This window comes from Rhipicephalus microplus, chromosome 1 (assembly GCF_043290135.1).
Source record: "Rhipicephalus microplus isolate Deutch F79 chromosome 1, USDA_Rmic, whole genome shotgun sequence".
In the NCBI taxonomy this organism is placed as follows: domain Eukaryota; kingdom Metazoa; phylum Arthropoda; class Arachnida; order Ixodida; family Ixodidae; genus Rhipicephalus; species Rhipicephalus microplus.
This window is the reverse complement of record NC_134700.1, coordinates 94,562,986-94,707,164: the sequence shown is the minus strand read 5'-3', so window position 1 is coordinate 94,707,164 and position 144,179 is coordinate 94,562,986. Positions and strand designations below refer to the sequence as shown.

General features: G+C 46.8%; 1 protein-coding gene across 1 annotated transcript; it reads left to right on the top strand.

Moving 5' to 3' along the window:
- Positions 1-26,433: 26,433 nt before the first annotated feature.
- On the top strand, positions 26,434-127,457 carry LOC119177936 (uncharacterized). Its single transcript, XM_037429117.2, has 16 exons — positions 26,434-26,715; positions 37,699-37,989; positions 47,117-47,398; positions 48,324-48,516; positions 49,821-49,990; positions 61,687-61,795; positions 68,642-68,974; positions 75,519-75,799; positions 84,809-85,102; positions 89,898-90,188; positions 91,137-91,418; positions 92,815-93,007; positions 94,105-94,274; positions 97,907-98,015; positions 116,136-116,468; positions 126,723-127,457. The coding sequence occupies exons 1-16, from the start codon at positions 26,543-26,545 to the stop codon at positions 126,996-126,998; spliced, it is 3,780 nt and encodes a 1,259-aa protein (XP_037285014.2). The 5' UTR covers positions 26,434-26,542; the 3' UTR covers positions 126,999-127,457.
- The last annotated feature ends 16,722 nt before the right edge of the window (positions 127,458-144,179 follow it).

Here is a 144,179-nt window from a genome sequence, read left to right as displayed (position 1 = left end):
ATTTCAAACAATGCAAATTCGTGCACCACATCATTCGAACTGAAGAGCTAATGGTTAAAATACTCATGTCTTGCAAACAAAAGTGGCTCAAGTCGTTGTTTTGAGCTTCCATGCATTGCTTTGAATGGTTTATGAGTGTGTTTGGTGGCACAAGCTTTCTTCTTCCTGATACTTGGCTGGGCTATCATAGAGAAGGCGCACAATAGCATATGATTCTCCACGCTATGTTTTGTGCACTTCTATCTGAACCATTGAAAATGGCTTGTTGCACGCTTACGTGTACAGCATCATCCCCATTGGACAGCTATTTGTAACGATACTCATGTCACAGCACATGAGCATCTTGTGCACAAAGCAAAGCGTGGAGCATTATTTGCTATTGTGCACCTTCTCTGTGATAGCACGGCCATGCGTCAGGAACAAGAAAGTTTGTGCCACTAAACACTCTTGTCAACTATTTTAAGCAATGAGTGGAAGCTCAAAACAACAACTTGAGCCACTCTTCTTTGCAAGACATAAGTACCGTGACCATTAGCTGTTCAGTTGGGATGATGCGGTACATGAATCCGTACAACAAGCTGTTTTCAAGGGTTCAGATAGAAGCACACAAAATAAAGTGTGGAAAATTATTTCCTCTTGTCCACCTCCTCAGTGATAGACACAGCCAAGTATCACAGACAAGAATTTTTGTGCCACAATAACATTCTCATGAACCATTTAAAGCAATACGTGGAAACTCAAAATGAAAAATTGAGCCCCTTTTGTTTGCAAGACATGAGTACCATTGCGAATAGCTGTCCAATGGGCATGATGCTGTACGTGCAAGCATATAAGAAGACGTTTGGAAAGGTTCAGATGGAAGCGCACAAAACAAAGCGTGCAGAATTATTTCCTCTTGTCCACATTCTGAGTGATAAACACAGCCAAGTATCACAGACGAGCATTCTTGTGCCACAAAAACACTCTCATGAACCATTTCAAGCAATACGTGGAAACTCAAAATGAAAAATTGAGCCCCTTTTGTTTGCAAGACAGGAGTACCGTTGCAAATAGCTGTCCAATCGGCATGATGCTGTCTATGCAAGCATACAATAAGCCGTTTTGAAAGGTTAAGATAGAAGCGCACAAAACAAAGCGTGGAGAATTATTTCCTCTTGTCCACCTTCTGAGTGATAAACACTGCCAAGTATCACAGACAAGAATTCTTGTGCCACAATAACCTTCTCGTCAACCATTTAAAGCAATACGTGGAAACTCAAAATGAAAAATTGAGCCTCTTTTGTTTGCAAGACATGAGTACCATTGCGAATAGCTGTCCAATGGGCATGATGCTGTACATGCAAGAACATAACAAGACGTTTCGAAAGGTTCAGATGTAAGTGCACAAAACAAAGCGTGGAGAATTATTTCCTCTTGTCCACCTTTTGAGTGATAAACACAGCCAAGTATCACAGACAAGCATTCTTGTGCCACAAAAACACTCTCATGAACCATTTCAAGCAATACCTGGAAACTCAAAATGAAAAATTGAGCCTCTTTTGTTTGCAAGACATGAGTACCATTGCGAATAGCTGTCCAATGGGCATGATGCTGTACATGCAAGCATATAACAAGACGTTTTGAAAGGTTCAGATGGAAGCGCACAAAACAAAGCGTGGAGAATTATTTCTTCTTGTCCACCTTCTGAGTGATAAACACAGCCAAGTATCACAGACGAGCATTCTTGTGCCACAAAAACACTCTCATGAACCATTTCAAGCAATACGTGGAAACTCAAAATGAAAAATTGAGCCCCTTTTGTTTGCAAGACAGGAGTACCGTTGCAAATAGCTGTCCAATCGGCATGATGCTGTATATGCAAGCATACAATAAGCCGTTTTGAAAAGTTCAGATAGAAGCGCACAAAACAAAGCGTGGAGAATTATTTCCTCTTGTCCACCTTCTGAGTGATAAACACTGCCAAGTATCACAGACAAGAATTCTTGTGCCCCAATAACCTTCTTGTCAACCATTTAAAGCAATACGTGGAAACTCAAAATGAAAAATTGAGCCCCTTTTGTTTGCAAGACATGAGTACCCTTGCAAATAGCTGTCCAATCGGCATGATGCTGTACATGCAAGCATATAACAAGACATTTTGAAAGGTTCAGATGGAAGCGCACAAAAGAAAGCGTGGAGAATTATTTTCTCTTGTCCACCTTCTGAGTGATAAACACAGCCAAGTATCACAGACGAGCATTCTTGTGCCACAAAAACACTCTCATGAACCATTTCAAGCAATACATGGAAACTCAAAATGAAAAATTGAGCCCCTTTTGTTTGCAAGACAGGAGTACCATTGCGAATAGCTGTCCGATGAGCATGATGCTGTACATGCAAGCATATAACAAGACGTTTCGAAAGGTTCAGATGGAAGCGCACAAAACAAAGCGTGGAGAATTATTTCCTCTTGTCCACATTCTGAGTGATAAACACAGCCGAGTATCACAGACGAGCATTCTTGTGCCACAAAAACACTCTCATGAACCATTTCAAGCAATACGTGGAAACTCAAAATGAAAAATTGAGCCGCTTTTGTTTGCAAGACAGGAGTATTATTGCGAATAGCTGTCCGATGGGGATGATGCTATACATGCAAGCATACAACAAGCCGTTTTGAAAGGTTCAGTCAAAAGCGCACAAAACAAATCGTGCAGAAATATTTGCTAATGTACACCTTCTCTGTGATAGCCCAGCCAAGTATCACGAAGAGGAAAACTTGTGCCTCTAAATTCAGGTAATGCATGGAAGCTCAAAACAACAACTTGAGCAACTCTTGTTTGCAAGACATGAGTATCCTGACCATTAGCTGTTGAGTTGGAATGATGTGATATATGAATGCGTACAACAAGAAGTTTTCAAAGGTTCAGATGAAAGCACACGAAACAAAATCTTGAGAACTATTTGCTCCTATTTAGCTTTTGAGCAATAAACACAGCCAAGTACATTTTACGAGCAAGCAAGCTTGTGCCACCCAAACACTTATTCAACTATTTAAAGTAATGTGTTGAAAGTTAAACTGTATATTTGAATCAATTTTATTGTAAGACAGGAGTAGCATTAGAAATACTTAGTTGGCCAGTAGTGAAGATACTTTGATGCAGACGTACAATAAGCCGTTTTCAAAGGCTCAGATGGAAGCACACCAAACGAAATTTTATAGTTATTTGCTCTTATTCTGATTTTGAGAAATAAACACAGTCAAGTACCGTTCACAAGTGAGCAAGCTTGTGCGAAGCCAACCAAACTCTCAGATCGACCGTTTTGATCAGTGCATGGAAAATTGATCTGAATATTGGATGTAGTTTTCTTTCAACAATACCAGTATTGCAAAACCTTTTTAATGTGTTTGTATGTAATTATTTTGTACTTGTACAGATTAAAGACTTCATCGATATCTTTCATTGTGTGTGTTTATACCAGAGAGCGCAATTGCTATGTCATAACAGAGACGCCTTGCCTCTCGACTGTGTCGTGTGCACTTTTTCCTCGAGGTCCAAGCTTCGTAGAGCTCATTCGCACTCTTCCTTGGCAGTCCTGTATGGCCCCTTGTGCTTTGTGCCTTGGTTCAATGACAGAGCACGTGAGCGAGGCTTGGTATATCTCTCCTGAATATAAGGAATAATTGTCTTTTATCTTCTTGTGTATGTTCATATAATAGAAAATTACTCACTGACTATTTTCTGTTAGAGATTTCTCATAGAAAGATTATTCATTGCACAAATACAACATTTAAAATATTCTTTTTTTTCATAAATTGAACAGCAATATTTGTGCAAATATAACACGTGTACAACTAAGGTGATCAAATGAAATAAAGTTCTTTGGTAATTATCTGATATACTTATCTGTTATACTTTTGCACATATTTGCATCTCATGATATGAACTAGTTAAAATTGGTTATTTCTTGAGGTTGTGTACAGCCTACTAATGGAGCTGAAAAACTTAGTATTTTAGCCCTTTAAACACACAAAAAAACAAAAATGTTATGCATGCCTAGGTATTTGGTCTAATAAGTTTACTGATGTACTACATTGACTATCAAGGTTGACATTGAACCCTATCAAGTCCTATGTATGGCCCTCATTCAGCCCCATTAGCTCCTAGATTGTGCTAGATGAGAGTCCTACATACCAAACCCATAATGCCTGTATAGCTCCTACATACACCTATATGTCCTGCCCAGGTCCCATTCAGCTCCTACATACCACCATATAGCTCCTGTATAAGACCCATCTACCCCCATTTGGTTCCTGTACAGCTCCTGTATTAGCTCCTGTAACCCCTGTATTGAAGCATACGGATCCTGTATGGAATTATATAGGTTTTTTCAGTAGGGGTGTCTCGGCGTCGGAGATTGTAGCGTCCGGCATCCACCAGTCGCTGGTTCGTTATACGAGCTCGAGCGAGCTTGCGGGCCTCCTCCGCACGTTGGAGGTATCTTTGGACGTCGGCGTTGGGGTCGTCGTCTTCTACGTGCCGAAGCATGGCGTCGAGCATCGTAGTCGGCCGTCTTTCGTAGACGACCTCGAACGGTGTCATCTGCGTGGTTTCTTGAATAGCCGTGTTGTACGCAAACGTGACGTACGGGACGACTTCGTCCCACGTCTTATGTTCAACGTCGACGTACATAGACAGCATATCCGCGATTGTCTTATTGAGCCGTTCCGTTAGTCGATTCGTTTGGGGGTGGTACGCCGTCGTTCTTCGGTGATCTGTGTTGCTGTAGCGTAAGATTCCTTGCATGAGCTCCGCAGTGAAGGTCGTTCCGCGGTCCGTGATTAGGACCTCAGGAGCTCCATGTCGCAGCACAATTTGGTTAATAAAGAACTTTGCAACTTCTTGTGCAGTTCCCCAAGGAAGAGCGGTGGTCTCTGTGTAGCGCGTCATGTAGTCTGTCGCTACGACAATCCATTTGTTCGCGGATCGGGATGTAGGAAACGGGCCCAGAAGGTCCATTCTGATCTGTTGGAAGGGCCTCGTCGGGACGGCGATCGGCTGCAGAAGTCCGGCTGGTCTAGTCGGTGGTGTTTTTCGTCGCTGACAGTCACGGCAGCTCCGGACGTAGTGGGTGACATCGGATGTAAGGCAGGGCCAGAAGTATTTCGCCTTGATTTTTGTAATCGTGCGAGCTGTTCCGAGATGTCCGGAAGACGGGTCGTCGTGGCACGCTTCCAAAATTTCGTCACGAAGGTCTGCGGGGATGACAAGTATATAATTCGTTCTCGTTCCGGGGTTGAAATTCTTCTTCACTAGGATGAACTTTTGAGGCTGAATGCTGGTAAGTTGCGCTTGAACGCCCTAGGCACGGCGACGTTGCGTCCTTCGAGGTAGTCGATCATGGCGTGGAGGTCAGGGTCGGCACGCTGCTGGGCGGCTAGGTCGCTCTCTGTCGCGACTCCGAAGAACGCGCTATTTTCATCGGAGTCCTGTGGTGGTGGGTCGACGGGGGCGCGGGACAGGCAGTCGGCGTCGGAGTGTTTCTTGCCGGATTTGTAGAATATTGTAACGTCAAACTCTTGCAGGCGCAAGCTCCACCACCCAAGACGGCCAGAGGGGCCTTCAAATTGGCGAGCCAACACAGCGCATGATGGTCTGTCACCACCTTAAACGGTCTACCATAGACGTATGGGTGAAACTTTGAAATGACCCATATGATAGCCAGGCACTCTTTCTCGGAGGCAGAGTAGTTTCTCTCCTCCTTCGACAGACCACGGCTTGCATAGGCGATTACTTTTTCGTAGCCGCTTTGCTTTTGGACGAGGACGGCACCCAAACCGATATCACTGGCGTCCGTGTGCATTTCCGTTCCGGCGTTTTCGTCGAAATGAGCGATCACGGGCGGGTTTTGCAGGCGTTGTTGCAGCTCGCAGAATGCCTTTTCTTGGTCGTTTTCCCAGCTGAAAGGGGTGCTTTCTTTCGTCAGGCGCGTGAGTGGCTCTCCAATGCGTGCGAAGTTTGCGACGAAGCGCCGGTAGTATGCGCACAGTCCGAGAAATCTTCGCTCACCCTTCTTATCTTTCGGCCTTGGGAAGTTCGCAATGGCTGATGTTTTTGCCGGGTCAGGTAGGACTCCCGCGGCGTTCACGACGTGACCCAAGAACTTGAGTTCCTCGTACGCGAAACGGCACTTCTCAGGCTTCAGCGTTAACCCCGACGTACGAATGGCCTCGAGTACAGATTCCAACCTTGTGAGGTGTTCGTCGAAAGTCCGGGCGAATACGACAACGTCGTCGAGGTATACGAGGCAAGTGTGCCACTTCAGGCCTGCTAGCACAGTGTCCATGACTTTCTGAAACGTTGCGGGCGCCGTGCACAGTCCAAACGGCATCACCTGGAACTCGTATAGACCGTCCGGGGTTATAAATGCAGTCTTCTCTCGGTCTCTCCCGTCCACTTCGATTTGCCAGTAGCCGGTCTTCAGATTCATGGATGAGAAATACTTGGCGTGGCAGAGGTGGTCGAGGGCGTCGTCGATTCGTGGCAGGGGGTACAAGTCCTTTTTGGTGATTTTGTTTAGTCTCCGGTAGTCAACGCAGAATCTTAAAGTGCCATCTTTTTTCTTCACGAGTACAACCGGCGCAGCCCACGGACTTTTTGATGGCTGTATTATGTCGTCGCTGAGCATGTCATCAACTTGAGTCCGGATGGCTTCGCGCTCGTGTGAAGAAACGCGGTACGGTGACTGTCTGGTAGGTCGGGCTCCATCTTCGGTTATTATCCGGTGCTTCGCCAAAGGTGTCTGACGTAACTTCGAGTTCGAGAAAAAACAGTCGCTGCAGCGACGGAGCAACTCCAGTAGTCTGTCCCGATTTTCTTGTGACAGCGCCGGGTTCACGTTGAAAGGATGTGGCAGCCTGGAAGCATCTGCGCGTGCGCGTTCAAAGGTGGCGATCGCGATCACTTGACTCGCTTCTTGCGTTTCTTCTAGGAACGCAATTGCAGCGCCCTTGTTTAGATGCGTCGACGGAAAACCCACGCAAACCCAGCCTCTTGTACGGGCAGCGGCGGTAGACGTGGTCGGCCTCTCCGCAGTGGTAGCACAGCGGACGATTATCTGGCGTTCGCCCCACCTCGGTCTTCCTGGGCGCCTGGTTTCAGGTTACAGGGGGTCGGGCGGGCGACATTGGGCGGCGGTGCGGCGGGGCCTCTTGATAACGGGTCGGGACGGGTAGGGGTCGAAGAGCAGCAGCGGAGTAGGTCATCGCTTGTGGTTCGCAAGATGCTTCCGACAGCGTGGAATTCCCCAGTGCTTGCTGAACCTCCTCGCTGACGACGTCAGTGAGGGAGGCGACTTGGGGCTGCGGCGTTGCTGGGAACAATTTCCTCAGTTCCTCGCGAACGACGGCGCGGATGATCTCCCGCAAGTCTTCCGTCACCAATCCAGGGGCGTTTACCGGGTTCACCGAAAGGGTGTTGAGTGGTCTATCGTATTGCCGCGAACGCATATCCAAGGTCCTCTCGATCATCGAAGCCTCGGTGACGAACTCAGCGATGGTCTTAGGGGGGTTGCGGATGAGTCCAGCGAAGAGCTCTTGTTTAACTCCCCGCATCAGAAAGCGCACCTTCTTCTCTTCTGCCATTTCGGGGTCAGCTTTCCGGAACAGCATCTTCATCTTCTCAGCGAACAGTACAACACCTTCGTTAGGGTGTTGCATTCGCGTCTCCAACAAAAGGGCGGCTCGTTCTTTCCGCACAACCGTAGCGAATGTTTTGAGGAATTCGCTCTTAAATACAGTCCAGTCGGTTAGGGAGCCTTCATGGTTCTCAAAGCACATTCGAGCTGCATCCTCCGCATAGAAGAAGACATGACGAAACGTTTCTTCGTCGTCTCACCTGTTAAAGATGCGGATGCGCTCCAGCTTCTCCAGCCACTCTTCCGGGTCTTCACCAGGAGATCCTTGGAATGATGGGGGCTCATGAGGTTGTTGCAGAACGACGGGAGGGTTGGTAGCACTGGTCATGGTGCCTGCGTTGATCATCGTGGTTTTTACGTCTTCTTTCCTTTTTTCATCCGGGAGCAGTCCAAACTCTGGCTGAAGGCCTTGCTGTCGGCGGCTGGCACGAGTTGGGCGTGCTTGTCGGCTTGGCAATGGCTTATAGTTCATCTACCCCACACCTCCACCAGATGTCACGCAGCAAAGGACGACGTAGTTGTCTATGAGGAAAACAAGTTTATTGGAGCGAACCTGTGCTCCCCTAACAACTGAAAAAATACACAGGCGGCGAAGCAGCGGCCAGCAAAACGACGGGCATGCTAGTGAGCGTCGGCGATCGAATGACGCGGCATCAGCTGTGCGGGAATTTATATCCCCCGGCGCGAGGGTTTCTCGAATAGTCGAATTGTATCGGGAACGCCGTGATAGCGTTTGTTAGAAACGCTGTTCGTTTGAACAGCGTTTCTAACAAACAACGCTTGAAGCGTTGTTTCTATCGAACAACGCCTGAAGCGTTGTTCGATAGCGTTTGTTCGAAACGCGGTGGTAGCGTTTGTTCAAAACGCTTTGAAAACGGCGATAGCACAGGCCGGCGCAGCCAGGCCAAAAAAACAAAACACAAATAAACAAACCCAATGCATGGTTCGTGGCAATATTTACCGATTGTAGACGGAGTACACAGTGTCCTTGAACCAAGATGGCGGAGTAGCAACCCCCCCCCACGAGCTTTTGTTTAATCGTCATCTTCATCGCCTTTATGGTGCCTTTGATGATGCTGCTGATGACTTGTATCATATAGCCACCGCCGGTGAGAGCGCCGTCTCGGCGCTTAAGAAATCGTGTGATCCTGCCCAGAGAAGTACGGCTTAAGGCGGGAGACGTGTGCAATATCAGTGGACGGCAGAGACGATCAGGATGGAGTGTCCAAGGGGCGATCTAATAGGTGACCTCGATCAGTTGGCGCAAGGCTTTGTAAGGCCCGTTGTAGCGAGCGAGGAACTTCGAGGACAGGCCAACGTGACGGGAGGGAGTCCAGAGCAAGACCAACGATCCTGGAAAGTAAGATACAGCTCCTTTTCAGAGATCCTTTTCAGAGACCTGCGATCCTTTTGAGAGATCCTTTTGATTTTTAGCAATCCTTTTGAGAGACCTGCGAGGCAGAAAGGCGATCCCGGGCACTTCGGCGGGCTGCTGGAGCCCGAGTAGCTGCATCGTGAGCATACTCGGTAGGAGTGTCAGTATGCGACGGCAGAGAAGAGTGTCAAAAGGCAAGGTGGGGTGACGGCCGTACAAGAGATAGAAGGGCGAAAAGCCAGCAGTGTCATGTCGTGACGAGTTGTAGGCAAACGTCACGTAAGAAAAAGTGGCATCCCAATCACGATGATCTGCGGAGACATACATCGATAGCATTGTCGTCAGTGTGCGGTTAAGGCGCTATGTGAGTCCATTTGTTTGCAGGTGGTAGGCAATGGTGAGTTTATGACGTGTGGAACACGAGCGAAGAATGTCGTCTACGATTTTGGAGAGAAATGAACGACCACGGTCAGTCAGCAGCTTACGCGGTGCTCCATGGTGGAGAATAACGTCATGAAGGAGAAAGTCCGCGACATCAGTAGCACAGCTTGTTGGTAGCGCTCACGTGATGGAAAAGCGTGTAGCGTAGTCTCTAGCCACCACTACCCACTTATTTTCACTCAGAGACGTTGGAAATGGTCCAATGAGATCGAGGCCGACACCGTATAACGGGTCTGTTGGAATTTCAATAGGCTGAAGTGGGCCTGGTAGTGCCCATGAAGGATGCTTGCGGCGCTGGCAAGACTCACCAGATGCAACGTACCGACGCACAGAGCGGTAAAGGCCGGGCCAGAAAAATCAACGCCGTACGCGGGGATACGTGCGGGCTTCTCCGAGATGCCCAGCAGTTGGGGCATCATGAAGTTGTTGAACACAGTCAAATGGAGCGTTTCAGGAACTACCAGAAGAAGTTCTGGATCTTCGGTGCTTGTGTTGCGCCGGTATAGAATTCAGTCATGAAGCGTGAACAGGCAGGGAAGGATCCAAGGTGTCAGAGGCTAGACGGCGTATGATAGACCGCAAATTGGCGTCACTGAGTTGTTCCCTACGTATGTCCGTGAAATCAGATATGGCGAAGACACAAGCATCAGAATCGTACGCTGACAGGTCAGGAGGATCGACGGGATGGCGAGATAGACAGTCGGCATCGTGGTGCATTCGGCCAGACCTGTAACTCACGTCAAAGCTATATTTCTGTAGCTTTAATTCCTGTAGCTTTGAACACCCCGGCGTGGCGACATTGTGGATCGTCCTGAAGAGAGGTGCATACTTGCTCTGACCAGTAGCCACCGGCGGCCATCGGGAGTGTAGTTGCGTCGATGAAGAAGTTGATCGCGGATGGCAAAATGTAAACCTTGACGTCAGAGGAATCGTGATACGGGAAGCTTGGGCGTGCCAGATAGATACTCGAGAAGAGGTTCGATCCACGTGTCACGACGTTGTTCTGTGGCAATCGAGTCAAGATTTAGCGATAACAGGGTCAAGAGGCAAGTGTTGCCGCACGTCAGATCTGGTGGCAAACGTGAGTGGGATGGGGCGTCAGCGTCAGAAGGTTTGCGTCTGCAGCCGTATACGACGCGAATGTCGTACTCTTGGATACGGAGTGCCCATCGCATCCAGGAGAAGAGTCTTTCAGCGTGGAAAGTCTGCAAAGTGCGTGGTTATCAGTTACTAGATCGAACGGGCGGCCGTGTAACTACAGCCGGAACTTTTTCAAGCGCTCACACCAGAACCAAACACGATTTTTCTGTCACGCTGTAATTAGTTTCGGCTTTCGTCACAGTGCGGCTATAGCGTAGGCTACAACTTATTCTGAATAGTCGGCCTTTCGTTGTGTGAGGACAGCGCCTAGCCCGACGCCGCTAGCGTCGGTGTGCACTTCGGTAGGAGCCGTCGGGCCGAAGTAGCGAAGAATTGGTGGGGAGGTGAGCAGATGGCGGAGAGTAGTGAAGGCAACGTCACATGCAGGGGACCAGGAGGAGAGGTTCATGTCACCACAAAGAAGCTGGGTTAATGGTGACATGATGGATTCAAAATTGCGAACAAAGTGCCGAAAATAAGAGCAGAGGCCTACAAAACTGCGAAGTTCCTTTATGGTCGTCGGCTTGGGAAATTCTGTGACTGCTCGAAGTTTTGCCGGGTCAGGTTAAACGCCGTGCTTGGACACAATGTGCCCTAGAATAATGAGCTCAAGTGCAGCGAAGCGGCACTTTTTAGGTTAAGCTGCAGTCCAGCGTTGGTCAGACAAGTCAAAACGTGCCTCACGCGAAGGAGGTGCGTAGGAAAGTCATGCAAGAAAACCACGACATTGTCGAAGTAGCAGAGGCACTTGTTCCACTTGAGGCCACGTAGCGTAGTATCCATTAGTCCTTCAAACGTGACAGGCACGTTACAAAGCCCAAAGGGCATGTTGTTAAACTTGTTTAGTCCGTCAGGTGTAATAAGGGCAGTTTTTTGGTGAGCGGCTTGAGCCATTGGAAATTGACAGTAGCCAGACCGCAAATCTAGCGACGAGAAGAATTGCGCTCCGTGAAGGATGTCAATGGCGTCATCAATGTGCGGCAAAGGATATACGTCCTTGTGGCTTATCTTATTAAAACGACAATAATCTACGCAAAATTGAAGAGGTCCGTCTTTCTTACGCACCAGGATGACAGGAGACGCCCAGGGACTGTGAGATGGTCGAATGACGTCTCTACGAAGCATATTTTCGACTTGATCGTTTATGAGGCGGCGCTCTTAAGCGGAGACACGGTATGGTCTTTGACGCAGTGGCTGGTGTAGACTGGTGTCAACATGATGTTTGACTTGTGATTTGAGGCCTAGTTGAGATTGCGACACATCGAAAGAATTCCGGAACTCATGCAGAAGATCAAGCAGGTCGGCATGTTCGGTGGGAGTGAGGGTGTCGGCGATGGCGTTGAAAAACGTATCCTTAAACGACTCCTCGAGTGCCGACAGTGGTTTTGGGTGGTCGCAGTAGTCATGTGGGACATCAACCACAGACGGAGGACCAAAATCTTGCACGCGGCCGAGACATTCCCCCGCTAGCAAAGTGACAGGTGTGGAAAGCGGATTGAGTATGAAGATATTGCTTTTTCAAGCAGCAAGGTCAATCGTTGCGAAAGACAGTGGCAGAGCTCGACGACTCGTGAAGATATCGGAAGGCATAAAAAAGACTGTAGCGTCAGTGTAGGCGTTGCATGAAACGGGAAGAATTGCGAAATTTTCAGGTGGAATATTGGTATCCGCATGCACAAACAACTTCGGTGGCTAATGAAGAGCGTCAAGTAATAGGACATCACAAAAGGGTGAAAACTCAACTTCAGCGCGTGCGCAATGGATGACGGCATTATGGCAGAATAGGAAGTCCCACTCGAGGATGACGCCATGCGAACAGACCGCGAGGACAATAAAGTCCACGATGTAAAGAATGCCTTCGATGAACACTCTGCAGTGCAGGCTGCGAGAGGCGTTACTTGCTGTGCACTTGCGGTATGAAGGGACAGTCCCGAAAGCGGCGTCGTGACTTTGCGTAATAAACGGTAGAGATTAGCGGCAATACCAGAAAGAGCGGCGCCGGTGTCCACAAGGGTGAAAGTACAATAACCTTCAACAGTTACTGCGACCACGTCAGCAGGAAAAGGGCGCGGGCTTAGACAGTTCGAAAATGGCGCAGTTCTTGCCCCTTGAACTGCGGTGCTTAGTATTCCTGGTCAGAGGGTCTGGGCTAGCGACGCATGGGGTAGGGCGATCGCCGACAAGGAGAGGGTGCGCGCGGCGTCATGAAGTCGGGGTCGTTAAGAGGGGCATAGCGAGGTGACGAGACCGGCCCGTATTGGGCGAAGAGTTCGCTGCCGGGTTGCGACGATCGGGCATATTCGTCGAACGTCTGAAGTCAGCGGCAGCAGTACCGGGCAACATGCCCGGGAGTGAAGCAGGCGTAGCATATCGGTTGGTTATCGGGCGTCCTACAAGGATTGGCGACTGGGGTGCCGCCCAAGGTGCAGTATAAGCAGACGGGTGTGCGGGCTGTGAGCGCGTGGTGTAGGGCGATTGCGGAAGTCTACGCACAGCGTCTGAATATGAGAGCGGTGCTGCTACAGGCTGCAACTCTTGCGAACAGGTGACAGGAGTAGCAACAGGCTGCGCTGCATACGTTAGGGGCGTGGCCAGAGGCTGCACGGCTGGCGGATAGGCGACAGGAGCGCCTACCGGCTGCGCGACACGCTGGCAGTGAAGACGGCTAGATAGAGGCGGATCGTGGTGCGCAAGGGGAAGAGCTTGTGCAACCTCTTCCGAAATAGCAGTGCAAAGTGGGGCAGGTAGACGGGTGGTAGTCTTGTGTGTAAAGGGCATGTAGCACCTCCATGCGCCGCTCGTCAAGGAAGAAGTTGGCATTTGGGCCGCACGGCGGGTGCAGCGCGATAATAGAAAAAAATCAGTTCGAAAACTGAACGCTGTAAGGGCTGGATCTTTCTCGTGTTAGCTCCGACAGTTAATGGTGACCCAATATAGAACACACAGTTTCGATCATCTCACATGTATTCCACCGGCTCTGCCACCAATCCTACCGGTCCTGACGCCCAAGAAGACGCCAGCTGACTTCCTCAGTTTTTTCAACCCTGCTGTGGACATGCATGCTCATCGCCTCATTGATCTCAACATTCGCCTCTCCATCAACGGTGTACTCTGTACTTCCTCGCCAACGGGACTGTGAGCTCTCACACCTGCTTCGCAAAAATACTAGACGACTGTCCCAGCATCACGAAGCCGCACACCAGAGAGTCACCGGTGAAGCATTCCATCACTCACCACATTGCGACGACTGAGCCTCCCGTTTTTACACGACCCCGTCGACTATCTGGAGAACGCCTCCCCATCGCCCGCCGTGAGTTTGAGCACATGCTTGAACTCGGCATCGTGCGGCCTTCCTCCAGCAACTGGGCGTCGCCACTCCACATGGTGCCGAAAAAAGATCCTGGCGACTGGAGACCATGTAGGGATTACCATGCTCTCAATGCCCACACCTTACCAGACCGCTATCCACTTCCTCGCATACAAGATTTCACATCAAATTTGGCTGGGTGCACAATCTTCTCTAAGATTGACTTAGTGAAGGCTTACCATCAGAATCCTGTAGGACCCGCCGACATTCCGAAGACGGCCATCACCACCCCATTCGCTCTGTTTGAATATGTGAGGATGCCTTTTGGATTGCGCAACTCTGCACAGACCTTTCAGTGCACTATCAACGAGGTCGCGCGAGGTCTCAATTTCATATTTGCCTACCTTGATGACCTCCTTGTAGCAAGCTCATCCGGCCCTGAGCAAGAAGCCCACCTGCGCACCCTGTTCCACCGCCTGGATGATGACGGCCTCGTAATTAATCCCAATAAGGGCCTCTTCGGCGTCGCTACAATAGAGTTCCTAGGCCACCTTGTCACTCCAAATGGTATCCAACCACTCGCCAGCAAAGTGACGGCTATTCAATACTTTCCACCCCCGACTTTACTAAAGAGACTCCGAGAATTTCTGGGCCTACTAAACTTCCATCGCCGCTTTCTTCCAAAGTGCGCCACATTCCTAAAGCCATTGACCGACCTATTGGCTAAAAAGAAAGACCCGGCTGCGCCACTGAAGTGGCTCAAGGACGCTGCATGTGCCTTCGGCACTGCCAAGAAGGCTCTGGCAGGCGCTACCATGCTCATACATCCCGTCCCTGATGCCCCAATTCGTCTCACCACCGATTCATCAAGCGTGGCAGTTGGCGCCGTTCTCGAGCAGCACGTATCCGGTTGGCAGCCCCTTGGGTTTTTCTCGCAACAACTGAAGCCACCAGAGACAAAATACAGTTCATTTGCCTGAGAACTCCTCGCGGTATACCTCGCCATCAAACATTTTTGTCATTTATTGGAGGGCCGGGACTTTTACGTCGTTACAGACCACAAGCCCTTGACGTTGTTTGCCTTCCATCGCAATCACAGCAATTATACTGCACGGGAGATCCGTCAACTATGCTTTATTTCCGAGTTCACTGCGGATCTCAGACACGGACATGGTCCGGAAAATGCTGCTGCTGATGCACTATCCCGCATCGATGCCTTGTCGACCCAGCCACCACTAGACATGGCAGAGCTAGCAGCTGCCCAAAGCAACGATCCTGAGCTGCATCGTCTGATGCTGATGGTCCTGAGCTGCATCGTCAATGCTGATGTCCGACGCTGGGCGCGAACCTGCCTTGAGTGCCTGCGCGTTAAAGTTCACCGTCACACTGTCACGGCAACATCTCCGTTTCGGCCTCCAGACGCAAGGTTTTCTCACGTCCATCTCGACATCGTCGGTCCTTTTCCGTCATCGCAAGGAGCCTGGTACCTACTGACATGTGTGAATCGCTTCACCAGATGGCCAGAAGCGTTTCCCATTTTCGACATTAGAGCACCAACAGCTGCCAAGGCTTTCACAAACGGTTGGGTGTCGTGCTTTGGATGCCCTTCTGTCGTCAATCGCTCATCACGGTCGTCAGTTTCAATCGGCCCTTTTCACCGCACTTGCTAATATCCTGGGCATTCGACACATCCACACAACTGCCTACACTCCTTCCGCCAATGGCATGGTCGAACGGCTTCACCGACAACTGAAAGCTGCCCTCACTGCTCACCAGCCAAGGGAACGTTGGCTCTACCACCTCCCCTTCGTACTTCTGGGCATCCGATCAGCATTGAAAGTGGATCTCGGCTGCTCATCAGCAAAACTAGTCTATGGCGTTTCCCTGCGTCTTCCAGGAGAATTCTGCGAGCCATCATCACCACCTTCCACTCACAATGCCTCCACGTACATCCGAGAGCTGCGCACCACGTTTCGGGACCTTGCTCCTGTGATTCCTGCCGACCGACACCCCCAGTCTGTCTTCGTCAGTCAGGATCTGCATGACTGCAGTCACGTCTTTGTTTGGCGTGACCAAATACGGCCACCACTAACACCAGCCTATGATGGGCCATTTCGCGCACGCCATCGTACACCTAAGACGTTCACGCTGGACATCAATGGCCGTGAAGACGTCGTGGCTGCTGATCGACTGAAACCTGCGTATATCGCCACTCTCGCGGCCATGAGGTCTGGATGCCAACATCGAAACATGTCCACTGGGCGACTCCTCTGGTTATTCCTACGGCTCTCGCACTACGGGGGGAGCCCTGTAGCGCCTCCATGCGCCGCTCGTCAAGGAAGAAGAAGTTGGCATTTGGGCCGCGCGGCGGGTGCAGCGCGATAATAAAAAAAATCAGTTCGAAAACTGAACGCTGCCAGGGCTGGATCTCTCCTGTGTTAGCTCCGACAGGCACTAGAAAGGTTGGTGGGCACTTCTCACATACGAAGGCTCGGACTTGCTCTCAAGCAACGGTGAATTGTCAGGCAGGAAGTCGAAACTGGACAGTGACTCACCACCATGCTGAGGCTGCTGAGTCAGAGCTCGTTGCTTCTTCAACTTCTTCAACTCGTTGTAGCTCTGAAACAAGATGACGACTTCCGAAGCTGTGCTCGAATTCCAAACAAGTGTAGTAGGGAAGAGAGAGAGAGAGACAGTGTCTAGTTGGAGCACCTGGGAGACGACTACGACGAAGAGCCAAGCTCGTGACACAGATTGACGGCCCTTGAACCAGGCAGTTGGTTTTAGTTAATTAACCCTCTTATAATTTGGTGGAAGTGCTGGGTAGTCTTTGAAGCAGAAACTACGAAGTCGCACTTTACCTCCAGTGCCAGCGATGCTGGAAGAACCCTCCACCCAAGAAACCTCCCAAGTTCCCGCCTCTACATGTCCCGGCGTGTGGCCACTGCGTCACGCACCGATCTTCAGCGGCACTGACGGTCAAGACGTTGAGGAGTGGCTGGCTACTTACCACAAGGTGAGCACAGCGAACTAGTGGGATTATGCGGCTAAGCTCGCCTATGTAAGCTTTTACTTGTCCGGCATCGCTAGTCTCTGGTTGCGCAATCACGAAGCCGACATTGCCAGCTGGGATTCATTCAAGACCTCCTTTTCGCAAGTCTTCGACCGTCCTGCTGTGCCAAAACTCCGCGCAGAACAACGACTTCGTGAGCGCACTCAACATCCAGGAGAGACATTTACCAGCTACATTGAAGACGTTGTTGGCTTGTGCAAGCGGGTAAACCCAGCGATGCTCGAAGCCGATAAATTCAAACCAATCCCCAAGGGCATATGCGATGACGCATTTCAAATGTTGTTAGCCAAGCACCCACAAACCATAGCCGATCTCGTCAGCTTGTGCCAAAGTTTCGACGAATTGTGCAAGCAACCCGCCCAAACACGGTGCTCTCTGGAACAACGCGACTCGATCGCGGCCTTGACTCTCAGAGACCAGAACGACATGTTGGCTCGCATAAAGCAGTTCGTGCGAGAGGAGGTCGCTAGGCAGCTCTCTATTTTATCGAGCACGCCCGAGCCAGTCCAAACGCATCCTCTGGCCCCAGATCATCTGGCTCCGGCCATAAGGCACGTCATACAAGATTAGGTAGCTGACGCTTTGCCTTTCGCTCGTTCACCACCTCTGGAGGCTGCACCCTTGACGTATGCACAAGTCGTTGCAGCCAGAGACCCTCGACAGCCCACGTATGCTACCTCACCGGTCATCGTTCAGTCATCACCAGGTCCGTTCAGCCGGCCGATTGCGGCGTTTACGAATCCGCGGCGCACCGCAGACAACCACCCGATTCGCTATTCTTGTGGTTACGCAGGACATGTGGCTCGCTTGTGGCGCTGCCGTCCTCTCGTTCACAGCGACACCATGCAAAGATCGTCGCACTACTCTCAGCACTTGTTGTTGACGTGCCAACTACATGGCACGTCAACAAGAATCCTCTTCGCCCGACCGCCCTCACTCAGTCAGTCACCGATCTCCATCTCCCCGACGTCGCTCCCTGTCACCTATGCGCCGTCGACCCTGCCCTTCAGACGCGGAAAACTAGATGCCGCAGTTCCGGAGGCATGAACTGTGTCATCGTCGAAAGAATCAAGTACTCGCATTTCTCCGACAAACCTCATCGACGTTTTTGTGGATGGTTACCACACCCTTGCGCTTGTGGACACTGGTGCTGCCGTTTCAGTAATTGATTTAAAACCTTGCCGCCTGTTTCGCAAGGCCACCACGACGCCAAAGGAATTGTCCCTCCGTACTGCCAGTGCTCACCATATTCGACCATCAGCTGCCTGTACCGTCCGCGTTCTCATCCAAGATGTCTTGTATACCGTTGAATTCCTTGTGCTACAGGCGTGTTCTCATGATGTGATCCTCGGCTGGGATTTTCTGTCTCGTATTCATGTGGCTATCGACTGGGCTCATGCTGAAGTGGCCTTCTCTGTGTTGTGTGCCTTGTCTCCGGAATTTTCGTTGAACAAGCTGTTTGTCACTGATGACATCGACATACCACGGACAAGCGAAGCCTTTGTTCCCGTGTCTTGTGCCGATGTGTCTAAGCCTGCAGTGTTGTTTACGCCTTCCCAATCGTTCCAAAGTCGCAAGAGCCTCGCATTGCCGTTTGCAGTTCTAGATATTTCGGCGGGCGCTACCAATTTGTTTGTCGCCAATCTCTTGCCGTCCGCCACAACATTGCATCGCGGAGAATGTATTAGAAGATTCTAAGACTTAGACATTTCCTCCATCTTCGGCCTTGACGGAGAAAGTGATTTGCAGCTTAATGCACTGACGCCATCTGCTCGTTTACCTGTTCACAAAAACATTAATTTGTTTGGCCCCTCAATTGATGGCTAACTTGAAGAACCACGCCGCGAAAAGCTTCTAGAACTTCTTAACCAGTTTCGCGTCTCGTTCGATTCCCAGCAGACGTCCTTAGGCCGAACGCACTCCGTTGTCCATCACATTAACACCGGCTACCAAGCGCCTCTGCGACAGCGTCCCTACCGTGTATCTCCTGTAGAGCGTCGTGTAATCACCGAGCAAGTGGCCGACATGCTTCAACGTGGCGTCATTTGGCCGTCCAGCAGTCCCTGGTCTTCACCGGTGGTACTTGTGAGGAAAAAAGACGGCTTGATTTCATTTTTCGTCGATTACCGCCGTTTTAAAAAGTCGCGCTTGAAGACGTATACCATTTGCCGCGCATCAATGATGCTCTGGACTTCTTGCAAGGCGCTGAATTCTTCTCATCACTAGACCTACGGTCCGGTTATTGGCAGGTCCCCATGGCACCATCAGATTGTCCAAAAAGTGCTTTTGTGACGCCCGTTGGGCTATACGAATTTAATGTAATGCCCTTCGGCCTTTGTAATGCGCCAGCCACATTCGAAAGGATGATGGATAGCGTCTTGCATGGGCTAAAATGGAAGACATACCTATGCTACTTGGGTGAAGTCGTTGTTTCTTCCCCTGATTTTGACAGCCACCTCCATCGTCTCAGCGAAGTCTTGAGCTGCCTCACGAGCGCAGGCCTTGAACTAAACATTAGGAAGTACCACTTTGAAGCTCGGAAGCTCACAATACTTGGCCACGTTGTTTCAAAACATGGCGACCTCCCAGACTCAGAGAAGCTTCGTGTCGTCGCTGAGTTCTCGAAGCCTACGACCATGAAAGCGCCTCGCAGCTTCGTCGGACTATGCTCGTACTTTCGCTGCTTTGTGAAGAATTTCGCTCCGATAATTGCACCACTGACACAGCTGATCACAGGCAATGGACAGCTCTCTGATTGGTCGCCAGCATGCGATGACGCTTTTGCAACATTACGTCATCTCGTTACTTCACCACCTATTTTACGACACTTCGACCCTACGGCGCCAACCGACGTGCACACGGATGCCAGTGGCATAAAACTTGTCGCTGTCCTTGCTCAACGCAAGCCTGGCTTCTCGGAGTATGTGGTTGCGTATGCCGGTCACGCCCTATTCAAGGCGGAGCGCAAATGCTCGATTTCTGAAAAGGAATGTTTGGCCACTGTTTGGGCAAAAATTTGAAATACAGCGTTTGAAATACACCGTTGAAATGCACCGCATTTCAAATGCACCATTGTCTAAGCCCTTCAGGATGTGTTTGACTTTGTCGAATTCGAACATGGTGTCATTCGCACGTCGTAAAAGGTCGACGACGTCCTCAAAGTAGCTGGTAAAACTTTCGCCAGTCTGCTGAGAGTGGACGTGCAAGCGCTGTTCTGCCCGCTGCTTGCGGACAGCCGGCCGACCGAACACTTCTGCACATGACGTCTTCAAGACGCTCTATGTAAGGATGTTGGGTATGTGGTTGTTGAACCACAGTTTGGAGACGCCAGTGAGATAAAATATGACATGGCCCAGCTTGTCGGTTTCATCACCTTTATTATTGGCGCTCACCAGTTCGTAATGCTCGAGCCAGTCTTCGACGTCGGGCCTTTTCGCACCGCTGAATACTTTCGGGTCCCGTAGCTTAAGATGGCCAGGGCAGTTAAACTGGGTTTAACTGCCCTGGCCATGACGGGGATAAACAGCACACTCCACCAAATCTGAAGAGATTTATCAGCCGTTAGGGACAACGACGAGACAGCGCGAAGAACCATCCAACGATCGGTACAGCAACGAACCGAAGCATGAGCCGAGAGAGCCGGGCGTTGGCGATGCTGATTGCTGATGATGATGGTGATGATGATGATGATTCCACAGCCATGGCTCGTACCCACTCAAGGGGATCGGCCAAGAATTGATGACCTAATTCAGTAAGATTTTTTATTATTCACTATCAAAACCACCCACCAGAGAAAAAAAGAAAGAAAAAAAAGACACCCTAGGCAGAATTAAAGGAGTGCAATAGTTGTTTGTCACTCGTTCAGATCAGACAATCATTTATTACTTTGAATAGGAATTAGCGAGGTTAAACAAAGCTCCTGTTTACGTTGGAATATTTTTGCAGGAATAATATTCACGCAATTAAAAGTTTACTTCTTTTACTTTCATTATGGTACTTGCAAACTACATAGAAAACGTTCTCGTGGCTGAAGCCCAGATCGGAAGCACTGAAGTATATTTTTTATTGTGAAGTTCAGCCTATGGTTAGCGAATGGGAGGACTAGGAGTGTTTTTCTGAGCACTTTGTATCGGCGACTTGATAAAAGATTGTGCTCTATTGTTTCTGATTCTGAACAAAAGTTGCATAGCGGTGATATTGCCGGACCAGCCCTATGCGAATAGAAATTTAACGGGGGGACATGACATCGCTGTCTCGTCGCTGTCCTTCTTCATAAATCTCTTCACATTTGGTGGAGGGTGCTGTTTATTCCCGTCGCTACACCCTGGAGCTTACTGCAGGCACATCTTCTTCTTCCCAATTACAATACTACCGGTCTGATCTTCAGAGTGGGATACAAAAAAGAAAAGTTACAATAAACACATATGAAGCATTGCGGTGATAATGACAGCAAAAGAAGAAGAGTACAACGAATTCATACAAGCAAAGCAGCAAGATATTTAAACAACCAGTAAAAACATGGGTACGTAAACATATGGAAGAAAAAGAGTGTCAGGGTAAAACCATGTCAGCCCTATGGTGTTCCGTTTTTTCAGCAACTACAGACTTACTTCAATATTGCGATAATTATTCCCCTGATATTGTTGCTTTACAAAAAGCTTGGCTTGAAGAAAATCAGTATTTTGGGATTAAAAATTACCGCACATTTCGTCTAGACCGCTCAACTCAGTGTGGATGTTTGGCAATATTTATCTCATCTAAAATAGCTCATAGAGCGAAAACTATTTGTCAGTCAATGACTTCAGAGAGCGAGAATTTAGCATTAAGCATTACTATTCCTGGGTCCCTCCCGTTCTCGATTATTAATGCCTATTTTCCTGCGGGTGCTCTAAATTCTTCAGTTCTAGATACTACAGTTCACTATTGCCGAAAAGATATTGTATTAGCAGGTGACTTCATTTCTCATCATATTTCGTGGGGTTTTCAAACTGATTTTAATGGCAAACGTTTATGGGATTGGGTGAACTAGAATAACTTTATATGCATAAACACAAAAACTCCTACCTTTATGTGTAATCAGTCCTCCTCGGTGCTCGATCTAATTTTTTCTAACGCTAACCTCTGCATCCTATCATGGTCGGCGATTAACTCGGTAGCAAGTAGTGACCATATGCCAATATTGTTCGAGGTGGTATGTACAATAACCTCCAAGAATAGATCTTCGGCCACATGTACACTTTATTACATTCGAGAAATCGTTACGAGGCGCTTTATCTAACCAAACAAGGGATGCGGAACTAGACGCCATCAGAATAAACGACATTCGGAAAGAGTCGTTAAATAAATCAAAATTCACCATTGAAAGCTCTAAACTATCTACCAACCCTTGGTGGAATGCAGACTGTTCGCGGGCTTATAGACTAAGAAAAGCTGCATGGAAAAAATTAATTTTCAATCAGTGTCCCAGGAACTGGAGTGATTATAAGTATGCGGCCGCTATTTTTAAGAGAACCATCGCTAATGCGAAGGACAAATTTAACAACAACCGATGTGAGTTCCTGTCGAAGCCGGTCAATAGAAAAGCACTTTTTCGCTTTCTGAGAAATAAGAAAGTTCTTCCGGTAATAAGAAATATAGAATCTGTAGTATCATCACCAGTTGAACTGAAGGCCTTTCTAGAAGATGTAGCTCAGGGCCTAAAAAGTCGCTCTACGACACTTCACTCATACCAAGCCCAGTCCCCCCTTAGGGCTGAGGATTTTGAAGAGGTCACACCTGCAGAATTAGCAAACGTAGTCAGAACACCACCCTACTCTGCTTCTGGTTCTGATGGAATGAAGACGTCGGTGATAAAATCAGTACATAAAAATATACCCAATTGGCCTACTCAAAATTAATAATCACTCACTTAGAAGCTCTCGGATTCCACCCGATTGGAGAATGACAAAAAGGATTCCATTATTAAAAAAGCAAGGCGCTGGGTTTACCTTCGATAATAACAGGCCCATTGCATTTAAATTGAACCTAGTAAAACTCTTTGAAAGAATTTTGTATAGACGTATATATCGATGGATGTCGGAAAAATTGACACTGAGCCCATGTCATATTGGATTCAGCCGCGGTTACTCCATTTGGTATGCGCACGTGGATCTCGAAAGCAGAATTCAACTTGCTCGATATCAGAAACAATGCTCCAATTTGCTAACCTTAGATATCCCAAAAGCCTATGATAGCGTGGAGCATGTGAAACTGCTAGATTCGCTTCAGAACATAGGACTGCCTCAATACTTTGTGGCCTCAATCCATGCTTTCTTAGGTGATAGAGAATTTTACTGCTCGCAATCTGGTGTCAACTCTTCAGTATATAGGCAAACGAGAGGTATACCGCAAGGGTCAGTACTTTCGCCCTTAGTATTTAATGCACTGTACCATTCCCATACAGCAAAATGTACAGGTTTATGTGTATGCCGATGATATCGCATTTTTTTGCTGCGTTGGCGGACACTCACACACTGTACCTGACTCTGCAGACATACATGAATAGCCTGGAAACGTGGCTGGAGGATATCAACCTATGCATCAATACAAACAAAAATACAATCATAGTTTTCGCACAAAATGCCCCAGTGCGAATTTCACTAATGTACCGACAACACGCCATATCTCAGGTTGAGTCAGTTAGGTACTTGGGGGTAACCTACACCGAAACACTTAACTGGAGTCCCCACATAGAAAACATGACTGCTAAAGGATCACGTGCCGTAGGGATGATGCGCAGGCTCAGTATTTATCGTGCCGGTTTGCGTAGAGACTTGCTTGTTATGATATATTGCTTGTACATTCGACCTATATTAGGATTTGGCTGTGTTTTGTTTTCTGGCCCTCCGGCCTCCAAAGTTCGACCACTGGTTCTGCTTCAACGCGAATCTTTGCGCTTATGCCAGGGGCTACCTAAATATGTTGCCAACAATATCCTATACGAAGAATTCAGCCTGCCTTCTCTTATCAAAAGATTTCACTTTGAAACAGTACGTACATTCCTTAAAATCTACGCATCACCTCAGTGAAGGTTCATTACCCAGCAGACCTCATTTTTCAACCACCAATGGTCTAAATTACGGTGCCCTCAAGTGATATTTACACAAAAACGTTTGGAGCCATTAAGAATTAACCTTTGGGAAATACTTGTGCTCGACACTGTAGATGCAATTAGAATTGAATTTAATTATATATATCCCAAAAATGCGAAAACTTTATCGTATCAGTATAAAAATGGCATTTGGAAGATCATTTCGCCAATCTAAAAATATTCATTGTGGTAGCGACTGTTGCTTCTGTCTATGTAGAGAAGGCTGGCGTAGGAATCGTATCATCCTCTCTATATTTGGCTTTCTCAATTCGATTACTTGACTTTACACCTATTTACCAAGCTGAGCTACTGGCAATAGTCCTAGCATAGCGTAAAGTACCGAAGGATCTATCAGCGGTGATCGTTCTAACAGGCTGCCTCTCGGTCTGCACTGCCTTAAGCTCACCAACTTTTTCGCATACCTTAGAAACTTTCTACTCGCTCATTCCTAGACGTGTGTGACTCGTTCGACTAGTTTGGGTACCAGGCCATAGAGGTTTAGCTCTGAATGAGCATGCAGATGCACTAGCTGTATCTTCCCTTGATAGTCCTTTTTTACCTATTTTGCCTACTTCGGAATATATCACAGCAGCACGCTTTGAAAAACGCACAACGGCCAATAACTTCAAAAAATCTCCTTTGTTTGTATCATACTACCTACAGCTAAAGTTTCGTTGGAAGAACAAATGGGGTTCATCAAGAAAAAAAAAGAAATAGTAAATACCAGGCTGCGTTGTCGAGTCCCTTCACTGAACTTTTACCTTCACATGTCAGGTCTGGCACAGTCGCCTTTGGGCCTTTATTGTAATGAGAGGGAATCTTTGAAGCACTTCTTTTTGTCATGCCGAAAATTCAAAATTCAAAGAAAAAAATCTACTAAAGTAACCCCTACGAAAGTTGGACTTAAACTTGACAGTTCTGGTGATTCTTTCATTTGGCGCAGTCGCATTTGGATTCAGCCACAGGAACGTTTTTACCGCTGTTACAAATTTCTTACGAGAATCTAAAAGAGTGCAATGCTAAAAAAAATAAATAACTTCATTTGTTCTATGTATATTTTTTGCTTTTTGTATGCTTATTATGTTTTCTGTTCAAGGTTTTTTGTTTTGAAATTTAACACCTATATATTATCACCTTTATTATCTAAATAATCCTACCCTTCCTTTTAAGAAGTGAATTAATTTAATAAGCAAGGCACCCTCTCATTCATGGCCTATCCCCCTTGGTGGGTTGCGCCAAGGTGTTGAGGAACCAACCAACCTATGACTGATGCCTCCCAGCTGTATTCAATAAAGATGAACCCAACTCATTTCCTCGGTATTTTTTCTAATATTGAAATGTTTGCTTGTGTGTATGGATCCCAAATAGCAGCACAATATTCCAGGAGTGGTCAAATAAATGTTTTATAGGGTAATATTTTAACTTCTGGAGAGAACTTACTTAAGCGTTTTGTTAAATATCCGAGTTTCTTGAAATCCTAATTTTATTCTGAAATCATATTCCACTATGCTTACAGTAAAAATTCTGAAGTGCTTGTATGCAGTATTCGGGATCGCACATTGTTACCCCATTCTAAATCAAAACCTCGTATAGACATGGAAGTCATCATGAAGATGGTAGATTGGTGCCTCAGTCGCTTGGCTGGCACTGGAGTTTTAGGCAAGATTGCCTTCAGCCTGCAATCCTTATGGCATTGATAGTCCAGCAAGAAGTTCGAGTATGCACGCATTGATGATTCGGTGATTGAAACACAGAAACGTGAAACCTTAAACAAACTAGATAATAGATTTTTTTCCCGAAGAAGACATCCTCCGTTCACGGCTTTACGCGTCACAGGCCAGCGCAGTGACGGGGTCACTGATAAATATCTCAAAGTCGACCAAACTACGTATCCGCTTATAAGAGTGGAGTTGGCAGGGGCACATATTTGCTTGCTTGCTTGCTTGCTTGCTTGCTTGCTTGCTTGCTTGCTTGCTTGCTTGCTTGCTTGTTTCTATATGTATTGGCTCGTACCCACCACGAGAGATTGGCCATGTATGACATGTACCCACACGGTGCTCTCAACCTAACCTCTCTTTCTTCTTTTTTTTAATTCCTTCACCCCTGCCGCCATCGCAGGGTAGAAAACAAGAAGCACGTTAACCTCGCTGCTTTTTCTTTCTTTCTTTCCTCCTCCTCCTCTTCCACCTCACCAAGCCGCTAGTTGGCTTTGCAGCTTAGTTCACACCAATTGAAATCATGTTAAATGCCACATTCGAATATAAATATCATCATCGTCGTCGTCCAGGGTAGCTGCCGCGAGCAGCCTGCTGCCTGTGCGACCACATGGTGTCGTCCCTCCCGCGGGAGAACACCCGGGGTTGCGCATGACGCGCGCTTAGGGGGCCGGTCAAGGGCAGCATGGCCAACGTTGCTCTTAGCCTGGACGAAGACTCTCTGCTGCCCGAGGTGCGAGAGGCCTTGTGGAACACGCGCTGCACAGACATGCTCTGTGATGGTCTGCTGAAGACAGACGACGGGGGAGAGTTTGCAGTCCACAAGGTCATCATGGCCACCTGCAGCGAGTACTTCAGGTAAGCAACACCAATGCGTCTGTCATAGTCATATCGTGGTTTCGGGACGGTAAACCTCTCATATTAATCAATCAAGCAACACCGATGGGCCACCTAGTAGTGCAGAAAACACGTATCAGGGAAAAGAAGGAGAGAGCAGAAAGGTCGGGTGCTCCCTCCTACTTCCTTTCGCTGGTCTGTGTTTTCCAAGTTTGCGCTACTACGTATTCTATGGGCGTTAAACAACTCGCCCAACAGCAAGTCTTACTCAAGCAATACCGGCAGCTCCGAGCGCCATGCTACACGTCACGCCTAAAGCAATACCTCGTTTTGTTGGCAGTCCATTAGGCTTACGCATGTGCACATATCCAGTAAACAGACTTCTACTTAGTTTTTAGCCTCCTCTCCCCTTAATTGAGCTTACTACTTACACATTAGGCCGTAGTGATCGCATTCGCCGAATATTTCAGAGTTACGCACCCCGCAATTCTAAAAATCAAGGCGTCGCAACGAAGGTAAATATGGCGAGTAGACAAAGCGCTGGGGATCATTCTTACCGTAAATAGCCCGTGACGCTGCCCGGTTGCGCACGTAAACAACTGACAACGTGTGTACAGTATGCACAATGTATAGGATGACTGCCAGTTGGGCATGTTGGTATAAGTTCTTAATGAAACAAATACCAAAAAGGACAAACTCTCAAAAAAGACACTGGAGGAGCACTTACTAGCAACTCAAAAAAATTTATTTTGAAGTGAACATTTATGTATGCAAACACGCATGTACGTCATCTCAAACCTCCACTGGTATCGCCAACAACGTGACATACCGAAAGAAACCACTCCCACTATTGATAACATACAATCATAAAAAACACGTGTTAGGCCCCTCCCTCCCCCCAAAAAAACTGAGAGAAGAAAACCTGAAACGAAAATGCACTGGGGTATGTTATGTCCAAAAAAAAAAAAACAAGTTCGGCATTCGTTACCAGAACAGACGCTTGACTCACGTTCTTGTCACCTGTTTTCTTGATCCTATACGCTTCCATTATTCCTCTTGTCGTTCGCTTCTTGTGTCTGTCAATTATTTGTGTGTCTGCGAATTTCGATTGGCGAGTGCAGCCCTTTCAGTGCATCGCTAAATGCGAGTACGAGACTTCCTTCAATGAACTCTCATTTTCACTAAGGCACACAATCAGGCAACGACCTGTCTGACCAGCGTATTTCTTTCCATATATGAATAGAGTTCCGTACACAGCATCTTTTTTTTTCCTTGTGTAGGAGTTTTGTACACATCTTTCTTTTTGTCACATCTGTACGGAGGGCAGCCCGCAGAAGCTCCCGCCTTCTGTTGAGGCACAACGCGAGTGCTGATCGTTGCATAGCATTGCATAAAGCCCCTATATTTCGTAAAAGTACGGCTGTGGCGGCTGCATTTCCGATGGAGGCGGAAATGTCGTAGGCCCGTGTGCTCAGATTTGGGTGCACGTTAAAGAACCCCAGGTGGTCTAAATTTCCGGAGCCCTCCACAACGGCGTCTCTCAAAATCATATAGTGGTTTTGGGACGTTAAACCCCACATATCAATCAATCAATTTTGTAAAAGTACCGCCGTATGCCCTTCGTCTCGCCTCCTTCTCTCCGGTGCGTTGCTCTTTTCCTTTCGCTTGTGACAGTGGCGCACCCTCTAATGTGTCACGAGCTTGCAGTTTGCTTTTGAGCCGTTGAGAGGAGGAAGCGGAGCATATGAAAAGAATGCTGTACTTTTCCGAAGGTATATGGGCTTTAGCACGGCAACGATAAGCGCGCCTTCCCTCCCTCCTTGTTCGCTCAAGAGATAAGCACGTGCGCAGATGACCTCGTCTAGAAAGGCGATGTTCGCTCCGAAGAAAGAGGAGGCTAGCACGCATCCTTCCCCGTGTATGTATACGGGGAAGGATGCGTGCTAGCCTCCTCTATATGTATATATGTATATGTATATACACAGATATACAAACACGTGAATCACGGCAGCAGCGGGGGCACCGGCAAAAACCATCCGAGACCGTCTTATAATTGCTATCGCAACAAAAGACGCTGCTACAACTCAGTCGTTGCAGTGAAAGCTCAAGGCTTACGATTCTCCTCAATGAAAGGTAAGCGCACAAGCGAGCGTCTACACCCCCCGCTTTCCCTCGCGAGGCAAAATACGCGTGAGAGACGAGCGCGCGTCACCGCGTCGTAACGAGTGGTCCGAGCTACGCCGAGCTAAACACCGAGTGTGGCGCGGTCTCCGCGTCATTTCACTGGTAATGCTGAAAACGCGCTCATATTTTCCCGAGATGGGCTCTTCCAGCGGTGAGTGGTCTAGATATATAACTTGCCGTTTGAACATTGACGGACGAGCGCATTCATGCCTCAGTGGCTAACGAAGCGCGGTCCAAGTACCACGGTCGTTTCGTGAGCCGGCAAGTATTTTTCCGAATTCTTATTCTTTGTTGCTTTTCTATATATATAGATACCTATACAATTTCCGGGTATGATGACAGCGACCGACACCGGCTGCAAATAAATTCACATGAAATCTACGGATTGAAAGATGAGAGGTGGGGCGAAGCATCCGTCTGTCGTTCTGTGCATCCGTCGCTCTGTCTGTCTGTCTGTCTGTCTGTCTGTCCTTCCATGAACTATGCTCAAACGACCACTATATGAAAACAACTCACGTCATCTATTGATATTATTTCCAAAGACGAGTACTCACAACGCAATCTACTACCTAATTCAAGATCTAGAGGTGGCTGTATACTACTACTACTACTACTACCACCACTACTACTACTACTACTACTACTACTACTACTACTACTACTACTACTACTACTACTACTACTACTACTACTACTACTACTACTACTACTAAAGAGTAGGGAACGACCCACAGCCTAGTGAGCTTCGCACCTAAAACCAGCCTACGGTATATATATGATTGCTTTCGCAACAAAAAATCTCCGCCATATCCTCAACGTGAGTGGTGTTAGAGGAGCCTGCTCGGAGCTACATGGGGCGTTTCTTGGCGAGATCATTTCTGTAAGAAGGGTTGTTAAGAAGCCGTCGCATAATGAGCTTGTCAAAGACAGCGTTCTCAGGCGCATTCTGTGGCTGGCACTGCACACAGTGTTGTCCACGTTGATCGGCACATTAACCACCTGCCCTTTTATGTCATACTGACCACTGCGGTGAGTGGAATGCCTAACGCTCACAAATGTGCCACCGTGGAGCTCTCACGCATTCATCTATGAGGTTGAGACCAGGCAGGTGAGGGGGCTAGGGAGGATATCGGTACCCGTGTGCAACACTCATTGTAGCAACTTGTCACGTATTGTAGTAACTTGTCACGAGCTGCCATGCCTGAAAAGCGACGAGAACGAAGTGGACGAAGTCGCGAGCAGGTGAGCGCGCGGGCCATCGAAAACAAACACCTTGGGTGGTAGCTACCATCTCGTGAGCCTTGTTAGAATCACCGTAGAGGTGTCTGGAATGTCGACCTTGAGCGGCGACCAGAGAAGTGAACACTAACAACACTGGTGTATACGCCTGCACCACAAGACAGGGCACAAGCATAAGAAGCTTGCCCGAGCAAGCTCCTAAAAATTGTGAAGGTGTGTGCATTTAGGCGGAGGAAAAACTCAAATGAAAAATCACAGCATAACCACGGAGTGAATCATGACGACAGGGGCGAAGCCTCCGTTAGTCCGTTCATGCGTGCGTCCGTTCATGCTTTCATTCGTGCGGCCGTCTGTGCATCCGTTCATCCGTGCGTCTGTCTGTCTGTCTGTCTGTCTGCCTGTCCGTCCATCCGTCAGTCCGTCCGTCCGTTTACTTAGTGAAGACTTGAAGTAACGCCATCTGGCATCTTTTCATCATATATTTGTGAGAAACGAAGTAGAAGACCCAGACTCGATCGTCTAGCAACGTCCAAGGTCTACAAAACAACCTATTGAGTTAGCGCCCGTGGTTCTTGCTCGTGCCCACAACCCCTTCTTCCTCCTTTATTTAAACACACTCCCGCAGCCGGCAAAGTTGCCTCCTTTAAAAGTTTTGAGTGGGTCTGCCAGGAGCTTTTACACTGTGACGAATGGATTTTGCCAGTGATACAGCTTGGGGAGGCAGTGGCTTGTCTTCTGGAGGCGGTTGTTCCAACTTACTTTGATGTATAGAGGACTTCGTGGTCACGTTGTTTGCCATCTTGAGGTCATACTAGGAGGTTTTTCACTTCATGAGCCACTTGTAGCTGGGAAGGCTTGGCTTTCGGCCGGCCTTCGTAGACTCCCGAAGATTCTTGATAATTCGCGTACGTCTTAAGTGTCATGTTCACCAGCCGTTGCTGGTGGCCGTGGCTCGTGCCCACCACCCCTTCTTCCTTTTTGTAACAATATTTCTTATACAAGTACCAGCATCCAGTGGACATTCTAAATACTAAACGAGAGGTGGCTACCTACTACTACTACTACTACTACTACTACTACTACGACCACCACCACCACCACCACCACCACCACTACTACTACTACTACTACTACTACTATTACTACTACATACATCAGCGACGCACGACCCACGGCTTAAAGAGCTTCGCCGCTAAAAAATCACCACCATATCCACAAGTTTAATGATGTAGAGGTCCTCGTGCAGAAATAATCGGGTGCCCTACAAATATTCTGTACATATTCCTCTACCATAATAGTGTTACGCCTGAAGTAGGGGTACGGGGGTTTATTGAACGGAAGCTGGGATGGCGAGGCCGCACCGGATAAAACTGCCGAGAGATCTTCTTCTTCCCAAGTCCACACTTCTATTCCCTCTTATCAATCCGGCACATACACGTCGTAATATTTCCCCCTTCGCAGACGAAGCGCACCGCGCGTTTCATGCATCGTCCCGCAGTCTAAAAGCTTTGAGGCGAGCCACATGGGTAACCTCGGTCTTGGTTGATCGTCTCCCACTAGCTGTCAGTCGTGCTATTTTATAATCTACTGCACTGAGGCGCTCAAGGACAACGAATGGGCCAGTGTAGTGGGCGAGAAGTTTTGTGGACAAGCCACGCTTGCGGATAGGCTTCCACACCATTACAAGGTCTCCCGGTTCATATGTGACGTGGCGGTGCTTGCTGTCGTAGCGGAGCTTTGAGCGGTCTTGCGATGCTATAGTACGCAGGCGGGCAAGACGCCGAGTTTCTTCTGCAAGGCATAGTGTTTCAGCTAATGAAGGATCGTCATTGTCATAAAACGAAAAGATAGTGTCCAGGGTATAACGAGGGGGTCGAACGTAAAGAAGGAAGAAAGGGCTGTGGCCGGTGGTTTCGTGTTGGGCAGTGTTGAAGGCATACGTGATGAACGGTAAGACGTCGTCCCAGTTCTTGTGATTGGACGCCACGTACATTGAAAGCATATTCACCAGTGTCCGGTTCGTTCGTTCAGTAAGGCCATTCGTCTGTGGATGGTAAGGTGTCGAATGACGAAGTTCCGAGCCACACATACGGAGCAGTTCCTCAACAACGTCTGCCGTAAACTGACGGCCGCGGTCGCTTATTATGACGCGAGGAGGTCCGTGGCGCAGTATGATAGAGTGCAGGAGAAAGGAGGATACTTCGCCAGCAGTCGCAGATGGCAGGGCGGCCGTTTCGCAGTAGCGGGTCAGGTAATCGGCGCACACTACAATCCAACGGTTGCCTTTTGCCGAGCGTGGAAAAGGGCCCACGAGGTCAATGCCAACTTGCTCAAAGGGAGTGCTGGGAGGCGTCACAGGCTGTAGAAGTCCAGCCGGAGCAGTCGTGACTGATTTGTGCGTCTGGCATTGAGTGCAACTGGCCACGTACTGCTCAACTGACTGGCGCATGCGTGGCCAGTAAAATCGCTCCTGTGTACGAAGGAGTGTTCGCGTCATTCCCAGGTGACCCGAAGTTGCGTCGTCGTGCATGGCGCGCAGAATGGAGGAACGGAGTGTGTGCGGCACCACCAGCAAGAAGCGGGAACCCGTGGCCGAGAAGGTCCTCTTGTAAAGTAATCCTTCACGAACGCAAAAGCGTCCGGCCAAAGTGGACGCTCGTGCTTCAGCAAATAATGGCTCCAAGCTGACATCCTTCCGCTGTTCATTTTGAAAGGTGGTCTTGTCCGGGAATACTGGAGTCACTGACGCAATTAGGTGATCGAAATTGTCGGCATCGCAAAGTGTTGTAGTAAGCGGCATCCGCGAAAGGCAGTCAGCGTCAGCGTGCTTCCTGCCACTCTTGTATGACACCGTGAAGTCATACTCTTGCAAGCGGAGGGCCCAGCGTGCCAGGCGGCCAGATGGGTCTCGGAGGCTTACAAGCCAGCACAAGGAATGATGGTCTGTGACCACTTGGAAGGGACGACCGTACAGGTATGAACGGAATCGCTGTACAGCGAAGACGAGTGCCAAACATTCTTGCTCAGTCACTGTGTAATTCCGTTCTGGTTTACTTAAAGTTCTGCTGGCATACGCAATGACATGTTCCTTTCCACTGTGTCGTTGTACTAGAACTGCACCTATGCCAATGCCACTGGCGTCAGTATGAACTTCGGTCGGCGCCGAAGGGTCGAAGTGTCGGAGAATGGGCTGCGATGTGAGTAAGAACTTGAGTTGGTTGAAAGACGTCTCACAGTCATGTGTCCATTCAAAGCTAGTACCTTGACGTAGCAGACTGGTCAAGGGGAAGGCAACGTCGGCGAATGCGGGAATAAATCGGCGAAAGTACGAGCACAGGCCTAGGAAGCTGCGAAGCTCTTTCGTTGAGCGAGGTGGTTTGCACGCTTTCACAGCTGCTGTCTTGCTCGGGTCAGGCCTGATCCCATCTTTGTTCACAAGGTGCCCAAGTACTAAGGTTTGTCGCTCGCCGAAATGACACTTCTTCGAATTAAGAACAAGGCCAGCGTTTCTAATGCATTCCAGAACAATGTCCACGCGTTCGTTGTGCTCACGAAATGTGCGCCCAAAGATCACGATGTCATCTAGGTAGCACATACAGACGTTCCATTTTAGGCCACGCAGAATGGTATCCATGAACCTTTCGAATGTGGCAGGAGCATTACATAATCCAAACGGCATCACGTTAAATTCATAAAGTCCGTCTGGAGTTATGAAAGCAGTCTTTTCCTTGTCCGCTGGATGCATGGGAATCTGCCAGTAGCCTGAACGTAAATCGATAGACGAGAAGTATGACGCCGAATGGAGACAGTCCAAGGCGTCATCAATTCGTGGAAGAGGATAAACATCTTTCTTCGTGATGGAGTTCAAACGGCGATAGTCGACACAAAATCTCCAGGTACCGTCTTTCTTTTTCACAAGGATCACAGGAGCTGCCCAAGGGCTCGATGATTCTTGAATGATGCCCTTTTGGAGCATTTCACGCACTTGATTGTCTATTATCTTGCGCTCGGACGGCGATACTCGGTACGGTTTTTGTCGGATTGGCTGTGCTGTTTGTGTATTTATCCTATGGCGTATACGAAATGGAGGAATGGAAGGCGTATGGTCACTCTGGGAGAAATCAAAAACTTGCAAGTACTTTAACAAAACGTCCACAAGCATTCTGCGCTTGTCGGCAGTCAGCGCCTTATCAACCATAGGTAAAACTTTCGAACTGTCTGAGCAGGCGGTCACTTGTTCATCCCGTCGAACGTCACTGAGGACAGCTACTGTTGTTGGCGAGTATTCTTTAAACGACGCTAGCTTAAGTCCTCCTGGTAGCAGCACCGGTTCGTTTGAATAATTCGTTGTCCAAAGGTCTGAACGACCTTCACTCACTGAAACTATGCTGTGGGGTACCAACGTGTTCTTCTTTATACAACTTAGATGGAAAGGCTCCACTAGCGCATCGAAACTGGTCTTATTGTCGTTAATATGCGAAGAAGCTACTGGAACGCGCACAGCACAGAAGGCCGGGATAACGGTATCTTCATAGACTCGGAGCGCACCGCTTTCCGTACCCGAATTCTCGATAAGTCCATGAGGAACAGCGTCACTTATGATAACTTCGCCATTTCGACAGTCTACAGTGGCTCCGCACATTCGCAAGAAATCTATGCCTAGAATGATGTCATGAGTGCTCCGCGGAAGAACCGTGAATTCTGTCACAAACACTTGATCACTCAGTAACACTGCCGCGGTACAAACACCAATCGGACACAACGAGTTGCCGCCCACGCCACAGAACGTTATCGCTTTCTCCAACAAAAAGGTCACCTTTCTTCCCAAACGAGCTTTGAACGCAGCACTCATGATCGACACGGCGGCTCCAGTGTCCACCAAAGCCATCGTATGTACACCATCAACAAAAACTTGCACTTTGTTTTTAAACATAAGCACCGGTGGAGGTATCTCTTCTTGCAGCGAATCACCAGCGACCTCACCCCCAGCGGCCGCGCTGCCTAGTTTTCCGGAGGCGGCGAAGGGTAGCGGCGCCTAGGAGACGGCGACCGATTGGAGCGAGGGGCTGGCGGGGGTGTCAGACTGCGGTCAGAGGCTGGAGAACGGTTTCGCAGCGGCCTTGGTGTCTCGTAAGATGCGCTTCCAGGGAACGTTGGTGCTTGTGCAAAGTCGGACAGGTGGGATCTCGGTGGCCAGTCGTACCTCGGCGGCTGCCGGTAGTTACAGTACCTGGCAATGTGGCCTTCGACGCCACAGTTGTAGCAGATGGGTAGGGGTCGCTCGCCGAACCACTGCTGAGAGCGCTGGGCTGTGTAGGGTCGCCTAACCGAACGGGGTGGAGCAGATTGCTGAACGGGAGCTGCGCGCCTCTGTGGGGCGGGGCCGGGACGAAGACGTTGGTCATACCGCTGGTCAGACGCGAATGAGTCTCGGCGTGGCCACGAAGCCCTAGCTTCGCGAACGTCTGTCACACATACTGATGGTGGCAGGGGAGCGAACGGGGCCGGGTAGTAGGATGAACAGGTAGGCGTATGGCGGATGGTGTCGTGGAACAGTGTGTCTTGTCGCTGTAGTTCTTCCCGCACTATTGTCCGGATAGTAGCGGCAAGGTCGGCGGGCGGGCTCACGTCGACGCTGGCGACCGTTGTTACATTTGCCAGCCTACCAAATTTCGGGGCAATACGACGGGTCTTTAGCTTCTCAAAAGTACGGCAGTGACGTTGGACGGCGGAGACGGAAGTGAGGTCTTCCCTGCCTATCAAAAAGTTGTAGACGTCCTCTGCTATACCCTTCAGAAGGTGGCCGACCATGTCCTCTTCAGTCATGTACGGGTCTATGATCTTGCAGAGCATCAGGACCTCCTCTATGTAGGTGGTACACGTTTCTCCAGGAGTCTGAGCTCTTTGAGCCAACGTGCGCTCCGCGCTCTTCTTTTTTGAATCAGAGTCGCCGAAGCATTTCTTGAGCTCTTCAGTGAAACGATCCCACGTTGTTAAGGAATCTTCGTGGTTTTCGTACCACATCAGAGCTGTTTCCGTGAGAAACAGCGCGACATTTCCCAGTTGGTCGGTGGCATCCCAGCAGTTGTACCGGCTCACCCTTTTGTACTGTGTCAGCCACGCATCCACATCTTCTCCTGCTCTTCCCGCGAACGGGCGGGGTTCCATATAGTGATATCGAGGTGCAGCTGGCACTGACCTTTGTGTGGTTGAGAAGGCGTGACCTTCGCTCTCGGCCATGGCAGTTGGTGTCGGTGGCAGACCGGCAATACGACGGCTCCGGCGAAGTTCGAACAGCTGTGGCTCCGTGGTTCGTCGACGTATACTGTACCCAGCACCTTCCACCACTCTGTTACGCCTGAAGTAGGGGTACGGGGGTTTATTGAACGGAAGCTGGGATGGCGAGGCCGCACCGGATAAAACTGCCGAGAGATCTTCTTCTTCCCAAGTCCACACTTCTATTCCCTCTTATCAATCCGGCACATACACGTCGTAATAATAGAAAGACCTGATGAATTTGCTTGACAGCACACCCGCTTAGTTTCTGCTTCGTTAGCCCGCAGCTCTGAGTTCGCTTGACGGTGAATCTTTTGCTGATAGGTTTCCCGGGCTCTCACTGCAATGGTATTTATTGACTGTGAGCATGAGATGGTGCTACGTTGCGAGCTCACCTCGCTGCTGCCTTGGTTTCCGAAGATCTAGTGCTGTAGAGCGGTAAAAATGAATGTTGACTGACTGAGCTCCCAGCGAAAAGAAAAAAAAAAGACCCCGAATGCGAGCCCTGTATACGGCTGGGCCCTCTAGTGGTCGCCTGTGTAACTGAATGGCCACGCGCCGCCGCTTGCGTGGCTCACCGGGGAAAGTGAAGCTGCGAGAGAACACATTGGCGCCTCCAGAAGGAGCAACTAGAACTAGTGTATGCGCTACCGGCCACAAACGAGGCGCTAGCCAAAGAAGCTTGATGAACAAGCACCTAAAACCGTGGGGGAGGCCCAATGGGAATCGAAAAAGTTTAGTGCAGTATCTTAATTGAAAAGAAGTACTGCTCTGATATGGCGATAGATAGATGGCTGGCACATCTTTTTTCTCCGCAGATATAAAGATGTGAAAAGCTGGAAAGCTTTGATTTATTATCGGATGGTTTAATCTCAGTGCTTAGATATAACGGTCGCGTCAAAAGGGTAACGTTCCAGTTCTCGTCAACGCTTTCTCGTGTTTTTTTTGTTTTTTTAAGGGCGAAGCTTCTTAGGGTGTGCGTCGTTCCCTTCTCCGTTTGTAGGTAGTATGTAAGTATGTCACATACTTCGGGTGATGCCCTGCCGATCTAACATCGACGTGTGGCAGACTCGCCGGCTTCCACTTCACGATAGTTATAGCGCGAGAACAAACCGACGACACAGACACAAGAAGGACATGAAGGTCTGTGTCGACGTTTTGTTCTCGCGCTATAACTATTGTCATGCTATACATATTTGCTATACCAATTTGCTATACCAATGCTATACCAATTTTTGTTCGTAACTGCTCGTATAACACCTACGCATCACCAGTCGTCGTGAGTGGCGCATTCGTTTTCCGCAGAGCACTGTTCGGTTGTCGTAAGATCAAGGAGACGCGTAGCGAAGCACTGATTCCCGGAGTTATAAAGCAGACCATGGCCATCATCGTGGAGTTTGCGTACAAGCGTATGACGCGGGTGGACTGCGATAACGTCGAAAGCCTGCTGGAGGCGGCTGACTACCTCTGCGTCATGGGCATAATCAAGGACTGCTGCGACTTCCTTGTCTCAATCATGACTCCCGAAAACTGCATTTCCATACGCAATGTGGCCAAGCTGTACAACTGTTCCGGTCTCACCACGAAGGCTTACAAGTGAGTGAAAGGTCAAATTCCCAAAACTTCTTCGTTATTGCTCTCTTCTGCTAGAGTGGTGGCTATCTGTGATGGTTTGAGAAAATAATTGTATGAATTATGCTTGTACGGATACTTCATACAATCCCAACTCTGAATGATAAGACTAGAAGCTAGAGCGAGTTCGTGTGCATTTATATTTAATCTTTCGTTGATACAGCGCCCAGGAGATGAGGATGAAACATAAGAGGCCTTTGACAGGCTTTTGATAAATGGCGCGATTACCCTCGTTAATGTCTCTGAATTAATTCTTTTGTTGGTATTAATTCGGAAAGCATATAACAATAACTCTATATATACATTGCGTATGATGGGTGGATGCAGAAACTTCATTGAATATCCCAAGAAATGTTATTAGAGCGCGTGGGGTCACTGCCTCGTGGTGACCAGCAGGCCGACTATGGCTGCTGCATTGTGGTCTCTCTGGATAACCCACAGATGGTCCCCGTAGTCGGAACTTTGAACTGAGACATTCCATCTTGACTAATCTTCGGAATTGTTCATCGTTACAAGCTGCGTCGAGGTAGCATGTCATCTAAGTTAGCTGAATTGCCGCCCTCCGTGAAGGTACTGCCAGTGCACATGTCTACACAGATGCGATTAAAGAACCATGTACCCTCAATTTTCACTTTCACTAAATCACTTTTTGATTTGTCCCCTGTGAAGATTGATTCCCTACGCATCACTAAAACACTCTTAATCCAACTGCACGGTTAATAATTGCGAATGCTTTGCTTTTAATTGCAACCCTTATATATTGCGGAATTCAATCACATATCACCTGCTTGAAGCGTATGGGCTAAGTCGTAGACGATTCTATCCAAGATAATCAGCGCCGTGCGGGCACCAGCTCGTCTCAGAGGCAATGCTTATGAACTACAGGTTTTCCCGCTCACTTTAATCGAAATTCCTGCTTAAATATTCCACACACCATTGAACTAATCTGAGCATCAAGTTATTTATTGTATGTGCCAATCATTTAATCCCAGTTTCAACATATTTATTTCAAGCGTCAGCTCAGTTGGGCAACGTACAAGTGCCACCATGTTTATTCCAATTGCCAACGGCTTTAATTCAGGTGCCACTCAGTTTATTCCATGCACCAGAATCTCATGGTTTGCCACTTTATACAGTTTAAATGTCGGAATAATGTAAACATGAAGCGACGTACAGGAAGAACTTTTTGCACACCTATACATGCTAGCGCTTATGAAATGTGGTGCAGTGCTATGTCCTCCTTACGTATTGGTGTCATAGCTTCAAATTAAAAAAAGTGTCTATTATTTGCATTTATTGGTACTAAATGTATTTGCTCATAGAGTCTATGTTAGTCTGTGCTGCATCGCTAGTGCATTTTTCCGGCTAATCATCTACATCAACGCAATGCAGAGGCTCATGTCGTCTGCTCAGCAGACAACTTTTGGATGCTTATTCGCTGAGGCTTTCGCAGTCCTCTGCTCAGCCCGTGAGAACAATGGTGACCGACAGATGATATTCTTCCGTTCTTGAAACGACAAGTAATCACTTAAAAACTAAACTTTAAGTTATTTTTGTTCATGAGGAATTAAATTTTTGTATAAAAGCATCAAAACAGATACTCCTGTGTTCATGTAACAGACAACGCTAGTGTTGCTGAAGCGTGTTTGCTTTAAACACGCGTGTTTTATCGGATACACATAATTTTGCTCAATAAAAAGATGACAGCTAACTTGAATGTAAAACATGACTTCCGTTGTCCGCATCAAGATTATGAGTCTATGTCTTATGTGCACTGCAGGTCGCAAACCCCTTTGATTTATCTCTAATTCACTCTGCCCTGTGAGGGCGTCCTAATTTTCCTGATTATGTACCTGCTTTTGACCCATCGCTGCATCGGGCCAGGTTTTCTATATCTTGGTATACATTCCGGCAATCCAATAACTATAGCCTTTCCTTCGCTATACATGACCTGTCCCGATCATTCAGTGCTATTCAAATCAAATTATGAGCTTTAGTGATGAAAAGAAAATAGCCATTAGCATGTTCTCACTTTTTCTATCGTTGCCATTAAAATGATTTCACCCGGGTCAAGCACATTTCTACAAGCATGTACACAGTGAAGTACAAACACGCCTCAAGCGAACAACGGCAGCAATTTTTTTTTCACAAATACTAGTGGTGATTACAAACAATAATGATTTGTTATGCTTTGTGGCTATTATCCTAAATATTGTAGGAACTGGGTTTCAATTGTGCTATTGCCTTTACGCCCGATATTTTGCTTTTTGCGCATGGATTAAGCTGGCTGGTACCTGAAATGAAACCGTGGGCAATCGGATTTAACATGCTGGCACTTGGATTAAACGCACTGGCACGCAGCCTAATTGAGTTGGCACTTGAATTAAATATCTTGGTGCTTGGGTTAAATGTTTGGCACAAGGAATAAATAGTTTGGCCCTCAGAATACTTCAACGACGTGCGAAATATTTAGGCTGCCAGTTGGATTAAAGTAAGCGGGGAAACCTGTAGTTCATAAAATCCCAAGCCGTGCACATGCGTTAATCTTGACATACGGCAAAACGGATTTTTTTTTGTTTTGACGTCGGCAACTTTTTTTTTGCACACGTTTTTATTCACAAAAGAACATTTCCACTCATTAGTCTGAATATGTGAAATTTGACAGGGCTGCTTTTGTCTTTGCTATTTGCGCTGTATTTGTACCCAGTAAGGGGGCAGGCATACGCACAAATGAAGTTATTGTTAAAACTTGTCTTTTAGTTGACCAATATATTCTTGCAATTCGTTATGTCATCTCAAAGCATTTACTAATGCAAATACTGTAACGGCGTGGATGCATCACCTTGTCTGTCATCGTAAATTTTCACAGAATTGTTTTTTTATTAAAGTACCTCGACTCCTTTCGTGTAGGAGAAAATGTTACAATAAATGCAAGAGTGAAAGGGAGAGAAAGAGCTCATAACACAGTGAGAATAAGCATACCTTGTTGCGACGCGCACCTCCGACGACGTGACGAAGGGCGCTACGAATCTCACCGCTGCAACCTCTGTTTCGAAAGACGGCGACGCCAACACGGTCCCGAAGACGCCACTGCTTCGAACTCCGCCGGGAAGGTCACCAGCCGCTTGGTAGCGTAGGTTTCTAAGCTCGCGACTGCTTCTGCGCAGAGCTGATAGACGATCGGACAAGACGACGGTGAGTTAAACAAGGTTTATGTACAGCGTATATACAGAGGCATTACAAATTCGGCACTGGGGCCGACAGAGACTCGAAGAGCCGAGCTCTCCTCTCAAACACATAGGTCTGCTCTCAAATGGGCCTGCTGTCAAAGAGGTCTCTCTCGACGCGCCGCAGGGCTTCTTTTATATGCCCCGGGTCCAACCCAAATGTCCAACCAGAAGCGCCGCTGGTCGCGAGGTCAGAATCCTCCAATGAGGTCACCGCTGGGCCGCGTCATTCTTTCCCATGGAATCTGGAGAGGCTGCACTGCAGGTGGCTGCACCCAAGGACGAGTGACGTCGCCAGGCATTTCGTCACCCCCCCCCCCCCCCCCCCAGACAGGAAGACGCCGGTTGTTTACTCGACGGGCTCGCTGGCTGCGCTGACTCACTGCACGTGCGCGCCAGAAAGGCGCCGCGCGTGTTTACGCCGTTGAGTTGTTCGCGTCAGGTGGCTCGCGGGCTGGCCTTGACACAGATTGCCTTTTTCAGGGGCATGAACGTTCGCTGTGGACTCGCAGGCATAACAGCACCCCCGCCGCCAGACAATGCGCCGGAAAGACGAGCTGCTTCTACGTGGCTCGGATGTAAGGCGCGCTCGTTCGCCAGGTCCCTCCAGGTTTGCCTCCAGGGCCATGGGGAGAATGCAGCTCCAGACTCTGTTCCGGGAACACATCAGGGCCATGGGGAGAATGCAGCTTCAGACTCTGTTCCGGGAACACATCTCATTCTTGAGGGCGGATCCCAGCTCCACTGGCTTGTCGCCACAACTTGTCGACCAGCTTCGTTCGTCTCTCCTGACGATCCTTGGTTTCAGCACTTGTCGATGGTTCTGCAACTTGCCAATAACGGTTCGACAACAGACAACACACGACACAAGCAAGTGCCCTCGGTCACCCGACAGAACACCAGACAAAGTATAGTAATACTTAGCTACGTGTCTATCGAAATTTCGTTCCTTCTACATCAAGAGGCACGTGTGAGACACAAGACTCTTAAATGAGAACTCATTTTTTTACACGTACAACATCGTAACGAATTAGAATACAACATAAAGTTGGCTCCTTGAGCTCACTCTGGACAAGAGCGCTCAGCTCAGGTCGTGATGAGGTCAAAATGTTGCCCCGAATCGCCAGCGAGAAACCGAAAGGTTGAGAAGGTACTAGCTAGAACGCACTGCTGAATGCACCTGCATTAGCGTATAGCTTTCCTTTTTTTTGTAGCGAACGTCAAAGTTGTGCTGTTGGAGCATCATGCTCCATCTCAGTAACCGGCCACTTATGCGGTAACAACAGCTTAACCGGACGATACCTATGCGGTACCAACAGCTGCTCATACTTGCGACGTTGCACGGGGGAACAACGATGCGGCTTGCTACGGATTGACTCCTCACAGGTTAGCTCGGTATTGTGTTCGATCACCGTCATGTTTCCGTGACAGTCCGAAAACACGTCTTCAAACACCAAAACAATCTTTCTCAGGTCCTCCTTCTGGACTTCACCTAACCTAGGCTCTAGGTTCAACTGCTCCAAGATTACCTCCGATCCCCTTTCGAGTACATCACTGGAACTCCAAAATTCTGCTCCCTCTTCCTCTGAAGCATTTAAAAGTAAATTTACGACTGCTTGACGTTGAACGTATGGTTTCATCAATTTACTGTGATAAATTTTGTTCGGCCGCCTTCCTAATTTCACTTCATAATTCGTATCAGAAAGCTTCGATATTACTTTGGCGGGCCCTTCCCAATGAACCTCAAGCTTGTTCTTTTTGGACGGCCGCAGCAGCATTACTTGACTACCAACTTCAAATATGCGCTTCTTCGCCGATTTGTCGTAGTACTCCTTCGACAACACTTGTGCAGCCTTCTTGTGGCTTTCCACAAAATCTTTCGTTTTTCCAAGCCTCTGAAGGAGGTCTAAAACATACGCAACTACATTAGGGTCCTCATCGAATCCCTCCCAGGACTCGCGTAGCATTCGCAACGGTGTTCTCAAACTCCTGCCATACACAAGCTCTGCAGGGCTAAAACCAGTGCTCTCATGAGGAGCTGATCTCAAAGCGAACATAGCGGGCGGAATACACGCTTCTCAGTCGCATTCGTGCTCGTAGCAGAGAGCTCTCAGTATCCGTTTCAGAACGGAATGCATACGGTCTACCGGATTAGATTGCGGGTGATGTATCGAACTGTGCACTACTTTTATTCCACATTTATTCATAAAGGTAGAGGTAAGGCAGCTGGTAAAGACACTACCGTTGTCGCATTGGATTTCATAAGTAAATCCGACGCGTGCAAATATAGATAGCAGTGCATCCACGACATGAGGAGAATTGAGCTCCTTAAGTGGTATCGCTTCCGGAAATTTTGTGGCTACACAGAGAGCCGTCAGGATGTACCGACAACCTTGCCTTGACTATGGCAATGGCCCTACTATATCAATTACTAGGCGCCGAAAAGGTTCTGTGATAATTGGCACAAGCTTCATGGGTGCCTTCCACTTGTCCGTGGATTTCCCCGCTCTCTGACAAGTGTCGCGTGAGCGTACAATGTCTTTGATATCCTTCCAGCATTTTGGCTAATAAAACTCAAGGGAAACTCTAGCCTTGGTTTTTTTTTATGCCGAGATGCCCTGCCCATGCGTTTTCATGCGCCAGTTCCAATACTTGGCGACGATATTTTTGTGGCACCAAGAGCTGCTCATACTTGCGACCTTGCGCATTTGTGTAGCTCCGATACAAAAGCCCTGCTTTCTCAAAGAAACATTCTTTTTCTTTTTTCCTAAGTTCACGCTTTCTATTAGCGCTTTAATCGAGAGGTCCTCACGCTGCTCTCGAATGAGCGTTTCTCGATCAACCCTCGACAGCTCACTCCAACTTTCCGCTACAGGCGAGAGCGTTGCAGCCCTCTCGCTCTGATTCAATGGCGCCATGTCGTCTCCCCTTTCTACGGAAACCGCGCCGGTCACTTCGGCGACGGGCCGCTTGCGTGACTGCTCACATGACTCACGCGGACAATTTCCTCTCTGAGGTTCCGTTGACCCGCCGACAAGGTCACTTGAGAGTTCATCGCATTGAACAAGATCAAGCTCCTGCGAAAGCTTCCGCGGTTGCGATCGCGTGAGGGCCATGTACGCTAAGAACGATTTACCCTGCTCTTTGAGAAGCTCCTCTGAGTTGTTGGAGAAAAGATAAGGAAAACGATCGGGAAGGGCGGCAGACACAGCCGCTTCGGTGCGAAGCAGCCGCTTCGGTGCGAAGCTTACCGAACGGGCCTTCAATGACAACCGTAGCTATTGGTAAGCAAGCACTCTGCTCCTCGGCGACTTGCCTGATCCACGCGCATTCTCCTGTAAAGTCATCCGGAGACACCAATGAAAGATGGACAACATCCATGGTTGCTGCTGAGTCACGAAGTGCTCGACACGTTTGCCCATTCACACTAATTTCTTGGATATACCGCTCCAACAACCGCATGTTCTTTTCCGATTCTCGGATTGTTGCAAAACCAAACTTTTGCTTACAGTTTATCGCGATGTGCCCTTCCTTTTTGCAGTTGTAGCAGATTAGTGGCTTCCGTGATTCAAACGCCCGTGTGGTATCAGTGCGTTGTTTAGGAACCTCACTCGATTGCTCTGCATCCGTTTGCCCTTCCCCTACAGTGTCCTTCGTAAGAGACGGGTCCTTCTTGAAATCACGGTGCGAAGCGGGTTTCCGTTGATCAGGTTTTTTTGAAAAGCCCTCTTTCCTTTCATCCTTTTCTACGCGCACTGCCCTGCTATGCAACTTTCGGCGAGTATAATACTCCTCAGCTCACTCTGCTGCCTTGTTTAGCTGTACTTCACCAAGTTTGTCCTGCAGCCAAAGTTTGACATCCTCCTCGATGCAGCGGTAGAATTGCTCCAACGCAACGCATTCCACCACTTTATCGCGGTCGCCATAAACACCTTCGCCCTTGAACCATTCAACTAAATCAGCTTTAAGACGAAACGCGAAGTCAACGTGTGACTCATTCCCCTTTTTAGCATACTGGAACCTTCGCCTGAAAGCCTCGGGCGACAACTTATAACGTCTCAAGAGCACTTTCTTAACCTCGTCATAGCTCTCAAACGCTTCCCTCGACAAGCAAGTTATCGCGTCGGACACTTCGCTGGGAAGTAGAGCTAACAGGTTCTGCGCCCAAAGAGACCGCTCCAAAGCATTTCGCTCACAGACGTGTTCAAACTTGACGAGATAATTCGCCATGTCCTCGCCTACTACGAACGGTGGCAGTTGGTCCCGAATTCTATAACCGCTGACCTGAATCGTCGGAGAAGCTACGCTAGGCGCCTGCGAACACTGCAGTATTGCCAATTCTATTCGTTTCAACTCGAGGCGCTCCCGTCTCTCGGCCTCCTCGCGCTCGCGACGTTCGCTCCTTTCAGCTTCTTCACGTTCGCGAGCTTCTCGCCTTTCAGCTTCCTCGCGGCGTGCTTTGATATCCACCCAGGCCTCATCGACTTCTTCAGCCGACACTCCCTCATCCTTCATGATCTCAAGGATCGCTTGCGTTCGTTTCGCACGGCCCAAAGTAATGCCGAGTTCCTCACAAATTTTGATGAGTTCCTTCACTTTAGGGTTCTCCATCGTTCACACTAGCCTCTTGCTGTTTGCCCCTGTTAAGAATCTATTTGCCGTACCCACTACAAGCCTACTAGCAAGACGCGCAAGCAATTTTAAACACTCCTGTGTTTACAACCTCCGCATTAACTTTGGTTTCAAAGCGCTTCGACTTGGCTTGAAACGATCAAAGCTCACTCCAATGCTTCACACAGCCCTTCTCTAATCTACTATAACCTGAGCTAGAGTAGTCTGGTGAACTGAGGGGAAAACATCAGGCACTCACCGCATCGATGTCGCTGACGCCGGCCGATCCCGCAGCTGCCAACCACTGTTGCGACGCGCGCCTCCGACGACGTTACGAAAGGCGCTACGAATCCCACCGCTGCAACCACTGTTTCGAAAGACGGCGACGCCAACACGGTCCCGAAGGCGCCACTGCTTTGAACTCTGCCGGGAAGGTCACCAGCCGTTTGGTAGCGTAGGTTTCTCAGCTCGCGACTGCTTCTGCGCAGAGCTGATAGACGAGCGGACGAGACGACGGTGAGTTAAACAAGGTTTATGTACAGCGTATATACAGAGGCATTACAAATTCGGCACTGGGGCCGACAGAGACTCGAAGAGCCGAGCTCTCCTCTCTAACACATAGGTCTGCTCTCAAATGGGCCTGCTGTCAAAGGGGTCTCTCTCGACGCGCCGCAGGGCTTCTTTTATATGCCCCGGGTCCAACCCAAATGTCCAACCAGAAGCACCGCTGGTCGCGAGGTCAGAATCCTCCAATGAGGTCACTGCTGGGCCGCGTCATTCTTTCTCATCGAAGCTGGAGAGGCTGCGCTGCAGGTGGCTGCACCCAAGGACGAGTGACGTCGCCAGGCATTTCGTCACCCCCCCCCCCAGACAGGAAGACGCCGGTTGTTTACTCGACAGGCTCGCTGGCTGCGCTGACTCACTGCACGTGGCGCCGCGCGTGTTTACGCCGTTGAGTTGTTCACGTCAGGCGGCTCGCGGGCTGGCCTTGACACAGATTGCTTTTTTCAGAGGCATGAACGTTCGCTGCGGACTCGCAGGCATAACAACCTTTAGTTGGCTAACGAAGTTTGAGAAGGACGTTCACACTCGAGGATATCTTGTCCTCTGAGCAACTTACGGGCCCTCTAGACTATCTACACTAATTTCTCATTTTGTGTCTTAATTTATGTGTGTGGGCTGTGTCAAAGAAGTTAGCAGCGCCAATGTACGTTCTAGTTTGATACGAAAGCCTTCTGTGCTTCTCTGCGCAGCTATTTGATGCAGAACTTCATCGAGGTGTCTGAGAGAGGCGAGGAGCTGCTCCACCTGGAGATTGACGAAGTGGAGGCCATTATGTCGGACGAGAACCTTAACGTCATCAAGGAGGAGACCGTCTGGAAAGCGGTGATTCGCTGGATTGACTTCGACAGCGACAACAGGAAGCAGTATATCTCCCGACTCTTCAAATGCGTTCGCATGGGGCTTGTGGACACAGACTTCTTCGTCGAAAAGATCAAGGCGTGCAAGTACGTGGCCGATGACGAGGCTTGCAGGTACGTTGTCCACGCATCTTATAATCTTGCGGGTTGCGGCTGATGGATTTTCAGCCTAGTACCACACATGCACGCTTGGTGTCGGGCGATTTTAGTTTTGAAACGACCTGACAGACTGCAACTATGGAAAAGGTGAAGCCCTCAGGAAGGAAGTGGTACGCAGAATGACTGGTATAAAACGAATAAGAAGCATATTACAGAGCAGTCATGATTTTGGCCTCAAGTCGGAAACATTCGTACCATTGAGCCACAGGATAACTTTTATGCCTTGCGTGTGAGTCTTCTCTTCCCCTGCGGTGGTCTTCTGTGAGAGCCAATCAAATGTATCTTTCATTTCAGCACCTCTTTATTCAATGAGTCTCTACCGCCAGCACTACAGTGTGGCCATTTCACGAGTTCTTAAGCTCCATACATTCATTTTAGTGACCTCTTACACTTAGCTCTTAGTTGACCAGTGTGAACTTTCAACTTTATTGACCTTCGCCGAATGATTTTCAACGCACTAATTCGCCTAGGCTGCTGACTCTGCTGGCTCTGATATACAAACTGAAAAATCTCCCTATGTGGGCAACGTCACCTGTGTGAAGGAGAGGAACCTATTGAATTAGATAAGAAAATTGATATATTTGTAGATATAACCATCCCAAACCCGTCCCAATTAGATAAGGAAAGATTCGAAGCATTGCCCACGCAATATAGGTCTTTTGGTTATGCTGTTCTAACGAAGATATGCTAGGTTTGAAAGCTACAAAGATAATGTTTCAACGATTTCACAACTAATGTATTCGAAGCGGCGAGGAATGTTTGAAAAATTTATGTTCAAGTCTTGTTTGCCATGAATAATGAAGCCTTAGGTATTGCACTGTAACGCGAAGAGTTTGGTATGAAACTATGCAACTACGAAAAGTTGTTCGTGCATGCGCAGGCCCCTGGTCGTGGAGACGCTTCGCTTCCTCTATGATCTCGACGTCATGGTGCACAATCAGCAGGTGCCAACGCCTCTGTTCGTCCGGCCACGCATACCGCGTGAGGTGGTGTTCATCGTGGGAGGCTGGAATGCCGGAGGGCCAACGGCCGTCGTCGAGACCTACGACACGAAGGCTGACCGATGGATTGACGTGCGTTCGCCTATAAACTCTGTACCGATGTTTTATAGCGTGTACATCCCAAACGAATAAAGCGTTTGCTGAAGTAAGTGTATCACAGCTTCGCTCTCATACCCAGCTGCTTCCAAAAATATACTACTGTACAGCGGCTACTTGGACATCACATTCTTCCACTATCAGCACGCTGGATTTGATAGAGCAAGGAAAGCGTCAGTGTAATCTTCACTTCTGCCAAGGAACTCGACATATCAAGTTTTTTATAGTCATAGCACTGGGTTTTTGTCATCAGTCGTAAAGGCGTCGTCAGTGTATTTGCCAACGTTCTCAGTGAGCGCGGTCACGACGAGTCATAAGACGTTCGTAAAGAGGAATTCACTTGCAAGAAGACAACTACCATCTCCTGCCAGTGACACACTCCCTCATAGCACCTCGACTGATGGAGTGGCAGGGTGCGGCAAAAAGCGGGAACATGCCAATAAAGTGCGACAGTCCAACCACTATCAAAGTTCGCAACGACGGCTGAGTAAATGTTTTACCCGCTGTAGATGCTTGTATAGCTGGCACGGCAGCATCGTTACAATATTTATTGGTATCCAAGTTTTTGTTAGGTCACATTATTTGTTTCGTGTGAACAGGTGAACTATTTGAAAGCATTTCGGTTTGACTTTCAAATATTCGATTGCTTTTGATGCTCATCTACTTGCTGACGCTAACATAAAACAAATCGCTTTACTGTATAATCATCACTTCTCTTACCGTACTATTATTGGCAGTACTGTTTTCTATGAGTAATGAGAGCAGTGGTCCCTTACTTGGTATCGCCGGTCATCTTCACAGTCATCCTAATACCTTAAGCCCGTGCGTTAGAAGGTAGTTAATAGAGGAAACATAAAGTGATTCACCTTTCGTCCCAGCTTTAGGTGAGTGGTATCCTCACTACGGAAAACCATAGTAATACGCAGTGGTTAGTAGCACAAGCTGGTTGTTGAGGTCTAGACTAGTCAGCTATTCATGCCGAGGATGCTGGTAATGAGCTATTTATTATTCTTTTTAAAGGTCTACATTATATGGTAAATAACATTATCAACGTCAAAGAAGTGTTTGGAGTTTCTTGGGTGGGCTGTGTAATGTATCGCGTGTAATGAGCTGCCACAAGAAAGTTGATTAGGTTGATTTACGTAAGCTTGGAAAGAAAAGAATGTTCGAAGGAGGAGACACAAATAGCACGTATAGGCAAGCGCGGGAGTTCATCAATTTGGAATCGGCTGAACAAGTGAGTCGTGTTCTAAATAATAACGCTTTCTCCACTTGGGCAGGCAGACACCACCGACCCATTTGGACCTTGTGCCTATCACAAGTGCGCAGTGGTCGGCTTTGAAATCTACGTCATCGGAGGCTTCAACGGTGAAGACTACTACAGCCGCGTGCGATGCTTCAACGCACATACCAAGGAGTGGCGCTCTGTCAATCCCATGCACGTCAAAAGGTGTGGTAGACTCACTTGTACCTTTTTTGGCATTTATGTTGAAGCATTGCATCAGAGAGGGCTAGCTGGTAATGCACTTTAAAAAAAAAGACAGCGCAGCAAATCTCAACGGAGAGAAAGAATGAAGAGAGCAAGAGAAAGCGTCTGATCTGGTTTATTTTCATATTTCTATTTCAAAAAATTCATGTTTTGATATGCTTCCTAACTTTTGTAGCTTTCAACAATTTTAGTCATAGAAAAAATGAAAACACAAGTAAAATAGGTTGCACTTTCCGCAGCAGTGTAATATATGTTTGTCCGAATGTTAAAACTGTACAATCGTACACAGAGGCGTTACTGCAGAGAGCAATAATTCTTTCTCTTGTGATTTCGTTATTACGGCAGACAATGATCTCTCTCTGTTTAGACTTCTCTGACTTGGTGATACGCGTGGACGCGCTGGGCCTTTTTTGGAAAATAAAAGCGGATTGAGGCTATGTGAAGAAAATAATCGACACACTTCATTCGATTTTTAGGCATTATTTTTACTTTTTTTCTTATATGTGTAGAAGTGTTGTGGCTGTTAAACTGAACCGCAAACTAAGATGTGACCAGGCATGATAATATATTGACAGTAAAACTGCGAACTGTTCGAACGACGTGCTGTCAAAGGTAGTGAGCATACTTTCGGTGACATTTTTACGGCCTGGCTGATAAGGTTTGAAGAAAAAACAATGGCTACGACAAATTTACGTGTCCGATACGTAAATGTTTATGTTAAAGTGCTATAGCATAGGTGCTTTACTCCCTTTCACGCATGCAGATGCATCTTTCAAAATTCTGGTGATACTCGGCGTTGGTACTTCTCACTAGTCACCGGGCTCACTTTACTCGTGACGTACTAATTGCGCTAGCAGGGTGATCAGCAGTTGCTTTTAAGACTTCCTGCGGGCGAGAAGCGTGTCGATCGCTCGGAGAATTAACTCCTTTATTCTAGGACATGCCTTCACTCAGCGCTCCGCCTTGACTCGGGATCAGCGATGTCAGATCCACGTCTCGGCAAAAATGTTCATTGCGAAAGCCAGCATTATTTCGAGATAACACCTTCGTCATTTTAGGTCGAGCGGTGGCACTGTGCTCAGCTCGGCCTAAGGTCCCTAGATGAAACAAGGTAGCGTCACTCAGTGTTCTCGAGCCGTCCTCCTCACTCTCTCGATTACTCCTCTTTTTCTCTGATATCTGCGTCTGTAATTGGTGCATTACTTGCACGTGATCTTGCAAATGGCTGGTGGTGTTATTTATTATTATGCAAAAGGTTCAAAACGAGTACGCATGCGCATATGGCTCCAGCCGGATTCTCGCCGTGACCAAAGACAAAATCGTAGCCAGAACATAAACTGAAGAGGAGGAGCGTTTCGGTGTGCGCTAAGTCAACCAAGATTGTTTCGCCATGCTTGTTCAATGCAACATCTGCGTTTTTCAGCAATGCTGCGTTGCCGTAAATAACAGAAAATGGTTTCGCTCTCTTCAACTTACCTCGTGCTTTCCGAGATGAAGCGCACCATGAAGTGCAACTATGAACCATTTCACGCGAATGCTTTCGTGCAACTCCGTCAACGTATGTCGACGCGGATCTGCGAAGCGAGTTCACTTGTCGGTTTTTATTGAAACGCCAGGCGCGCGTCTAATGCGTGTCTAGTGCATGCCAGTTGGTACAAATGCATGTGGGTATGCACGTATACAGAACAGCTGTAGGTTGTAATCAACGCACCTTCAGAAACATTTCACTCTTGACCAGTTCCCGCTTGAGCCAAAACGCGCTGCTTCGAGACACCTCACCAGTAGAACTCTCACTTTTCAGGAAGTTCCCAGCACCGCATCAGAATCACTTGGCATTACGATTGTCCAAACGGAAACGTCATCTCAGTGCTGCTGGACGAGTGTTCGTAGCAGTCTGGTCGTAGTTTTTTTTTTCTTGCGTGTGCACAAGCCGGTTGTAATAAATCGTCACAACGTCACGCCCTGTGGCCACTTACAGGATCCAGCAAGAGGCACGTCCACTGTGTCACAGCACGAACAAAACACAATCGGAGAAGTGGCTAGTTAGAACTGGACGAAATACCGCGGCAGTGGAACTAAAATGTACTACGCGAGACGCCAGGGCTAATGGTGTAAAGTATAGAACTGCCCAACGTTGCCGGTTGAGTAACGCACATCCCGCTTGCTCTTGTGTCGCGCCGTTTATGTTCATAAAGGTAACTGTTTATTCTACGTCTTATTTCATTCCATTTTGTTTCATTTACATCTATTCACCGTAGCAACAGAACCCAAACATTCGCTTTTGGATGAAAGTTTTAAAACTTCTAGGGGGCGCTTCAGGTAAATAAGCGAGGAGGAAAAGGGAGGGTGTCGCTACCTTGGAAACTTGTTTCATCTAGGGACCTTAGCTCGGCCAAGTGAAAGGTGGGGTTTGACTCGAAGCTTGTTTCAAAACGCGTGGGTAAGAGGGGCAACTGAAAGGAGTGCCATCGCGCACAGAAATGCAAAAGGGCGTGACAACGACGTGCATCCGCGACTGCCTGCAGCGCAGTTTCACTGGCTTACCTCTTTACAGCGATGTGAAGGCTCTGACTGTTATTTGTTTTATTGGGATAGCAATTATATACACACTCTCGGCTGTATTTCACCGCCAGCATCGGCGTGGGCATCGGCGTCGACGTCAGCGTCATGCACCGTATATGTATACGTATCTATACATCTGAAAACGCAAGAAAGAAAAAAAAATTCCTGAAAAACGACTCGAACGTGGGAATTCCGCGTCATTAATGCGAGGCCTTAACCACTGAGCCACCGCGAGGTGGCCACTTCAACGTTCAAACCGCAAGCTATTCATATCTGCCACTTAGGCCTAGTTCACACTGAAACATCTGCTTTCTATAGCGACCGAAATTCCCCTGCTACCGAAACGCAGCGTTGTTCGCACTGGACGCACCCCGAGACGCCGAATATGCCATCTACTACGGGGCGAACGCGGGATGGATGCGCTGTCACCCAGTTTGATTCGCTCAGGCTGCCAGCCGTTAGGCAGCGGAGAGCACGAGGCGTTGGTTTTTATAGGGCAGTTCTCGTGCAGCCCCGAAGCTCAGCCCACCTGCCGGAACGCTGCCACAAGCGCGTTCGTTTTTAGGGGCGAAGCTCTTATGACGTGGCTTGTGCGTCCCTCGTAGTAGGAGACGCGCTTGGACGCCGGAGCGAGCGGACGCGCGTCGCATGCGCTCCGCCGAACGTGTGCTCTCGTTGACCGGATTACTTCGATATCGTCGCCGCCACTGTGTCGGATCATCAAGTTTTAACTGTCCAGGGAACCGCACACCCTTCCCGAGGCTGTGGAGCATCTCCATTTTGCTCTATCGCCTTCAGAAGAACCCATGTGAGCGCTGGGCCGCTGGGCCTTAGCGTCGACCCAGCTCGCCTGTGCGAGTACGGGTGACTAGGCCTAACAGCGGGACCCCTTCCACAACAATATGGACGCTAGCACTACGCCAACTCCTGACGTGACTACTACCGGATGCGTTCAACCTGCATTCAGCCCCAACGACACCCATGTTAACACGGAATCTCTCGACTTCGACGAGCTCACCTCGGCAAGCGAAGATGAAATTGCCGTGCACCATCCTACATCGTCAGCATCGCTGGGACCGGCGAGCGACACCGACGCCAATTGAAAACTGGCGATTTCCCGTCGCCAGCGTCAGCGCCAGAAAAAATTCGACAAAGCTCGAGCGGAATTGATGCAGCCGGCCGGTCCTGCAAGCACTCCGCCCAGCCACGTCAACGCCGGGGCAGCTGCGGGTGCGAGCGCTCCTGCTGCGCAGGCAGACGCGGCCGGCGTCGCACCGGCGCGAACACCACCACCCGTAACGAAGCCGCGCCAGCTACGACGGAAGCTGCCGCCGCTTCCACGCACGGACATAAAGATCATCATGCGCCCGAAAAAGGGCCTGGCCATTCGGAACTTCACTACGCATCAAACCTCCCGAGCCGTAGCACTGGCGGGCAATTCACGACAACATTGTACTGGTGATCATTTCATTATACGTACTCGCCCCGGTCGAACATCATCATTACCAGCACGCCACATGTTGAGACGGCCGAAATTCTTCGTCGGATCACCACCCTCACGCTTGAGAGGAAGACCTACGAATTCAATACCTATGTAGCGGCCCCTGAGGGCACCTTGCGGGGAGTTATTCATGGGATAGACCCTGGCACAACTCCGGAAGAACTCACCGCCAACCTCCACGTGCGCACGCAGGGAGTGACAGTGCACAATGCACGAATGCTTGGTGCTACCAAATCTGCCGTGATCACTTTTGAAGGCCCCCTTCTGCCCCGATATGTACTGTATTACGGTGGGGAGGTGGCCTGCCATCCGTACAAGCCGACGCGACAAGCCTGCCAAGTCTGCTTACAACCGGGGCACCGCTCAGACGTATGCCCCACGCCAAACACTCCCGTGTGTCGGCAGTGTGGTATCCTCAACCCCGTTGACGGTCACCCCTGTGCTCCCAAATGTCACTTGTGTGGAGATGCCCACTTAACGGGCGCGAAAGAGTGCTCTCAGAGACTGAAGGGCCCGCGCCCACGGCCACCTCTTCGACCAGCAGCACCAGCCAGGGGTCGCAACCCCCATCGTAACCCACCCACTCCCATGCGTAGGTGGTTCAGCAAGGAAAACGAGACCTCATGCAGCCACTCCCGCTCACGCTCGAGGTCACAGTCCTTCCCGCCCCTCCCTTCTGTGGAACCTGGCCAACAGCAGCAACCACAGCAGCGACAACATCCGAAGAACCAGATGACCAAGGGGCAGCTGCAGCAGCAGCAACCCACCTGTCAACAGTCCCAGCACGCCTCCAGCAAGCATAATGAGAAGCCCAATCCCACTCCATCAGCCGGTGCCGACAATAAGGTGAGCTGGTCAGCAAATGTAGATCCTCCCATCGCTCCACTCAATACCCTGTCCACCGCATACGAACACCTTCTCGCGGAAAACATAAAACTCAAACAGGAGCTCGCGGCCGTCAGGGCACGTCAAGCAAAGGACAGTTCTCAACTTCATGCCCTAATGGCGCGTCTTGGATCGCCGCCCGACTCCCCCGAAAAAAAAAAACCCAACCTCCCCCAAGAGACAGAAGACCCCTAAAACGGCGCTATCAATTCCTGCTGCGTCGGGCACCACAGTCACACGCGAAGAGTTGCGCGAAATGCTCTCAACGCTCGCGCAGCAGCTATCGCAACAATTCAGTGCCGTATTCACGCAGTTCGGAGAACGCCTCGACTCTCTCGAGACACGCTTCGAGGCGCAAATTGCTGAAACAGGCGAAAACATACGCAAAAAGAGGGCCACTCGTAGCTCGCACGCCACGACAGATCAAGGTTACCATAGACTAGGATTGGAATCACATGCATCCGAAATCCTCGCTACCCCCGCATTGACACCCAGCGCCCTCACCCTCACTCCTACATCGGCGTCGCAAGCCGAGATTCCGATACCCACGCCTTTCCACTCAACGAATTAACCATGGGCAGCACAGCCCCACTCATTGGCGAACATTTAGAAGTCTGGCAATGGAACTGCCGCGGTTTCCGCAGAAAGCGGAGCCTCCTCCAACAGTACATTATCACACACCTTGCTCGGCCAGATGTCATAGCGCTTCAGGAGCCCGGAACGCCACCCATATTTTCAGGTTATGAGTCCTATAATAGTCAAACAAAGGGCAAAGCGGCCATCCTGATTGACAAAGCGCTAACCGCAGTTGGCTTAGACAATATCCCAGACACCAACATAGAACATGTGATTGTGGAGCTAGTTCTCAGGCAAAAAAAGAAAGGAGAAAAGCGAAGCATCATCATTGTCAACGTATATAGCGCCCCAAAGCAAAAAACACTGATTTCCATGCCCTCGTCCAAGGTGCCTGCCGATTGGCCCAGGGAAAAGAACTCTTACTGCTCGGCGACTTCAACGCTCTCGACGAACGCTGGGGTTACAACCGTTCGGATGTCAAAGGCAAACAGCTTGCGGCTGCCACTGAAAAATTTCAGCTTGAACTGCTTACGGATCCCGCGTTCCCTACCCGGATCAGCAACAGTGTGTGCAGGGACACTTGCCCCGATCTCACCTTCGCCCGTGGCCGTGCAAACTATAACTGGGACAACCTGCAGGAATCCTTGGGAAGCGACCACTTCATTCTCCGCACAAAAGTTACAGAGAGCGCCGCGCGTCGGTCTATTAGAGAAGCACGCATCACAAACTGGGACGCCTTTCGTCGTGAGAGCGAATATTCACTCGACAGCCTCACAAGCCTCACCGACTGGTGCACCCAACTTAAAGAAATTCGAGAGCGTTGGACCACCACCATTAACAGAACACCTGCACTGCCGGAAGTGGACGGCCATCTGCTACATCTGTGGGAAGCCCGAAGGAGCCTCATCCGCAGATGGAGGACGCAAAAACATAACCGACGCCTCAAGCTAAGGATCACCACACTCACCACTCAGGCAGAGCAGTACGCTACAGAACTGGCGCGACTCAATTGGGCCCAGTTTAGCGACTCTCTTCGAGGCTCATTGGGCACGGCCTGCACGTGGCACATTTTGCGCGCTTTGATGGACCCCACTCGCACAAAAAATGAGACGAATAAGTCAGTCATGCGCCTCATACACGCCTTTGAGGGTACTGACGATGAGCTGCTGGATCAAGTCCGGCGAAAATGCTTTGGCGATTTCTACCCACCCGCATCTCAAGCTGCGTATCGTGGACGTGCCAATGACACTCTCGACCGACCAATAACGGTGGACGAAGTTTACGCAGCCATTCGCAGCAGCAATCGCAACACAGCTGCTGGGGCAGACGGAACCACGTACTCCCTTACCAGGAACCTCAACGACAGCGCCGTACAAGAAATCACGGCATTTTTCAATGATCATTGGCAACGTGGCACGCTTCCTCCTGAATGGAAGCACGCGGAGGTCATAATGATACCGAAGCCGGGCAAAAAACTTCAGATCGAAAACCTCCGACCAATATCCCTCACTCCCTGCCTTGGTAAACTCTTCGAGCGCGTCATCACTAATCGCGTGCAAGATTACCTCGAAGACAATGACCTTTTCCCGCACTCAATGTACGGGTTCCGGGCACATCTTTCAACGCAAGATGTACGGCTACAATGAAAAGAAGTCATTGATAACGCCCCCCAGCAAGGATAAAACATTATCTTGACTTCAGACATTAAGGGCGCATTTGATAACGTTAGCCACCAGGCCATACTTGAGGGCCTCGAGGCCCTTCATTGTGGGCAGCGCGTCTACAGTTATGTTCACGCCTTCTTGTCGGACCGCACTGCCACAGTCGGTCTCGGCTCCATCCGATCAGATGTTATCAAGGTTCCGAACAAGGGCACCCCACAGGGCTCAGTGATTTCCCCGCTACTCTTTAATGTAGCTATGGTTGGCCTGGCACATGAACTCCACCGCATCGATGGCATTCATCACGCAATGTATGCGGACGATATCACCGTCTGGGCCACGCGGGGGTCCCTTGGAGAAAAAGAATATAACCTGCAGCAGGCAGCCACATGCGTCGAACAATACGCGCAGGCACGAGGCCTGGCCTGTGCAACAGAAAAATCTGAGCTTCTACGAATTTATCGACGCAGGATCCCACCATCGACGCAAAACAACCAAGGCTCCCGCCTCCAGGTTGTCCTTGCTGGCAAACAAATCCCAGAGAAATCCACCATTCGAATATTAGGCATGTGGGTACAGTCGAACCGCCATGTGAATCACACACTTTCCCTTCTCCGCACCACTACACTGCAAGTGGCCCGAATGATATCTCGGGTAGCCACTCGTCGCCATGGCATGCGCGAGGAGGACACCCTGAAACTCATACGTAGCCTCGTGGTCAGTAGGGTGACATACAGTTTGCCCTACCAGCGCCTCACCAAGAGCGAACAGGGCCAAGTAGACGCAAAGCTCCGCAAGGCCTACAAAGCGGCACTCAAGCTACCACCGGGTACTCCTTCTAGCAAGCTCCTCGAATTGGGCCTACACAACACCTTTGAAGAACTTTGTGAAGCGCAACTCGCCACACAACTGCAACGGCTCAAGCAAACACCTACAGGCCGTGACCTGCTCCTACGCCTCGGCTACATCAGCCAGTTTCACGACGCAGCTCGTCGCAAGCCCATTCCGGACCAACTTCGTGCCACTTATAAGGTCGCTCCCATCCCCCGCAATATGGATCCCCGACTACATCAGGGCCGGAGGGAAGCCAGAGTGGAAGCTCTCGAGCGAACTTATGCACACAAAAACACTACGTACTATGTTGACACCGCCAACTACGACCATGCAAACAATAAGGCTGTAGCCAGAGTCGTGGACCACACACTCACAGAACGTACCAGCGCTTCCGTGCGGTGTCGCAACATCACCGATGCTGAAGAAACTGCCATCGCGCTCGCTCTCGCCCTCGGCTACAGACAACGAAGGTCGCTGACAGTTCTCACGGACTCTCAAGCAGCTTGCCGCAACTACCTACAGAGGCGCATCAGCCAACCCGCTCTCAGCGTCATCATGAGCGTTACAGACACTGGCGAGCATTCCATTACACATCCACTCAGAATATGGCATCGGATTATATGGACTCCGGGCCACATGGGACTGGAGGGGAATCAGGCAGCGGATAGGGTAGCTCGAGGGTATGCGAGCCGAGCACCTTTCAACTCCGCCCCTGAGGAACTCATTCCGGTCCCTTGCGACTATTCGGCCATCCTAAACCATTACAGAGGACTTAGGAAAGCTTATTGGCTACCACACCGAACACTAAATAAAGAGGAATCGGTCAGCTGGAGGCAAATTCAAACCGGCACGTTTCCAAATTTGCACATCCTGAGTAAAATGCACCCCTCGGCATACTCTCCTCTCTGCCCATGGTGTTTAGCTAAAGCCACTCTGTACCACGTCACGTGGGAGTGTCAGGCCATTACAGCCTTACAACCAGTACAAAATCCAACAGCGGAGCGATGGGAGGAGCTGCTGGCCAGCGAGAACCTGGAAGATCAATTGAGTCTGATCAACCGGGCCCGCAGAGCGGCTGCTGCAAGCGGAGCCCTCGACTAAGGGCCCCCCCACCGCAAGCCAAGCATGTCCGACTACTCGGAGCTTCTCCGCAGAAAATTTCATGTAATTAAATAAATAAATATGTTTCCACCACCACCTGTCACCCAGTTGTTGTCGCGGCTCGCAAACGTCACTACGATATCCGGTGGTGTATACTTCGATGATTTTCGTACGCAAGAAGCAAGAAAAGACAGTACTGCTTGAGTTGCTGGCAAGTGGCTGTCTTGTGATGCACGAAGAGCAGAAAAAACCACCGACGCCAGCGGCGTTGGTGGGTTCGTTTTGCTCTGCAAGACCGCAACAAGCTCGGTCACGCCCACAGCAAGCTCGGTCACCTCTTCCACGAAATACGGATGTGAAGTAGGCACAGAGTAGGTTAAACTCTCGTTGGTTTCAACACTCAGTTACGTGCACTGCGGCATAACAAGTCAGTAGGGCTTGGCCGCCATTTTTCAAAATTCTTTGACTAGCGCTCCTATCGGTCCGTGGTGACCGATCCGGCGGCAGACGCCGCAAAAATCGGTACGAGAGCGATCGGCGTGGAGAGGCTCTTTCGGCAAATCTCGCCGCCGCCGAACCGGATTCGGAGCACTTTCTGCAACCGGAATGATCAGTGTGAACGCGGCCTTGCGCGTGGCAGCTCTAAACTGCCACGCGTACTTTGGCCCGCGTAGATAATAAGAGGGTATACGCTCAATCGCGCACCCTTATCTTGCAAAGGGAGAATCGTACGTCTTGGTTAGTTTTAACGCTCATTCACATCGAAGGCGGCGCGGCAAAGCGGCGAAGCGGGATTTCCGAAGTGGCGAGGCGGCGAGTGCGTGAATCTGTTCAGACCGCAGGCCTCCTTCGTCTGGCCGCATGGCAGAAGAGGTGGGCATCTCGGGATTTCGCCCACGTGTCGCTATGACGTGTCGGTGCTTCTCCAAAACGTACACCCGCGCCACCACCACGCCTCCGCTGCGTGGCGTTGCAATTGGTTGCGGCAAAGCGGCGAGCCTTGACAGGCGGCAAAAAATTTCTCTGAGAGCGATCACCCTTGCCGCCTGGTTTTTCTCCCGCCTTCGCCGCCTGGAGAGGAGGTTTTTCCCGCTTTCCGCGTTGCCGCCTCACCGCTTTGGCCGCCCGGCCGTCTGTGGGAACGAGTCTTTAGAGTTTCGTCGGAACAACTCTGTTGTAGTTACTGGGCACACGAAGGTCACTGCAATCGTTGTACCACCTTCGCGCTTTGCAGACACAGCGAAGTAATAACTGGGAAGCTTGTTCGCGTCAATCTGCAGCTGTGAATACGTTTCGTGCGTGTTTCGTGCGTGAGAAACGTGAGGCATGTTTCGATATGGTTGCCATTCTTCGCGTGACCTTCCCATTTCTCGCTATCGCGTTCATTGCTTTGATTCAGCGGCAAAGGTGTTGCTTTTTTTACAGAACTGAAGAAACACCATGATGACGCCACTCATACCTCAGTGGGATTGACTTTTCCACAATGAAAAAGACGAATAACACGCAAGAGTCCTTCAGAAATCAATAAATATAGCACAATTGAAAGCTTGGAAAGCTCGTTTGAATTCATTGGTTTAAAGTTGCACTAAAAGATGGCCGCTAAAAAAGCGGTATTGAAAGAAAGGCTACTAACAACTGAAATAGTTGCCAGAACAAACGAGTATGACGTTATATTTAGGTCTGGAGGTCCGATGCCAACTATTTCCGACAGCGTAAGTGCTTTTCATAGTTTACATGTATATACTTCGTTTTGCCGAGCAACAAGCCAGAATTGCGCTAGTAGCCATTTTACTGGCACATATCTTGTGACAACAATTCTCGGCCCCCTACCGCAGCGGTGAATGCGTAACTATTTCACCGACGTTGCGGTGGATCAAGGTGGGCTCACGGCCCTTTGCAGATTCTTATGGGGCCACCTTAAGATGTGTACCCATAAAAAATCCGAGTGCCAAACTGTTGTACTCCTCCTCCCATTAGGAAAACCACTGAATGTGTGGTCGGCACCGGGAATCCAACCTGTTCCTACCCGCCTAAAATGCAGACGTCCCATCGTGCAGCGATCATTGCGCATGAGGCATTGCTCACCTTCATTGGGCACTTGAAGACATATTCGAAAATTGCCTCGTGTTCTAGTTTCTTGGTTCCATTGACGCGCTAGGAGATAAGGAAGTAAAGCTGGTATTCTCAACGCTAATTTGTTTTTAGACAACTCTCCTTAAGCTGTTTTCGTAAGCGCCACAATCTAAAAGTTGTAGATGTACACCGACTCACCTCGATAACACGCTTAAAACAAATTAACATCCTGTGTGCATTATTTAAGATCATGTTTACGCGAATTCGGTAACAACATGATGAAAGTGTTCTATACATTTTCAGTATTACTATGCGATCACACTTCCTGCTGAATAACCACGACATGCAACTCTCTGCCACCACGATCCTCCATTGAGAGAATTTGAGGCATCTGTCTAGCGGTATAGCACAGCTCCTAAATTCTCCTTTTTAAAATAATCTCAAACTAGTATCCTTATGCCTAGGTGCTACGTCAGCGTTGCCGTACTGAACGAAATCATCTATGCCATGGGCGGATTCGACGGTCGGAACAGACATAACACAGTGGAGAAGTTCGACACCTACGCAAATCAGGTACTTAGTGATCTTTTGATCATTAACGTATATGTGCCTGAACACTGAACAGTACCCTTCCAACGGTGCCTCATGTTTTTAAACAAAAACTTATCCTTTTTGCTGCGCAATTTGGAAGACATAGTTATTCAATGTGTTCAAAATAAAAAAAATATGTTTGCATTTTGCTTTCCCACATAGTAGAACGTGTGTTGTGCGAAGTATGAAAAAGAACAATATCTTAACCAAATATTGATAATAGGTAATTCCACAGCGACGTGATCACCACCAAACACTCCAGCTGACACAGAAGCGGATGCATATATTCTATGGTTTTAAAATTGCTCCAGGTCTCCGCCATGCCGCATAGACGATGTGGCAATGGTGCCAGTGACACATCACCTGTATGTGTGCAGTTTCACAGTGCTCCGGCACTATACTATAGTATAGTGTCACGCTAGTGATGTTAGCAAGCTGATTCCTGAGACAGTATTACGCGTATAAATATCAAGTTGTTGCAGAAGCTTTCAAGCTCTTCGCCGAGCACAACACTGTCACTACTCTTCGAGACAGAAGTAGTCGGGTACACGTGTTTGAAACGCGCGTGACAGCTGCCCATATCTGCAGTACAGTTGCGTTAACGAGCAGTTACATTGCCTAAAAATTGCAAAATAGTAGGAACGTTACTTCTATTCAATGCGGCACATGTACAGTGGTGTTCATTGTTAAGGTAAACACCACTCACCGTGCCAGTGGTCTGTGGAGCGCCGGTGCATTTCACGTAACTGCGCATTGAATCGAAGTGGCGCAGGCGCAATCAAGCGCGCCGCTCTTGCTGTACTACATTCAAGCAAGACGGGCACGTGGCTTCTACGGGGCGGCGAGCTCCATCAATGTGGCACATGGTGTAAAGTGTCTCCCGTGTGTGCGCGTGCGTATGTGCCACTACGGTTCGATGCGCATCCACGACAGCTGTTACGGCGCTGCGTGGAAACCGGCCACGCTGAGCGGTATTTACTGTAACGTTAACACTACCTTGCCCGCGTACAAGTTAAATAACACTGACATCACATTTACTCAGGTCAGCACTATTGCATCCACGCGTAGCTATAGCTATCAACCCCATCAGCGATTCGCGACCCAAACGCAACTAAGAGACGAACTCAAATTTATTGAATTTCATCACTGGTAACTAGAACGGATACTAGCATGATTCAAAACGTCTGGCAAGTCCACCATTTTTAGTGCTCGGAGCACTTGCTCGCAGTCACTTCCAGGTCGCGCCACAGCTGACTACTTCTCCACTAAAAGGAGTGACGTGAGGCACAGCTGCTACGCTTACACTTCTTCTGCTAGATACTATATTATTGCAATCTCAAAGACGATAAACCCAGGGAAAGTATCCAGTGGCGTTATTGGAAGTAGTTATGTAAATTTCACGAGTGAAAACGGGCCAAACGACAACTTTCCACCAGCAAGGTCCGAACCTGCGAACTTCGAATAACACGTCCGATGCTCTAACAACTGAGCTACGATGGCAGTCCTCAGCCTGTCTATTTTATGTGTCTTTGAATGCGGGAGCGTCAGTCAATGCCACCTGCTGCCATTACGACGAGTGTGGAACACTTTTTCCTTCCTGTTTGGAGTCGCGCACTGCGTGACTTATTTTGAGATGGTAACTGACTATTAATCCCTCGCATACCACCTCAAGGCATAACATCTGCCAGAACGAGACCCTCGCCATGAATGAAAGAAAGTTTAAACGTGATGGCTCGTTTTCTTCGTTAGGCACAATATTTATGAGAACTCACTCACAGTAATGCGAAGGAAAGTGTAGGGTACGTTATTAGAAGCAATTGTAATGCCCATCTTTGTTGTTACGGCGGCATTAACCCAATATCACGCTGGTGCAAAGAAGCGTACGGAGGAACTGAGTTCACTATTAACGATGCCTGCATGTTAATTGTTAGCGATAATATTTGTTTATACGCTCTCCCACTTTTATAGCTTGTGGTGTTGTTCGCGTGTTGCGTTCCAGTAATGAAACGACACACTAATTGCAGTTTTCCGCGCTTCCAACGAGACAACTGCAGCTCCCTACATTTCCCCAACATGCTGGTTGATGCTCCCTTCTTTCGCTTTCTTTTTTCATTGTTGATTTGCGTCATGTAATTTCAAGAGATCATTCAACGGTGCAACGAAGGTCAGACGTGAGGAGTGGGAGCATTTCGAGGCGTCCGCGCCAGTCGGCGCTGCAATAAGAACTCTCGGATCGTACACGACATTGCTACTAGCGCACCATCACTCAGAATTATATGTGTGGAATGTATCACATCGAAACCGTAGCCCTAGTGTCGATGTCGCAGGGCACTCAGTTTTTCATTGCGTTTTTGCACAAAGTTTACCATCGAAATAAAACTTGCACGTGACGGATGACATTAATATTTCGCCGATAGCACATAAGCATACCGAGCAATCAAATATGGGGGACATCTCGATTTTTGAAGTATGTTAGTTCCCCAATAAAGCTAATCACTTTGGGTCATTCCACGTCAAACGTCCCGGTCCTTGTGGCAGCCATTTCAAATTCACTCGAAAATTTTCGCAAAAAAAAAACAGTGATGTGCTAGAATATTTCGGAGAGAAAAAATTGTTAGTCACGTCGAAGCGGTCCTAATTTCAAAGAATGTCGTTTATGTATAGTTTTTCAAAAAATACTGGGGTATCACTTCCTGTTATGTTTATAAATTTGGATTAGATGGAGACCAATAGCTTATGTCTAAGTTGTTCGAAGAACAATAAAGTTAGTGCAATTATTCTGTCATACATGCCTCAAGAAAGTTTGCCTGAACGTTTCATGTTTTTATCGTATAAAAATGCGTTCTCTACGAATCTTTTAACAATAAAAATACCTTTACACAATTTTTTTTTCAGATAACTGGTGCTCCTAATTTTTTTTACAAGGGCAAATTGATAAACTAAAAAAATCACTGTTTTTGTCCATATTGAGGCGCAATTTACACGGTGTGGTGGTCCCATTCAAAATCACTTTGAGACCTCAGTCGAAGGCAAATAAATAGCTTTTTATATCGTACGTGCAAGCTTCATTATCTCGATTTTTCTCTGAAAGACGAAAATATATGTTGAAGATCCACATTGACGGCACCGGACGAATTCAATGAGCAAGTGGTCGTATGATCAAATAAGAAGACAGCTATCAACAGGGAATATAAAAAAAATACTTTTTTTCTCACAACAAAAATTGTAATGAAAAAACTTGCCACGTAAAAAGCACTAGTTATTTTTTTCGATAAGGTATAAAGCAGATATTTATTATAGGCACCACATGGAGCAAATTTATTTTTATTTAGAGTATATTGCAGTCACAAAGAACCATGCAGGTGGGAAAATATACAAATGTAAGGTAACAAGCACAGGTGTAGCCGAAGGGAACACAAGCTCACCGAAGAATCTCTCGCATTTCTAGAAATAATGCAAAAAATATTGAGCCTAACCCAACAACGTCAAAATAATAAGTTTACAGGAGAGGGACGCATATATAGATTTAAAACGCACACACCCTCACCCTTTCGCTTCAATTTCTCCCATATAGAGTGCGAAACATGAGAGCTCGCAACTGTAGGCAAAAGAAACAAGAAAAAACAACAAAATTTCTCCCCGAAAGAAGTCCGGAGTGTTAATACTGTATTTGCAACTTATGAAGTACCACTAATTAAAAAACATTTCAAATTACGAAATACAAAAATAAAAAGCTACGAGAAAGAATAAAAAGTCACATGAACACTCAGAGTTTTAGTGCATTCCTAGATGGGAAACTAGCGCATTTTCAAATGAACTAGCAGATTCTAAAGAAACAATATTTTAGGCAGCAAATTCCAATCAGAAAAGGTTTGTGGAAAAAAAGAGTACTTAAAAAAAATGCCGCCATATCCACGAAGTGAATGATGATGAGTGGGCGAAGCTCCGGAGGTAAACCTGGTAAACCATGAATGCTCCGTACATTTTGCCCACTCGATTTTATTGCAACGCTCCCCCTAGCGTACGTCGCCGCACTATATCGAAAGATGACACGCGCCATATGTGGCATCATTCCTATTTTATAACACCTCACATCTTTCATAATCAACTACACGTACCGTCGTCTAGTTTATAACATCTTGCATCTTTTGGACGGACGGACGGATGGACGGATGGACGGACGGACGGACAGACAGACGGACGGATGGACGGATGGATGGACGGATGGGCGGATGGATGGATGGACGGATGGATGGACGGACGGACGGACGGACGGACGGGCGGACGAGCGGACGGATGGACGGACGGACGGATGGATGGACGGACGGACGGATGGACGGATGGATGGATGGACGGATGGATGTATGGACGGACGGACGGACGGACGGACGGACGGACAGATGGATACGGCTGTACCCTTTAGATCGGGCGGTGGCTAGCGTAATACTTAGAACTGAACGAGAGGTGGCTACTTACAGGGGACGCACAGCCCACGCCTTAAGGAGCTTCGCTCCTAAAAGATTAGTACGCGTTTGATTAGAAATTAGATTATGTGCATATCAATTTCTCGACGTGCGTGACGTAAATGGTTGAAGGTACGCACGTGCATTCACAATGAATCTGTTATGAAAGCAAAAATAAAAATTTATGTCTTGATATTTTTCTGTGTAGCTCTAATGTTGGAATTTACTTACCAAGCATTATAGATGATGTTGAATCTGTTTTTTTTTATGTAATGGTCAATCTGTTCTTTTATAAATTGCGTCTCAATACGAACCAAAATGATGCCATTCTTGCCATATACCTGTAAAATTTAGAAGCATCATTGATGTGAAAATATTTTAACGTAAAATGTACTGGTGTAAATTAAACGTCCTTTACTTGAAAATTCTTGCATAACACACTGTTATAAGCCCACCTACAATTTGAAAATTTTTCTGAAGGCACATGCTATGGAAAAAATGCAGTAATTGTCATAATATCAAAAACCTTAGGCCGACGCCTTTCACCAATACCAAAGTCATATTGTAACTTTCGCCGAAGAGTCATCTTAACACGACACCACTGGGCTTCCTCCACTTTTTTTGTTTTTGTTCGGCCGTTGCCTTGCGCTACCTTTTGACACGCTCCTGCCGATCGGACAAAGTTACACGTCAGAGGACGCCCGGAACGCAATAATGAAGCTCCAAGAGGTGCGCCGAGTTGTTTGACGATGATTATGCGACTGCCAGGACTATTGCAGGCACGTATAGGACGCCCGCTATGGTGACGTTCCCTACGGACCCTGTAATCTGGTCTTTCTTAAGTTCTCCTCGCGCTGCGTTGGACGTTTGGCGAAGTTACTCCAACGCTATTCAGGCCCATACCGTATATTAGGCGAAGTGACTGACGTCCCCTATAAAATCGCCCTTTCTGACCCCACCGTCACCTGACATTCCTGACCGCATATGTGCCATCAGCTGCCGGAAAATGATGAAAGAGGCTGAAGAGGACGACGAAGAGGACTGAAAATAGGATAATGTTGACAAAGCCTGCAAGTTTGGGGTAATATTGTTAGTCACTGAATTTATTTTTTGTGTATATCGTGTAAATATATTGTCCCATAGCAATATTTGCTATCAATAATCTAATCAGTTATATCCTGACGAAACCATACTCGGACAACATTCTTCTCCATGCGAATGACTCCCACGTGAGCGGTTTTTTTTTTAGAAATATTCTAGTACCGCACCGTTTTCAAGACAAAAAATCCGCACCATTTATTTGTGAGTGCATTTGAGACGGTTTCCATAATGGCTGGGACGTTTATCGTAAAAAGACCCTTCCTTAAAGCGGCCATCTGTTCGCAAGCATCGGCAGTCATCGTAGGTCATTTCTGTACAAACTTTATTGTGTTGCATCTCTATTTTTCTAATTGGCACAGCTTACTCTGTCATTCAAGAGAGAGAGACATATAAATAGAAAGGAAAGGCAGGGACATCAACCAAGCTGTCATGCAAATCTCGTAGTTAGAGGGGCGGCTCTTACCATGAGTGAATGCCAGCGAATGGTGTGACATATTTTATATTGAGTTTATTCAGAAATGGTTATGGCCAGGGCACGTAGCGCGAAGGTGAAATAACCACTGGTCATTAAGGGTAACAGACTAGATTCATAGAGAAGGCAAATAAGTGAGGCGGAGACAAAAAGTTGGGGGGGGGGGGGGGGGAGGGCAGATTAGAGTAGCAAATTTGTGGGTATAAAGTGGCAGCAGCAAGCACAGGAGCGAGTTGTCAGGCAGAACAAGGGAGAGGCCTTTGTCCTACAGCGGGCGTAGTCAGGCTGATGATGATACTGACTTTGGAGTCGATTTTAGCAAGGCGCTCATACTTACATCGGCACTAGTGCGACGTGAGTCCCCAATGTCAATTCTTGCGTCTTGAACAAACTCCACTGTGTGTCGTGTTTCCTTCAGGTCCGAAAATTTTAAAAATGTCCTCTTGTGCGTCACCAGTACCCCGAAAACATGCAAAGTGGCCGCTTCTGCAACACTAACTGTGTCAGGGTGCCATTATCCTAGCGCTGTGCACGGAGCGGACCAGCTACGGAAACGTTTCCATTGCTCTCGTAGCCCGTGACGAGAGCTAATGACGGGTTGCCACATCTAAATACTCTTAAACTCGCTATTAAACACATGCTGTACTTACTTTTGCAGGATGAACCCATGGTTATCAGCACATTATTTGTAGCATCTTGAGGCTTGGCCTTTTATTTGGTGAAAGGAAAAATGAAATCGAAACTGAATATTTTCTGTCAGTGGCCTTTTCAGAGCGGCCTTTCGGTTCGCAGTGGACCATGATCGCGCCCATGCACGTACAACGCAGTGACGCGTGTGCCACTGCGCACGGAGGCTACGTGTACGTGACAGGCGGCTTCAGCGGCAACGAATGCCTTAGTTCGGCCGAGAGGTACGACCCGTTGCCCGGCCAGTGGACGGTCATTTCGTCCATGCGGTTCCGTCGAAGCGGCGTGGGCTGCATCGGATTCCTCGATTGCGTCTATGCTGTCGGTGGCTTCAACGGATCCTCGAGGCTGTGCTCGGCTGAGAAGTACAACCCGGAGACCAACAGATGGACGACCCTTCCCACCATGAACTCATCGAGGAGCAACTTCGCCATGGCGGTGAGAGCGCAGAGCAGCACGTATCGCTGATTACCCGGCGTCACCGCTTTTTCCTTGTGAAATAGGGGTGCACATTTTTTGATGATGGTTCGTAAAAGGCTTTGGTCCTAACGATATATCGAGAACCCGGTAGCGTGCCGCGTGGGGAATTTAGACAAAACTCTTGTTACGTACGTCATCAGCAGTATTTATGATCATTTCCTTCGCTACGTTCCGTTGTAATTTGAACCAGTATAACAAACCTGTCTGTAGTGCCAAGCATCAGGCACGGATCGCCGTAACTTGAGGGCTGTTCAACTGCTAATGAAACATAAACAAAACGCTAAACGAAATAAGGGGAGCTTAGGCCTCTTTTTTGTGTCAGACACAGTATTAACGAAACCCAACAGACAAGGCATGACCGCTGCTCAATTGATAGCGCACCCGACTAGATATTCGAAAATAGCAGGTGCTCTGTCTGTTGGCGGTAAGCCGTCGTTTCTTTCTTTTTAATTCATTAATATTGTTACGGGGAAGATTTATTTACCGACAGCAGGTCTTGATAACGGATTAAAGAGCGCACAGTCATGCAGGCCAACGGGGGAAGCTCGAGAGACCAACCCACAACAACCACGTTGTCGTCTTCCTTCTTTCGGGTGCCATTTCAGCTGTTCCGAAGCGACAGTTCCATACACGTATCAATATTTGTATCAAAATTATTACAAAAAATTGGCAGAACACACGTACAGACGGAATCGATGATATGCAAAGCACGAACGCGGAAGGTTGATATGTCACTTCAAAATCAGCACAACCTTACGAGGCGGAGGTGAATTATGCGGTACGTGACTTCCATGTCATGATTATCGTGGTTGGACGTGTTTATTTACTTTCGTTATCTATTCACATCACCTGATACCAAACTTGGTACATGGAAAGCTAGCCAACCGGCGGCGAGCGAATCATGAAAAGCCCAGTATACTCCAACGTAACGTTGACACGCGCGCACGCTGGGTGCACCGACGCTACGCTAAAAAAACGCAAGCACTCCATCGTCTCACGCCAGGCCCGACCGGTGGAAGTAGCGTCCGTCGGCACGGCCCGGCGATAACCGGCGCGAGATGCGACATGCTGCATTTCGTGCCGACTACATTACCCAGACAGCACCGCGCCTGCCTCTATTTGTGATGGTGGGACACCAGACGTGATCAAACGCACATCCGTCAAAGCAATGCAGCGCGGCACGCGCCTGCGAGTTCATGGCAGGCAGATTGGCGCCTGGCGTGGCCTCGCCTGCTTTACGCTACAAAACGAACGCCGGCGAGCACGCACGCGAGGTCACGTCGAAGTGTATTGGCGCCTTGAGTGTGTCACATAGTGATGTTCTTACATGACATGCATCTCATGATCATCATGTTTGCACCAGTCACATACCTTCGTCATACATTCACGCGACGTAATATCAGATTTCGCATAAATGAAACTAGCGAAGCGGACACCAGCGCATCATGAGTGTGGCATACAGTCATGTTGTTACATGACACGCATGTCATGATTATCATGTTTTGACGTGTCTTTTAGATTATGTGGTCCGCTCGCGTACATAATACCGGATTCAAAACAGGTGAAGCTAGCAAAACGTCCGCTAGCGCATCATGAGCGTACCATGTAGTCACGTTGTTACATTACACGCATCTCATGACTATCATGTCTACACCAGTCAGATACCTTCGTCATTTAATCACGTTGCCTAACACCAAACTTGATTTATGGGAAGATATCGAAACGGCCGCGAGCGCATCATTAGTGTGGCACGTAGCCATGTTGTTAGATTACACGCTTGTCATGATTTTCATGTTAGGGTCTGTCGTTTGTGTTCGCCATGCAGTCATGTCATACCATACCAGTTTTGCAACATGTCATGTGAACGAAACCACCGCAAGAGCAGCAAGGCCATAAACTATAAATCATAACATTCATGAGATACATATCATAATTTTTATGTTTTGACTACTCACTTACGTTACTCATACATTCATGTTATGCCATACCAATTTTGGTATTGATACCATTATCGGAATTGCAGGGAGAGCTAAAAGTCTTAGATAGATAGATAGATAGATAGATAGATAGATAGATAGATAGATAGATAGATAGATAGATAGATAGATAGATAGATAGATAGATAGATAGATAGATAGATAGATAGATAGATAGATAGATAGATAGATAGATAGATAGATAGATAGATAGATAGATAGATAGATAGATAGATAGATAGATAGATAGATAGATAGATAGATAGATAGATAGATAGATAGATAGATAGATAGATAGATAGATAGATAGATAGATAGATAGATAGATAGATAGATAGATAGATAGATAGATAGATAGATAGATAGATAGATAGATAGATAGATAGATACGCCCAATTTTGGCGAAGTTCGCTAAAAAATTCTTTGCATTGAATATCGTTGGCTGAAGCTTTCGGGGCTGCAACGTGTGTTAGTCATCAACAGGTCATGCACTTGGGTTTGTTTCTTCAAGATTTATTGTAGAAAACAGTGCTTAAAGATGGGGAGAAGACAGAACGCAAACTAAGGCACTTGCCACGACGAAACACGTGTTATTCTTCCAGTCCTAATCTATACTCTCCACCACAATCACAATGAAATATAAAAACAACAAAACCCTGATCAATTTGATCAATAATGTTCCTAAGAAGAAAAAAAAATGAACTCCTAATATTCTCCTGTTTTCATTCACATTCAGCAAGCGTTCCCTTTTTGCAAAATTTATGCATTCAAATTACATGGGGAGGGATCATTGGTCGCTTGCGAGCTCGTAATGATATCACGTGCTACTTGACGCCGATATACATAATGAGTGTTTCATGGTTGCCGTCCTGGCGACGAGCGGAGCTCATTAAGACTCCCAGCTCTTAATACACGGTAATGCCCAATAAAGTTGATGGGGAGATTAAATGGACTTTAACTCAATGGGTTAAACATCTGACGCGTTTTCCGAAGCATGCAGGTTCGGTCCCTGCTAGCAGAAAGTCAACTTTCATTTCTTCACGTTTAATTTTTAATTACTAGAAAAAATTTTCTATGCTTCACTGTCTTCGCTGTCTGCTAGTTCTCGTTCAAAATAAAAAAGTGCAGCATACCCGGCGTGAACTGTTGAAATGTAGATGTGGCGATGCCCTTTCGAATTACCGTCTTTCACTCGATGTTCCATTGTGCGCGACATTTTCTTCGTCACTTCTGCCAAATCTCTCTCATAAGGCTATAAGTCCGTGGTGCCGATGATCATTCCTGATCGAAGTTGCCTCTGACGCTTACTTCTGATGAATGAAAGTGTCCATGGCTGATTACGTATCAGCAGACAACCTGTCGAAGCGTTAGTCGCATTTGAAACACGTTATTTCATAAAAGACAGAGCTTTGGGAGAACATGTGTACCTGAAGTAACGAGCAGTCGTAGAACAGGGGATGTCACTGCAGCCAGCGTCTTGACATCTGGATTTCTCGTCAGACAGCTTCACTGCTTATTTGCAAATAGAAGTCCACTTATCGAAACATTGACATTAGCGACGTTCTCTGTTCAATGGTTCCTCATGACATGTTATTTCATTATTGCTTTATCATTGGTGTTGAACAAAAACAGAGCAGCGCCATATCATTAGTGGTCTCCACTTATACCAGATAACGAGACGAAGTATAGTGAGCACTATACCGTAGCGCCATCTAGGAGTAAGCGCTAGTAATATACAGAGCAGCGCAGCACCACTAGTGGTCTCCACCCATACCAGATCACGCACCGGAGTAGAGAGAGCGCTATACCGCAGTGCCATAAAGGAGGAGTAAGGGCTTTTATTATACAGAGAAGTGCAGCGCCGATAGTGGTCTCCACCCATACCAGACCACGTGCCGGAGTAGAGCACGCGCCGTTTGTAGAGCACGCACCGGATTATGTATGTATTATGTAACATTATGTATCCCATAATTGATAGGCCATGATAACAGTATAAGAGGGGAAAAAAAGACTGGTCATGGACAAAAATATTTCATGCATGTCATTTTTACCATGACATATGACCAGTTTGTGGAGCTATAGTGGTTTTATTAACTTGCGGAGTGCCAAATTTACAAGACATCGTAACAGATTATGAATAACATCAATGAGTAGTCATAAAACTAAAACGTCTACAAAAATACATGATTAGACGACAACGCAAAAGAAAAGCTCCATCGACGGGAGTGAACCAGCGATCCCTCGCTCAGCAACAACGGCTGCCTGGCACGCTATTCACTTCACATTTTCCACATGATTTGTAGGCATTAAAAAAAACCTTTCATATCTACCACTGACAACGCACAGTACTCTCGGTAAAGGGTAATAATGCATCATGACCGTGAAATCCCCGATAGCTTCCTTCAATACATTGTTTCTACACCTCAGCCCTATTCGGTGCGTTTCCGGTAGGAGCAATGCAATTTCACCAATGCCTCAACACAGCGGTAGGGGGCAACCTTACCCAAAGCGTCAGCATGGCTCATAGCATACACCCATAAGAAAAGTATAGTCCTCCGACGCACAGAGCAAAGCGCCGGCTTCGCTTGGATGTAACTCCGCGTTTCCCGCTTACGCTCGCCACGCGAAAAATTGTGGGCGGCCAACAGGAAAGGAACAACACGCGCTGCGTTTTGCTCTAACTGGGCAGTGTCGTTGAATAACTCCGACATGCCGCGAGTAGGTGATCTTAGCTCAAATTTGGCGTCATGCTCTTCTGGTCACTTCTGTAAGGAGGCGTTTTGATTGATTTGTGGGGTTTAACGTCCCAAAACCACCATTTGATTATGAGAGACGCCGTAGTGGAGGGCTCCGGAAATTTTGACCACCTGGGGTTCTTTAACGTGCACCCAAATCTGAGTACACGGGCCTACAACATTTCCGCCTCCATCGGAAATGCAGCCGCCGCAGCCGGGAATCGAACCCGCGACCTGAAGGAGGCGTTTTACTTCGGTGCTTTTTCTATTCCTATAACGGAGGGATCAACCATGTTTTTTTTTTACATATTCCTGCATGCAGTGTATTGTGAACCCCAGGAAAAAATGAAATCAACAAGCTCATAATAAGCAATAATACTCGATATGGAAAAGGAGCGCGTAAACACAACACAGTGAAAAGAGACACACGAAGCGCTTACTTACGACGGTTTTTTGCTATACATGGGGGTATATATAGCACTCTACAATAAATGAGGGACAGGATAGCAGTGACGTCGAACTTTTGTAAGGAAATTTTGTGCGTCTAAAAAACTGTGATGATGCTTCATTGGGCCACTGACCACCGTGTAAATGACCGCCTCAGAGAACACTGCAATCTAATGTGGAGCTCTGTTGGGAGCCACGTAGCTGCGCGTAGCTTCGTATGCGGCTGTCATGATATATGTTTGATCAATGCAAGATTTTTTTACGATAGTGGTCAACGAGCACGTGAGATTTACGAGGGGTTTTGCATTGACAAGAAAGGTGACATGTGCGTGTGCGTACCTTCTTTCGCGCTCCTCACTAGGGAAGTTCTGTCTTTGTCAATGAATGAATGCTTCGTCACGATTGTTTTGGAAGCATAAAAATATTTCATTAAAAAAGTTCTACGTCACTGTTATCCTCCCCCTCCTTTCATGTTGAGTGTGCTACATATATATACATACATATATGTACACATACATATATATATATATATATATATATATATATATATATATATATATATATATATATATATATATATATATATATATATATATATATATATATATATATATATATATACACCCAGGTATGGAATAAAACCTTGCTTGTAAGACAGTGCTTCGCCGTTCTCTTTCACTGCCTTGCGTTTTCGTGCTGTTATCCGCTTAGTTGATCATGTTCCAACCGGCCCAAATTAGCACTTTCGTGCAGTTTACCCCCTTACTTCCCTCTCGTCACCATGCCGCAGTAAGTGAAATAAGCTATAACGATGTCGTAGCCACTATTTTTTTTAAGCGTTTGTTGCCGCAGTCCATACTTCTCGACGGCTATCGCTGGTGCGTGGCCGCAGCACTCGCGACCTCTGGTGGTCTCTCTGAACGTAGCGCTTCAATTGCCATCCATGCTCTGAAACGTAATCCTGCATTTAAAAACATTGCTTAGCGCGTCCAGTCCACGTGCCGAATACGGAGCCACCTGTATTCTTGAAATAATATAGTAGCATGATACCCGTCGAACATTAACCTAAAAATAACATATGAAAGCACAGAAACAAAAGGAAAAAGCATGGAATGCTGGCGCTTGTTATCAACCGAAAGCTTTATGCATGGAAATGAGTGCATGTGCATGGCTAAGATCAAGATGTACAGGTGACAAAAATAGGTCGTGGCAGTACGAAAACTTGATAATGGTCACTAATATTTTTTTTTATTTTCTCTATTGTGTGCGCTGCAGATTTGTGAAGCCGCTCCCAGAAACATTCACGAGTGCACTTAACGCATCTGAACTTTGTTCGTATAACAGGTCATCGACAACCTGGTCTTTGCTATAGGCGGCTTCAACGGTCGAAGCACAATCAACTTGGCCGAGTGCTACGACCATGTCACCGACCAGTGGTACGAGGCAACGGATATGACCGGGGCCCGGTCGGCGCTCGCCGCCTGCGTCATCTCCGGTCTGCCCAACATACGAGACTATATCCACCAGCACCCCGACAACCTGATGGAAGAAAAGCGCCAAAAGATGCTCGAGATCCTCAGGCAGCGGTCTCGTCTCAACACGCGTGATATCAACGACAACTCCTAGCAACAGTGGGCAAAGGCTGGGACGCAAGTGTGGGCTCGACTGAGCGCAAAATTATTGGCGCACGGACTTTCAGGTCAATTATTTATCCCGGTGGCTTTAGGCCTGCTACATTATTTAGCCCCATAGTCCAAGGACATGAAGGGCTGTATAGTCAAATTAGCCGCGTTGCGTTTACAGTAATACGCAACAGGCGTTTTCCGTAAATCGTAATATTGCGTTCTTGTAGATTTAACGTTATAATTGCTGTGATCCAAAAGTTGTATTACGTACTCGTGTTTGTTAAAATTCTACGAAAATTATGATTGCTGGCCGTCCGACACGCAACATTTGTGACTGTCACTGCGTAGATTGCTATACTTGTGATCGGTGGTGTATGGAGCTATGTGAGCAGTTGTAAGGTGCACAAACACTACTTTGCTACTCGTGCACTATGCTTAACGTGGACCTCGGTAGTTTGGGTAAGTTTAGTATACTTCTGCCTCAAACACCCTCTTCCCAGGTGGCCAGTATGTTTGAGAAATTCAATACATTCTAATCGCCGCGAGATATGACTATAGATGGTAGCATTATGGCCGTGTTAGTGTGAATAGGCAGTGGGCAGTGTGTGTACAAGTGCACGCGACGGAGCTCTGCCGTAATTCCTTTGAGTTCATTGCCATTCAATGAAGCACCTTCACTGAAACGTACAGTGGTAGTATATACACCCTTCACTGCAGCATTAATGTATGAAGCCAAGCTTTACATTGTTATTACCTGTTTTTCATACCCAAGAAAGTGAATGGGTTCTTTCTTATCTATGGCAAATTGAAGTGCTTAGACATCTTATATGTAATAAATGTGTTATAGTGAATTGTCTATTATGCAGTCGAAACATATTTCTCTGTAGTGCTTGTTCCGTTGAAAAAAAGCTTGTTTTCGTTCTTTAATTTGTTCTTGTTATCTCCACAGCACCATTTTCAGTTCTGGTAAAGAAGATTGTGTAATTATTTTCTTCTTTATTGCTGTGTATTTTTCATTGTATATGCCAAAACAGTATTCTTGACCATGTGTTGTGTACTGTGTATACACTATGTATTCACTCACATGCTGTGTCATGCCAAAAAGAAAGGGGGCAGGGACCTCTGTAAAGCTGTAATTGCTGTTTTCAATGCCATCTCTTTTTCTCTTTTCAAAAAAGAAGAGAAATTCAATGCTTTGATTGATTGATTGATTGATTGATTGATTGATTGATTGATTGAAGCGTAGTTACGGAGTGCTGAGTACAGTTTGAACCAATTACGGAGTGCTGATCTTCAGTCACAGTCGTGTACTGTGCTCCAATTTCTTTTTATTTCTTTGTTTTTACGTGTTTGCCTTGTGCCCTGCCTTATACCACAATATAAATGGCGTTGCACGACTGAGCAAATAAGTATTTACTGCTTGCTCTAGCGCCTTCAAGAAAAGGAGTATATATATATATATATATATATATATATATATGTGTGTGTGTGTGTGTGTGTGTGTGTGTGTGTGTGTGTGTGTGTGTGTGTGTGTGTGTGTGTGTGCGTGTGCGTGTGTGTGTGTGTGTGTGCGTGCGTGCGTGCGCGCGCAAGCCCCATGCTCCTGCCCGTCCCAGCCCGGCGCCGTGTTAATTATACATGGCCCGTACACGACGACCCAGGCCCGAAATTCTTAGCACGGCTTCACACAGTACAGTTATTTATCCCTTTATTATAAATGTAGCACCTTCCGATGTTTGATTGCTCTGAAGATACCTGCCGCAACCAAGATACTCTCAAAAGTGTTTTGAGAACTTCTTTCAGTGTCGCGTATTTCGCTGGTACTGCGTATACCTTCGGTTATTTCAGCCCGTAAATAATGTGCGAAATACTTCCACAGTAATAGAAATTACAACTGCAGTCGCAGCTGGCTGTCTCACCTAAGGAGTGCTACCACGAAGTCTTATTTCCGCATTTAAAATAACGACGAAAAACTTGAGCCCCCATCAAGTGAAAAATTATTGCAGCAATTTACAGTGTGAGACCACATAAATTGCGTACGAATTGGGGATGTTGCGTAAAAATAAGACTCTTGAAAACTTTATCGAACGCGCAATCCAATACCAACAAAAGGGGGGCGCTCTAATTGCTTCTGGTAGAAATACGCCAAGCTGGATGTCGTCTCGACTCTTTGGCGGACAACTGTCCCCATTGTACACTAAGTTTTCACGCTCAAAACAGGAAGGTTATTTTCTTCCCCGAGCCGCCACATTGCCACAGATCTGTCAAAGCCAGGCACACCATTTAGTGAATGAACGACCGTCCTTGTGTTTCCTGCAGTTGTCTATCTCGTCGTCTTCGTGTAACAGCCTTCGATCTTTGAAAGCGGTATGTCTCAAAGCAATACCGGAATAAGAGCTTCATAAACGACGCGCCCTCAAGTTACACTACACCCGCTACCGCATTTTCCTGAGGACACTCTAGGACGTGTGAATCAGACTCGCCGAGAGGAGGTTACGTTGCGGAGGCTTCCTGTTGTGGTTGCGCTTATACCCAATCTGCGACCACCGTTTGGGCGCAAAAGTACCAAGACCAGTATGGCACGTCATGCCCACTTTGTGACGCCCCGATCCAACATGTAACTGCCTCACACTTACTGTGGACCTGCACTGACCTACAACTAAGTCGTCACCGTATCCTCCGTGCAACAGGTCTCGGGCCTGGCCTACCACCCGACGTTGACCGCTGACTGCGTGGACCACGTCACCGTTGTCTGCTAGACTTTAGAAATGAAGAAACTTGTATGTGTGTTTTCGAATCCAAAATTATTATGCTCCGGGCCAGACTTTCGAAATTAAAAAAAAACTATCTGTTACGTCGCCGAAGTGAACCTGCAGGCGGCTTTTTTGGCACCACCGTCGAACAGGCATGGGTGTCCGCAGACAGATGGTTGCCTAGTCACCGATGGCCGAAGGCTTCGGCGCGAGCATGAGAGTGAAGTATGGCTGCCTATGGCTCACGGTTGGGCTTAAAAGCTTGCAGCTCGTGGCAGCAACAGTAAAGGAAAATTATGTTTGTGACAAAAAAAAATGTAGAGACTATGGTGGGAAAAACAGGTGTTAGGCAAAGAACAAGCTAACTATCAAGAGGGCTCTGAGGGATTCTTTGGTTCATTGAGCAATAAAGACAGTCGTTGTGACGGATGTTTCGCAGAATAAAGAAAAAATGTGGAATTAGTATCTTCGCCCCTAATCTAGATTGGTAATTTTCTCTATGCCTTCCGCACTCTGTATCCATTTTTGTAGCAGAGTTTCTTGCAACAATTCAGCCCATTAACCGCATCAACTAATTTTAACTTCAACTAAATTCAACTAAACAGCATCAACTAAATTTAACAGCCGTAATTTTAACTGATTCGCTATCGGTGTGTTCTCATCTCACTGCAAATAACTTCCAAGTGCTGAGTACTTTCAAAGTAATAGTTCAACCGTATATACTTTTGGTTAAATAGGCTTGGGTACCAGGGCATAGGATCTCTCTCTCATTGAAATAACGGGTGCGTTTGCTAAGTCATCGTTAAATTTCCCTGTTATTCACATACTAACAGCATAAAAATTCATGATAGGGGCAAACTTTAGGAGGAAAATTGTGTTAAAAGAATTTTCTTTGCCGTGCATAATGAACACTTCGAAATTTCCACACAATAATCATCGTCGGAATACTAAAATATCTCACACGCATGCAATTCAAGTCGCCATCACTAGGCGGTCGTTTCAATCTCCTTATCTTAATATTTATTTACATTAAGCTAGCCCGGCTACTTCCCCTAATTGTCGGTTTTGTGGAAACCCTGAGGCAACAGACCATTTTCTAATATATTGTGTAAGATACGCCTTATTGCACAAAATTACATGGGATGCCGCCTTCCGTCTGATTATATTAGAGTGAACACTCCAATTGTATTTTCTTTGAGGGCTTTTTCCCTAAGATTCAGTGACAGGAAAGTTGTCAATGGTTTGAAGGAGTTTGATAAATCTTCAAAGAGATTCAGACTGTAGAACATATCTTTGCTGGTAAAGTACTTATCTCCGAATTACTTTAGGTATTCAGTTATTCATTGCTGTTTCTGTAATTATTGGCTTCACTTTCTATATGCGTTATCTCTATCAATTTCTCATGATTGGTTTTCTTGCTTGATCATTCTCATTTGTTTTGACGACGAGAGCAAAGAAATTTACAGAATTTCGTCAGAACTACCCGGTTTTTGACCAATCACCCGGTGTGGGTGTGTGCCGCAGATTCAAGGCTCTGCCTCTTCCTCTACCGCCGATATGAAGGGTCATTTCACGTGGATCAGGCCTACTCTATTGCTTCAGGAAGCTTCATTTCGGAAGCCATCAGCTTTTTAGTAGACAAAATAGGTTTAATAGTAAGTTCAAACAACAAAGCCACAGAATACAAACGTCATAATACTGATATGTCTGACACCCGGGCCTAAAAGGACCTGACTTGTATCGGAGCACGAAGGTGATGAGCCCGAACCTGGCCTAGACCCGATCGAACAATTTTAGCCAGCCTGTGGGCCGGGCCAAGCCCGGGCTTACAGGCAAGCTCGGGCTTTCAGGCAAGCCCAGTCCCATGCAGTACTCCAAGCTACGTGACTTGAGGTATGTTATATAGCCAACCAGTTTTTGTAAACGCTAGTGTACGCCTTGCGTTACCACAATAATTTCAAAATGACCATTCGTTCAAGAAACTGCTTTTCCAAAATTTTCCATTCACACCTTGAACACTAGTACGTCTTTCGTTTAGAACACCGCCTAATGGACTACCTGATACGCTTGAACAACAAAGTGGAAATTATTTTATGAAACTGAAATAATCGTAGGAATCGGGCGGTTGGTATAAAAACAATGACACAAACGACGTCTTTTTGGCAAAGAGTGCACTGAAAGATAATGGCTGTGCGTTTATCGCTAAAAGCTGGGCTATATATGTATAGAACGTCTTATGAATACCATTTTCGTGTTCAATAATGAGAGATATTGCAGAATGGTTTTAGTGAATAATGCAGTGATGTCATTGCTTCGCGCTGCATATGGTTTGCTGTGCCCGAGTCACGCGGACACACTATATTATCGTCTAACTAAATTGCATGAAGACACAACGAAAATGATGATTGATTCTGTTTGGCAGATTTTCTGTTCATTATATTTCGTACCGAATTTTGGTTATTCACGTGACGAACTAAAAAGAAACAGTTGGTATCTTTTCAAATGTTGTTCCAGGAAAAATAACGTTCGGCAAGAAGGAACGACCCGAGCCACCACACGGGCAGCGGCGGAGTAAGCCGGCTTTGCAAAAAGCCACATATTTGCCGCAAAGATGAACCAATGAACATGATAGCAACAAACTGGTAGGTCACCCGCAAAATGGCAAGCAGATCGAAACGTGCGCCACGTTTCTCACGCACAAATAACGCACGAAACGTACTCATAGGGACAGACGAACGCGAATAAGCCCCTCAGTTGTTTCTTCGATGTGTCTGGAAAGCCTGATCTTTTCGCAAACGTAGACTGTACAACGATTACAGTGACATTTGTGCGCCCGGTGACTACAACAAAATTGTTCCAGTGAAAGCCAAAGGGCAGCCTAGACGTACGATTCTCCCCACCGCGAGATAAGGGCGCGCGAGTACGCTGGAACATGAGAGAGCGCGCCGGCATATGGTGACAATGTAGCGACGCGCGCTCATTGCGCCATCTTGCTGGTAATGTTCAAAACACGATAGTCCCCCCCCCAAGATGCCCGTCACCATCGGTAAGTGGTAGGTGTAAATAGCTTGCCGTTTGAACGTTGAGGGACGTGCTCTTCCATGACTCAGTGATTAACGCCTCGCGCTCACGTTTAAGAGGTCCCAAGTTCGATTCCGCGCACCAAAGTCGCTTTAAGGACATCTTTGTTTCTTGCGCTTTCATATATATATATATAGATACATACACATATACGGTCAGTGACGGCGACGCCCACGTCAACGCAGTAGTCGGTGGCTAAATCCTGCCGAGAGTGTTCATATAATCGCTATCGTAAAAAAAAAAACGAGACGCGTAGGGCATATTGACTCGAAGCTGCTGCACCTCCTTCTACTTCCACTGCTATTAAGCTATGGCAGGCTCTCCATAAACGCATTCTTGTTGAGGCGGTGAGCTTTGTCATGCTGTTTGGGTATTTGCGATTGTGCCGATGGGAGTCTTCGCCTTCGTCACCAGGTTGAATTTGTGGCTAGCTTTTTATTGCGATAGCAATTATACGGACATTTTCGGCGGGATTTTGCCGCCGGCGTCGGCGTCGTGCGCCGTATATATATATATATATATATATATATATATATATATATATATATATATATATATATATATATATATATATGACAACGCAAGAAAGAAAAAATGCAGAAAAAGCCCTTCGCTGCGCGGAGTCGAACGTGGGACCTCTGCGTCGAGAAAAGAAAGCGTTAACAACTCAGCCACCCCGGAGAACGTTCTGCACCATTCGAACGCAAGCTATTTATAACTACCACTGACCGCCGCTGTGTCCGGCATTATCAGAAAGATGGTGCAATGAGCGCACGTCGCCACATCACGCAGCGGCACCCACTGTAATCTCCAACGCGTATTTTGCTTGGCCCTTCGCGCGCCCTTATCTCGCGTTGGTGAGGGGGAGAGGATTGTACGCCTTGGCTGGCCTCAGGCTTAACGTGGAACGATTCTGCTGTAGTTACCACGCGCACAAAGGTCACTGCAATCATTGCAGTCTTCGTTCGGGAAAAGCGCGCGCATTTCACATTCAGCGAAGTAACAAATGAGACACCTATTCGCATGCATTCGTACGTGTGAGTGCGTTTCGTGCGTAATTTGTGCGCGAAAAACGCCGGGCACGTTTCGATCTGCTTTCCATTCTGCGCATGACCTTTGAAAGTGTAGCTAGTGAGTTCATTGCTCCGCCTTTGCGGCTAAGCTGTGACTTCTTCATGTCGTATGGTTTGAGACACTGCAACCAAGCTGGGAACTGGTAAAGCAAGCGATTGTGCGGCCGTAAATTTGGTATCCAACCATTTTTTTTTTCGCGTCAACCCAACGGCATAGTTTTCCGACCGCTTGCTGCGAAGCGAGTACATTTTCGGCAAGTGTTACTACTTTCGCTCCCTTCAAGGCCCCATGAGAACGCGCATTTACAGTGCAGCTGCTTCCACACTGAAATTGGGCTACAGGTGGCAGCACCCTAACCGAACTAGAGTGGATAAGCGGCCGACTGGGCACATACAAATGTACGCAGCGGCGCCTCCTTGAGAGCGGTTCGAGCCGATTGTAGGCGAATAAAGTGCGTTTACTGACGCCTACTTCTAATATACACATAGTCCATCAACGAATGAATGCATGAAGCTCGCCAAACGTTAATATTATTTTTGCGAGAAACGCAATCTACCATTCAAAAGGATGTACACGCTTGGCGACTGCGCCTATGTACCACGTCACGTACCTTGTATTTTTCTTTTGAAGTGGTGGACTTGTGTCTCACCTTCTACACACAGATGTAGTGCTAGTGAATTTAATATTTGCTTGTTGCATGCTCATCTTCGATAATAGAAAATATAAAGATATCTCATTCCGGGGCGATGAATTAAAATAACCGAAAAATGCATCTATATTTTTTTCTTATTCATTTTTTCATGAAATAAACGTAGAGCAGTTGAGTTTCTTTCGGAAATCTAAGTTGCTAACAGCAGTTTTAAGCGCTTCTTCTTACTCCAACAACAATAGAGAAAGATAGCAGTTCATCACACTGATTTCTTCAATAGTATAGCCCTCAACAATACGTTGGGTTGTTTGATGGGACAAAAGAAGTACATAATTTCGAAAGTATAACGTGATGAGTCGTAATGTCACCCGGTGATGTCATCAAAGTGCATCCTACCCTGGTGCGAAGTGGACTGATGACGGAGTAAATTTAAAACCAGTTGGGAAGCCTCCAATCTTGCATAAGTTTTGGATGGGTGGCAAGGCAGCTTCAATATATCAGCTGCGAGGAAAAACAAGATGACTTTCGCCTTCGAGTCGTCTTAAAGAAATAATTAAGACTTTCTTCTGAAAACTACCCGTTTTTTTCCAACTTCCCTGCGTGGGTATGTGCCACTATTCAAGGTTGTGCTCTACTTAAGAGAATGCATATTGGAACCTGAGACTATTTTTTGTGTGTATGTGACCCCGCCCTGCTGGTCATCGTCGAACACTTTCAACAAAGTTCTCACACATTTACTCAATGAGATCGTTTTTTTTTCATTTCCTCGGTAGAAAGCAGGACCTACAGAGGCGTATTCTCACGGAACAAGGCCCAGCATTTACTTCTAAAATCGTTGCCGTCCAGAGGGCTCACACGAGGGCGTTCAGGTTTAACCTGTTCATCCCCGTTTCGGCCTTGCCAGATGACGTTGCGTTTAGTCACATCTAGTGTGACCAGAATAAAGTTGATTCACTCACTCACTCGCATACTCAATTTGAATAGGTCATCCTCTTTTTTGTCGATCCCTATGGGCCAGATGCCAAGGTGCGAGAGTGATCATTGGTATCAACGATAAGGAGGGATAAACGATTATACACAGAGGCGACCACATGAAAGACTATGTTTCGATAAATCAGGAGTTTTTTTCCTTCGTCAATAATTACTCGCATGGTTCCCTCGCTTCATCATTAACACTAGCGATTCTATCTTCGCCAGCTGCTGCTGCGGTTTCGATTTGTTTCAAAACTGCGTTAACTTCGGACTCCATAATATCACCATTCGGCTGCTTATTGTATTTCCCATTAGAAGCATTTGTCGGGCAGAGATTCACATAGTTGACTACCGTTTACTAGGTTAAAAGAGTCGCTTCACTTGTGGAGCCATTCTGAGGCACCACGCAGGTGACCTCGTAAAATAAAAGATGATGCCACCATCATCACCAACATCGTCATCATAGCCATGAGCTAAGAGTGAGAAGAAGAAAAAGATGCGGCCGCGCGACGTCTTCTCGTGGCAGATCGACGCACAGCTGGTGTCGGGCTGTCACGACGCCAGGCCGGGATTGTGGCCGGAGGCGGCGTGGTCCGCCAACATGCCGGGTAGCTGTGGGGATGGGCCCGACGAGACGCTGGGCCAGCAGACCCTGGAAGCTCTGTGGGACATGCGCGGCGCTGGCAAGCTCTGCGATGGTCTCCTCAAGACCTCGGACGAAGGAGAGTTCCCCGTGCACACAGTCGTCATGGCCAGCTGCAGCGAGTACTTCAGGTGAGCTTATAAAAGACGCTGCCCTGTTTATACAACTGATATTGCTCTTTTTAACTGGAAATAGTTGCGTAAAGTGCTAGGTTTCTTTCTTCACGAAATGAGATTATGAATATTTGTCATGACATTACTCTTACATGCCAAGCAGTTAATTACCTTAACGATCATGTTGTTGGTCACGATGGCGACGGAGACGTATACGACTGAAGGTGTCGTTTATTAGGTCATGGAGTTTCTTGAGCGCTGGAGCGGCCAGCGTCGTCGTCTTCTCTATATGTCTAGCTTGGGGCAGCCAGTACGTTCACTGGTCTTCGTTTTTCTCCCGGATATGTATGTGCAACATTCTTCTCCTCGTAGATGAAGCCCGCCGGACAAGATTGGCGGTTCATCTTGGTGTCAGGCACTTAAAGCTAGCAGCATCAACAGCTTCGGTTTTAGCAGCTCTTCTAATACTCACCACCAGGCAAGCTGTCGCATATGGAACCTCTGAGTTCGTTGAGAACAATAAATGGTCTGAGGCATGTGGATAACAACATTTAGCATAACCAGCGGTTCTGGACCAGTGCCCATAGCCAAGCATAATGGCCGAGGCGATAAGGTACAGGACAGTTGCAAATGTTGCAGCACGTTTTCATCTTCCTTAATTGCGATGCTAATGTCCGTAACGAGCAATATCACATGCCTATTTGGATGTACAGAGGGTTTCGGTGCCAGGAAACATTTTGTGATAAGAGAAAGGCAAGAAACGCCACCCGAATCTTCCCACGAAGAGAACTCACATAAATGCGTCGCAGAGTGCTTGCGCATTGTTATATGCGCGTATGGTGTGTTGTCTGGTTGATTAGCCCAGATTGCGCAGTGTTATAAGCAAAGCTTTTTTTTTTTTTCAAAAATAAGCAAGTTGTCAGATTGCGCTTGTTGGTCTCCTTTCTTCGTCCCCGAGGGTTCCGCGCAAAGTATTTTCATGAATTTGTTCCGACTAGGCTGACTAGATGTTTTGCATGCAGTACAGTCCTAGATGACCTCTCACTGCAACATTTCTGTTGTAGATATGCTCTTTTAGTCACTGATTTACGCATCTTCCTGTTTATACCAAATATTTCCTTCCACAGCACAGCGGGATTGAATGGCTGACGATATCAATGCAGTTTACTCGTCTTTTTACATGGTAGGACACTACTTATGGGACACTACATGGTAGGACACTACTTATGCTGTCCTCCTGTGGCGTGTATATTGCAGCATATCACTAATAATTTCAAAAGCGCATAACATACGGCGCAAACATTGGCGTGTTCTTCCAATTTATTAATATATGCGTTAATCCAAGATATTGCAAGATATCAGTTTTTTTCTGTTCTTATCTGCCCAGTTCTGTTTTTTCGTGGCGGTGCTTTTCATTTGCTTTTGTCTTCTTTGATAACTGATTGTGGTACTTATATTAGAAAATGCTTCACACAACATGCTGCTTTTAGACGACTCTCTGTTAGTCAAAACTGCCATCGAGGACAATATTATTTGCTTAGGACCTGTAATAGAACTTTTGTCGAGGTTTGAATGTGTAGGTTTTACTTTAATGTGATACCGATTCCTGAGGCGGAGGGATCAATGGTTTTTGCAGGGGTGCGCTGTAACGTATGCGCGCTATAACAACTAGCCACCCTAGTCAGAAAATTGGCTTTATCTCTACGAAGGCGTGCGTATAGACTGGTGGCGATTTTGCGTATCTTTTGGCACTGACCAAAGGCGATTTAAGGTCTCGACGAATGCGTTCACAGGAACACGGTCGTTCCTTCGCTATCTGATTCTTTGTGCGACAAATGGCATTGATCATCTCTTCGAAACTCTAATGCTCTACTCTCTCGCATTTTTTTAATATTGCCAGCTTTTCCTGGTTTTACGTGATTGTGTACTCCACCTGTATTGCCCCAACATGAGGGTGTAACTCTTGCTCGGGCTTCACTCGAGTACTTTTTACAAGCGCAGGCGGGTATTAGTGCGAAATAAAATGCCGTGGTGGCGTCGGTGTGAGGCTACGTTACAATTTTAGATAGTGAAGAAACCAAAAAAATGTCTTCCGGGTTTTACATACCTCCTGTATAAGTAACATTTTAGTGCCCTGATCACTTCAATAAATCGAGTTTCAAGTGGAATATCTAGGTTTTGCAAGCCACGTTATTGTTCTCGAAGACCTTAAAAGGTTGTAACTGTCAAACAAGAGGTTATACTGTGCTCAACAGAGCCGATGCTTGGGCACGCTAGTTATCCGTAGATGCTTGCCACGAGCTCCAACCAGACACTCACATATGTGATTGACTCATACATTCACTCACATATGTGATTCTGTGGTGTGTGTGCGTGAGCTAGCTCATGCGCTTGTACCTGTGTTATGCATTTCTTGTTAATACTTCTACATTTAGGTATCCGATGCACTACATCAAAGTCCTGCAACAGTATTCTCGATATTCTGAGTGTTGAGATTTCTGTTCATAGTATTCAGATATTCATGCAAGGGAACTTTATTGCCATTCTCCCTAATAATTTGCATGTATCTAGGTCACTTAACTATTCACAAGTATACTACTTAAATAACCTCCCCTTAAAGCAAGTAACCTCATACAAATACTCAAGAATTCATATCGCATCCAACCTTTATTGGGCAACACACATTAAATACGTCGTTAACAACACAAACCGCACCTTTGGCTACCTCAGGCAGAACTTTTTTCATACTCCGGACTCTTTAAAACTATTACTGTATAAAACTTTAATCCGCGTGAAATTAGAATATGCTTCAGCTGTTCATGACCCTCATAACACAAACTTAATTAACGCATTAGAACTAGTCCAGAGTAACGCAGCTCGTTTTATTCTTTCCATTTATAAACAAACTGCCAGCGTAACAGCCATGAAAACTAACCTATCAATTTCATCTCTTGCAGCCAGGTGCCAAATTTCCCGTTGAACACTGTTTCATAAAATATTTCGATTGATTGATATGTGGGGTTTAACGTCCCAAAACCACCATATGATTATGAGAGACGCCGTAGTGGAGGGCTCCGGAAATTTCGACCACCCGGAGTTCTTAAACGTCCACCCAAATCTGAGCACATGGGCCTACAACATTTCCGCCTCCATCGGAAATGCAGCCGCCACAGCTGGGATTCGAACCGGCGACCTGCGGGTCAGCAGCCGAGTACCTTAGCCACTAGACCACCGCGGCGGGGCTTCATAAAGTATTTCACCAGCCAACGTTGCATCACACGCTTATTCATAATCCATACTATGTATCGCCTCGCATCGACCATTCTCACGCAGCATTAACACATTTTGTCAATCATTCATTCCTAGGACGTCATTAAAGTGCAACCACCTTCCCCAAGACATTGTATATATTGGTGATAATTCCTTGTTTCGTATTGCTTTCACAACATTGCTAACTAGAATGCCATTTATTCACTCGTATATATTTGATGTCTGTTTTGTTGTGCTTTTTTATTTTTTGAATATTTATGTTTGTATTCATTCTTTACCTTTCCTTCACTTTATGCATTGTAATGGTTTGCTTATTTTTATTTTTGTTCTTTTATATTACATCTCTATTTGTTTTACATACGCTGTACAAACTTCTTATTGTCACCACTCCCCTCCTTAATGTCTTCTTTGGTCCTGAGGGTACAATAATTGAAATGAAAGTGTTCCCTTGTGTGTTGCAATAATTCAGTTCCTTCAAACACCACTGTTAGAAAACTCAATGAATGTAGTAGGTTAGACCTGCAGGAAGAAAAATTGAGAAGCTCTAACGAAAGATTATAATTTTACATAGTTGCTACTCACAGCCTATGGTACAATCTTTATCCGAAGGTTCGTGCGTGCAGGGTGTTCCATACGGGACAGGTGGGTGAAGCATACTGTTTCATAAATATACAATAGAGAGAATTCTGGCGCTAGTGTCTGCGGAAGTTGCAACGCAGGGCTCTTCAGCGAGCATGGGAATGAGAGGTAGTACACGTATTTGAGTAAAATTCGCAGTTCTGGCTCCATGTGTGTTTGTGTGGCTTAACGTCATTCCCTCAAGAAATGAAAATCAGCAAATGTTCCACGGTTCTGCTTTATTCACCACCTTATTTTTTTTACGCTTACGATTTCAAACCACGCAGCAATAAACGAAGCCGCAAGTGGGATTCGCCTCCCGCAAGTACGAAGACTAGGTAAATCCATGTACCACCCATCATTCCCATGGTCGCTGAATGACTGCAGTGCCAGAGTCCGCTCTAGTTAATTTTAGGAAACTGTGGAGTGTAGGTGTCACAGAGCTGCCCCACCCTCCACTTAGGTAACCAGAAAAAGCAGCTTCAACACCACCTCCCCCCCTCCCAAGAGAACGCTCATGCCCATGTCTTTGTCTTATCGCATCGTCATTACATTTAGTTTGTGGTTTGACACGTTGCACACGGTTATTATGACATTTCCAAAGCCTGAAGTAATTTATTTAAAAGTAACGTGCTTGTTTATGGCTTCAGCACAGAATTATGAAGTGAAACTGAAGTTAAAAAAACTGAACCCAAAAGAGTCATCTAAAGCATCGGGATACATCATTTTGATGTTCGCAAGGAATCTAGTACTTGAAAATGTGTACCGGCTGGCCTGAAAGCGAACTTACGGGTTATTAGTAAAGTTGCCGTGCCACGTACCATTCGGATGAGCTGGAAGATATAGCTTTCCTAGTGCGTAAATGTATATGAAAGAGCGGCAAGCATAATGTGTAGTGTCATTATCTAGACTAAATACCTTTTAGGGCCCTTTTCTGGAGTACTTTGAACAGAGTACTGCGCAAGGAGGTCTTGGTTCCGGGTGTGTCCAAGGCGATAATGGCCATCATCGTGGAGTTCGCCTACAAGCGTGTCACGTGGGTGGGCTGTGACAACGTGGAGAACCTGCTCGAGGCCGCCGACTACCTCTGCGTTATGGGCATGGTCAAGGACTGCTGCGACTTCCTCCAATCCATCATGTCTCCTGAAAACTGCATATCCATTCACAACGTGTCAAAGCTGTACAACTGCTCCGATCTCGCCTCCAAGGCGTACAAGTGAGTGGGAAGGCAATTTAGAGCGCGCAGAAACCTTCTTTTCTGCACAGACCTACTCAACAACGAACAATTATTGGACGTTAGCTCTTCACCAAATGTGAATTCCTACTCTGTAGTTATAACAGCATAATGATTCTATTCTAGCTGGTGACACTAAAGGTTTAAGCACATCGGTACAAATTGAGGGTGTGAGTACATCGTGTACATATTTGTAAGCGTTCTGTTTATTGCTATTGACACCAAGCGCGCGTGATGGCGCCCGGCTGCTTGAAGTGAGCAGTTGCTGCACTAACCACACAGCCCTCCCTCCAAAACGGCCAACGCCTTTCGCGTGGCAAAACAAGGCCGGGTCCTGCACACCAATTTGAAACGAGATCATCGGCTAGCCTCGCATGATTTCATTTGCATGAAAGACCACACGACAGGCGGGGTGGCGTTATCGCGTCACAGCAACGCCGACGTTGAAAGAGACGGCGGAAATGACCCTAAAATCTCTACATAATTCCTAACGGCATAACATGACCATTGTTATACTCTCTACCCATGGTTAGAAGCGTGACGGCTTGGGCTAGTTGGTAGGTCATGACGATTGCTAAAGCGCGAGCTCATAACGACAAAAACGGAAAAGAAGACGAGCGCGGACTTCCAACTGAGTTCATTAATGTAACGGTGCTCGCAAACAGTGATTTTTTGGTCTTCAGATAGTTTTCTTAGATATTGCCCTTAGATTTTTGTCTTTTTGTTTTTTCTTCTTTTGCCTTACGCATCTTTGTATTGTCCATCTTTTATCACATAGTTCTTTGACTCCTATATATGTATTCGTGCGCTGCACAATAAACTAAGCTGGAAGTTAGGCCTCGTCTTCTTGTCCTTGATTAGAGCTATACGTGGTTTTTTACATAATTAGGGCCACGTGAGCCTCATTAGAAGCTTCCGTTTCTTTCTCAGCTACCTGATGCAAAACTTCATCGAGGTGTCGAAGAAAAGCGAGGAGCTGCTCAGCCTGAACATCGACGAAGTGGAAGCGATACTTTCGGACGAGAACCTGAACATCGTCAAAGAGGAGACCGTGTGGAAAGCGGTGGTGCGCTGGATCGAGCACGATTCAGCCGATCGGCAGCAGCACATTGCTCGGCTGCTGCGCTGCGTGCGGACGGGTCTTGTGGACACGAACTTTTTCGTCGAGAAGATCAAGTCACACAAGTTTGTCTCGGACAACGAATCTTGCAGGTACGCGCCGTAGTCGATCAAGGAAATTGACAACACTTTTAAACCGCATGTATCCGGTGGGCTCCTTGATGGCGATGACTAATTAGAAATGCAACCTCAGCGTTCATAAAGGTATTAGCACACTTGGGTGCACCAAATGACATGAGGACAGTCACATTGTGAGAAATGTAACTGAACGTGACGTGCCGCTGACTGGTGATACATACGCTCCGTTCAATTATACCTTTTAGATTCGAAGCAGCTCTTTGACTAGCCCGTTTAACACTGTACCGTACGTCCATATGAACCCCCTCGCCGCAGGCGTCGCAGCGATGCTAAGAAGGTTAAGCCACAGCTGCATGTTGGCGTCACTTTCTCCCTCACCCGTAGCAGCTGCCGTCCCATCCACCCGCTTGCAACACGCTTCTCGCTCGCGTCGTCCTCTCCACTACCCGCAAGGTCGACAACACGTAGAGTGGACACACTAGACAGTTTTCGTTGCACATCCGCAGCAATCATAGGGACATGGCCTGTCATGGAAAAAATGGCTTGCAGGATATGAGTGTACGCCTGCTACTGACTGTTTTGGCCTTGTTTATCAACGATAGAACTTGCACGAAACCCAATCCGCCTTCCGTGTCTTTGCCTTTAAAAGAAAACTTCACTCTAGTAAACGCTACACAGAGCTTCGCTTCAAACTGTTCTTCCAGCCCCCGCATCGACGCCCATTTCAACCGGGTCTTCACCGTGCGCACTACTGCTGCTTTGCACGCCATCAAGTTTTCCTTCGGGAAGATGATCAATAATTTTTTTCTGACAATATTCTTGAACAATCTCTGTTTAGCAGCAGATTGGCGTATCGACCTGGAAATCGAAACTCTTAATACTAGAGGAGCATGCGTCAGGAAAACGAACGAACAACTCAGGTGGATTTCACGACCATGTTATATTGCAATTATTATGGTTATTGCTAATCTTTCTGCCATTATTTGCTAGCGCAATAACTGCTTCCACATAGCATGTTTTTATTATTAGTTTATATAGCTTTGAGGAAAGTGACAATTACTTGTCACCTTAGTTCATAGCAATTCACCTGAGCACACCAGCGGACTTGTGCTGAATCACGCGATAGACAAAAGATGGATCCTAAGGGTTCTAGAGTAGCCGGTAAAGCATGTCATGAGAGCGGGCAAGTAATGCTAGATGAGAAGAATGCACGCCGCTTGTCAGAAGCGCTGCTTCGTTCAAGAACCATGTAGTATAAATCGTAGCGACCACAACGCTCTTGTTTCTAGAAGAAAAAATAGAAAACGGTATAGCAAAGTCAGTCCCAAGCTTAGTACTGGGAACAAGTTTTAAGAGCCTTGCCTTCACGGAACAAATTATTGAGGAAGACACACTTTTCTTTACCTCTCAGGCCGTTGGTCATCGACACACTGCGGTTTTTGTACGATCTTGACGTGGTGGTGCACAACGATGAAGTGCCAACGCCCTTGTTCGCTCGTCCCCGCATTCCGCATGAAGTCATGTTCGCCATGGGTGGTTGGATGCAAGGAGCCCCCACTGCTTACATTGAGAGCTACGACACCAAAGCTGACAGGTGGATTAAGGTTAGTATATACCCTGTGGGTATTGCATTACTTCACTCCTCAAGGAGCAGCAAACATTTCGTAACATGGGAGGTTCGTGAACGAATTTATTCGAACCAAGTGTGTGTTTTTTTCTATCTCCTCTCTGTTTCGGCATGCCTTGTGAAGGACGGAGTTTCTGTTATTGTGAAAATAGTGCAGAAATACATCAGTTGTTTGCGAGCGAGTGTTGTGAAAGGTGAATGATTGGGAAAAGCTTTATTTTATGTTCGGCGTGTTAGTGGGCTGGGCTCCCGCCTAGGTGTCGGCTAGAAGGTCTTGCCTCCTAGCGGCTTCCTCGGCCCGCTGAATTGCCCATAGCTGATTGTCCAGGACTGAACTGAGCAGCACGGCCAGCCAACGCACGCCGAGGTTGTAAAGAGGAATCGGGGAATAAGGCACGGAATGAGAGATGGCGATTCATTCGCTAAAGAAAAACACATGCCTCTGAACTCTCATTCTACTCGTTCTCGATTGCTTGCTTGGTGGTAACAAATACAGCGGCAGATTTGTGACCTCCAAAACTTTAGGCTACTTAGTGGTGCACAAAAGCTCAAATTTAGTTCTCATAATTGTCAGTTCACATGTTATTTTTCACAATTATATTTTATCTCATCTTCATCGAAACTTGTGCACATTCAGAAAATACTTTGACTGTTATACACACTCTCAGATAAGCATTCTAAAAGCTTTACCCCACTTATCACAAGTCAGTTTTGCCTTCGCAATGACTGCGGGTTTTATTGCATCACAGTAAAAGTCAAATTAGCGCAAAATGTAGCATAGAAAAGCATACGCCATCCTGATCACTCGTTCCACTCGAACCACAGTTCGGGGAATGTGTTCCCTGAGAGTGGTCGGATTTGTAGCCTACAGCATGAATCGGTTCCACCACCGTCAGCCTTAAATAAACCGGTTCCTGCAATGAGTGGTATTTGCGTACTTTTTTGTGTAGAGCGCTGCACCTCATTCTGAATAACTGTCCTAATTTATTTGCGATTATAGTTTCAGCTAACGCGACTCATTATCAAAACACCGAAACAACTTCAGGAATTATCACAGCTTCTTTGGGCACACAGGTCCAGGAGGTGGATCCCGAAGGTCCCCGAGCGTATCACAAGTGCGTGGCCATCGGCAATGAAATCTACGTAATCGGAGGCTTCAATGGCGACGAATATTTCAGCAGCGTGCGATGCTTCAATGCACACACGAAGACATGGCGCTCCGTCACACCGATGCATGCCAAGAGGTGCGCTTCTGCGTAAGAAAAGCTGTACAAGACCCACAAGATATTCGCCATCTTGCACACTGCATAGTGCGGATTCATCATAGGACAGAAGCACTAGTGCGCAGTCGAAGTGCTTGTCTTGTGCAGTGGTGCTCTATATTTGTTCTTTGTTAAGTCTGCACAATACAGTATGGAAGGTTGGGAATAATGTAGCCCAACAACAAATTTTGATATTTTGATTTACTTTTAGTATTCTCAATTTCCTAAAAATTTACCTATCAACTTTCTATAGATTCACATGTGATTTGTTGAAGTAGGTAACTGGCGTTTGAGACTTTTTCATTCAATCATGAGATCACAGTATGTAAAGCTGACATTTTATGGTACACGAAGTTATTCGGTTAGGTTTGTTTCCATAAATCGGCACGATAGGCTCTAATTCAGTCATGGAAGCATGTGCTAAACTCCTCTCAACCATTCGCAGAACCCCGTAAAGCTACCCGTTGCTGCCCATTTCTATTTTATTCAGTTCCAATTTTTGTAAGAAGGTAAAAAGCTGAGAACATGTTATTTCATCGTTTGGCAATTGTCCACGTTTATTGGCGTCCTGTGTGTATCTTAAATAACACATCTGATGTTACTACTTTCGACGAAAAGCCTGAGACCTCTGGACAGATGAATATGTGTGACGTGCATGTACAGGCGCGTGTGCGCGCCATCTCAAATCGTTCAGTAAACTGCATAAATGTATCTGCGTGAGTGGCCATTTTCATTTCTGTGGCAATGCGCATTTGCTCGTTATCTCTTTTCAACAGGACAGCCTTAAGCGGCTCGTTTTGCATAAATCTAGACGTCCGCGTTAGCTTCGGCGTCGTTGGTTGTGTGTGAGAAGGGATATGCTGGTCCGGTACCGAAAAATTAACAAAGATGTCAGTCAACAGAGCAATAACAATTTGTGAGTACGAGTGAGGATTGAAGCAAGGCCGTCTGGGAGGCATGCAGCTGCTCTACCATACAGCCGTGCGACTGCTTGGTAATGCAGTGAAAACAACCTGCTTCAGAAACACACATGCTGTATGCAGGCTTCCCAATAAAACATGCGATATCGCAATAATATTGCGTGGTGCAAGCGAAGATTGCCATCAGGCATCCGAATATGTGATCATACTAAAGACTTTTTGGTTTAAAGCCAGCCATCTCTTAGTGAAGGCACGCACCTTAGTGAGCGCATTGCCTCAAGACCGCGCACTGGGTGCATAGCAAGTTGGAAAACATTTCACGCATAATACGCTCGTGATTTAAAGTGCTCTACCCTTTCACAGAACGCATTCATATCGGCAAGATTCACTGAAAAACTCACCTTCGTCTTTATTGATTTCATTGTAGTAATAGAGAACAGGAACTTCTTTAGTAACTAAAGCACTAAGACGTTAAAATATGCATTATGGGGACGGAACATCGCTTTCGCGTTCAACTCTTGAAAAATTGGCCCGAATCTACACGTTACACTGTAAATGCCTGGAGAGAGTGAACGAAGCGTTTATTCGATGTTCTGCGCAAGAAAACTGGTGAATGGTATTCTGAAGGCGCCGCGTTAGAGTGCCGCGAGCGTGTAACATAGGTGAACAAGCGCATCTAGGCATGTTAAATACGAGCGCCACCTGGCAGTTATCTTCGAAAAGGAAGGCATGCGCAACCGCGGAGAAATATGCGCGCCAGTCACGGAGCTGATAAGATCTAGAATGAAAAGCGACGGACAGGTGCCACCACCGTGCCGTTGTAGCAAAGCGTTGGAAACGCCTTCCTGAGCATCGCATTGCACTGTCAGCGCAGCGCGTTAAACGCTACAGTCCCTAGCGTTACTTGTGTGTGCTCCTTCTAGTACAAAGACAGACATACAAAACATAGATACGTTGTTATGGCGCCTCAGATATGCGCAATATTTGCTTTTTTAGTTAACAATCGCACAACTACGAAAGCTATACCTTGAGCAATATTGGTAAGCGCTGCGGATGGGGTTGGCCGTTCAATGCCGATTGAGGTATCGTAAGAGCGGACAAACAGGCAAATGTACAGACAGACCACAATTTTTCCGTCGAAAGTTCCCAAGAAAGACTATCGTCTTTAATAAGTATCTTAAAAAACCCGGTATCCCCGAAACGAACTGACCCTGTTTGTGCTCAACTTCCTGTCGTTTAGAGAACTCGCCTGTTCTAGTTCATTCTACTTCAGCACACAGTAACTGATAAATGTGTCTGCGTCTGCGGGATTGGCCGTTTTCATTTCCGATACTATGCGTGCTTGCTTGTAATCACTTTTTTTATCGCGTAATAAAATGAATCGAGACTGGGTAAACAGATATTAGTGGCCACTTCAGCTTTGACTTCAAGGGTACATCCCGACAACGCAATCGAGCATCGTATGAATCGTCCGCTGAACTGTCAGCCGACTTCGATAATGAGTGCATTCTTCCACCATGCCGTAATGAAATGAACGACTTTTCATGTAACATTGGTCATTTCAAAGCATCATTGAATGCCGTTTGCAAACACACTCGTTGTGTAGTGCCAACCACAACATAACTATTTCTTTTGGCGAATCAGCGAAACGCCAACTACGCCTACGTAGGGCCACACGTGAACCTACGCAGCTTTTCACTTTGTTGAGGATTGTGTTGCTAATGACTATTAAAAATGAGCGCTTGGTAATGGGTGGGCCTCAGAAACAACCACTTGTTGCTCAATTCAGAGGCTTGGCGCTCGATTTTGACGCTTGGAGTGTATATACGCTTATGTCAGGTCATATACGTGATGCGTTTAAAATACTTCTTCCGCTAATTCATATTCATGATGTTTTTGAAGACAATAGCCTTTCTTGGGGACCTTCGACAGAAAAATTTTGGGCGGTCTGCCTGTACATTTGTCTGTTTTAACTCTCTGGTATAAATATCTACGTGTTGCTCGTTCATTGCACGAACATGATTAGAAAGCGAAATGAATCTTATTAGGTCACGTAATGTGACCCCACAGACTTTGATGAAGTGTGAAGTCATGATGCCATCTCAAGGTAACGTCGTTGCGTGGCGATTTTCCACTGCAATCGCGTTGGCGCCAACACCACCAAACGTGAAGCCAGTTTATGTTCCTGTTTAGTGGCGCATCCAAGGCTTTGGCTTTAATAATAGTGCAACACGGGGCGCGAACGCCAGCGGAAAGTGGGGTATAAATACCACCAATTTGTTATGGAGTTATAACTGGTGATTAGGATATAAAGTTGGACGAATGGAGACGCATTATTATAAGACGGTCAGTTGGCACACGCAGTTCTAGAAGAAGAGGAAATGAGATGACACAAATGCTAGCAATCCACTTACAGCGAGCACAGAGGTCGGGAGGAAGGTGGAAGCAAAAATCTGCGCATGCTCAGTTGCCTTCTGTTTTTTTCCAGTTCACGGCAGACGTTCTAAGCTGTATCTATCTCGCTTTTCAGGACCGTGCTTTCTGACTCACGCTTTTTCGTTGTTATCATTGGTGAACTGCTCACTATACCGCATTTGCAAAAAAAACATTTATAAAATTAAGTATACCAAACGCTACCTTAGTCATACTTGTGCAAGAGAACGCTTGTTGCAAACAAACGCTTCAATTCTCCAGGTGCTACGTCAGCGTAGCCGTGCTGAACGAAATAATCTACGCCATGGGAGGATACGACGGTCGTCACAGGCAAAACACAGCAGAGAAGTTTGATCACCGCACCAATCAGGTAAGGCACTTAAATATTTGACGTGCTCGAGCCCGCGGACGATATTTAAGTATTTACATGCGAGAATCCCGGCAAGATTGTGAGGTACATCATACTCGAGGGCCCCTCAAACCTCGACTACCTCAGGTTCTTGAGCGTGTTCCGACATCGCTGAGTACTCGTAGAAAACTCCACCCATTTCATTTAATTTAAATGTCACCACTACCGCTAGGCACCGCAACCATTGTACCATCGTTAACAGGAAGTCTTGAAATATGGGCCCTAGCTATCCCCCCAAGCGACAACTTGATGTTCTCCTCGCACCTGATATATAGTGGGACGCCTTAGGTTGCTAGCTTGGAAAGAGATTTGCTCAAGCAGAAACTTTACATAGTGTAGGAACAGAGCTTCATAAACCCTTGACTTATACAACCGCCATCTGGTTCCAAACCTGCGAACTCTGCGATACCTCGTTCACTTTCCTCCATTTGCTGTCTTGTATGTGAAATGTGCCATAATATTGCTCATGCTGCTTTATATGCGCGTTTAGATGATAAAGTCCTGACTCCACAAAGATCTCTCATGCCTATTCAGTGGCACGAAAAATGAAGGGAAGTGCTCTATCTCTTCCAAATACTTCCGATGTATCACATGCGTTTTTTTAATGAAATGTTTTACAAGTAAAACATATAAAATTTATGGTTCTGATTTCAAGTTGAGACAATGATCGTGAAATGACGGTTCGTTCATCCAAGAGCTTTACGACGTATTTGTGGTCTACGAAACTTATCTCCAAAAAAACACGTTTCAGACGCACACTCCGTCTCGGTACCGCGGCTCCTCCTGATTTGGGGTAACACTTTTCCACTGTGGCTGAGCTGACGGCGTCAAAGCTCTTGTTTCAGTTTTGTACTACATACTGCCGCGATAAATTGCCATTCTTATCGCTTTGCTTCTTACGCGCGTAAGTAGCGCGTATCGGCGCTCCAACGTGAACCTTTTCCAAATAGGGTCACGAAGTTCCAAAGGGTTCGTTCTTTACATCGCAACAAAACAGGGACACTGCAATAAACGAGGCCACAAGTGTGCACATGATTGACCGCTCGCAAGTATACGAAGACTCGCAAATCTGTGCATAATCATCATTCCCATGGTCGCTGAATGATCGCAGCGCCAGAGTCCTTTCTAGTTAATTTGAGGAAACTATGGGCCCCCCTCGCCACGGCGCTTAGACCCCCATTGCGCACGCGCGTCCCCTCTATCTCTCTCCACTCCTACACTCCCCCATTTGTCTCCTTGCAATACCGACGCAGGGAGTGTCTGCTGCCGAGTTTCTTGATTGAAAAAAAAACCGACTGCTTGCGCTGCATAACCGTACACTGGCCACTCCTTACAGATGGTCACTGGATAACGACCTTCAAAATAGTGCCGATTGGAGATTTCTCCTGGGCGTTTGTGAAAAAAATTGCAGCGTAAGCGTTAACCTAAAGCGGACCGGGGGTCTCTGTGTCCAATTGGAGTTTTCTGTCTATCATTGGCCTTTAAAAGTGATTGGCATGTTCTAATAGAAAACATCGGCTCATCACTGCTTGCTTTGAGCCTCCTTTGATTTCTCTCCCACGGAACACCGCGTTGAGTGCCAGCTTCAACACCACCGTTAGTGCAAGTGTTAGCGCCCACTGTATCTAATCTACACATGGTTTGCTTTTCGCGACAGACAGTTTGTTTTCGCCACCCGCATTGTGGTTCACTTGTGTTTTTCGGACGAAGCTGAGGCCTATTATACAATATACTGTTGCGGCTTTTCTCATCTTGTCGTGCACGTTTCTTCACACTTGCGGCAGCGTGCACTGGTGATAGAGCGGGAAATGCACCGGGCCCCTGACCCGACTGCTGCTGGAAAAGGCGAGACCCCCAAAACCAAAGAGATGACATCCAGTAGCCACCGCATACGAGGGCTGCCAATGGAACGCGGAACACTACTGGAGCGCACTCAATTCAATACGGAAGCTTGTCTAAGGCAAAGAGTAACTATTTAACTACTCAGAAGAATTGCTCGCATTCATCTGGGCGAAATCACAATTCCAATCGCAACTTTACGGATCACTATTCAAGGTTGTGACTGACCATCAAATCGTCTTCTGGCTTTCCAATTTAAAAGACCCCTCTGGCTGTCTCACTCGATGGAGTCTTTGTCTCTAGGAATAAAATGTCAAGGCAACAGACAAGTCTCAGAAGAGACATTCGGACGCAGACTTCTTGTCGAGGGCCCTATGTCGAGGAACCCCCAAAGAACGATCACGACGACAGCTTTTGCGCACCTATCAGTAGCAGCACTTTTGCAAAACGGCAACTTTCGGATTCTAAGCTTGAGCGTATCTTTGAATATCTAGAAAGAAAGACGTCATCACCTCCTGCAACATTTAGGCGGTGGTTCTCGTCCTTTTGTCTTCAAAGGCCATCATCGCAAAAAACTTTGTGCCCAACAAGACACTCTATCTTATTGTCTTTCACAGCAAGCTTCGAAATGAGATTTTACAGGCTTCCCACGATAAACTGACTGCCAGGAATCTTGTGTATTCGCGCACTTTTCGCCAAATTCAAGAGATATTTTGGTGTTTTCTATTGTCTGTCGAAGTCACGCGATGCGCTAAAACATGCCTTTATTACGAACGGAGAAGCCACCGACCAGGCCAGCCGCATTGCTGGACCTGATACCACCACCAACAAACTGTTTTATACAGATCGCAATAAACATTCAGGGCCCTTTTTCTACTTCAACTATACTGGCAAGGACTAGCCATCGTAACTGCTGACTTATGCTGAAGTAAAAACCCTACCGAATGGAACAGCATAAGAGGTGGCAGTGTTTTTCGTTATTAAACCTACTTTATGTCCGAACAGCACTGCCAGTGGAGATGGCAAATATTGAAACTGGGTTTGCCTCCGAATAAGACCACCATGGACTGATACACAATCTCGGGGCCTCGTATTTTGTGGGATGATTTGCACACCTGCGACGCCAGGTTCTACTCAGCTCACACCTGTGCCCACCTTGTGGCACCCAAGAGACACGGCGCGCGTCACTTCACCACCAGTGCGCATGCCCTGACCACTCTTCTGAAAAAGCCCGTTGCATCTTAGTGCGACACGGAGCGCTCAAGGTTCTAATAAAGGACAGAGGAACAAGGTTCACGGCGGCGCTAGTGAAGCTTACCAAGTTGGATGCTTACCATGACGCTGCTGCGCACCTTCCAAACGCAGAGCAAGCCTGACGAATTGCACGTCTGCGGACTAAAGAACAACAGTTCACCACTGCAAGACGCTACAACTTGCTCCGCCACCATACAGAATACAAATCCGGTGAGCCTGTGTAGATTTGGACCCCTTTAGCCACCGAGGACTCGGCGAAAACTTGTTCTGGCACTGCTTTGGGGCTTAAAACTGGACTGCGAATTTCGCCTTCATGGGAGGACGAGCTCTCGCCCAGAACTCGTGCATGTCGTATGCTTGACATCCATCACACGCGTTAATAGGCGTTACTGTTTGCAACGTCATGTGTGAATTTTCATTTTTTTCTTTCTCATCTGTTTTCACGTGGAACACTTGTTGGTTTTGGTTGTTTTTAAACATCGGGCGAATACTTCTTTGAGAGGGACGCGATAACTTTCTATCTCTATCGCTCCACTTGTGATTCTTGCAAGTAGTGTGTATTAGCGCTCCATCATAAATGCGTGATCTGTCAGCTTATCTTCAGGCCGCTTTTCACCGTAAACACCCCTCATTGTTAAAGCGAGCGCAGCTTTGGGCACCTTAGTACTGCACCGTCATCCGCACTGTGCTTTACTTGTTTTTCGGGCGCAGATCAGCCCAATGGCATAAAGGACCGCTGCGGCTTGCTCCTCATCCTGTCTTGCACTTCCGGTCATCGTCACGCTACTTGGCCATGCAGCTCTTCTAGGCTTGCATATGTGCGAGACTAGGGCTAACATAAATATGAACAGTTTAAATGTGGCTGCACCGCCCCGCCGTGGAGGTCTAGTGGCTAAGGTACTGGGCTGCTGACCCGAAGGTCGCGGGATCTAATCCTGGCTGTGGCGGTTGCATTTCCGATGGAGGCGGAATAGTTGTAGGCGCATGTGCTCAGATTTGGGTGCACAATAAATAACCCCAGGTGGTCTAAAATTCCGGAACCCTCCACTACGGCGCCTCTCATAGCCATATGGTGGTATAGGGACGTTAAACCTCACATATCAATCAAGCAATCAATCAATGTGGCTGCACAACGAACAACCTTTCGAGGTATAGCAGACATGGCGAATTAGTATGGCATTTTATGCCTGGGAGGTATAGGCGATGAGGTTGACGTCTCTTACAACCTATTTTTATCTTAATTTTGTGTCAATATATAACCATTGCCTTCCAACCGGTACTCAAAATAAACACAGAAGGGCTAAAAAACAGGAGATGAAAGTGATCTTTGTGACCTAAAAAATATTCAGAATAAATTGCATAAGGACATAAGCGGGCCAAGGCAGAGGGTTACATGTATAATTTTTTTAGTCTTCCCGATAACTTCAGAGCAATATGAAAAACTTTCAGGGAGATAATAATTCGAAATTCAACAGGTTGGCCAGATTTCCAGAAATCGAAGGCATTCGAAAAGAATATCGCAGAGGTGTTTATTCAACATTTGTTTCAGTGGGTGCCTATACAAAAGATTTCTCTCAGTTGCCCTGTGAAAGCTATATTGCTAAAAACTTCTTCCCATCAATTTTCCGACAGACCTTTATGAAGTAGAAAATAGTGTAATGTCCCCCAAATAAACTGCTCCTGCGGACCAGATGAAACCTTAGCTAAAGCGTTAAATGCGGTGCGTTGTAGAATTTCAGTTCCACTAACACGACTATGCCGCCTGGTAAAATTACAAGCAAAATTAAAGTATCTAGAATCACTGCGATTCGTAAAGGAGGGCCATTTGAGAGTCTAATCAATTATAGGCCAGCTTCCTAATTTATATTCAAAGATAGGGGATATTTTTTTAGATGAATTGGTTGGGTAACTGTAAGAGCATTGCTGTGTTCGCAGGGGGCGGCCGTCAGAGACGCTCGCCTTGGTACCGAAGGAGGAGTGCAAAATCAGAGGATAGGGCAGCGCGTTCGCGACTCATGTTCCAGGCACAATTTTTCTAGGAAGAACATGACTACGTGCCACACTGATGCGCTCGTGGCCGCTCTGCCAGCTACACATATGCCAAATTAAGTATTACGTGGCGCCAATGGATGACGAGGGTATGTGACTGGTGCAAACATGATAATCATGAGATGCAAGTCACGTGAGAACACGACTACATGCCACAGTCAAGGCGCCAATACATTTTGACGTGACGCGGTGCGCGTGCTCGCCGGCGTTCGTTTCGTCGGGTCACGCCGGTGTTCCCACGCCAGGCGGTGGTCCTGCCTTATACTCGCAGGCGCCCGCCGCGCTGCGTTGCTTTGACGCATGCGCGTTTGAGCACGTCCGGTGTCACTTCATCACGAAAAGAGGGAAACGCAGTGTTGTCTGGATATCGCATCGGCACGAAATTCAACAATTCACATTTCGCACTGGTTGCTGTCGGGCCGCATCGACGGACGGTGGTCGCGCATGGCGTCATACAATAGGGTGCTCGCATTTTGCTAACGTTGTGTCGCTGTGCCAAGCGTGGGTGCGCGTCAACGCTTCATCAGGGTATAATGTGTCCTTCATGATGCGCTCGCGGCCGTTTTGCTAGCTCCACATGTACGAAATTTAGTGTTACGTGACGTGAATAGATGACGAAATATATGACTGGCGCAAACATCATAATCCTGACACGCGTGTAATGTGAGAACATGACAACATACCACGCTCATAGCGTGCTCGCGGCCGTTTCGCTAGCATCATATGTACTAAATTTGGTATCACGTGGACGTGAATAGATGACGAAGGTAAGCGACCCATCCAAACATGATAATCATGGCACGGAAGTCATGGACGGCATCATTTACCTCCACCTCGTAACGTTGTGCCGATTTTAAAGTGACACATCAACATTTCTCACGTGCTTCGCATATCATTGGTTTCTACAGTACGTGGGATCTGCCAATTGTAAATGCGAAGCATTTCTTAGCGAGCTTCGGTGACATTGAGCGTATCTATCTATCTATCTATCTATCTATCTATCTATCTATCTATCTATCTATCTATCTATCTATCTATCTATCTATCTATATAGTCTCTTAAGACTTTCAGCTCTCCTGGCCATTTCAACAATGGGATCGATACCAAACTTGGTATAGCATAACATGACTGTATGAGGAACATATATGACTAGTCATACCATGAAGTCATGACATGTATGTCATGAAAGTCATGATTTACATTTCATGATCTTGCAGCTCTCGCGGTGGTTTCGTTCACATGACATGTTGAAAAACTGGTGTGGTATGACATGAGAGCATGGTGAACGCAAGCGACGGACCTTTTTTTTTTTTAACAAAGTTTATTCAAAGTAAGAAGTACAAAGTGCAGTGCACAAAGTACAGTAGACACAAGTAAGGGGCAGGGTGGGCAAAAAGGCAAATTAATGCCTGACAAGGTGCCGTAGCCCGTCCCAGACTATAAAGCGCAAAAAAGCAGCAATGTACACATAATTTAAATGTTTTAACAAAGAAGCCGCCGCATTTACCTTAACGTAGAAGTCATGACATGCGTGTCATGCAGGTCATGAATCATGACTACACGCCACGCTCATGGTGCGCTTGTGGTCATTTCGCTGGTTTCACATACACCAAATACTGTATTACGGGACGTGCATGCATGACTAAGGTGTATGACTGGTGCACACTTGATAGTCAAGAGATGCGTGTCACGCTAGAACATGACTACATGCCACACTCATCATGCGCTCGCGGTCGTTTCGCTGGCTTCACTTAATTAGGTATTACGAGACATGACTGAATTACGAAGGTATGTGACTGGTGCAAATATGATGATCATTAAGTGCGTGTCATGTAACAGCAGTACTACATGCCACGCTTATGATGCACTCGCGGTCGTCTTGCTAGCTTCACATATACCAAGTTTGGCATTGCGTGACGTGAATGGATGACGGGGGTATGTCTCTGGTGCCAAGATCATAATCATGACATGCGTGTCATTCAAGAACATGACTACATGCCTCACTCAAGGCACCAATACACTTCGATGGGACCAGGCGCGCGTGCGCGCAAATGTTCGTTTCGTCCCATCACGACGGCGATGCACGCCAGGCGCCGATCTGCCTGCCATATACTCGCAGGCGTGCGTGACGTTGCGTTGCTTAGACGCATGCGCACAAGAGCACGGCGGGCGTTTCTCCGTCACGAAGAGATACAGACGTAGTGCTGTCTGGGTAACGTCATCGGCGCGAAATACACTATGTCGCATTTTGCGCCTGTAGCCATGTGGCCGCGCCGACGAACGCTGATCGCACCGGTTGCGCCTGGCGTCAGCCAATAGAGTGCTCGCGTTGCTAGCGCAGCATTGTTGTGCCGAGCGTGCACGCGCGTCAATGTTCCGTCGGAGTGTATTGGGCCATTCACGATGCGCTTGTGGCCATTTCGCTAGCTCCACATATACCAGTTTTCAATGCGAAGCATTTCTTGGCGAGCTTCGGCGACTTTGAGCGTATCTATCTGTCTATCTATCTATCTATCTATCTATCTATCTATCTATCTATCTATCTATGTATGTATCTATCTATCTATCTATCTAGCCGCCTACGACTTCTAGCTCTCCTGGCCGTTTCGATAGTGGTATCGATACCAAACTCGGTATGTCACAACATGACTGTATGAGGAACATATTTGACTAGTCATAACATAAAAAATCATGACATGCATGCTATGAATGTCATGATTTACATTTCACGATCCTGCAGCTCTTGTTGTGGTTTCGTTCTTATGGCATGTTGCAAAACTGGTATGGTATGGCATGATTGCATGGCGACCATAACAGACAGACCCTAACATAAAAATTGTGACATGCATGTCATGTAACAACATGAGTACATGTCACGGTGATGATGCACTCGCGGCCGTTTTGCTAGCGTCACTTATACTAAATTTGGTATTACAGTACGTGAATGGATGACGAAGATATGGGACTGGTGCAAACATGATAATCATGAGATGCGTGTCATGTAACAACGTGACTACATGCCACGCTCAAGATGCGCTTGCGGCCGCTTTGCTAGCTTCACTTATACCAAATTTGGTGTTACGCGACGTGAATAAATGACGAAGGTATGATACTGGTGCAACACCATCATAAACATTAAATGCGTGTAATCTAGCAACATGACTACATGCCACACTGATGATGCGCTAGCGGTCGTTTCGCAAGCTTCACATAGGCCAAATTTGGTATTACGTGACGCCAATGGATGCCGAAGGTATGTGACTGGTGCAAACATGATAATCATGAGACGCGTGTCATGTGAGAACATGACTACATGCCACAGTCAAGGCGCCAATACATTTCGACGTGACGCGGTGCGAGTGCTCGTCGGCATTTTTTTCGTCGCGTCACGCCAGCGTTGCCACGCCAAGCGCCAGTCCTGCCACGTACTCGCAGGCGCCCGCTGCGCTGCGTTGCTTTGACACATGCGCACTGTCGCCCGTCCAGCGTCCCTACGTCACGAAAAGAGGGAGACGCAGTGTTGTCTGGGTAATGCATTGGCGCGACATGCAGCATGTCGCATTTCGCGTCGGCTGCCATTGGGCAGCCCAGTGAATGCAAAACTTTACTACAAATAGCTTTTTTGCGGTGAAGGTGGAGCCCTCAGTCCAGGGCCCCTGTGGCCTTTGTCATCTTGCAAGCTCTGTCGATCAGCTGGAGCTGTTCTTCAGGCTTAGAGCAGGACAGCGCAGCCTCCCACTATTCCGGTGTTGGTGTACAGTTTCTTGGCACTACCTTTGTGTGTTGGCAGGCTCATGTCACGTGGTAAAGTGTGGGGTGTTCTCTGCATAGCGGGCATTTGTTGGTGTATATTCCCGGATAGATTTTACTCAGAAGACTGAGATTTGGGTACGTATTAGTCTGCAGCTGTCTCCAGGCAACCGACTGCTCTCTGTTGAGGTCTTTGTGGGGAGGGGGGCATATCCTCCTCAGGGCTCTCTGGTGTTCTAAAATTGCTCCATAGCGTCTAGTAACTGTGGCTGGTTCCTCGTCGTTGTGTGCCCCCCGGTCGGCATATTCTCGGGCAATGGCGTCGGCACGCTGGTTCCCTGTCACAGTTTCATGACCTGGTGTCCACGTAATGGAGCAGCTCGAGAAGCTGATTTTTCTTCCCTTGAGTATGCGGATAGCAGCACATAATATGCGTCCACTGTTGTACCGTCGACACGCTTCTTGCGAGTCAGTAACTATTTCTGTAGTAGACTCTTCGCTCTGGTGTGTGATGGCGAGCGCGATCGCTACTTCCTCAGCCTCGAGGATGTTGTTGCTTTTGATCGAAGCACTGTTGACTTCCCTAAGTTGGTGATCAACAACGCTTACAACTGTCCCGGAGTGCTCTGTGTATGTGGTCGCGTCAACGTACAATACGTCGGTTCTCGCCTTGAAATTTTTTTCTTGTGCTTCTGATCTGGCTTTTCTTCGAGCCTTATGGATTTCTGGATGCATGTTTTGAGGTATTGGGCTGACTTCAATGAACTGGCGATTGTCCTTTGGTAAGCTCGCCGTGTTATTGATTTCTCCGCAAGCATCCCTCATGCCCAATGTCTGCAACGTATGCCTGCCCGTAGCAGTCAACATTAATCTCATTTTCTGTGCAACAAGATGCGCCTCGTTGTGTTCTTGCATTGTGTTGTTTATCCCGAGTTTAAGGAATTTCTCTGTCGAGGTGCTGACAGGTAGACCAAGGGTGCACTTGTAGGCTTTTCTGAGGATTGCCTCTAATTGTTTTTTCCTGTGGGAGTGGTGTTTGGTAGGGGACACTGTATACAATCCTACTGACCACGAGGGCCTGTACAAGCCTACAAGTGTCCTCCTCCTTCATACCCCGTCTTTTGTTAGAGATTCTGGTGATCATCCTCGTGATTTGCGCTGTAGTGTTTGACAGCTGTCTGATGGTGTGGTCTATACGACAGTTGCTTTGTATCCACATGCCGAGAATCTTGATTCGGGACACTTCTGGAATCTTCTTCCCCCCTATATAAACGTCTATGGAATTTTGCAGATCGTATCCTCGTCTGTAGACTCTCAGAACTTCTGATTTCTCCGGAGAGCAGACGAGGCCACATTGACGCACGTAGTCGTGAACTGTATCAGCTGCGCGTTGCAGAAGATCTTGTTTTTGGCCTAGAGATCCTCTTGTCACTCAGATTGTAACATCGTCTGCGTAGATGGCATGTCAGAGTCCTTCAATGTTTTCGAGGTTCCGAGCTAAGCTGATCATAACGATGTTAAACAGCATCGGCGATATCACAGAACCTTGGGGTGTTCCTTTTGTGGGCGTATCAAACGTATCAGTGCGGATGCCTCCTATACCAATTGTGGCGGTTCTGTTACTGAGAAAAGCTTTGATGTAGTTGTGTATTCGCTTTCCACAGCCTAATTTGCTAAGCCCCTCTAGCACAGCCTTATGACTGACATTGTCGAAAGCAGCCTTAAGATCCAGTGCTAGTAGTACGTTTTCGCCATATTTTGGGACATCGGTAAGCACCTCCTCCTTGATTTGTAGGAGGACGTTGTCACAGAACGAGCGCTAAAAATGGGCGCGCCGCCAAATTGTCGCGACGAAACGCCGGAGTGGCGCCGCGAGGTCAAAAGAAAAAGAAAACAAACATCTAAATGCAACCCGGGGCGCGCGCTCTCCCCTCGGAAGCGTGGCTTCGCCGACGAACCTCCTCGCCCCACATCGGCGGCCGAGATAGCCCGCGAAAGTTCCAGAACGAAAGGGGCGTGGTCATACCGAGTTGAGTCATCGGCCGCAGAGGGCATTCCAACCGTCTCGCCCTCTTCCCAGCCTTCGCTGCGTATCGCGCCGACGAAATGACGAGAACCGTCTGGAATGTCGCGCGCAAGGTATTTAACCGAGCAGCCGAGATGAGAGATCAGGAGGAGACGGAAGTTAGCGCCAGAGCGCGTTGGGTATCCCGCCGTGTAGTCGGTGAAGGTTTTGTCCGTAGGGACGAAGCAGGAAATGAAGAGGATTTCCACCTGAGGAGTGAAGCCTCGAGCTACAGGCAAGAGCGTGTGTCTACCGCTATCGAGCGAGGACGCGTGGCAACAGCTGCGTGTGTGAAGCCGACGTGTTCGGGCGAAGAAGTTTGAAGCTTGGAGAGTGGCCTATTGAAGACGAGAGGTTTCCTAGAAGATAAACTTCGGCGAGGTTTCCTGGAAGAGAAACTTCGAGGGCTGCGGAACGACAACAATGCTGGACTTTGAGTGAGTGATTCTCGGAAAAGTATCATCTAGACTTTGGTTCCAAGAACTTTGGACTGAATAGGTTTTCTATCTCTTTAGTCTTTAAGTGTCTTGGTTGTTCAATGCATGCGACTGCATTGTAGTGCGTATTGTTGTCTGTGTCCGTTGTTTCAAGTGTGGCTGATTATACTGTATAGTACGTTGTTTGATTGGTGACGTATTGTATGTAACTATTGTGGAGTGTACATTCTTGTGTATTGTTTTCGATCTGCCATTATTGAGAATATAGTGTTGTTTGTTTATCAACTCTCGGCTCTGACTTGTTCTTTGGGCCACTGCCGGCGTCCGCTGGCGCGCCAAAAAGGACCACTTCTAAATTGTCCACGCTTTCGTGGTGCTGTTCGGGGGGCCGATACTTTGGCCCTTGGAATTAGCCCGGCGATCGCCTCCCTAATTAACGGGACCTGTGTGACAATTAATCTGGCGTCCGCGACACAGGACCTTTTGGTGCACAGTGTGTCCAAAGTAGTGAGAAAGAGCCTCGAGTTGTTGATAGTGCTATCGGAACGATTTTGTGTGTTGTTCAGCGTTCTCGTTAACGAGTGCAGGGGAGTGTTCCGATAGAGAGATTTAGGCAGATACCTTTTACACGCGGCAAGGTTTTATTTGCGAGACACAATGGATCTCGAAAAGTTAGTAGCTCTTGGTGAGAACATGGGTCTTTCTGGCGCCGAACTACGGAAATTGGTAAGCCAGAAGGAGAAAGAGGCGGTGGAGAGAGAGAGAGAGGTTGGCAGCTGAGAGAGCCAAGGAAGAAAAAGCAGCTGAGTTGGAACGAGAGAAGTTGGCAGCTGAAAGGGCGAAGGAAGAAACAGAGGCAAAGGAGCGACAACTGAAGGAAGAAAGAGGGCAGCAATTGAAGTTGGAGCTGGAGAGAGAGAAGTTGGCAACCGAAAGGGCGAGAGAAGAAAGAGAAGCGGAGATGGCTGAAAAGGAACGGCAGCGGCAGCACGAGATGGAACTCGAGCGGCTCTGTTTGCAACAGCGAAGTGAAACTCCCGTCCAAGCTAGAGTTGAAAGCAGCGAACTGGAAGACCATGGTTTCCGCCTGAACCCGAACAAGCTGCTCGTAGCGTTTGATGAAAGGAAGGACGACCTTGACGCGTACCTTCACCGATTTGAGACGATTGCAAGGAGCCAGAATTGGCCGGAACATCAATGGGCAACTGCTTTGAGTACTTGCTTGAGTGGTGAAGCGCTCAGTGTATACGGTAAGCTGACGCCGACCGATGCAGCCAACTATGCAAAGGTGAAAGCTGCTTTGCTGAAGCGATTTAGATTCACTGTAGAAGGATTCCGGGACAGATTTAGGACAGGAAAGCCAGCTGATGGTGAGACGGCTACACAGTACGCCGCCGGACTTAGCCATTATTTCGACAGATGGATTGAACTTTCAGGGACAGCGCAGGAGTACGATGAACTTAGAGAGCTCCTAATTAGAGAACAATTTCTTACTAGTTGCCACCCAAGCCTGTCGCTGTACTTGAAAGAGAGGAGGGCTGAGTCACTTGAAGGAAGGCTTGAATTGGCTGATCAATTCTTGGAAGCGCAAGGTGGAACTAATTTGGCCAAAGTCAAGACGGATTGTCCCGATGATTCGAAGAAATTGGCTCCCGTAGAAAAGAAGCGTGCACCGGAGAGCACTCCGCGTTGTTTTCTGTGTAACCGAGTGGGTCATCACGCGAAAAACTGTCGAACGATCTTTACGAGCCCTACGGCAGTAAAATGTTTCAAGTGTGGTCAGACTGGGCACAAAGCAGACGCTTGTCGGAACGGAGTGAGTTCAACTCACCAGGTATCTTGTGTGCAAGCGGCACCCAAATCTGATAATAATGCCGTCACCGATGGATTCGTAGAGTTGAAGAATGGGGAGAAAATTCCTATTGTGGGTGCTGTAATGTCAAAACAGCCAACCGGTGTTACGAAGGGAATGCCAACGCTGCCTGGAAAGGTTGCAGGCAAGAAGATTACGGTTCTAAGAGACACCGGTAGCTCCACGGTTATCGTGCGGAGAAATTTGGTACAGGAAAGTGAGTTGACAGGCAGAACGAAACCGGTTTGCTTAATTGACCGTACAGTTCGGATGCTTCCCGAAGCAGAGATTGAGGTTGAAACCCCATACTTCAGCGGGAAGGTTACGGCTCTATGTATGACGACCCCCCTTTACGACCTTGTCATCGGAAACATCGACGGGGCGCGAGGACCGAATGATTCGGAATGTTTGGGAGAAGACCCTAAGATAGAGTCCTCGCCAACCCAGCGACCGCGAGATACAGTGGAGGAGCATCCCGTGGCGGATATCACTCGAGCCCAAGCTGAAGCCGCGGTGCAAGGGACCATGAATAATAAGATGATCGTGACGAATGAGTTCACGGGCCGAAAAACTGGACTTACGTCGGCACGACCTCCACCGACCGACAGTGTAAAGGCGACGGAGTCGGCCAGTTGGGCCAAACGTAGAGACATGAACAAGCTGGTAAATAAACAGAAAGGACCTGTCGAACGTCAGGACCCGTTAACGGTGTCGGAAGTGAAAACGATGGCTGAGACGCCGCCTCAGATATCGTCGTTGGAAAAGGCTCGCCGAAAAAGAACGTGGAAACACAAGAAGAGATCGAGTGAGCACCGCAAATAAGGGAGCAAGCGCCGCTCAAAGTACACAGGATAAGTGCTGAAGTCGAATCAGAATGTGTTTGGCAGTGCTGAGTGCCATATGTTGTGTTAGTGTTGTGTTATCCTGTGTCACAAGTGTCGAAGTGTCTGTGCTGTGATGTGATGTATAGTGTTGTATAATTGTTGTAATGAGAGAACTTTGTACATTTGTATTATTGGGAATGTGTGGGTGGAGTGTTGTACTCATGTGCCTGGGGTTATATTTCATGTGTTGTGTAATTGAATTACAATGTACAATTGTATTGAGTGAACTATTGCGAATGTGCCGTGTCATGAGCGACGGACTATGTTACAGTCTTTGAGTGTGTGGGGACTGTTCGCGCTCGTTTGTGTGGTTCTGAATATTATGAGATAATATTCTTAAAGTGGGGGGGCAGTGTCACAGAACGAGCGCTAAAAATGGGCGCGCCGCCAAATTGTCGCGACGAAACGCCGGAGTGGCGCCGCGAGGTCAAAAGAAAAAGAAAACAAACATCTAAATGCTCCCCGGGGCGCGCGCTCTCCCCTCGGAAGCGTGGCTTCGCCGACGAACCTCCTCGCCCCACATCGGCGGCCGAGATAGCCCGCGAAAGTTCCAGAACGAAAGGGGCATGGTCATACCGAGTTGAGTCATCGGCCGCGGAGGGCATTCCAACCGTCTCGCCCTCTTCCCAGCCTTCGCTGCGTATCGCGCCGACGAAATGACGAGAACCGTCTGGAATGTCGCGCGCAAGGTATTTAACCGAGCAGCCGAGATGAGAGATCAGGAGGAGACGGAAGTTAGCGCCAGAGCGCGTTGGGTATCCCGCCGTGTAGTCGGCGAAGGTTTTGTTCGTAGGTACGAAGCAGGAAATGAAGAGGATTTCCACCTTAGGAGTGAAGGCTCGAGCTACAGGCAAGAGCGTGTGTCTACCGCTATCGAGCGAGGACGCGTGGCAACAGCTGCGTGTGTGAAGCCGACGTGTTCAGGCGAAGAAGTTTGAAGCTTGGAGAGTGGCCTATTGAAGACGGGAGGTTTCCTGGAAGATAAACTTCGGCGAGGTTTCCTGGAAGAGAAACTTCGAGGGCTGCGGAACGACAACAACGCTGGACTTTGAGTGAGTGATTCTCGGAAGAGTATCATCTAGACTTTGGTTCCAAGAACTTTGGACTGAATAGGTTTTCTATCTCTTTAGTCTTTAAGTGTCCTGGTTGTTCAATGCATGCGACTGCATTGTAGTGCGTATTGTTGTCTGTGTCCGTTGTTTCAAGTGTGGCTGATTGTACTGTATAGTACGTTGTTTGATTGGTGACGTATTGTATGTAACTATTGTGGAGTGTACATTCTTGTGTATTGTTTTCGATCTGCCATTATTGAGAATATAGTGTTGTTTGTTTATCAACTCTCGGCTCTGACTTGTTCTTTGGGCCACTGCCGGCGTCCGCTGGCGCGCCAAAAAGGACCACTTCTAAATTGGCCACGCTTTCGTGGTGCGGTTCGGGGGGCCGATACTTCGGCCCTTGGAATTAGCCCGGCGATCGCCTCCCTAATTAACGGGACCTGTGTGACAGACGTCCTGCGTTAAGAGGCATTTTCGAAAGCCAAACATGGTGTGCGGCATGAGTTCGTTGTCTTCCAGGTAGGTCTCCAGCCTCTGAAGCACGATTCTCTCGTATACTTTTCCCAAACACGAAGTCAACGAAATGGGTCTTAAATTTTCTAAGCTTGGAGCCTTTCCAGACTTTGGAATCAATATTATTTCCGCATGTTTCCAGTCGTTTGGAACGGTACCCTTCTCCCAATGTTTGTTGATGAATTCTGTAAACCTTGTGACAGATTTGTCATCGAGGTTCCGTATCATAGCGTTGCTGATGCCATCCTTTCCTGGCGTAGTGTTCTTTGTTGCCAAGAGCATAGCATGTCGAACTTCTTCTGGGGTAATGGGTTCGTCCAGAGCGGAATGAGCTGCACCAGTGTATGCCAGGTTGCAGTCAGTATTCGTTGTATCGCCAATATAGCGCAGCTTTATGTGTTCTAGCAGTTCCTGGTTTGTGCCTTTGAATTGGTGTGCAATCTTTTGAGTCGTCTTACAGGTTTCAGTCTTGTTCGTGGTTGGGTCTATGAGGGCCCTCAGCAAGGCCCATGTCCTTTTCCAATCTAGTGTACCTTGTAGCTCGTTGCATTTTCGGTCCCAGTTGCGCCTTGACAGCTCCGTCGCATACTCTTCGGCTTCCTTGGGGACTGCGGCGATCCTAAGTCTCAGTTTGCGGTTGTTTCTGCCGCTTCCTGGGCAGCCCAAACAGACGCTGGTCGCTCGTGACGTCAGACTATAGAGGTCTCGCGTTTTGCTCACGTAGCGTCGCTACGCTATACATTGGGCCAGTAATGATGCACTCGTGGCTGTTTTGGTAGCTCCACATATACAAAATTTGGTGTTACGTGACGCCAATGAATGGCGAAATATATGGCTGGTGTAAACATAATAATCCTGACACGCGTGTCATATATGAGCATGCGCATGACAACATACCCAGCTCATAACGTGCTAGCGGCCGTTTCGCTAGCTCTACATATACTAAATTTGGTATCACGTTACGTAAATAGATGACGCAGGTAAACGACACATCCAAACATAATAATTATGGCACGGAAGTCACGTACGGCATCATTTACCTCCACCTCGTAAATTTGTACTGATTTTAAGAGTGACATATATCCACATTTCTCATTCATGCTTCGCATATCATCGATTACCATTGTACGTGGGATCTACCTTTTTTTGTATCAGGTGACCATTTACTCCAAACGCTGAGGTTTGAGTCGAAGAAAGCTTTGTTGTTGCGCGACAATACATGGCCATACACTGCCCATCACCCTATTCTCACTAACAACAAGATATTTGAGCTCATGGAATGCCCTTTCTACAGCCTAGACCAAGCTCAATGCTACCATGCAAAGCATCCCCGCAAGGATGCTTTCCATAGTAGCATTGTCTTAGATTTATGCGTGCGAAATGTGGTCTAAAAGAGGCATCATGACCAGGCGCAAGTTTTTATCTGCAAGTAATAAATGAGGTCGTTGACCGTTTGGCCAAGTGCATCGATAAGAAGCGAGACAGCGTACAAAAATGTTTGTAGTATAACCCTATCTTTACGTAAATAAACTGTAGAATGAAGGGTGTGGATAACTTTGGACTTACTCTCGTGTTGAAAGCTGCACGTTGTGTTTTTATAGCCTCTCCCCCTTTTTGTTTTCACCTGTCAGGGTTCCCTCATCACTTTTACCAGCCCTCCTCCCTGCCTTTCCTTGCATCTTTATCTCTCTTTCTTTACCAGCCCGCAAGAGGCCGCCGAAACATTCACGACTAAGAACTGCTGAAAGAAGAATTAGTCAATACACATGATATCGAAGCCTACGCTTACTCCAGAGCTAATCTACAAAATTATTTCAATGAGTTGGTTGAAATTTAGGTGCTTTTGTTCTGAACAAGTGCAATCGCAGCATATCCTGGTGGAGCCGTTCTCAAAGCAGGCGTTTTCTTTCTTTTTTTTTCATCGCTTTCGATATCTGCTTTGGCAGCAAACGAAAGGGAAATTTTCCTAAGGAACGCACCAGGGCACTTCGACGTGCGAGTGTCATTACCAGATACCTAGTTATGGATCATTTTCCTCTCACCATAAACAAAGTTTTGGCAGTACGTCCACTTTCTCCCAGGATGTGTGACCACTCGCAAAGGGCACCACCTGAAACACACACTCAAAATGAAGCTAAGGATGGTATAGGGAATACTATTTGTATGTTTCTACGTTAGCACCGTAATTAGCATCAGACACGTTGCCTGAAGTTTGCAGATTCGGTCATAATTACTGCCATATTTACTATGTTACACTGGAGACTTGAAAAAAAGATCCCCATACCTTCCTTGACGTAATCATCTGTTGGCTACAATATGTTGTGAATAACAAGCAAGAACGGAATCCTTGATCTATCCCTACCACTCTTTTGTTCACTCCCAGTGGACCATGATCGCGCCCATGAACATGCAAAGAAGCGACGCGTGCGCAACCACGCACGACAGCTACGTGTACGTGACGGGTGGCTTCAGCGGGGACGAGTGCCTCAGCTCGGCCGAGAGGTACGACCCGACGGCCGATCAGTGGACCATGATTGCAAGCATGCGGTTCCGGCGTAGCGGTGTGGGCTGCATAGGCTTCCGCAACTACATCTACGCCATCGGAGGCTTCAACGGCACCAACAGGTTGGCCTCTGCCGAGAAGTACAGCCCGGAGACCAACACGTGGACCAGTCTTCCCAACATGTACACGCCCAGAAGCAACTTTGCCGCGGCCGTAAGTAGTGACTTTATCACTTCGCGTAGAATTCAAGATATGTTCTCATCGTTATCATTAGCCTGACTGTACTCACGGCGGTGAAGAGATTTTTCCCCCCTTCCATCAACAAACGCGATCCTTCGTGACCAGGGGGTACTTTGCCTACATACGGGTTACCTGCCTTGTCGAAATCAATCTCTTCTCTATTTTCTTCAAGGTTATCTTAAGGTGGTGGTTCCACTAGCGCCATCTTGACAATAGTTTGAAAGAAGACACCGGACGACGCCACTAATCCAAGTTTCCAAAGAGGACACGGGGCGCGCAAGAACGGTTAGCGTCGCCCTCATAGCGTGGCCTCGCGCGTCTCTAGAATGTCGCGCAAGGCGACGAAAATCGGCTGACAAAAAGCCAGGAGCAGAAATGCGGACGCCGCTTTTACCTACAATCGGCCAACTGTCTGACGTCGTTTCGCTCAAGTGTAAACACATGCGCGCCCGCACGCACGCACGCACGCCCGCCCGCACAGGCAGACACACACACACACACACACACACACACACACACACACACACATACGCAGGAGTACACAGATAGGTACTCCTGCTTTTTTTTGCTTCCTCTTGGGAGGAGGAGGAGATAGCAGCCATTGATCTTGCCCTTACAGTTCCAAATTATTCACTTATTCACACACACACACACACACACACACACACACACACACACACACACACGCAGGAGTACACAGATAGGTACTCCTGCTTTTTTTTGCTTCCTCTTGGGAGGAGGAGGAGATAGCAGCCATTGATCTTGCCCTTACAGTTCCAAATTATTCACTTATTACTAGCGATTAAAAACTGCCATCTACAATTTTGGAGCGGCAAGGGTGCCTACAAGCACTAAATAGAAAAACTTGTCAGATCCCACGTACAATCGGAATCGATAATATGCGAAGCATGGATGAGAAATGTTGATATGTCACTTAATACCAGCACAGCGTTACAGCTTTGAAAACCGATGAAACGCAGACAGTGAATGCATGCAGAACCACACGTTCGACTAGGTAAATCATTCGATTGGTAAACTGCGCTTCGACTACGAGGATAAACAAGCATACTCAAGTTTACCAGCTTTCGCTCGCATAAGCCGGCATAGCCGAACGAAGCCTCATCCTTGCATAATCCGGCGTAGCCGAACGAAGCCTCGTCCATTTTGTACTGTGCAAGTTGTGTTTACTTTGCTCAAACTACTTTTCGTCACATTAATAGGTCGATAATTCCATGAAATATGCAGCGATATACTCAATCCACTTAATACAACAGGTACTCACCTCACAAACACGGGGAGAAGTAGTCGGCTCCAAGCATTGTCACTTCACATGTGTAATCCAGCGTTTCCGTCGGATAAAGCGAGTCGGGAAGCGGGACTGTCTCCAAATAGTTTTGCATTGCGGCACGCAGCACCATGGCATTTAACCTGCAAAGTTCTTGTAGGTGCGCGCAGCTCGAGGTTGGTGTCCATCGGATTTGACTACGGTGTAGCCAAACGCCGCTCATACCACAGCTTGAACACCCGCGCCAACATGCAGCTGGCACGGTGTGGCGGAGTAGGAACGCCTGGCCACGAAAACCAACATGGCGCTTGGTGCCATGGAAACCGGGACTGGCAACATTGTGTTTTAGTGGGCGGCGGCAAATGGTGGTCAAAGGCACACATCACCCTAAAATACGAAAACGCGCGCACATAAAGGCTCCTTAATTTCACCATTTATTAATTGCTGTGACTACAAAGGGCGAGTAACAAACATGAGTTTGGAACAAAAGCTTCGCGCGCGCCCGAAGTTGTTCCTAGATGAACGGGTTCCGACGAATGCCTGACATAGCCCGACTAAGAAATGCATTTGCATATAAAACGCAGGTTGATCAACGCGTGCTTGCGACGTATACCACGCGATAGCTCTCTTAGGCGCGAAGCTCCTAAAGCCGCGGGTCTGTTCTTTCTAGGTCGCGCATCGCCGCCTAGTTCGATGATTCACTCAGCAGGTGCGGAAGAATTTATTTATTTATTTATTTTCCAAATACTGTTAGCCTTTCGGCTGTTACAGGGGTGGGACATACTAAGAATGTCAAACACCAATACATTCAAATCATACAGCAATTCAAACAGCAACACTTGAGCTTGGAATTGTTACTTGACATACATAGGAAACACCGGCTTTGAGGCTGAAGAAAAAACAGTGCAGTCGTAGTAAGCATACAAATAAATTGTAATAAATTAACATAGTAGACTATGCTTACAGAAAAATATCTTTGAGCCCTTCCTCAAATTCTTCTAATGAATCACAATGAACCAGTGGTAATGGCAAAGCATTCCACTGACGAATTGTTTTTGGAAAACATGAATTCGCATATACATTGACACGCTGTTGTGGCACTTCGTATGTGTAATCATTTACATTTCTCAGGTTTCTTACGCGGCGTGGCGTTAAGTATTTTGTTGTGTTTATGTTTAATTTATTTTTTGACAATAAAAACAAGAACTTCATCCTTGCCAATTGCCATCGTTCAGCTAAAGTGGGCAGTTGAAGAGAGCGTAGCATTTCTGTTACTGACTCAGTCGAGGAGTACTTTGAAAGAATAAACCTGGCAGCTCGCCTTTGTACTCTTTCTAGCATATTAATGAGGCCGATTTCCGAGGGATCCCACACAATGCTGGCATATTCCAATGTTGGCCGAATATACGTAAGATATGCTGCTAGCTTAACGGGAGTCGTTGCAAGTCTTAATTTTCTTCGCAAGTACCATAGTTTTCTCTCCGCTACCGCACAAATGTTTTCCAAATGACAACTGACATAACTGACAACTGAGAAGAAGGTGGCGTGGATGCGTCACCATTATCACGACAAGCAGTAAACACTGACTGGAAAAATATGTTGTGTAGGTAAGCGATGGAAGAGCAGTCTGTCCTCCAATTTAGATTACTGGCTAATGTTACACCTAAATATTTTATTTCATTGACGGTAGACAGGCGGGTAGAACATAGAGTGTAATTGGAATAGAAGACACGCTTACTTTTGTTTGTGACGCGCAAAGCATCTGTTTTAGTTTGATTTATTTCCATTTTAGATTCAATGCACCAATTACTGACAGCATCAAGAATATCATTAAACGTTTTTTGGTCAGCTCTACTGTGTATTTCTTTATAAATTAGGCAGTCGTCTGCAAAAAGTCGCACTGTAGTACTTCTATCTATGCCGCATGAAATGTCATTTATGTAAGTTAAGAATAATATCGGTCCTAAAACTGAACCTTGCGGTACCCCTGAGGTAACGCCTAATAACTCAGATTTGAAGCCGTTTATTTCTACATATTGTGTTCTGCCTGTCAGGTACGCACTTATCCACTGTATTATGTTATAATTTATGCCTAGGTGTGCTAACTTATTAATTAACTCCCTGTGAGGAACCTTGTCACAGGCTTTGGAGAAGTCGAGACATATTGCGTCAATCTAAACACTATTATTTAAGGCAAGCATGAAATCATCGACTGTTTCTATTAATTGGGTTACAGTGGATAAATTTTGCCGAAAACCATGCTGATTAGGAAAAAATGTTTTTGTGCCCTCAAGATACGTGTAAATTGCTTTGGATATAATATGCTATAAAAGCTTGCAGCATACACAGGTGAGGAAAATTGGACGGTAATTTTCCACCTTTTGTTGGTCTCCACCCTTATGCGTTGGCACGACCTTCGCCACAAGCCAGTTGTCTGGGACACACTTTTGCTCTATTGAGGCATTATATATTATGTATAAATAGTGCGCAACCCATTCCGCATACCTTCGCAGTAAATCATTTGGTATGCCATCTGGTCCGATCGACTTTTCCACGTTCATGTTCAGTAATAATGATACGATGCCTTCATGGGTGATCTGAACGTCAGTCATAACTGACAACTGAGAAGAAGGTGGCGTGGATGCGTCACCATTATCACGACAAGCAGTAAACACTGACTGGAAAAATATGTTGTGTAGGTAAGCGATGGAAGAGCAGTCTGTCACCAATTCATCATTGACAACAAAAGAATGCACGCGTCTTGAGAGGTGTTCCTTCTGAGACAAGTGACGCCAAAAACGATGGGGGGAAGATTTCATAAATGTCGGCAATATTTCTTCGTAATACTTTGTTTTTGATTCTTTCAGTTCAGCACGCAGAAGTCTTGATAAATTGCGTATCTTGGATTGATCTTTGTTTACTTTTTGCCTCTGGCGGTTAATGGCGCGCTTCAAATGTATTATCTTCCTATTCATCCAAGGATTCTGTTTATTTTGTTTCTTATTTTGCAAGGGCACAAATTTGTTGATACATAGCGTGACAATTTCTTTAAACCTTATCCACATCTCATTGACGTCACTTTCCTCACTGAACGCATCCAAAGAAAACGACAAGTAATCAATTATGCTTGCATCATCAGCCTTGTTGAAGTTGCGCACATGCCTGAAGCTTTCTTTTTTGCATGGCAAGGCACCATCAATGCTTATCTCAACTGAAACAAGTTTGTGATCCGACAATCCATGTTCACTTGCAACGTTGTATGTGTCGATTCGGCCGTCAATAAAAACTAGATCCAGTATGGAATGCGGATACCCTGTTTCACGTGTACTGTCAGTGACAACCTGCGTGAGGTCATGGCTGAAAGCCATGTCTAAAAGCCGTTGGCAGTCTATTACTTCCTTCGATTTAGTTGAGAATGTGGTCCAATTAATACCAGGAAGATTGAAATTTCCCGCAATAACCATTCTACGATTCCGAGTAGCAATACCATCAAGGTATTGCTGCAAACTTTCTAGGTATGAACTAGGGGCGCCTGGAGGCCTGTAAACGGCACCCAAAACAAGGGAAGTTTTGCGTAATTTTATTTCTACCCATACACTTTCATGGTGGGGTATTCCTTCCATAACCATTGCTTCAACATCTTCTGCAAGTAGGATCGCCACACCACCACCTCGTGTATCGCGGTCTTTCCTGAATATTTCGTAGCCGGGTGGTACAATTTCGCTATCCGCTATTTCCGGTCGCAGCCACGTTTCTGTGACGGTGATTACGTGTGGGTTATAGCTTGCTAATATATATTCTAGGTCACTAACTTTATTCATGAGGCTCCAAGCATTTAGATTAATTAAGCGAAGGCTGCATGCACTTGACTGCGAATGGCATCAGTCATCGTCGTCAGAGTGATGTGGTTTTTTCTTTGTATGCTTAAGCTTAGCTTGGCAGTTTTTGTCGTAGTCCCAAGAATACACGTCTATGACCAACTTATCGTAATTCAAACGCATGCTTTTTCCTGCATCTCTTTCTTTTTTTCCTGATTCCCATAGTAGCTTACGCTTGGCTAGAGTTTTCTTGCAAAAGTCATCCCCAACTGATATACTGCTGCCGTTTAGCTTTGTGCAATTTTTGTAAACTGTCAACTTCTCTCGGGAGTCATATAACTTCATAATGACCGGACGCGGCGAACGGCCCCCTTTTCGGCCTATTCTGTGGATCCGCTCAACCGTTTCTAGTTCGACGCCAAGCGTGCAAAAAAAATGTGCTGCAGTACCGCTTGTTCAAGGTCTTCTGTTGTTCCTTCCTCGCCCTCTTCAACCCCAAAGACCAACAGATTATTCCGTCGACTCCTATCCTCTAAGCTTATTAGCCTTTCTTCTTGTCTTGATAGTGTCACGTTAAGGTTCGTGACGGTTTTCGTTAGCTGACTTATTTTTTTACCCTGATCTTTGATTTTTTGAATGGCGTCTTCCATTTTAGTCATTCTTTCTCCTAGAGCACTCAGATCTGCCCTAATTGACTTCTGACCTTCAGACAGTTCCTTTAGGAGGACTTTCACATCAGGACCTTGGTTGAGTTCAACATCGCCAGAGAATAGCAGGCACAAAAAGGAGAATGCAGAGAATAGTACACTTGGGCACGGCAGCACAACAACAAATCTGCTGTCAGTTTTGTAACAGTATTCTGTATAGAAACTGACCTGTTCGAGCAACAGAAGTGGCATATTAGGCGACATTGCTTTCGCAGTGCTGCCGTGCCCAATGAACACTGCTGGCAGGGGGCCAACTTTATAGGACCCGCGAAGAACCGCTCTATGCGCGTTCCAGGGTGCCTGCGCTCGAGGGTAGCGTCGACGATGTGCCCGTGGTTGATAACAGCGGTGTCAGCAGCCGGTACGGCCACGCATGCGCTGTATGCCCCAGCTTGTAGTGATCCTCAGACGAAGAAAACCTGTTCGAGCAACAGAAGCGGCCTATTAGGTGACATTACTTTCGCAGTGCTGCCGTGCCCACTGAACACTGCTGGCAGGGGGTCCAACTTTATAGGTCCCGCGAAGAACCGCTCTATGCGCGTTCCAGGGTGCCTGCGCTCGAGGGTAGCGTCGACGATATGTCCGTGGTTGATAACAGCGGTGTCAGCAGCTGGTACGGCCACGCATGCGCTGTATGTCCCAGCTTGTAGTGGTGCGCAGACGAAGAAAACCTGTTCGAGCAACAGAAGCGGCATATTAGGCGACATTGCTTTCGCAGTGCTGCCGTGCCCACTCACGTGTCTTGAGAATGGATGGACGGACAGGCAGACAGGCCGAAAATCAGACAGGCGGAGGCGAACGAACGTTTCACGATTTACCGATAAAACCCTCCGAAGCTTCGTCCCACTCACAATTATCAATTCGTGGATACGCTGTGATTTTTTGGAAAACACGATCACTTTCACGTGATTTTGCATCGTGTTGTGCAGTGAAGGTTACATGTAATGTGAAGACGGGAGCTTGTTCAGCCGTCAGCGGCGCGGCAGGTCACCTTGTATCGTTTTTGAGGTGGCATGCGCCGGCTGGATGTTTCGTGAGTGGACGTGGCGTGTTGCGAGTGATCGTGCGAGCGTATGAAGTCGTACCACAAATGTGCAGGCTTGAGGATAATTACTTCAGCTCTTCGGCAAACATTGATATGTATTTTCAAGCGGACAATGCAGAAAAAAAAACAACGCACACATGGTGCATTGTTTCGTTTGCTGCCACGATGGTTGTGTTCGTTTACGTGTACACTGGCTGTCCCAGCGTTCGATTATGCAATCTTCGGCCAGCTTCGGGCCGTCTCCGGTTCCTTACACACGTGACCACGCCGCTGTTTCAGGTGCCCACCGGAACTTGCTGGCTGACTCTCTGGCTAGCTCTGGCTGCCAGACAGCTGCTGGAGGCCTGAAAATTTTATTCCTGAACAAATGGTCGTGAGAGGACATCGCGTACTGGAACACGATATGGGCAATCAGATATAAAATTTTCAACTATATTTAGCATCTAACTCACACAGCTAAGCGTGAAAGGTCCCTAAATATTTCAAAGCGCCATGTTGTGTTGTCCGCTTTTTTCATGTCCAAGGGAATACAGACGGGAGTACCAGGGGGGAGGGGGGGGTCTTGAGTTGCACCGTTTTTGTTGTAATGATGAATTCTCTACGTATCGGCATTGCACATAACATGTTCTATTCCACATATGTGGATGATGTCCAAGTATGGTTTAAGTCATGTAACCTTGCAATGTGTGTGTGCTATGTTCAGCTCTGAGCAAAGTGTCCAGGTGTGTCGACAAAAAGGGTCCAGGTTTAGCCCCCAAAAGAGCAAATGTGCACTTTTTTCTAGAGAGAGAGACGCCTCCAGCCAACCCTGAAAAAAACTTGCATGGCCAGCGATTACCTCTAGCGGTAGAAAATGAATTTTCAGGCCTTATTCTGGATTGTAAACTTACATTCATATCACACACGAAGTTATAAAAACAAGTATACACGAACAATGAACACTCTAAAAGTCATTTCACGCACTGCATGGATAAGTGAGAGAAATGCCTGAATCATCTGTATAAAAGCCTCATAAGCACGCGCCTACAATATGGAGCAATCATCTACCAGTCTGCAACATCAAGCGCTTTGGAGACGCTTGAATGGTTTTCCAGTTGGGAATTCGTCTTTGTACAGGTGCTTTTCGCATTAGTCCTATGGAAAGCCTGTGCGTTGAATCTGACCAGTGGTCGGAACACCTGAAAAGGTCCGACATGTCGTTTCTATATAATCCCAGAGTTAACGCAGACAAGAAACACTCCTGCCACGCCACAGTGAATGATCTGGCCAGTACTGCGCTGTTTGAAAACAACCTTCGTTAGGCCAACTCGCTTCGTGTAGGGGTTCATCCGAGGAGACGGGCGTGCCACTTGAGCACCATTTGATGGCTCCCGCGGCATAACATATCGTCATGGCGTGGCAGGCTCAAGATAGCGATGTGTCTTTCTTAGATGTTACGAAGCATGCGCCAATTGCACATATCCATACACACTTCCTGGCAATGCAACATAAACATCTCGTGTTTTTTACAGAACTTTCAAAATGTAACACTTATATGTCCTACACTAAGGTTGGTCCATCTTTTTTGGATGCCGGCGTTATGCATCCCGATACAAGCACCCTCAGTGCAGAAGCTTTTGCCATATTCATGGAAGAATTAAGACTACAGAATCCAATAGTTTTCACTGACTCTCTAAGCGTCGTGAAAGCTCTGAAAATCCTTAAAATCAAAACAATCTTATCCTTGTCTCCATTCACTCACTCGTATGCGTATTCTACGTTCACGGACAGCATATTGTAGTCTGCTGGGTGCCAGGGCACCACGAGATCTCAGGCAATGTGAAGACGGAACAGCTTGCCGCATCCGCCTAAGAAAAAACTGTAATACGTGCATATCTATTCCTGTGTTTGACCTAAAACCCTTTTTCAAACAAAATCTCAGAGCTTATTGGCAGAGCACCTGGAACAGGCACACCCAAAATGAGCTGCACATTATCAGGCCGTACCCTAATAAATGGCGACTAGTATATAAATCACGCAACTCACAAGTCGCTGACCAGGCTGCGAATAGGACGCACACATACCACACACGCGTACCTTCTGTCCGATGATGATCTACCCAAGTGTGAAAGATGTGGAGAACCACTTACCGTGTTCCACATCCTTATCCAGTGCCACAATATGGACGATATTAGAAACAAGCACTTTAGATTACCCTGCCGAGAACAACCTCCACTCAGTCCTGCCATGTTTATCGGTAGGAACCCACTTTACCCATAACAGTCCCTTTCTTGATTTTGTAAACGATATACGTAGTTTTCATGTCATATACCCAGGGTATTTGTAGCACGACCTCTGAGCAGAAGTTGCGGCGGCCACGACTGCTATAAAGAAATCACTTACCTCGTAACCATTTGACTCAAGGGCATTGACGAGTCATTCATGCTGTTTTCAAGTTTTTATGGCTTTTGTAACGATGACTAGATGTTATTCATCTTCACTGCACACAAGTCACGTCACTAGCCTAACCTAACCTAACTCAACCACACTCCCTAAACTCCAACTTTCAAAACTAACTTAACCTAACCCAACGCAACCTATCCAAACCCAGCTTAACCACTCCCCAAACTACAACTTTTAAACTAACTTGATCTAACGACGCTCCCCGAACTACAACTCTTAAAAACTAACCGAAAGTTTTACACGTCTTTAGGGCGAGAATTTTAGTCCTCTATGCAGCCACTTACCACCACCATATTTGTTCACATCCCCTGAATGTCATTGTTAATAACTGATCACTGTTAATGTTGCATGATCTTTCAAGGCGCTCTTTGGCCCAACGTGGCCCTTGCGCGACCAAACTTCATATACGATCATCATCAGGCCTGAAAATCAAAAAAATTGAATAGGAGACCACTGGAGGCACTGCGGCGCTCAATCCACTCTCGATCCTAAACTGAGAGCCTGCGAAGCTGAAGCGAGGGAGACGAACATCGATAGTCTAGGTGGTGTTAAGCAGACGCGGCGTCAAGCGGACGTGGCACGTGCGCAGGATGCTGCAGCCAAGCTCCTGAAGTGATCGCTACCCGAGGTCAGTGGTGCCGATGCGTGCTTCAAGCAGGACTTTCTTGGTCGCAGGTTCGGCCGTGGCAGCAAGGTTTGCGACCGCTTATGGTTGGGGTGAACAGAAGTCAATTCTCACTACCATATTCTGATAACAAAACATGACGTTGCGTATATTTTGTTTTTGCACGCATTTACATGATGATGAAGCGGGCAAAATGTACGGAGGAATCCCGGTTTACGAATGTACCTCCAGAGCTTTGCCTCATCATCTTCATGCACTTCATGCTTATGCTGGGATTTTTCTTTACTCCTCCGTCAACTTTTCAGATAATCGACAACCTGGTGTTCGCCATCGGTGGCTTCGATGGCCAGAGCACAACCAACCTCGCGGAGTGTTACGACCCGATCGCGGACCAGTGGTACGAGGCCACGGACATGACCGAGGCCCGGTCGGCGCTTGCTGCTTGCGTCATTTCCGGCCTGCCCAACATCCGAGACTACGTCCACCAGCGCCGCGACAACTTGATGGAGGAGAAGCGCCAGAAGATGCTTGACATCATCAAGCACCGAGCGCGTCACGTCAACCGTGACAAGAACGCGTAGAAACGAAAAGAAGAAAGAAAAATTTGCTGCTATCCTCAAGGACCAACGCCCCCAGCCCCGCCTTGTCGTAGCCACAAGACAGCTCCATTGGCGCCATAACTTATTATGCGTTGTTATATAGCGACGGAATTCGTAAACCCAATTTCTGCGTCGACGCGAAAACACGGACGCCAATTCAAGACAGCGCTAACTGTTCCCGTCAGGGTACGATATGCGAAATTAGTGTTCACTTCAATTATATTCGGCAGAAACGAGGGTCGTCTTCCGAAGTGGTCTTATTTACGTAAAATTGTACCTTATTGAATCGCTGCAAACTTACACGGATTATGCAAGTAGCTTTCAGGACTGCTGTAAAATTAGCTTACTTGAAAGCATCTGCGACACACTTCGTTAAATATGCCACGTGTATAGACGCCACTGGAGCGTCAATGCAAATAAAAATCATTTGTATGCAGTGAGCTTGTATTCATCGCAAGGAATTTCAGTGGGTGTTTTTATCACGAAAGTGTGTTATGCCGGAGTCTACCGAGACTTCAGTGACGTATTTCTGTCACAGAAATGACGTCAAGAAATACCCACGATTGAAAGGCAAAGAGGAAAAAATCTCTCAACGGCATTCGAACCATACACCTTCTGGTTCACGGCGATAGAGTCTGGGCATGCTGTAGTCACTTCACCACGGTCATGTACCCTGGCAGCTTTACAAACACGCCTTTTATATCGAACCCTGTCCTTTCACAGTGCTCTTAGTAAAATGAAGTGATGCGTCATCACTGTGACATCCTCGACTAGTTTTTTAACGCATTGTTTCTACGCGTCTGCCCTGTTCGGCACGTTTCAAGTAGGAACTAAGTTTTGCTGATGCAGTGACACCACGCTAGGTAGCGACATTACTCAAAGCGTCAGCCTCACTCATATTGTTGATTCATAGATAAAAAAATAACTTTGTCACGTAGCTGTAATTTTGCGTTCTCCACTTACGCTCTCACCGTGAAAATTCGCGGCTGGCCGACAGCGTCGACATGACGCTCGTTGCATTTCTCTTGAGTTTGGCAGTGGTGCTCATTACTCATAACACGCCGCGAGTAGGTGACCTCAGCCGAAGTTTATTGCCCACTCCGCGACGGCTCTCCTGGATGCCACACCAATTCCTCTTATTCCACTCTCAATGTTAACTACTACAGCTACTAAAAGCATCTGTGACCAATTATTGATAATGAACGTACTAACAACAAATTTGTCGTTTGAAGGTGTATCGCTTGAACGTGGGTGCGTTCACGTTAAACGTACAAAAACCATTCAGCTAATTCTGTGAGAAAGTTTTCTTTTGTGTAATAACGATTTCTAAGACACAGGGATAATTCCGTTTTTGGTCTTCCTCTCTCCTCGCTGGTTGCAAGACATTTGCTGCTGCCGCCAAGGAAGCCGAATACAATTTTTCATCTGCTGGTACCTTGAGGAAAGGACGGCTCGGACATCATTTCGATAGAAAGGTTCATTTGTTTCTTTTTCCCCTCCTGTCCCTGCACCCCTGGTTTCATCCCCTAACTCCCCTTTAAAAATCTCTTACAATCCAATCGGAATACAGGAATGAGTCTCCCCTCGACTTCCGATTGGCTGCTGTTGAAAGTGTCAGGCACGGAGTATTTTTCTTCTTGAATCTTCTTCGAAGAACCAGCGCCTCTCACCACCGCTAAACTTCCTTCACTCCGTTTCCTGGACGACTCCGCGTCCGGCGTCAATGGACCATGGGAACGCACCTCCCGGGTACGTGCCTGCAACGCTGGGCTGACAGGCCATCAGTATAATTGGCCCGTGTACCAATGCCCCTGCTGCCGCTGGTTGCGGGTGCTACAGCGGAGCGCAAGTGCACCTTCCATCCTTGCAGCCGGACTCACATCTTGTATCCAGTAAGGCGCCACCACTAAGCCCCTTGAGAGACGTGAATCTTCGCGTCCTTTATGATCGACAGGCAGCCGTCGTTCCACCAATTCAGAGGTACCGCTTCCGTCATGGCGTGGGCTCACCGTCAGCAGGGCGGGGAACAATATGAAGGTATACGGCGAACGCACCAAGTTCGAACCCTACAGGGGTCAACCACACTTTTACTGTGAGGATAAGGAAGCACTCAAGATATGCTTAAGAACATTTTAAAGTAGTAATTTCAGCAAACTAGGACAATAAATCGTGATGTGCACCATGGAATCAGTTACCTTATTTTGTAAAAGACATAGTTAGACATTTGAAAGTAAAGATTTACAGAAGTAGTGCATAATCCAGAAAACTTCATGTAAACTGTAAAAAGAAACGTACGGTGCTGTGGTCTTTATTTTGTCATTTAGTATCTGACTGGTCTCCTGTGCGCGTAGTTGTATTGAGCAAAGTTTTGCAGACTTTTGAGCTTCACACTAAAGAGGAGAACGTGATGGGGTAAAGGATTACCACTCGCATAGCCTTCTCAGTTACTGATCTAGCTTTTCTTTTCACTGTACAAGGAAAGGAGTGTCTGTGTGCCTAACAAGGACCCAGCCAAACTGTTGTGAATTGTCTACCGCAATCACAGTTGCGATTTACCTTATACGCGACAATTTTCTCAGTTTACGAATTCGCTGATTACCCATCACGTGTCAGTAAAGCTGGACGCGCACCTGCCCATCTTCACACATTGTTGGTGCTGTTAAACCAACCACGGTAAAATATGCCAAAGCACTCCGTCATGAGCAGGCCTGTAACATAGCACTTCAGATTAAAGATCCTAGAGCTTTCTCGAGCACACTCAAAAATATTTGCAACATGTAGAACAATAGCATTGACAATGTACTAAACCTTACACATAGTTTTATATTTTGTCTGTACTTACTTATTTGATTCTTTATGAACAAAGTGCAACAATGTGTTCTCTGTACATTTCTGTACGTTCTCTCAAAGCATTTACGTCACCTCAAATCCCAATGATATCTTATTGTATTTTTGTTCGTTTCCTTGAAAAATCAAAGTGTATTTGATGTTCTGATTTTTTTATACAAGTTGTGTTCCGCTTGTATACTTTCTCCCGTTAGACCACCTACTAGCCTATGGCTATGGGTAAATGGTGTTGTGCATTTCGTGAAATGTAATCCCTACAACCTCAATAAAATTCTAGCCATGAAGGCCGAGTCAGTTCAGACGTAGGGTGTATTAACAAACAGGGTGGCAGGAACAGGCTCAAGGGGGAAGAGATAGAAGAACAGCTAAGCGAGGAGAGGCCGGTGGTATACGGCTTCATAGAAACACATCTTAGGGACATGGAACAACCTCCAAACAATCTGGACTACGCGTGGGAATATTGAAATAGAACAGAAGGCAGCAGAAATGGGGTGGTATTGGTTCATAAAAGTACAGACTGGCAAAGGGCCAAGCAGGAGTGCAATGAACATTTATGGCTGAAAGGGAAAGTCGCAGGGCAAATGACGCTTCTTGTATTGGTGTACTTGTAAAAGGGAGCAAAGGCCAGAGAGGAAAACCAGGCAACGGTGGAGTGTATATCAAAGGACATTGAGGAAAATGCGGACATTAGAAGGAGAATGCGAGATAATTATACTATAAGATATGAATCCTCACATACAATATATAGATGGGTATACTGACCCAAGAGGCAAAATGATCATATGTGTGAAAGGCATGATTTGATCATTTGTAACAGTACTGAGAAGTGTGAAGGGCAAATAACATATGAGGTAGCAAGGCTGCAGTCGACGATGGATTACGCACTGATGTCACATAGGATGTATGATAGGCTCAGGGGAATGCACTTAGATGAATGTAGCTCCAGAAGTCTGGCTAGGGATCACAATCGTATCAAGCTAAGTTTTGGAAGAGCAGTGAAAGTGGGTACGAGACAAGATGAGCAACTACAGAAAAATTTATTCGGAAAGGCAAATAGAAATAGCTAAAAAAATTCAGAAAGTAACCACTCAGGATAATAAAAGTGTGAACATACACCAATCTAATTACACTATTTGAGCAAGAGCTTGCTAAGGCACGTGACAAGTCACTCCGGAAAAGAAGACACAAAGGCAATATTTGGTGGGATGTGGAAGTTAAGGGAGCCATAGCAAAACCTCAGGAAGCCTCTAGGAAACACAGACATGCTAAGCAGCGGGGTGAACCGATAGATGATGTTGAAAGAAAATGGGACAACTTTCTAAGCTGTAGACGGGAAGCATCCGGTCTGATCAATGAGATGATTAGAAGAAAGCGGGCTCAGTGGCTGGAAGAAGTTCGTAAAAAGAATAGAAAAACAGCTCCGAAGATTTGAAACCATTCAAACTCCCTAAGAAATGACACGAGCTCATAGTGGAGGTTTATATCTACAGCTCAAGGTGCTAGGCTAGAAGGGGACGAAGCTATTGAATATACAAGAACAAGGGTGACAGAAAAATTTCAACAAAGACGTGCCTTATGCACCACAATAGACAAGGATGAATCAAGTGGCGCAATGGCTACATTTTCACAACGAGAGTGGAAAAGGGTTGAGGAGAGTGTTCTTAGTAGTACATCAACAGGCCCCATGGCATTACATTTATGCTGATAGAGACATTGGGTCCGAAGTCTAAGCAGACTTTGAGAGAGGCGGTGAGCAAAATAATAATAGATGTTGAAGTCCCCGATGGATTGAAACGTGGCAGGATGAGCATAATCTATAAAGGAAAGGGGACAAAGCTGACATAAACAACTACCGTCCTATAACAGTGACATCAGTAGACAAAAGGCTGGCGATGCAGATTATAAAGGAAAGACTGCAGGCATGAATAGAGGATGAAGAATGCTAGGGTAACTGCAGAATGGATTTCGGAAATGCAGGAGGATGGAAGACAATCAATTCTCCCGTACTCAGTGCATCGACATAGCAGAAAAGGAACACAGGCCCCTGTGGCAAGCATTTTTGGATGTCAAGAGAGCGTACGATATCGTAGTTCAAGAGGGCTTGTGGGTAATACTGGACACACTAGGTGTGGAAGATGGACTTACTAATATTTAAAGTATATCTATAAAGAGAGCGAGGTAGTATAAAGAGGGAAACACTGGTATCCAAGCCCACAGAGGAAAAACGAGTGCTTTGGCGGGGGTTTCCCCTGTCACCCTTGTTATTCATGATGTACCTACAAGGATAAGAGGCTAAATTAGAGGGGAAAGTTCTTGGCTTCAACCTCTCTTTCGTAAAACAAGGAAAACTTATTGAACAGGCACTACCAGCATTGATGTACTCAGATGATATAGTGCCAATGGCTGACAACAAGGAAGATTTGCAGAGATTCACAGACATCTGCGTAAATAAGGGAGATAGGTTAGATTTCAGATTCAGTAAGGAGAAATCAGCAGTCATGATTTTTAATGAGAATGAAGGTGGTTAGCTTAGAATACATGAGGTCACGCTAGAGATAACAGGTAAATACAAAACACAAATATTTGGGCGTATGGATAAGTAATGGGACTGAGTACCTAAGGGAAGACGAAATATGCGTCACCACTAAAGGTAACAGCAATGCAGCAGTGATGAAAAATAGGGCACGGTGGAATTACAATAGGTATGATGCTGTGACAGGTATATGGAAATGAGTCAGGGTTTGTGGTCTGACTTTCGGCAATGCGGTCTTGTGCATGAGATCAGAAGTTCAAGCAAGATTAGGAATTAAGCAACGTGGAAGATGTAGGCTTGCCTTAGGAGCTCACGGGAGCTCACACCAAATCAGGGAGTACAAGGGGATACGGGAAGGACATCATTTGAGGGCAGGGAAGCTAGCAGCAAGATAAAACTTGAGAAGCGATTGAGAGAAATGCGGGAGGAGCGTTGGGCTAGGAAGGTTATTAGCTACTTGTACATGAAGAATGTCGATACAAAATGGAGGAAGCGAACCAGAAAATTGACGGGTAAATACTTAGAAAACAGCAGGGGGCCAAATCAAAAAGAATTATTGGTTAAGAAGAAGGTGAAGGAAGCTGACACCGATATGTGGAGAATTGGCATGATTAAGAAGTCCGCACTAGAGATCTATCAAACTTTAAGCAGGAAATTGCCAAGGAAAGGATCTATGATAATACTCGGGGTAGGTCTCCACTGTTTTAGGCGAGTACGGGAGTATTGCGAGCCAAGATATATCGGGCCATATACGAAAGGGTAAACATGGTATGCAGTGCGTGTGGAGAGGAGGAGGAAGCTGCCGAACACTTGATAATGTTCTGTAAAGGGCTTCACCCTGTAGTTCAGGATGATGGCACAGTGTTTTTCAAAGCACTGGGGTTTAGGGACAGGGAGGGCAAAATAGACTTTCAGGGGTACATTTAACTAGAAGGTTATTCGATTGGTGGCTAAGGCCAAGGCACAAGTGAAAATTGAACTTTTCACAGCAAAGTACCAGTCCTCAACTTCACTATATAAAGGGGGAAAAATAAATCTACTATTTGGTTCACTAAGTACTACGGCTTGGAGGCGGTAGCCACCGCCCGATCTAAAGGGTACAGCCATATCAATCCATCCATCCATCCGTCCTTGCGAATAATATAAGTAGATAGCATCAGTGGTTTTCATGACCTACTATCGAGCGAATGATGATGAGTGGGGTGAAGCGTCCATCCGTCCATCCGTGTGTTCGTGAGCCCGTCGTGCTTCCGTCCATCTGTTTCTCCGTCCAGCCTTCCGTCTGTCCGTCTGTCTATCTGTCATTCCGTGCTTCCGTGCGTCTGTCCGTGAGTCCATTCGTTCGTCTGTCCGTCCGTACGTCCATCTGTCCATGCTTCTGTTCGTGCGTGCGTCCATCTGTCTGTGCTTCCACGCGTCCGCCCATGTGTTCGTTCGTCTGCCCATCGTGCTTCTGTCCATCCGTGCATCTGGACGCAGAGACGCACAGAAACACGATGGGCAGACAGACGGACACACGGACGGACGGATGGACATTTATCCCCACTCATTATCATTCACTCCATTTATATGCTGTGATTTCAGAGGCGAAGCTCTGCGAGCCACGGGTAGTGCGTCCGTGATTGATGTAGTAGTAGTAGTGACCTCAACAGCTGGATTAGAAGAGTGGCAAGCACGCACTCTTTTGAAAATAGGAATCCCAAGCACGCTTTTCATAAATACAAAGACAGTTTTTTTGATGAAAAAACATACAGACACAAGTATCGATGACTTAATCTCCAATAAAGTTTGCCTTGAATTCAATGCCTATTAAAAAAACTAGTATCAGAAGGACGCACTCTGAGCTCTATCTGACCAGAAAGGGTTGCCACATTAAGCTCGCTGGGCGTAACCTTCTAGGTTTTAACAAGGTTTAGCGAGGGTTCGGTCAGAGTGCTATTAACTAGCGGCGGTGAAAGGTGGGAACTAGACACGAAGCGCAGGCCGTAATAGATTGCGCGTGCGCCGCTCTTCTTGTCCGCCCATGCGACCTTTTGTTTAGTCTTCGGAATGTCCGCTGGATAAACTCACTAGCGACAGAGGTTTATCTCAAATATTCAATCATAGCTGTATTGTTCCCACAAACTTAAACGCGCTAAAGCGACAATGAACATGAAATCTTGTTGCGCAAGCACTGCCCCATAATTCATTCTGATTTGATAAAACGCTATCATAAAACTGAGCATTAAAGCGAAATACAGAAATGCAGGTACCAGTTCCCTAAGAACAAACTTATAAGTAGTGGCAGTGGTACCAACAGCAAACCAAAGATAAATGACAGTGGTTAAAATCAGGTAATACCTCAAGTGAGAAATGCCTAATTGTATGCGCGAACTACACAAACAATGGCCGTAAAGTGCACTTCCCAATTTTCAGCAGAAGACATCTTGCACGGCTTGAAATCAGGTACATAGTTAGGCGGACACAGATATGGCCACTTCGCTAGCACCCCACGCGGATAACGTCAAATGGCGCATAACAGCTGCAACAAATTACAAATAACACTTATAATTGGCTGAAATGGCTCATCAGGGCGCCTCTTGGTGCGAATTCTCTACTTTGCCAACAAACACGGACACAAAGAATTTCACAACTGCTTGAAACTATTATTATCGATCACACAGCCTATTACTGTATAGTGATCTTTTGTTTGCCGAAAGGTGTCATAACCTGCAGAAGCTGTATACCATGACCCGTTCTCCAAGAAGTCCAACTTTATGTTAAAAGAAAGCTTGGGAGAACGCGGGCCCACGTCATCAAGCTAAAACCGAATCAACGGGAATGCTGACGCCCTAAGCGAACCCTATCGGAAAATCTGCCATGGTGGATACTGGAAAACATGGTGGGAGTAGTGGAAATAATAGTGGGCATAGTGGAAATAATAGTGGGCATGGTGGAAATTATGATGGCTATGGTGGGATGTAGTGGAAAATATGGTGGTTATGCTGGGACATACTGGGTGGTATGGTGTACAGATGATGGGTAAACTGGAAATGATGGTGGAAAGCAGAGGCTAGATAGTGGGCAATAATGGGACACTCTGCCCACCATTGTGATAATGCTGGGAAGCCCTAAGAATATGGTGGGTGGTGCTTATTATGGTGGGCTACATGGTGTACCAAGTTGAGAAACTCTTCCCACCATTGCGATAATGCTGGGAAGCACTAAGCAGATGATGGGTGCTGCTTGTTATGGTGGGCCACATGGTGTACCAAGCTGAGAAGCTCTGCCCACCATTGCGATAATGCTGGGAAGCAGTATTTATTTATTTATACAATACTGCAGACCAATTTAATGGTCCAAGCAGGACGGGCAGAAAAAAGAATATTCACGCACATACAATGCAATGCAAAAAAAACAATGAAGCAACAAAACGCAGAATTCGCTTAGAACTACAAAATAAACAAGCCACGGTGAAACCGACTTTTCGCACAAACATAGCAGGGTTTCCAATCCAAATAAAACTAGAAAATCACGCACAACTCCAAGAAACATTGCTAAAAACCCGATCGTCAGTAATTAAAAGTTTCTAAAATGATCGTGTAGGGCTGTCATAAAATTTCCACTAAAAATTCTTTCTGGCAATTTATTCCAGTCATTTACCGTGCGTGGAAAATATGAAAACTTAAAGGTATTTGTTCGGGCAAAGAATGGGGATAAACTGTGGCTATGTGTGTGTCGTGTTTTCCTCGTGGTGGCCGGACTAATGAATGGAGTGGGTGATAATCCAGTCTTACACTTAATTAGGGATTCCATAAAAGCTAAGCGGGCAATTTGGCGTCTAATGTGTAGTGGTTGGATTTTATTGAGTGTCATGATACCTGACGGAGAATCACTTCTTTTATATTTATTATAAATAAAACGAACAGCCCTCCTCTGAACCTTCTCCAATTCGTTAATGTTTTTGTTCGTGTACGGGTCCCAAACGACCGCTGCATACTCCAGCTTAGGCCTAATTATGGAATTATACGCTAAAAGCTTAACGTTACTAGGTGTACCTCGAAGTTTATGCCGTAAAAGACCAAGTTTTTTTTAGCGCTGAAGAAGTTACCTGCTGAACGTGGTCATTCCAATCTAATCTGGAGTTCAATACGATACCTAGGTATTTAAACTTACTAACCTCCTCGATTAAGGTGTTTTTAATTTTGTACCGGAAAGTTATGGGGTTTCGTTTCGTGGTTATACGTAAAAGAACTGTTTTTTGTAGTGCTAATTTTCATGCCCCATTTGTCGCACCAAGATGATATGTCACATAAAGCCCTATCTAGCCGATGTTGATCAGAAGCAGACTGCACTTCAGTATAAATCATGATATCATCCGCGAACATTCCAATATTCACAGTATCACCAACCACAGACACTAAATCATTAACATACAACAAAAAAAGCAGGGGCCCCAGCACACTTCCCTGGGGCACACCTGATGTCACTGTTAGAGAAGAGGAACAAGTACCATCGATGTCTACAAATTGCGTTCGATCTTTCAAATATGAATTAACCCAATTTACAAGTGTAGAAGGAATTCCTGCTTGTTTAAGTTTTAAAAGAAGGCTACCGTGAGAAACCCTGTCGAATGCCTTGCTTAAGTCTAAAAACAAAACATCAATTTGCCCGGAGTGATCTAAGATTGAACTAAAACTATGAACGGCGGTGACCAACTGCGTAACGGTAGAAAATCCCCTTCTAAAACCACGTTGGAAGGGACTCAATGTTTTATTTTTTTCCAGTACATTAAGAATATGGTTAGCTACAATATGTTCTATCATCTTGCAACAACAGCACGTTAAGGAAATTGGTCGATAATTGTCAACATGGAAACGGTCTCCTTTTTTAAAAACTGGAATTACCCTAGCCATAAGCCAATCATGGGGCAGCACGGACGTCCGAAAAGATTCACGAAAAATCACTGTCAAAAACCGAGCTAAAGATTCTGCATAGCGACGCAGAAAGGCGGTCGGGATTTCATCCGGGCCAGTAGTGCACTTAGGATCTAATCGCAGAAGCATTTCAAAAACTCCTTCAAAAGAAACAAGCTCGATCTGTTCCGAATGAGCCTCCATATAAAATTCATCACCTTGATCGTTTGAAAACACAGAATGAAAAAAGGAATTGAAAGCATTAGCAATGGAGAGACGAGATGTTTCCATCTTGCCATCAACCAATAATTGATCGACCGATTTACGTGCACTGCGGATGTGATTCCAGAACTTTCCTGGATCGTTTAAAATGAACTGAGGCAAACTTTCGAGAAAATACCGTTTCCTTGCGGATTTTACGCTGCTCGAAAGTTTAAAGACTAACCTATTTAAGACATCACAATCGGGACTGCGAGTCTTCTTGATACGTTTAATTCGCCGTTTTAGGTGAATAATATCTCGGTTAATCCATGGATTGGCCCTTTTGGTTCGTTTTTTCTTATCAGGTATAAAAGACTTTAAACAAAATTTGCAATGCTCTTTAAACATTTCCCACAAATGCCGCACATCATTGCCTTGAAAGCTTTCGTAAGCTATGTCAAGGTAATCCAAAACAGACTCGTCCCTCGCCCTGGAGTAGTCTTTGACATATGTATGCTTAACTCCCGCCAAACGTTTTTTAGGTTCTAGAAAGACATTGGTAACTACAACCTTGTGATCAGAAATCCCGTCACTTACATGTAATGAATAATCAGAAAAACTGCGATCTAAGAACACAAGATCGAGTACGGACCTAGCTGTACCGCAAATTCTGGTGGGCTCAAGAACAACCTGGTTTAAATTATGAGTTAGCATAATGTCGGATAGAATATCAGAGTGCTCTGCGGCTCCGACACATCCAGTAGGCCAATCAATACCTGGTAGATTGATATCGCCAACAAGCATAAGCCTGGTTTTGCGGAAACTAAACAAATGATCTTGGAGCTTTCGCAAATAAGAAGAATCAGAACTGGGAGGTCTGTAGAGCGCACATAGGACGAAAGTGAAACTAGAAAATGTTATCTTGAGAAGCAGGCTTTCGTGGTCTTCTATTTGATTTAAAACCACAGCTTTCATATTTTTCTTTAACAGAACAGCCACACCCCCCCCCCCCCCCCCTCGTGACCCACGTTCACGTCTGAAGACCGAAAACGATTCACGTCTGAAGACCGAAAACGACAGTAAGCAGATGATGGGTGGCCTTATAATGGCGTGCAATTTATATAGTGTACAAAGCTGGGATCTGTACACTACATGTTCTGCCACCATGATTTTTACCAAAGGTTAGGCCTACTGACCGAGCCCGTACAATTGTGTTATCCGTGCTTCCGGGTTTCAGAATACATGATTACGACGATTAAGTATGACAATACAGCACAGCCATATGGCATCAACTAACCTAAATGAAGCATTTTTCATTCTGTATGGTGTCCGCTCAAGAAGCAACAAATATCAATGCGACGCAATTAAAGCGCTCCCAGAGAACGTAATTAAGTGTCTTCTCACCGACAGCCGCCGGTTACACTCGCCGGCAATTCTCTAGCTTTTGTACGAGAACTCAGACGTGGCAATTCGTGTGCTTGGTGAACCAATATGACAGCGTAATGTTTCCGGCACACTGCATTCGTTTTGGCCAAGCCGTTATGTAGTTGTTGCTTTAGCGAAAGAGCTACAGCATTGCGCTGGCGCGACCGCCCTCTACATTGCGCGAAAAGAATCCCAATACTCAATCAAATAAATTAGGCGAGCGTATCTATGGAATGAGCCTAGAAGCGTCATAAAGCGTAAGCAGATGTCGCCCTTTAGAACGAGCGCGAAACGGATATTAAACTTGGCAGACCCCGCCGGTAAACTGTCGCTGCTCCTCAGTCCACTTAGTTTTTTTTCTTGAAGTTGTGAATTGCAAAAAATAGCACTAGTGTCATTAACATAGTGGCAATCGTTACAGGCCGCAGTTGCTTGTGTTTAAGAAATGTGCAATATTTAGTAGCAGGTGTAGATCTTGTCTATGTTGTGTACACGACAAACATAACTAAGTTGAACCTTAAGTTTGTATGGCAACTAAGTATTTAACACGCAATCAACGTCATGTTGGTGTGGCGCAGTGGTTAGCGTCTTCGAATGGGAATCCGCAGGTTGCACATTCGGTCCTCCGTGGCACCTTGTCTTTTTTTTTTTACGGAAAGGGTGTTTTTTATACCGTTTTCATAGCATTCTTTTTTCATTTTTTGTGGCAGCTCGTCACGGTGATTCTGACGTCATTTCGCGCTCAAGTGTTGCCGGCACTGCAGCACCCACCATACTCACCATGCGCCATGGTGGGCGTTTCCCACCATTCACCCACTACATTAATCCACTATAATGGTGGGTGGTGGTTTCCACCATGCCCACCATTCGTTTTTTTCCGATAGGGAAGGGGCAACGTATCTGACTAGCGGGGCAAACGCGGAACAGTACTTCACTTCTCTTTGCATGCGACGAGCGATTTGTTTTGTGCGCGTGCGGGTGTTCGAGTTCGGCTGGTCACCACCATAGTGTAGACTTCTGGTCTGCAATAAATTGTGAATGGAGCTTTGGCGCAACTTGCACCTGGCGAATGTTGGGAGGATTGAGTGTTCTCAGCGTAGGCGTTCTGTTAGTGTGCCCTTTCCCGCAAAAGCCAGACAAAGGAGAAGCCAAGATATGGCTGATGGCTCAGGACGAGCCAGCCTCTGAACGGCGGCTTTCCTTCAGCTCAGTGTGACACGTTCGACCAAGGGACGACCAGGCAACGGTGACCGGGACTCTGCAGCTATGGACGCCACCTGCTATGACGAAGCGTGTGTTGTGCACTGGTTGTGACGCCAGGGTAGCCAGAGTCTGTCTGCCGTGACACCTGCTGTTCGGTGTGCGTCTTTGGGTTGTATTAGACAGTGAGTGTGACGCCAAAGGACACGTACAACGTCCACCTTAGGGAGCAGAGACACTGCAGCCCTTACGTGAGCTCTCCAGGCGGTGGATGGGCTCTTATTACTGGTAATGCAAGAATGCAGCCTTCAGGACACTCATCGACGAGCTCTCCTAACGCGGTCCACGTCCTGCAGGAACGCGAAAGGTGTCTGTGTGCGCTGCATGTAGTGCGAATTGGCATCACTGGGACACGCAGTCACCATCTCACAAAAGCGCATACACGGACCGGGGCTATAAAAGCACCGCATTGAGTGTGCGCTGGAGCTCTCGCTCTGGCCTTCGTTTCGGCCTATCATGTCTTCTATAAAAACGCTTCTCGGCGCCTCGCGTGATGGAATCTTGTAAGTATAAAATTATTCACGTGATTTTATCAGCGAGAGTTCTATTTTCCCGGCACCAGGATGGCTGCCTGTGCACCGCTCTTCGGTCACATCAAGCGATACTGGCCGCGCAGATATGATTGTTTAAGTCAGTCGAAAGCGGGTGGAAATAGACTGCCCGCGGTGGCCTCCCCGCCCTACCTCCAGAACCTGGACGAGGTTATTTGGGAAAGTCCCAGGTTTGAGAAAGACGTCGATCTCTCCTCCGCGCAAGAACATGGACGTAAAAATTGCCCTATCTCCCCGAAGTCATTCGTGAGGAAACGGGAATGCATTTCTTACCCCGAGACTACACCGCGTAGTAATTTTAATGGCTTAAATTAAAGATGAAATGAGTCTTTGTACTGTAACCCTTGATTTATACATTCATCAGCCAGTGAAAGGCCGAGAGTGAGGCACGCGCTTCACTTCATTTATATATACATAAGACTGAGTGGATGGGAGATTGGGGCACAGATAGGGAGGAGAGAGAGTGACCGTTGAGAGAAGGGGTGAAGCACTACACTTACCCGCTCCTACACTACCTCCTCACACGCGAGAGGTCCTCCGAGGATGGGTAGATGGATCGATGTATCCGGCTGTGCCCTTTAGATTGGGGGGTGGCTAACGCCCCCTTGTCATAAGTTAAGTACTATAACTGTGCGTCTAAGGATTTAATTTCACTTGTGCCTCGATTGTAGCCACCAATCAGTTAGCCTCTTTCTGGTTATTTCTACCCATTTAAAGTCTATTTTGCCTTCACTGTCCCTAAACCCCAATGCTTTGAAAAATTCGGTGCCATTACCTTCGACTGACGGGTGGAGCCCTTCAGAGAACATTATCAAATGTTCAGCCGTTTCATCCTCCTCTCCACACGCACTACATGTCGTGTCTGTGCCTTCATATATTGCTCGGTACGTCTTGGTCCGCAATATTCCCGTTCTAGTCTAGAAGAGAAGAAAACTACCCCGAGAATTATCGTAGATCTGTTCCCTTGGAATTTTCTGCTTAAAAGTTCGGTAGGTCTTCAGTGATGATTTCGTAAGCATTCCCATCTTCCACATGTCCCTCTCTGTTTCCTTCGCCTTCTTTTTAACCAATGTTTCCTTTTGGCTTGGTATTCTGCTGTTGTCTAAATACTTGCGTGAGAATTTTCGAGTTCGTTTCCTCCATTTAGTATAGACATTCTTAATGTACAAGTAACTGAAGACTTTCCTAGCCCAACGCTCCTCTCCGATTTTTCTCAATCACTGCTCCAATTCTATCTTGCTGCTAGCCCCCCTGTACTCAAACGATGTCCATCCCATGTCTCCCTGTACCCCCTGATTTGGGATATTGCTCCCAAAGCAAGTCTACCTACGCCACGTTGTTCAATTTGCAATCTTGCTTAAACTGCTGATTTCATGCACAATACCGCATTGCCGAACGTCAAACCCGAGACCATCACACCTTTCTAAATTCCCCTCACAACGTCATACATATTGTAGTTCCACAGTGTCCTATTTTTTATTACAGCTGCATTCCTGGTGCCCTTAAACATTACGTATCTTTCGTGCTCCCTGACATACTCAGCCCCATTATTTATCCATATGCCCAAGTATTTGTACTTATCCACTATTTCTAGCGTGACTTCTATAATCTTATGCTCACTGCTTTTGTTATCACTAAAAACCATGATTCCCGATTTTTCTCTACTGAACTTCAAATTTAATCTATCTGTCTCATTACGACAGATGTCTACCAATGCCTACAAATCTTCCTTGTTGTCGGCTATTATTACTATATCATCTGCAAACATAATAATGACCGGTAATGACTGTTTAAAGAGTTTTCCTTGCTTGGCAAAATAAAGGCTGAATCCGAGTCGACTCCCCTCTAATTTGACTTCCAGTCCCTGTAGATACAGCATAAATAACAAAGGTGATAAGGGACATCCCTGTCGAAGCCCGCGTTGTATCAGTATAGGTTCAAATACCTGTTCTTCTCATTTTGTCCTCCAACCTCCCTCGTTTACAGAGCCCATTTTGTAGTTCTCCCAGCACCCTCTAATTCTCCACCCATATCAGTAGTCTTTCGTTTACTATCTGCATCACCAGCCTGTAAACTAGTGATGTGCACTGTTATAGGACGGTAGTTGTTTATATCGGCTTTGTGCTCCTTTTCTTTATAGATCATGCTCATCCTGCCTAGTTTCCACACATTGGTAGCTTCACCATTCATTCTTGCTTTGCTCGCTGCCTCTCTTAATATTTGCTTAGAGTTTGGTCCTAGTTTCTTTATTAGCATGATTTAGATGCCGTCAGGGCCTGTGCATTTGCTATTAGAAACTCTTTTCCTGCCCTTTCCCACTCTCGTTGTCCCAGTGGAGCCACTGAGCTAACTGCTCCATCCTCATCTGGTACGGTGCATGCAGTGCTTTTTGGTGTTTAAAATTTTCTGTCATCATTGTTTTTATATGTTCCATTGCTTCAACTCCTTCTCCGCTGAGCCCTTGAACTGTAGTTATAAACCCCTGTTTCATGCTTGTCTTATTACTCAAAGAATTGAGATGCTTCCAAAACTTTGCAGCTGCCTTTCTATCCTTTTTGTTTACTTCCGCCATCCATTGGGCCCCCTTTCTCCTAATCTTTTCACTAATCAAATCGGACGCTTCCCTTCTGCGGCTCAAAAAAGTTATTTCACTTTCTTATGACATCATCTTCCGGTTCACCTTTCTGTTTAGCATACCTGTGTTCTTTGGAGGCTTCCTGACCTCTAACTATGGCTCCTTTAACTTCCTCATCCCACCAGCTCTTGGGTTTGTCTCTACTTTTCCCGGTTGATTTGACTCGTACCTTAGCAACCTATAACCCAAAGAATCGAGTTAGATTTGTTTACGTCCACTGAAACTTGCTTTTTTAAACTTGCTTGCTCTTTCTTTTTCGCACTTCTGGTTGCCAGTGCCATACTGTTCTCTCCATCGCCCGCTCCTTTGTTCACCTTCGCTAGTGCTTCCTCGGCAGACTTCAGCCTTTCTCCCATAGCCCTCCTTTTCTCTTGCTCTGTCGCCAACGCAGTCTCCAGCTCAGTGATTCTCATCAGCAGTTCACTCTGGGCAACCATCATTTTCGCCATTTCTTTTCTCGACCTCTCATTGCCTACACTTGGCGTCAGCCTTCTCTCCATTCGCTTGTGCACTTGGGTTCATTTTCAAGCCCACCCTGCATCCTGAACACTTTACAGCCTTTTTAATCATGTCTTTCTAACTCCAATTGTTCTTATGAATTTTCTCACTCAATAATTACAAAACACCATCCCTGCCCTACGAAAACGAGAAAGTCTAAGCTCTACTATGAAAATTTGCGTGTTCAATGTACGCGCACCTCCCCCAGCAGGGGGGGGGGGCAGAGAAAAAGCACACAAAGAAACAAAACACACACACACGCACAAACTAGTAAACACCTGGTGACTGACCCTCAAAAAAGCCGTACAATGTAATAAG

Excerpts from the sequence above, each read along its gene's own strand:
- LOC119177936 (XM_037429117.2), top strand. The coding sequence starts at position 26,543 with ATGGCCAACGTTGCTCTTAGCCTGGACGAAGACTCTCTGCTGCCCGAG. Across the intron at positions 94,275-97,906 it reads ACACCGATGCATGCCAAGAG|GTGCTACGTCAGCGTAGCCG; the intron begins GTGCGCTTCTGC and ends TCAATTCTCCAG. Across the intron at positions 116,469-126,722 it reads GAAGCAACTTTGCCGCGGCC|ATAATCGACAACCTGGTGTT; the intron begins GTAAGTAGTGAC and ends TCAACTTTTCAG.